This window comes from Ahaetulla prasina, chromosome 3, assembly GCF_028640845.1.
Source record: "Ahaetulla prasina isolate Xishuangbanna chromosome 3, ASM2864084v1, whole genome shotgun sequence".
Taxonomy (NCBI): Eukaryota; Metazoa; Chordata; class Lepidosauria; order Squamata; family Colubridae; genus Ahaetulla; species Ahaetulla prasina.
In genome coordinates this window covers 60,276,280-60,398,175 of record NC_080541.1, presented here as the reverse complement: position 1 = coordinate 60,398,175, position 121,896 = coordinate 60,276,280, and the positions used below count along the sequence as shown (strand labels likewise).

The window sequence follows — 121,896 nt, the reverse complement described above, 5'->3', positions numbered from 1 at the left end:
TTTTCCTGATCTATCAACTCCCACAATATTATGCGAACTACTTGCCAGAGGGTAAACTGCCTTGCCATTGTCCTTCATTGCGATGAAATCTTCCAGATGCCTACAAAACTGGCTTCTCCTCATTTTGTCTGTGATCATTTTGCTATTCACAGCCAGAGGCAATTAAAACGGGAAAGAAATGGGTAGGATGACGCATAATTCCACCAGCCCTGAAGGTACCACCATAGAAGGAAAGCTTGGAAAGTGAGGTAGGTCCTTTGCCATGATCGAGAATCACGGCTGCTGAATGATTGACAAGCTCATCTAAGATCATGTGATGCCACAAAGTGTGTCAATTGACTGGGAGGGGAGATGAGTATTATGTCATGCAGATGAGTGTTTTAAGTTCCATTTGTTTTAAGGCAAAAATGTTTGAAGCACCTTCTCAATTTTCCAGTTGAAACCATTGGGCTTAAAAGCACTAAACATTTAATAGGAGCATGAAAATGATATACAATTCCTTTGGTAAGAGTTGATATAATAAAGGAACAATGCAAGAACAAATAATCTAATCTACACCATAACACCACTGACCTGGGCTTCATTTTGAAATAATTCAGATTTAATGAACAAAATTACCCCATTCCTAAGAGGTCTGTAAGGGGCGTGCATAAGAGCACCAGCGTGCCTACCGTTCCTGTCCTAATGTTCCTTTTGGTTGTATTCATTTTGTGTGGTTATTTCATGCTTATAGTTATATATATTGTTTAGTATGTGTTTGACAAAATAAATAAATAAAAAAATAAAATATACCAGGTCCAAGTTTTATCTGAATTTCAAGCAGCAATGGTCTTTGCCTAAAATAGGGGTGTCAAACTTGCGTCGGCACAGTGTTGTCATGTGACATATTGTGACTTTCCTCGCTAAACTTGACATGGGCGTGGCCAGTGCAACATATCCGGCCCACAGGCTGCGAGCTTGACGGCTCTGGCCTAAAACAGAGAAGTGAATCTCTTTTTTGGCAAATTCACTCAGTCAAAGTTTGCTGCTTCTCTTCAAAATGTGTATTTACAATTTTATCGGTAAATTATTTTTACCAATATTTATTTTATTTTGATTTTTTTATTCCTTTTCTCACCACCCATCTTTCTTTCACGCCTCTTTCATATGTTGTTGTGTCTTGCCCGCTCTCTCCGCAGCCGGGGTCTTCTTATCTGCTTCCGAACGCTGAGGAATGTCCTAGTATGCCTCCCGGCCCCAGCCCTGGCTCCATGCCCAGACAGGCTGCGGAGGAGGGAGCACCTCCCGGCCCCAGCCCTGGCTCCATGCCCAGGCAAATGGAGCAACTAGACCCCTCCCCCTGCCCCACAGCATGTGAGCCTGAGGGAGGTCAATTACCAACAGCTGCCGACTGGAGTGACCCTCGCTTCAGAAGAATTGATAGGCGGCGGCGTCAGAAGGAAGGGAGGGGCAGGCCTGGATAAGTGCTGAGTCATGGAGCCACACCCCATGGCCTATATAAAGGATCTGCTTTCTGGCAGTCTCTGAGTCAGGCAAAGTCAAACATATCTTGCTGAAGTCACTTTCTGGTCTCCTGCCTGCCTTGAGGACTTTGCTAGGACTTTGGCAGAGCTGCAGAGGCACGCCTGATTCGGATTTCCCTGACCCGGCCGTCAGCGGAGGAGTGGGACACGACATATGTTTTCTCATACATGAACATGTACAACATTTAAAGGACACTCGGCTTTAATAGGCATTGATTTAATCAAGAGTTATATTTTATGTAAACTTGAAAAAGAAATCATTTTCCATAATATATTTCAAACATCAAGCAAAAGAAATAATAAGAAAATATGTTTTGGATAAGGAAGACAAATAACTCTCTGTACTTGCAAAACATCTACAGGTAGTCCTTGACTTATAGCCACAATTGAGGTCAAAATTTCTGTCTCTAAGTGAGGCAGTTGTTAAGTGAATTTTGTCCCATTTTTGTCCCATTTTCTTGTCAGAGTTAAGTGAATCACTACAGTTGTTAAGTTAGTAACACAGGTTTTAAGTGAATCTGGCTTCCGCATTGACTTGCTTGTCAGAAGGTCGTAAAACGTGATCACATGACCCCAAGACATTGCAGCTGTCATAAATATGAGTCTGCTGCCAAGAGTTTTGAATTTTGATCACGTAATCATGGGAGTGCAGCAATGGTTGCAAGTCTGAAAAACGGTCTTAAGTAATTTTTTTCAGTGCCATTGTAACTTAAAATGGTCACTAAACGAACTATTGCAAGTTGAGCACTACCTCAATGAATATGGTGTGGATATTAAATTTTAAAGAACATTTTGTGAAGTATCTAACTACATTTACATTTTTTTTCTGTACATGGTGTGTGTGTGTATTTCAACGTGGTATGTAAGTTTATCATTGGAATACCATACAAAATATTTATACTGTATATTAAATGGTGTTAGCTGTACAATAATGGTCAAATTCAGATAAAATGGCAATTCTATATACTATTTATATTCATATACAATACACTAAATATACTTTACACAGTAGTTTTACTTCTCATTGGTAGCTAGTAATAAGAACTGAGTCACAGATGTAATAATATTTCACAATAAAAAAATGTTCTTGAACAGGAAAAAGTTATCATAGCATTCTGGCCATCTTCCCTTATTTTCTGTTTTAAAAATGCTTTCCTCTTTATATTGAGAACCTTACTATTAAAATGTGATTCTTGGTCTTTGGTTGCCACTGTACAAATCCCTTCTCAGGGGCATTGGGGAAAAAAAACAAGTTTCTTTTCTGTTAATTTACATTTCAAATTGTATTCTTCAACCGTATCAACTGTACCAATAAAACCAGTATAAATGTATTCACTAAAAATAAATTATTATTATAACGAACTATTACCTGAAGTTCTCTCAGGTTCTATAATACTTGAGGATAAAGGGCTTAGTTTATGTTTAAAAGATACAGAGTAGATCTGCTTTGGCTTCATTATGGCTCCTGATGGGAAGACTTTTGCGCTGTTCTTTTCAGATTGACCCAAGCACTCTGCCAATATGGCTTTAAAATATTGAACTTCTTTTTTCTTTAATTACCCACTCTGCTTGAGGATTGGCACGGTACACATCAAGCATATACGCATCTGGATCCAAACAGTGCTCCCCTGAAAGAAAAATCAGCTGTTAAAAAAATTAACCTTAAAAAAAATCCTTACATTTCGGATTACGCAAAGCATTTAGGACCAGTGAAATATCCCTTCTTGGAGTATTAAAGCAGCCACCCCTTTTGGAGAACTCATGTAATGCTTGGCCTTGGCATTCAAAATAGAGTCTTAGGCTTTGAAAAATATATATGACAATTCTATATACTGATTGTGTAAAAGTTAGTGTGTAAACAGACAATGATGCCAAGACTGAGCAGCAAGTTGGCACACTGCCTTTCATCTTGAAAAATAGTTTAATTCTAAACTAAAAAAAAAAACAATTATGATGAGTGTTTTTTCAGATACATCACGTCCTAAAATCACTTAGTAAATCCATTTGTTTTCTCTGAGATGCTCTAATTTACAGTATTGAAATAAGCACTTGGTACATGGCACTTTTGCAGGAAACAATTCTTGCAAAACATCTTAGTGGGGTCCCAAATTCATATCTTGCTTTATAAAGATAAATGGATTAGGCACTAAAAGAAGTTTGAGCAATATTGTGTAGCCCTATCATACTTGCTGTGCATTCTACTCGGCTGAACCTACAATGGTAATATCAAGGAAATAGTTGCTATTACTGAGAGTTAAATAAGAACTTACCTATATTTCCTCCAATTTCATATAAACTTTGGATTGGCATTTTCAATTCTTCTGATGATCCAGATCTAAGAATAGAAAAATAAAGCATTTATGTAGCAAAAAGGTAGGTTTCTGATTAACTCTGAAATTAAACCTCTCACTATGTTGTCTGGGGCTAATGTTCACTGGATCCTAAAAGCGTCTGGAAAGAATTTACATCTGTTATTTTTGTACAGAATGATTTAATCAAATTAACTATTTTGCAATTGTAGTGCGTCTATATAAAATGGAATTGCTGCTACAAATTTAATTTGATTCTGGATAGCTACATTCTAATTTTACAATTAGAATGAAATTCTGCAATAATTTCTGTCAAGCATTTCTGGTGGAATGAATATAACATCATGCAAATTATAGCTGTGCATTTTTCTTCAAGATTCACTACATTAAATTAGATTCTTAGTAAATAAATGCAATTGTTTGGCACACATATTGGAAATATGCATCTTTCTCTTTAATTACAAATTACAAAGGACATACTGGAACTTTTCTACATTGGTAGAGGAGATACCGACCTTCATAGATTTGCATCAATGAAAGGTCAACTTTCTGCACTCTTCTGCCATGGAACACTAGGGGGTGCAGTGATTTATGGACCCAAATCCCTGCTAATATATGCTTGAATGGAGGGATATTATGCTAGCTTTGGAACTTTAAATTTATCCAGCTGTCATGAAAAGTGGGAAGCAATGGACAGTGAAAAAAAAAAGGGAAGTTGTAAAGCCATTAAAAAAAAGGCCATATGAAAATTGTCTACCTGCTGTCTTGTCTGTGAACACCTAATGGGACTTTGCAAGTAGCATTTTAAGAACCATGGGCTTTCTATTAATTGCTCTGCCTGTTGAGAGGAAATGCTGTTCATAGGGCCAGCACAAAGCTAGTTTTCTTAGCTGAGCCAGAGAAACTATAATTAAAACCAGCTTGTTGTAATTTTTAGATTCATTCATTTTAATATGAGCAATTTGTTTGGGGGGGGAACACTGGTGAATGGGTCTCATTTGTGTAACACTTGGCTTCAACTGATATTAGAGCAATTCATTTTTTTGTTTCCCTTTTGTTTCTTGGCTCAGAGCTCAGTTCTTAAAGTTAGTAAACTTGGAAATTATGACATGAACAAGTGAATGAAGCAGCAGATGAATGCTCTGGCAGAGCAATCACATGAATGCTTTCCATTAATAATGACCCATCTTAGCCTCGCATATTAACTAGAGTCAAATACAAGCTCAAACTTTCTTCACTTCTTAAACAAGGTAAAGCTCATGTGAACAACGAAACCTGAATCTGGGCTATTCCCCCATTGTTCTGCCTCTACTTGCCTGTTTTCACAATAGAATCGTGCCACAATATCTTTGGCTTTTGTTTGATTATTTGGTTGAATTGCCATAGAAACTTTTGAATGCAGTGGAGCATGGACTCTTATCACCCCTTCAGGTATATCAGACTACAAAAAAAAGGAACAAACAATAATTTAGCAAAACCACTACGGTATTTAATATATATTATAGTATGATTGTAAACCGCTATGCTGTATTGAATTGCATTTTCATGCTACCTTTTCCTTATGGCAACTTTCCTGTACAAAGCCAATCCTGGTCTGGATACTTTCAGGAAAGACTAACTCTTAGAAAAAGGCTGCAAAAGGAAGAGGTAAAACAGCAAAGGCAGAGTATTTTCACTTCAGAGCGTTTTCACACAGTATTTTCACACTTCCAGGGTTTTCCAGGGACAGTTACTGTACATCTTAAAAACATCTATTTTGTTGGAATGCAGAGGACACAGGCGGCTGAAAAAAATCTCCCTTCTGTCTCTGAATTACTGCTACTATTGCTAAATTTCTTACCGTTCAAAGATTACCTGAAAGAATGGTTGAGATGTAAATTAGCGCATAGGTTTAAAAAAAGTCACAAAACATGTAAAAATGCAGTCTCAATAAAGTCTAACCTGAAATCAACTTTGTCAAATAATTATGCATCAGTCTGCAAAACTCCCCCCCCCACTACTCCCCCAGCTGTATTTCTGTAGTGTCACATAAAAAAGGAAGGTGAAAGGATTCTGAAACTAAGCTAAAGAAAGGATTGAAAAGAAGTCTAAATCGAGGAAAGTGGTCCAAGTTAATGTAAGCCTAGGAGGGGGCTCTAAGACAACTCAGCTGTCGTGTCCCACTCCTCCTCTGACAGCCGGGTCGGGGAAGTCTGTATCAAGCGTGGCCACAAAGCCCTGCAGCTTTGCCAAAGTTCTGTCAGAGTTCTCAGGGCAGGCAAGAGTCCAAGATGTGACTTCAGCAATCCAAATTAGACTTTGCCTGACTCAAAGAATGCCAGAAAGCAGATTCCTTTATATAGGCCATGGGGTGTGGCTCCATGACTCAGCACTTATCCAGGCCTGCCCCTCCCTTCCTTTTGCTGACGTCGCCTCTCCATTGTCCGGAAGCGTGGATCCATCCACTTTCCAGCTGCAGGCAATTCCAGCTCGTGACTGGCTTCATGTTCCTCATGTTCACATGCTGTGGGGGAGAGGTTTATTTGCTCGGTCTGTCCGGCTATGGTGCCAGGACTGGGGGCTGGAGGCATGCCAGGCCGTTCGTCTTCATTATCCATCTCTGGCTGAGATAACAGGAGATGAGAGGTGCCTGGCTGTGGAGAGGGGGGCAGCCGAGGCACAACATCAGCATGGCCAAGTGCCCTCTGCCAACTAAATGCCACCAGGTCATTGCAGGACAAATCAACATGGACAATTCGCTGCGGGGACAATGTGCTGCTGGTGTCCAGATGGAGAGCCAGAGGAGTGGCCAGGCAGGCAAGTGAGTGAGTGGGTGGACAGAATGCACAGCTGTGACAGCAGTGAGGGATAGTGGGAACCTTCAAACCCAGAGAATTTTCCCCACAGTGATTTGCCCATGTTGAGTTGTCTTGCAATGATCTGGTAGCAGTGAGTTTGCAGAGAGGACTTGGCAGTGGCGAGGAGGCCATCCCCAGCTGGCTGGATTGAGTTGTCCCATTTTGCCTAGGAGGACCATAGCAAGTGTACTTTTTGCTTGCATGTGGGCTTTTGAATAATCCTTTTGTGTTTGCAACTGTAGGAAAAATCAAGAGACCTAATCAAGAAAATTTCAGGATTTGTACTATAGGTATTATATCACAGTGTTATTGCAAGCTCTTACACTGAAGCAGGGGCATAACCACACAGTAAATTATAATAAATGTGAGGGAGAATTGGTTTATATAACTATAAGGGTACCATTCAGAGTTTAGGGACATTCTTTGAAATGCAACAGCTTTACATACAAGATTTCCAAGACTCTGCTATATATATACAAACTTTAATTTGGGATCTCAATAGCTGTGCATGTGTTTGAACTATCTTTGTCATTATATATGTAACTTTGAGACTGTTGCTCTTGCTCATCTGAATGTAAGAGACTAGTGACCACAAGTTATCAACTAACTTTAGAAAATAAATAATTGCTGGATCTTTTCCAAATGTATATTGACTGATAAACGATCACCATTTACACAGTGTGCTAAAACCATATGTAAACAGCACAGCACAGATTCATTGTGAATAGTTTGAGTATTCCTGAATAAGCTAGGAAGTCCCCTGTCCCACAAAGCATTATTACTCTACTCACATAATGTAATGGCATATAAAATAAATTATCCACTTAATTAGAATTTCAGTTGTAATTTGATGGCACAAAAAGGCAGTAATTTTATTACTGAAGTTAATACTAAAGTAAATTGCTGGTTGAAAAGGTAGTTGCAAACACAATTTGACTGGCCTTACACTAGGTGCCTACAGATGGCCAATTCTTTTTTGAAAAGTACCAAATTAAAATAATTCAGTTTGTAAAGCTTGCTTCCAGTCCTTAACACAATTAGTGCCACTGAAAGAAAAGAACTATTTAACAGTTTATTTCCGCATTCTGGCGATGCATAATTTAAAACTTCTGAAAACTAACATTTATGCTAAATTCACAAACATTTAGCTTACTGATCCAAGCACTATCAATTTCATTTCCTATAATGGATGGAAATATCTTCTGTCAATTGGCACTCCAGATTAAAGCCTTGCTGTAAATTTGGTCATAAATTCTAGATTTATCATCTATGAAATGTTCATTCATAAACATGGAGAATCCATCCACTGGAGCTGCCTAAATAGTGCATGGCAAATAGCTATTTCACTTATAGCTGAATACTATACCTGCCTCTTGAAAAATAAACTCTAATAACAAATGCAATTTTAAAGTACAGAGGCATTGCTTAAAAAAAGAAAAAAGCAAACCCCTTAAAAGGCAACCACTGGACTAACTGCTCTTCACTGAGATGTCTTTAGTTAAGTTTTATTCTTTAAGTAAAACTAATATAGATAGTATTAGCACTTCTAAATAAATAACTGTATATGCAAATATACAACTTTGGCACCTAGGCAATTGTAACCCATAGCACTTAGATTCATTTTACAAAGACTAGTTAAGCTCCTCTGGATCCTATTATATTATTTCATTTATTTTATTGCACATTATTTGGAATCTATGCTGGTTTGTTTAAGAACATTTATTTTCTTAATAAAATAACAACCTCTGTTTTTTCTGGTCTCTCCCGGTCCATAGTTTTCCTTCTCAATAGTTTTCTTACACCCTTGTCAAACATGAGCTGCTTTTTCATATTGTTCATTGCAGCCTCATTCATCTTTCTCACTTGAGTAATCAGAAATGTTGGGACCTACATAAAAAAATAAAAGAAAGATAAGTTTACATGACAAATAGTTTTCTGAGTGTCATCAGAATAATAAAGGTAAAGCATAAGATGGACGTAAGATGGACGGCCAATGAATGAATGAATGAATGAATAAACAAATAGCAATAGGACCAGTCCCTTTCTTACAGCTTTAGAAAGGAGACACGTCTGAAAAATCTTGTTAAGAAAACTGCAAGGAGTTGTCCAGGCAGTCTCCAACAACCAGACACAAATGAAGGAGGTAAAAAAATGATTCTATAGCTCCAGAACCACCATTTTACAAGTACTTTCACAGGATGAAAACATATATGGTTTCTCATCTTGGTGCTTGCTCTTTTCATGGCTACAACAAATCAGATTTTATTTGTGTCTACACCATTCACAAATACTGTCATGGAAAGAAAAGTATGAAAACAACAATACAGGAATCGGTAAATTATAAATGTGGTATTATATAATCAGCACTCCTTATAGATTCTTGTAACTTCTAAATACACGGAAAAGTGCTTGGGAAGGCAAGGCATGACTTTATTGTTGCTGAATAAGCACCTAATTTAAACATAAATATCAGCTTTATCTTGCAAGGCAGCTATCTTTACACGGGTATAATTTCTGGATATTTTAAGACCCAGACAAAGGGAAGAAAAAATGGCAATACTATTTAATGGTAAAATTGAAATCATTGCTTACCATCCATAGGATATCTTGGTATTTAATCAAAAGCCTTACAACATGAGCAGTGGTGGCGGCTGCTAGCATCTCTTCTTGATTGGCATGTTTGCCTTTGTAGATGAAGAGGTTTGGGGCAACAATCATGGAGACATTCCATAAAGTCATTTTATTTTTATTTTCATTAGCAACTACCTTCTTCAAAAACTGTAGAAGGGCCTAAATAAAAATCAATAAAATCACTGATATTTATTAATAAACATTGCTGTTAATTGCATTTTGAAAAAAAAAAGAATTATTTCCATGGATTTAAATAGTGCTAATCTATATTTCCCCAAAAAACAGCTAATGACTGTATATAATAGTATAACACTATGTATTTGAAATATTTTAATTCTGCCAATTTGAAATCAAAATGAAGAAATTATATGGCAGATTTTCCTTTATCCATCAATGTGTGGACTCATCTCATAAAATGATCGAAGTTATCATTACAATTGTACAAATTGCAGGTTTGTTGTACAAATTATTCCATTTGGTGTATATATGCCAGTACCAAGGATTACCTACCAAGTAACCAAGTGTGAATCACCCAATATCCTATATGATTGTCATTCAATTTAATAAGTCCATTTGATTTGAAAAACTGAAGTTTCACTCAGCCTCATTAAGTACATTTAAAAAGCATTTTTCCTGAGAATTCAGAGAAAAGGTTTGGAGCTCCATAAATCATAGATACAACTCTGCTAGTCTTTTCACTTCAAAAAAAGCTTTATGTAGATATGAGCTGGGAGTTGTGGAAGCTGGGAGGTTCCAGGCTGAGGAAATTGCCTAAGGACAAGAAAGTGGCAGGTTTGTTGAAGGCTTGGGGGAATTTTATTTTTGCATTTATTATTATTGGATCAAGGGAACATGATCAAATATAGATTAATGTCAAACCCTATTGAACAATATGCCTACCTTGGCTGCATCGCGACTAACATCAGGAAGCAGCATGATCAGCAAATGTAAAGCCTGAAGTTGCAGTTTGATTTTGGAGATTTCTAAGAATGAAAGATCAGAAAAAAGTCTGTAAAACAACTGAAGTGGGCTACCTGGTAGGAATCTAGTATGACATATGAAGCTATGGTTTTCAATGAATGTCATAGGTAAGGATTAAAGGTCGTGTCAAATAGGAACATAAATCAAACAAGAAGTAAATTCAGCATTCATTCAGTATTCCTTCCTCAGTAGCTTTAAGGAATAGGACAGAAAGGGAAACACTGGTTTTAAATTGTGGCAGAGATGTACAATGGCAATGATATATAGCTTTTCATTTTCTTAGCTGAAGAGCTGTTACTAAAATTATCTTTACTGAATGGGTTTAATTCTATTTAGGCATGTAGAGATCCTATCAATTCCTAATTTACTGATAATTCCCAAATGTCTGAAATAATTTAGGCCTCCTGCTTGAGCAGCCGGTTGGACTAAAAGATCTCCAAGGCTTCTTCCAAATCTGTTATTCATATGTATATCAAAATCTTCACTGTTCATAATTTGCATCTAAAAATCTGTACAATAATGCTTATATCAAGGACAACTCTACAGAAAAAAGTGCATATAGAAAGACACTGTTTGTGAAAACTGATTTTAAAAGGAAATAAGTAGTAATGGGGATAATAAGTAATAAATATATTTATCATAGGTGGAGAAACAATATCGAGAATGGGACAAGATTAGCTTATATTTGGGAGAATAAGAGCCTGAACAGTCTATGTCAAATTTGTGCTATTCCTGAGTTTTAAAGTCATTAGTCCTGACATTTGAAGTGACATCTGATCATTCTTGAGTCTCTTCTTTGATGTTTGATTCCCTAATCCATTTAACTTTAAAAATTTTAGGTTCAGATTATGTTAAATATATTTTGTAATCAGTTAAGTGAAAATTTTGACAGCGCAAAGTGAAGTATCAGATATAAATAATTTATCAAATAAATCCCAGGAATGCCCTAAGGGCATGTGTAAAATTTTCTTAGAAAATAAAATGGTGAAGATAGTTGGGGGAAAAAAGCCTCAGTAACATGGAGGTGGCAAAGAGTAACCCAGGTGGTTAGAAAAACTTTGCATGCTTTTTGCATGCTGTGTCTCATGCAAAGTAATGGAATCTATCATAAACCAATCCATTACACTCCATCTTGAAACAAACAACCTTCTCTCTAATAAACAATTTGGTTTCAGAAAAAAATTGTCTTGTAACTTACAACTTCTTCACTGCAAAAATATATGGACTACCAACCTTGATCAAGGTAAAGCAATAGATGCAATCTACATAGACTTCTGCAAAGCTTTTGATTCAGTAGTACATGATAAACTTCTCCTAAAACTAAAATCCTACAGCATTTCGGCACCTCTTCACAATTGGATAAACGCCTTCCTGTCAAACAGACAACAAGTGGTCAAAATTGGCAACGCTATATCAAATCCTGTTCCTGTCAAAAGTGGCGTTCCCCAAGATAGTGTTCTTGGTCCAACGCTCTTCATGCTATACATAAATGATCTCTGTGACCTCATCTCAAGTTATTGTGTTCTCTTTGCTGACGATGTCAAACTATTTAATACCACTAACAATACTTCTACCCTTCAAGAAGACCTCGACTTAGTTTCCGATTGGTCTAAAACTTGGCAACTCCAAATCTCTACCACCAAATGCTCAGTCTTACATATTGGAAAAAAGAATCCTATCAACAAGTACAAACTTGATGGTCATTACCTTACTGACGACCCTTACCCTGTCAAAGATCTTGGAGTTCTCATATCAAATGACCTAAATGCCAAAGCCCACTGCAACTACATAGCAAAAAAGGCTCTAAAAGTAGTAAACCTAATTTTACACAGCTTCTTTTCCAAAAACTCTACACTACTAACTAGAGCATACAAAACATTTGCCAGACCTATTCTTGAATACAGCTCATCAGTCTGGAACCCACACCACACCTCTGACATAAATACAATAGAACGCGTCCAGAAATATTTTACTGGAAGAGTTCTTCACTCCTCCGAAAACAACAAAATACCTTGAAATCCTGGGATTAGAAAATTTACAACTCCATCGACTTCGACATGACCTGTGTTTAACACACAAAATCATCTATTGCAATATCCTTCCTGTAAATGACTACTTCAGCTTCAATCGCAATATTACAAGAGCAAAAAATAGATTCAATGTCAACCGCTTCAAACTTGATTGCAGAAAATATGACTTCTGCAACAGAGTTGTTAATGCTTGGAACTCATTACCTGACTCCGTAGTCTCTACTCAAAATCCAAAAATCTTCAACCAAAAACTGTCTACTGTTGACCTCACCTGATTCCTAAGAGGACTATAAGGGGCGTGCATAAGAGCACAAAAGTGCCTACCGTTCCTGTCCTATTGTTCCCTTTATTATATCAAATTAATATAGCTAATGCATATTCTTTACTTATATATATATATATTTTCTTCATGATATTTTTTTTACTTAGGACAATGTTTATGTATACTGTTATGACAAAATTAAATAAATAAATAAAAAGTATTATGGAGCATTCTCATTAGTTTACTTTTTCAGACATTGTGCCTGTTGAAAAATACTGTGTATGTAGGATGATTATTTTTATGGGCATCCAGTTAGACACATTCAACATGCCAAGTTTGCCTACTGGCTCCCTGCAGGAAGCCTACCGCTCTTACAATTTGTTAGATCTACTGTGCAATCTCCCCTTAAAAATTGTCAATATGCTGCATGCTTTTTAATGCCCCACTAAGAGCACTGTTTTTAGTCTTAGCTAAACTCTGTTCTATTATTAACAATGTTAGAATTGAATGTGTTAATACTCTAGCCTGTCCACACGCTGGCACAAGTCTTAATCATTTTGCCGGTTTTGCCTGGGAGGAAAATAAATAAGGAAAAACAAACAAGATTGTTTTGTTGGCATCAGATGATTAGTCTATTCAGATTGGGACATTCTTCTGGAGCCAAAAAAACAAAACAAAAAACAACATGATTGCATTGGTATATTTATTTTGATATAGTTAATCCTCCTGTCAGAATGGTCTAATTTATATTTCATTTTCTTGATTGTTTTACTAACCTTTGGATTATTGTAATGATAATAAAAAAGTGACAACCCACAGCAAAAACATTTGATAAAGCAATGATTAAGAATATACTATTTTGTATTTCCTCACATACTACAGATTCATATTCAAGACTAGGGTCTTTTTTCAAACCTGAAACTGTGTATGGATTTACTTCTTAATTCTATGCAATATTGGTAAAAAAAAAATCATTTATTTATTTAGTCAGTCTCAAGTGTGCAGCATTATAGAACGTGGAAAACGTCTGCTTGGGCTATTAAAATACTATATCTTTCACAAGGAAGCCTTGTCTTTCGGGATTCATTCTCTGCATAGCTGATATTATCTGGGTCACAAATAGGCCATTTTTCATTATCACTTGCCAATCAGTTCTTTGATGTCTGAAAAACCATAATTTTTAGTTCAAAGGACAAGTCCTCTGTATAACATAATACATCTCTGTCTTGATATTTGAAAATAGTTCATTTTAATACTTTATCTTTCTAAAAGCAGAGTGGCTCTGCCATGTCTTAGAGCAGATTTAAATCTTGTTCGAACATGCAAAAGGTGCAAGGATAAGAAAAGAGTCTAGAAATTAATCCCATAATAAAGTGACAATTTTCCTCTCTCTATTTAAAAAAAAACAAACCTGAAATTATAGAGTCAGCAACCTGTAATACCCCAGATATTACTGAATAATTTCAAGCAGTTCTATTTATTAGCTATGCTTCCTAGAAGTTATTCTTGAACAAGATGTAAAACAAAACTGGTTGCCTAATTCTGTTACTGACCATGAGAAATAATGCCCTGACACTAAACTATTGCTATTGTTACTGAAGGCTTTGGAATATGCAGTAGGGTTGCATTTTCTCAATTATTTTAATTTAATTAGTGATTGGGTTGATTAAATGTATAGCGGTCTGGCCTGTAATTTTCTAATAATTCTATCATAAATACCAGTTACACCTAGGAATTATTCCGTTTTTTTTCCTCCCGTTATTCTCTTCATTTTGAAGCTAGGCCAGTTTAAGTGGCTATGAAAGAGTCTATTCTAACTAACAGTAACCCTATTAAAAGCAATAACAACAATAAGCTTTTTAATGAATCCTGAGGCGCCTTACACTGAAGAGTGGTGCTCTCCTTATAGCCTCTTAAGAAAAAAGACCATGACTAATGTTTGCAGAGCTATTTCCAAGATCCCATAATTAGATTAGGCACAAAGTACTCATGTAAAACACCACTACAATCTGGAAATTGTTTTGGAGAATAGAGTAAAAACCCCAATTTACTTTTCACTGATGGGAAAACCATACTTCCTATAGGGAAATGATAATCCAACCTGAACACAGTTTTGCAGTTGGTTGAAAAATCTTAACTGAGGTATTGCAAAATTCTCTTTGCTAAAATCCAGACAGAACCACAAAAAGCTGTCTCTGTTAAATCTAGCTTCTTGCCCATTGACTGAATCTAAAGCAAGACGTCTTTCATTCATTGTCAATACATTTGATTTCTATTTCCTAAGGGAATACCTTTGTATCTCTATTAAAATCCAATGTGTTATTTACAGCCCATTTATTTAATCTGTCAAATTCAATTTGAATTCTACTTAATAATAAATCCTTGAGGAACCATTGTTAAAACACTATTCAAGAAGTATTTTTTGAGACCACTTAATTGTTGACACCCATGGTATAACTTTCTTTGCTATGCCATGTATCATAAGTTACTTCATCATATGCTTTACTATAAATCACTTTGAGGTACCTTCAGTGCCGGCCTTAGGAGGCAGAAATAACAATGATTGCGAAGCCTTCTAGTCATAAAGCACTTCAAAGCCTAGGAAGGACTTTGAACTCTTCTAATTCAATATGCTAGTTGGAAGCAGGATCCATGTCCCTTCATTCGATCTGTCTCAATGAGCTGATTTAATCAAAATGTCATCAATTTGAAAAATTCCTTCACATTTTTTACGCAGTCCTGGGGATAATTTATCATTCGCCATCAGTTTATATGAAAGTACTGAACCATATTAGCAGAGGATTTGTAAATGGCATAGAAACAACGTTGTCTTTCTAGCCCAAAGTAAAGAGGGTATAAGGGGATTGGTTGGCATCAATTCCCGGCAGTTTATTTTAATCCTGTGATACAGACTATCCTGACTCAACCAATTATCTCATTGATATCACTGGCAGTTTTGCCTTTGGCAGGGAATCTATATCCTGCATGGATGAAAGTATAAAAAGTAGCTAAGGGACAAGACATTACAATAATAAACAACATGGAACTGTCTCCCAGAAGATCCTCTTTCAACAGTCCAAAAAGTGTGTTTTTTATTAAAGGGGATGATGCCACAGACATTATATGAAATAGCATAACATTTCTGTCTGTAAAAGATTCCTACCACCAGAACTGAAGTCATGAAAAATTAACTGTTTTTAGATGATCAGTAAAAATCCTTTAAAAATTCACAGAAATCTCTTTCAACAAAGTTGGACTTTGTTTATAGATCTGAATTTAGATAATCAGATCTATAACCCTCCCTAAAAAAACCACCTATTAGTGCCATACTGAGAGTCTAAAAATCATAGACTAAGACTGTGCACGTTTTAAAAGTACAATTTCGTTTAATTATTTTAATTAAAAATAATTTGAGCTTTAAAACATTCTTCAGAGTTAAAAAGTGGTTGTTCCCACTATACCAGAAGTGTTTTAAGGCTGAAACAGCTCTGTTTTTATTATGAAACAGGGATTTTGAGCTGAAAATGTAGCTATTTCAAGCTTGAAATATTCTTAGCGTGATAGAGCCTGATATAAACGCAAAATAGTATTTCAAACAAAATGAAGTTTAAAATATAATTTAATTTTTGTTTGGGCAAAATTCATGACTTTAGTTAGCATTACACAATTTTTCTTTTTTCATACAAATTAAATTGTAATTGTAATTTAAATAAAATAATATTTTATTAAAACAAAAAGGGGAAAAGAAAACCACATAGAATTCCATAGAATTATACCACAATTATCTAAAGATATGAATGGAAATACTTAGTTTTTCATTAAAAAATAATTCACACTGATTGAAATGCAGCAGTTCAGTATGGCTTCTCCCATTTGCTTAGCTATGGTATTATCAAGATAAAATGTACCATTTCAGCTCTGCCCATCATTAGCCCTTGGAATGTCATATAACTTACAATAGCACTGGCAATCATTGAAATTATACAATGTCAACTGGTAAAATGATCTATTATTAATGAACAGGATAGAAAACAAAATTCTGATAACAGGGTGCATTCTTGTGTACTGGTATTAGCATATTGAAGTTGAGGTATTTTAAATTTGAAAGGTATTCTTTGTGAATTATCACGCTCTCTTCCTTCTAAAAAATAAACGGGCACATTATTTCTCTTCATGTTGCTCCAATGGCTTCTTCCAGTGCTTTCTATAGGGTATTGGAAAATGCTGTCAGAGACTTCTACTCATGTGCACTACAGGTCTAGAAACTGGAGGAGATGTTGGAATGACATAAAACACTCCAGTGAGAGTTCTTTCACTTTTGTGTTTTGACAAGTGAAGAGCATTGCTTCATATTATTGTATCACTATTGTCATGTTGCCTAGGTCTAGCAGCATTGGGCCATTAAACTGCAAGTCCAGCTCAAATTATGCCTTGGTTATACACTGAGGCAAGTCATTTTGTGGCTTGTTTACTTTTGGCTTATCATGATAAGAAAGAACTGCAGTCCTTTCTACATGACTGTGGAATAATGAGATGTACATAACTTAAATTATATAGATTATTTTACAATACTGTAGATTTGTCACGGAGACTAAGTTCTTTCTATTAATAAACTGCTTATATATTTTTCAAGTTACAAATATTATGAACATGATCTGTATTTTGAAAGAGTAACATCTAGACCTGACAGATGGTACCTATTTATACAGCCAAAAATTTCACTTTTCATTTTTGCCTCTCTTCATTTTTCCCTCTAATCTATGGCATGCATGGCATATTCTATCCAACTATCCAGACTTGGTACCTGAGCTGGAGGAGGCAATCGCACAGATTTAATAGAAGTAAATCAGAAATGCACATGTCCCCTGGGAAAAGTAACAGGAATTACATGTATTGATGTGGAGTTGCAGTGGACATGGAGTGAGGTAGATGAGTTTGCTGAAATTAAAAAATATACTACAGTGCTTAAATTTTTTAATAAAAACAATTGGTCTGTGAAACATTGAGTCCTCCCTACTTACTTTCTACTAATGTGATGAAAGCTGGCAAATATTCCACAGGGAAGAGAGGAGTTGGTAGTTCTCGTACAAACATCTTCAGCAGTCCTGCGGCATCATTGTTGCGTACTTGATCCCAGTCAAAAGTATCTTCATCAAATTTTGCTTCAATTTCTTGGCGAAGACTCTACAGGATAAGCAAATGTGACTAATATTAAACATGACTACTGAGAAAAGAAATTGTATTATATTTTATTGTTTCGAAACACCTCTATTAGACAGAATACAGTATTTATCAACGAAGTTATTAAATTAATATAATTACTTAATATAAAATTAATACATTTTATTAATTTATGATAAATCATATAATTTATAAAGTATATATAGTTTGCTCCTGGATTAAGTATAACACTTTTAAAACCATCTTATATAGTTTGAATATCAGTATCAAACATATGTAAGTTGTTACAAATAATACTCAATTCAATTAGACTAAGCTGTACTTTGATTATATGTAGACTCAAGACTTTGCAATTTAGCATTGAGCAGTGCAGTAGAATAATGAAATAGCCTTTTTTTCCCCCACAGTATTTTCTAATCCTGAAGTAGCTATCACAGGAAATTTTAAGTTAAGCAGAGAAATCCCACTGACAAAGGAGAAGATGATACATAGCACAGGCAAAAATAGAATCTGCTCTATGTATGCATTTTGGTGGATACCTCCCAAGACAAATCTTTGCTGTTCTGGTAATGTTCATGAAGCAAGTAATATAAAAGATAATAAAGATATTTGAACTAATGGTATACATATCACTCTAAAATATATTATTTATCTTCTTAAGTTTGTAACCCCAATATCTAGATAGCTTTGCACAGCTCTTGCCTGCACTGAAACATGGCCCTGCTGGCACCAACCTTTTAGAGATACAAGTAGAAATTAAAGCACACAGAAGACTCTTTGAGACTTTATTCAGCTGCTACATTCAAAGAATAATTTTAAATCAGAACCACATGTATTTTCTTTAAGAAATGGGAATGCTTTCAAATGGGAATGTCAACATAATAAACAATGGCTTTGAATGGTTAAATCTGGATCAGCTTTAAAAATGTCCTTTTCTGTTTCCACTTTTTGGCTAACATTAAATGATTCAATGACTAAAATTAAAAGCATTGCATTTTCATTTTCCTAGGGATTTTTGGCTTTTCTTTTTTCTAATACAGGGAAGTCTGACCTAGTAAAAACATCACGGTGGCTCAAAAGGCAAATATAAAAAAACAAATAAGGCAGCTTATAAACTGTATGAAATCTAATGCTGATAGTGTTGTTCTTGCTGCAGTATATAATAATTGGAACAGATGAATGTTTATGAAATGACTTGCTGGGAAAAAAAATCAAAGCTAAAGATACAAGATACTTCAAATTAATATGGAAATGTGTTTCTAATGGATTTATTTTTTAGTTCAAGTCAGATTTCTTAGATCTGTAACCAGTCTCTCTTCAATGCAGAATGCATAGCATTCACCTCACCTGTTTCTCTTCACAACAGCCCTGTGAGAGAGGCAAGAGTGACCAATTCAAAGTCACCCATTGAGTTTCCATGGCTAGAGGCAAATTTTATTTTATTTATTTATTTATTAAATTTTTATACCGCCCTTCTCCCAAAGGACTCAGGGCGGTGTACAGCCAAAGATAAAACACAATACATAAACAATTAAAACCAACAATTAAAACCTAGCAGATTACAAAAAGGCTGATAATTAAAAGTTTAAATTTAAAATTATAAAAAAAATTTAAAAACCCAGAACAATAAAAACCCCAATTTAAAATTAAAACTATTATGCCAGTTTGAACCAATTTGAACGTGGTCTTCCTTCTTCTAGCTTAACACCCCATTGCTTCTTACTGCTAATCTCAGCAAAATTAACTCTTTATCAGTAGGAAATCAGAGACATGCAGCAAAGAACTGGTAAAATAGAATTATCTGAGACTATGGTAATGTAATAGGGCTATTCATTCTTCTGGGAAAATTTTGTTTAGGTGGAAGAACTATTCTGTCTAGTTTCTTTCTGCCTCTGTCTTTGCCTCCTTCTTCTTCTCCTTCACACCTACTCTTTTGCTGCATCACTTCAGCATGCTTATTTAATATTTAAAAGAGATGATATCATCCATCTTCAGGAAAGCTTGATGGGTGGGATAATGCATTATGCAGCAAAACAGTACACCGGATCTAGGTCAAAGATGCAAACATATATACTTAATCTTAAGTATTTTTCCCAATTTTAAACAGTGAGCTAAAGCAAGCAGATGATAACTGCCAGGGTGAGTCATCGTTGATAACGCTATAGTAGCAAATATAGCAGCAAATACTGTAATGATTTAACAGAATTATCAGACCCAATTCACTTTGTAAAAGACATTGAAATGTTGTGATGTGTCTATACCTACAAAGATCATAATCATGCAAGTCACGGTATTTTCTGTGACAATCTATGGAAGTAAAAATTGGAATTTGAAGTAGGAGAGGAAGATTATTGACATTAGAACTTTGATATTAGAAAAAAATTCCTGAGAATATCATGAACAGTCAAGAAAAAAAAAAACAAATGAAAAATTTAGATCCAGAATTCTCACTAGTGGTACAAATGAACAAGCTCAAGTTGTCCTCCTTTGGATACCTTATACAAGGAAACCCAGTTCTCTGGAAAAAATTCTAATTCTGGGAAAGGCAGAAGGAAAAAGAAAAGGGAATGACCAAGATAAATGAACTCAGTTATAGTGACAATAGGTGACCATTGAAAGGTCTGAAAGACCAGGTTAGGGACGTATCATCATGAGAAAAGCTAAGAGTCAATAATTACTTGATCTGCAAATCTGCAGAAATAGGATGCTGGATAGAATATACCTATTTGCCACACTTCATTAATTTCCCTGTTGTTTTTATTCAGCATATTTAATATTCAATATGGGTATGGGATGAGAGCCATTTTGGTATAGTCGCTAAAACATAAGGCTAGAAATCAGGAGGCCTTCTTGGGCACAGAATCAGCAATGTGAACTTGGTCCAATCACTTTCTCTCAGCAATAGGAAGGAGGCAATTGAAAAACCACTTTTCAAAAACCTTGCCAAGAAAACTGCAGAGACAGTCTCTAAGAATTGAACATGACTGAACAAAAGAAAAGAAAAAGAAAAAGAAGGGGGCAAGGCTCTAAGGGATTGTTTGGAGACAATACAGAAAGGTTATTATTATTATTATTATTATTATTATTATTATTATTATTATTATTATTATTATTATTATTATTATTATTATTATTATTATTATTATTAATTCGATTTTTATACCGCCCTTCTCCCGAAGGACTCAGGGCGGTGTACAGGTTGGAAAGGTTGCTTTGGGATGTACGAAGTCAATTGCATGGAGTAACCATAGGACCAGTTAACACTGCTTTATAAAATTTTAGGGTGCTAATGAATTTCCTCTTGCATGCATCTTTGAAATTGAATCCAAAGCTCTGCACAGATCTAGCATTCAACATTGTTTTTCTCCCAACAATGTTTTTGTCCACCAAACTGTGACATTTTGAGAATACTATTAATATATATGAGATTGTGTGTGTGTGTGTGTGTGTGTGTGTGTGTATTCACACAGAACCTGCCCATAAATGATTTTCTCCCTACATCAATATCAAAGGTCTTTAATTCTGAAAGAAAAAACTGATTACCTTCACTCTGCAAGCAGATCCAGGCACTCGAAGAATACCCTCTGTTTCCAGACCAGTTTCCTCAAGTTTGAGCAATAGCTATGTCATAATAAACAAAGTACTTTTATGCAATTTTTAGTGCAGAGATTTTTTAAAATATAGAAAGAGACATTTTTACAACAATTGGCTCCTATGAACAAAAAAGATTATGCCTAACCAAAATAATCTGTGTGATTAAGTAAACAGAACTACTCCAAATCCCTAAGTGGCTTTTTTTTATTAGGTTTTTAATTCCGTCTACTGAGTGAAAAGCTTAAAGATAACAGATAGCCTGAACTTTTGCCCAAACAAAAATTTAACAAGAAATTAAAACTTTCTGTTGAAGAAATTGTTAGGGCTCTTTAGGAAATAAAATAGTATTATATTCTTCTAGAGAATAATAATAGTAATCACTTATCATTAAATTCTAATGTTATTCTTAGTAAGAAAATACAAGCAAAATAAAATCACGAGATAAAACAACTGTTCCAATTTTTATCATTTAATGAAGAGTCAGCAAGCTTAACTTTTCTACTCAGTGGTGACTATGTTATCTTTTCTAGAGCAGGGCCTCCAATTGGAATCTTCTAGAACAGGGCTGTCAAACTCCCAGCCCCTGGCCTGGATCCGTCACACGCTGGCCACGCCCATGCCTGGTTTAGCGAAGGGGAGGAAAGTCCCGATATGTCATGTGACGCCACCATGACGATGTGAGTTTGACACCCCTGTTCTAGAAGGACTAGAATGGAGGTCCCAGAATTCCTAGCTATTCTGTGAAAAAACTATTGGAAAACTATTGGAGTTATGATACAAAATACATCTGGAGGCTTCAGGTTGAGGAAGCACAATATACACAATGAACTATGAGAGGAATGATTTTACCTGAAGTTATATCTTTCTGACTCAAAACATAAGCAGAAATAACCTTGTCGACTGCCCTGAAACTATAAGATTAATGACTATTATTCTTTATATATGCAGTGCGATTAAGATTAAGCTCTTTAAAATAGTACTCACTTTTTGAAAAATGAGGGGGACTTTAATTCCAGGAAACTTCTTCTGATCATTTTCCAAGAGTACCGCTAATGGAACTCCAAAAAGACCATTTTCTTAAAGAAAAATAATTTAAAATAAGAATCTTCAGCTAAGCAATATTTTGTTGGTTACTAAAATCTTAAATATCTAATGTTATAATATTGTTTGTATCTACCTCTCCTTTTCATCCTTTCTGTCCGGTTCCTTTTCAACTCTATTCCTAAAGCATCATAGACAGCAGTCAATTCAATCAGAGAGAGATAACAAATTTTCTTCATGTCCTCAGGAGACAAATCTCCAACTTCAGTTAATCCAAGTCGACTTTTCCTAATTGAATATTTCTGTAATAGATTTTAAATAATTATTTAACATTAAAACATTATTAAGTATGGATGCATGCATATACTACTTCATCCTTAAATATATTTTTTTACAAAAAATGCAAGTGAATCAAGTTATAAATCATTCTCTTAAGAAGAGTGCTGATCCTCAGCCTATAAATGGCATAGTTAGTTTCCCTCTGTGTTGTAGGAATTTAGGGGAAAAATATTAACTGTATCTGCATTCTTGCCTTGTTAAATGTAAATATAGAAGACTTACAAGTAGCATGGAACCCTTTCACTCCCCCACCCAAACTCATTTAGAATTGTGGTGTTTTTTTCTGAATAATTATGCATAAGATTAGACTAATTTTATGTTTAGGGAAATTATTATATATTAATATGCATCCCTGTAGCAACCATCAGCAAGTCTTCCTATGAAGGATAAACCTAACAGAGAAGGGACTTCCGTTTGGCTCCGTTGGTGATGGAGACAGTCTTTTTAGACCACCAGCCCTGAGATCATGTTAGAGCCATCTAGACAGCACAAATTTATTTATTTATTTTATTTTATTAAATTTTTATACCGCCCTTCTCCCGAAGGACTCAGGGCGGTGTACAGCCAGAATAAAAACAAAATATATACAATTTAAAACAACATTTAAAAAGAGCAAATTTTAAAGGCTGATTATTAAAATTTAGATTTAAAAATTTAAAATAAGAATCTTCAGCTAAGCAATATTTTGTTGGTTACTAAAATCATTAAATTCTAATGTTATTCTTAGTAAGAAAATACAAGCAAAATAAAATCACGAGATAAAACAACTGTTCCAATTTTTATCATTTAATGAAGAGTTAGCAAGCTTAACTTTTCTACTCAGTGGTGACTATGTTATCTTTTCTAGAGCAGGGCCTCCAATTGGAATCTTCTAGAACAGGGCTGTCAAACTCCCAGCCCCTGGCCTGGATCCGTCACACGCTGGCCACGCCCATGCCTGGTTTAGCGAAGGGGAGGAAAGTCCCGATATGTCATGTGACGCCACCATGACGATGTGAGTTTGACACCCCTGTTCTAGAAGGACTAGAATGGAGGTCCCAGAATTCCTAGCTATTCTGTGAACAAACTATTGGAAAACTATTGGAAAACTATTGGAGTTATGATACAAAATACATCTGGAGGCTTCAGGTTGAGGAAGCACAATATACACAATGAACTATGAGAGGAATGATTTTACCTGAAGTTATATCTTTCTGACTCAAAACATAAGCAGAAATAACCTTGTCGACTGCCCTGAAACTATAAGATTAATGACTATTATTCTTTATATATGCAGTGCGATTAAGATTAAGCTCTTTAAAATAGTACTCACTTTTTGAAAAATGAGGGGGACTTTAATTCCAGGAAACTTCTTCTGATCATTTTCCAAGAGTACCGCTAATGGAACTCCAAAAAGACCATTTTCTTAAAGAAAAATAATTTAAAATAAGAATCTTCAGCTAAGCAATATTTTGTTGGTTACTAAAATCTTAAATATCTAATGTTATAATATTGTTTGTATCTACCTCTCCTTTTCATCCTTTCTGTCCGGTTCCTTTTCAACTCTATTCCTAAAGCATCATAGACAGCAGTCAATTCAATCAGAGAGAGATAACGAATTTTCTTCAAAGACAGCCGTCCATCCAGGAGGATCCCCAAGTTGCGAACCACCTCCTTTGGGGCCACTAACTCACCCCCAACAGTCAGCTGCGGTGCAGCTGACTGTACCGGGGTGCCGGCATCCACAGCCACTCCGTCTTGGAGGGATTGAGCTTGAGTCTGTTTCTCCCCATCCAGACCCGTACGGCTTCCAGGCACCGGGACAGCACTTCACCGCCTGCTGGGGTGGTCCGGGTGGAAAAGTACAGCTGAGTATCATCAGCGTACAGATGATAACTCACCCCGAAACCACTGATGACCTCACCCAGCGGCTTCATATAGATGTTGAACAGGGTAGGCGAGAGAATCGACCCCTGAGGCACCCCACAAGTGAGGCGTGCCTCACCCCTCTGCCCCCCTGTCAACACCGTCTGCGGCCGGTCAGAGGGGTAGGGGGGGGACCACCCATAAACGGGGGCCCCACTCCCAATCCCTCCAACCGGCGCAGCAGGATACCATGGTCGATGGTATCGAAGGCCGCTGAGAGATCTAATAGGACCAAGGCAGAGGAACAACCCCTGTCCCTGGCCCTCCAGAGGTCATCCACCAACGCGACCAAAGCCGTCTCCGTGCTATAACCGGGTCGGAAGCCAGACTGGAACGGGTCTAGATAGACAGTTTCCTCCAGGTGCCGGGGGAGCTGCCATGCAACCACACTCTCTACAACCTTCGCCACAAAGCGAAGGTTGGAGACTGGACGATAATTACCCAAAATAGCTGGGTCCAGGGAAGGCTTCTTGAGGAGAGGTCTCACCACCGCCTCTTTCAAGGCGGCGGGGAAAACCCCTTCCATCAAAGAAGCATTTATAATCCCCTGGAGCCAGCCTCGTGTCACTTCCTGAGCAGCCAGCACTAACCAGGAAGGGCACGGGTCCAGTAAACATGTAGTTGCATGTAACCTCCCCAGCAACCTGTCCATGTCCTCGGGAGCCACAGAATCAAACTCATCCCAAATAACCTCAACAAGACGTGTCTCTGTCATCTCAGCTGGATCATCGCAATCTTGGTCCAAACTATCCCGAAGCTGAACGATTTTATCGTATAGATAACCGTTAAACTCCTCAGCTCGTCCCTGTAAGGGGTCATCCCGTCCCTCTTGATGGAGGAGGGAACGGGTCACCCGAAACAGGGCGGCCGGGCGGTTATCTGCCGATGCAATGAGGGTGGAAACGTAGGAACGTTTCGCCTCCCTCATTGCCACTAGGTAGGTCCTAGTAAAGGACCTCACTAGTGTCCGATCAGCCTCGGAACAGCTAGACCTCCAAGTACTCTCTAGGCGTCTTCTCTGGCGTTTCATCTCTCTCAGCTCCTCGGAAAACCAGGGAATCAGCTGTCTGACGGCTCGGAAACCTTTCCCTCGGGAGAAGAGGGAAAGGTGAGTGTACGGGAGGAGGTAGAGCTCCCCGGAAAGCCCCAGGAGTGATTCTAGGGGCTTGAAGGAGAGAGTTTCCTGTTTAAGCCTGAGAGCTCCGGATCCGGGACGAGTCTGCTTTTTAGCAGACCAAATCACCGTGACCATCTCTGCGATCAATATGATAATTTAAATTGATAAATGGCAACACAGACAGAGCAATATCAGGAAGGTCGATAAATGCAAGTACCAGACCTTAACTCCGTTTTTAAATAGTACTTGAGAAGAGTACTTAAGAAGAATAAGAAAATGGTGTTTCTATCTAAAAGGGCGTGAAAGCGAAAGTTAAGGAAGTTCTCATTAACAAGGCTAGCGCTCTTAGCTCTGTTTAAACTTGTTGGAATTTACACTTACATGAAGATTTTATATGGAGAATAAGATATTCTCTTTTTTTTTAAAAAAGATTACAGACTTACTGAAATTGTTGCAAAGTATAAAATTAAACTGAGAAATGGATCTTAAAGATACAAAGTTTAATGTTAAGAACGGTGGAGTCTCGTCATTTCAAATACATAAGCTACAGGAAGATATGAAAAAAAAAATTAAAGGGACTTTTAAAGGAAGCTTTGGAGTCACTATTTTTGGTTATAGATCAAAAATTTAAGCAGATTCAAGAGGAAATCCTGGAAATTAAAGATCAGAATGAGGATATAAGAAATGATGTGTTGGCATTGGCAGCATTTAAACGACTGTGTGAATGTGTGATCCAGTTGGATGAAAGAGTAGAAGAAATTAATCAAGTTAATTTGAATTTGGAAAATAAAATAGAGGAGGTTCAGACAAAGGTGGAAAAGGTAGACGATGAATTGGTGGTGTTGCAATTTAAATCATTGGAGTTTGCTCTGAGAGTTAGAGGACTTAAAGAAAAATATTAACTGTATCTGAATTCTTGCCTTGTTAAATGTAAATATAGAAGACTTACAAGTAGCATGGAACCCTTTCACTCCCCCGCCCAAACTCATTTAGAATTGTGGTTTTTTTTTCTGAATAATTATGCATAAGATTAGACTAATTTTATGTTTAGGGAAATTATTATATATTAATATGCATCCCTGTAGCAACCATCAGCAAGTCTTCCTATGAAGGATAAACCTAACAGAGAAGGGACTTCCGTTTGGCTCCGTTGGTGATGGAGACGGTCTTTTTAGACCGCCAGCCCTGAGATCATGTTAGAGCCATCTAGACAGCACAAATCAGCTGTCTGACGGCTCGGAAACCTTTCCCTCGGGAGAAGAGGGAAAGGTGAGTGTACGGGAGGAGGTAGAGCTCCCCGGAAAGCCCCAGGAGTGATTCTAGGGGCTTGAAGGAGAGAGTTCCCTGTTTAAGCCTGAGAGCTCCGGATCCGGGACGAGTCTGCTTTTTAGCAGACCAAATCACCGTGACCATCTCTGCGATCAATATGATAATTTAAATTGATAAATGGCAACACAGACAGAGCAATATCAGGAAGGTCGATAAATGCAAGTACCAGACCTTAACTCCGTTTTTAAATAGTACTTGAGAAGAGTACTTAAGAAGAATAAGAAAATGGTGTTTCTATCTAAAAGGGCGTGAAAGCGAAAGTTAAGGAAGTTCTCATTAACAAGGCTAGCGCTCTTAGCTCTGTTTAAACTTGTTGGAATTTACACTTACATGAAGATTTTATAAGAAGAATAAAATATTCTCTCTTTTTTTTGAAAAGATCACAGACTTACTGAAATTGTTGCAAAGTATAAAATTAAACTGAGAAATGGATCTTAAAGATACAAAGTTTAATGTTAAGGACAGTGGAGTCTCGTCATTTCAAATACATAAGCTACAGGAAGATATGAAAAAAAATTTAAAGGGACTTTTAAAGGAAGCTTTGGAGTCACAATTTTTGGTTATAGATCAAAAATTTAAGCAGATTCAAGAGGAAATCCTGGAAATTAAAGATCAGAATGAGGATATAAGAAATGATGTGTTGGTAGCATTTAAACGACCGTGTGAATGTGTGATCCAGTTGGATGAAAGAGTAGAAGAAATTAATCAAGTTAATTTAAATTTGGAAAATAAAATAGAGGAGGTTCAGACAAAGGTGGAGAAGGTAGACGATGAATTGGTGGTGTTGCAATTTAAATCAATGGAGTTTGCTCTGACAGTTAGAAGACTTAAAGAAAATAAGCAAGAGAATTTTAAAAAAAAATGTTTGCAGAGGTTTTTGCACAGGTGACTGGAGAGCAACCAGAAGATGTTGTAATTCAAATTGAAAAAATATATCGTGTTAATTCTAAGGTTGCCAGACACGAACAGCTACCAAGAGATATTATGATTTATTTTACAACCAGGAGGATGAGGAATGAAATTTTACAAGCATCTTATAAAAATAAAATCCAAATATTAGGTCAAGAGATATTAATTTTGAAAGAAATTCCTATTAAAATGTTAAGAAGTAGAAAGGATTTTGCTTTTTTGGTGGATGAGCTTAGAAATCGTCAGATATGGTTTAAATGGGATGTTCCAGCTGGTTTAACAGTAAATCATATAGGAAGAAGATATTGTCTTAATACAGTACCTAAAGCAAGAGATTTTTATATTAATGTATTAAAGGCTGGAAGTCCACATCAAATAGTTGAGATTAAAACTGATGCAGAAGAAGCATTGGAAAAAGTAGGGGATGTAAAGGAGAAAAGATTGAGTCAAGTGGTTATTAAATGTAAAGAACAAGGAATAAAGAACAACAATTTCAAGTGAACAGAGTTTCTCTTTATGGGAATAGTTAAATTATAATTAACTTTTGTTAACTTATATATGTTTGTAAGAATAGTTATTTGGAGTTTGTAAAATTTATTTGTATCTGTTTGAATTTATAATTTAAATGTTGGAGATGTGAATGTAGTGATGCTATTTGTTTATATATGGTTGAATTGTCAACAACTGAATTATTTGATTTGGGGGTGTCTTGATAAAAACAGAACAAGAAATGGATTTAATTAAGGAATGCATGAAAATGGCTATAAATTATTTGGTAATTTATAGTGTTGGAAATATGGGGAAGAATTGGGATTAAATGTAAATGGTATTGTTTGAATTTATATTCTAAATGTTGGAGTGATTGTAGTAATGCTAGTTGATTATATGTGGATTTGTTAAAATTTAAATTAATTTGGACAAAAAATAAGGTAATGATAATAATAGATTAAGAAATGGAATATTAAGGATTGGATAAAAATGATATTATTTACTATTATGTATGATGGATCTATAAATCTGGTGGACTATATAAGATATAACTGAAGAATAATACGGAGTAAATTGATTTTAATTTTAATATCAGGCATTGGACTTTTTACTGAAATATTGGAAGATGGAATATCGTATACTGTTGAAGATTGGATACAAAAATTAATGAACTTAAAAGAGAAAGCAGAAACTTTAGAGTACTTAAAAGACTGTCTACGAAAGAATATTAGAATGGAGAAGAAGGATTGAAAAGCTTAAGAATGGATAGAACGTAATTGTAATAGTTTGTTCTCTCTTTTTTTGAATAGATAAGGGGAGTTAAGGTACTAGGGGAGGGATGGAAGTTTATGGATTGTTTGCTTATTTTAGTTTATGATTGTTAGGTGATATAGCCTGTATTTTGCTCTGGGAAGTCCAGGGGGGGGGGATTGGGTGAAGGGGGGTGGAGAGGGGATAGGGTGAGGGTTGGAGGGAGGAGGGGGGAAGTATGGGTAAAAATATCTGTAAAATCTTTTGAATAAAAAAAAAACCTAACAGAGAAGGGCAAATAAATTATAAACAATGTTTTTAAACAAAGATCATGTATCTGGTCTGATACATGGGGAAATCTGTACAAATTCAAGTATTTATAGATAGTAGCCCAATGTTACCCTTCTTCCAACGTACGGGTAATTCTGAAATAATATTTGTGTTCAACATGGAATATTAAGAGTCAATTCTTTTTTAATATTTATGAATTTATTCAAAGCATCTTGATATATAGCTCTCAGCACTTCATGTAGTAATTTATGTAATTATAGACGGCAAGAAACCTGATATAATTATTTTATTTATCCACTTATACAAAATGCTGTTTTACAATAATTAGTTTTTTTAACACTGACATTTTTCTCTGTCTATATTTTTGCTAATTATTATATTATTATGGAACTCCTGAAGCAGCACTCATTCTTCAATTTCGGGGGGGGGGGAATCCCACTAAATCTTGGGATCTTAAAACTTTGTGCCTTTTTCTGAGCTTGCCCAACAGATTCTGGAATTCGTGAAAAATTTATTTGCCTTCAGGCGGAGAGATAAAGAAATTTTATTGATTCTTGGCTCCTTTTAAAACTTTTGATGGATAGAACAAGGCTTTGTATGCCAAATTTGTAGCACCTTTGACTAATTTGAATATAGCATGTGGCTGTATTTAGGCACCCTAAATAAAATTTGATAGGGGAGTGAAATTTCTCTTGACTTTCATAATTTGCAATTAAAGCCTATCAAAGACTTTTTCTCCCAATATGAGTATTCTGTGAATAATTTCCGCAAGTTACCTTAGTTCTTAGTTTTTCATTTCAGAGTAAATAGCACATGTTTAGAAAACAAACTAGTTTTCCTTTTTTTTTTTTAATATAAATCTCCAAAATCAATGTTACATATTTTAAGATAGTCATTATGCTTGAAAGAAATTCAGGCATGATATAGAATACATAAACTTGAGGAGTTTAAACTTACAGGTAATGAGGAATCGTCCTTTTTTAACCTTTGACTTTTGTGACATTCTCTGTGTTTTGGAGGCACCGTGATTGATTCTGAGAAGGAAATTTCAAGGGAAAGCTCCTCTTTCTCCAACTGGCTGCCTTTATTGAGTTCATATTCCATACAGTCACTAGCTGAAATCAAGGGACAATTTTCATGAATGCTGTATTGTCCATGGAAAAAAAAGTACACTCAAAGGCTGGAGTAACTGAGCATTAACCATATATTTCTGTTTTATAGTAAGAACTACATGGCAATTCATGAAAGAATTATGAAGATATTTGTGATTCATTTATTCCACGTCAGTTCCTGAACTGCAGTCCAGGGCTCAGAAATGAGGGACCTGAAGTAGATTTGTAAATGGAATTTTTAAAAATGGTTTTTTTCTCCCCATTTTGAATTCAATGGGTTTTAATCAGGTGCAGACAATATGATGCTCATGGTAACAAAAGCCCTGGTTTGGTTTCTGCCAAAATGGTTAAAAAATTGAAATAATATAGGAAATTCTTTTAATATACAGTATGGCAGTTTATAAAGATTAATGATCTTTTTACAATTAATGTGTAAAAGTAAAAAGTTGAGGTTGTAATGTTGTTATCTTCTATTGTGCTAAAGACAATCAGAGTTTGTTGCAAAAATCAAATCCAGAAAACACACACAGGCAGACTGATGCAGCAGGATTCATTAACTTCTTTATATACATAATAATACATGAAGATAAATGTACAATACCAATAGCTGGTTCACAAGCAAAGGAGAGAAAAGTTCTTAGTTTTAATTCAGCAGAGCAGACAAATTAACACACTGGTTTCAGTTTCTCTGCATGGACTCAGAAGCTGCAGACTAAGACACGCCCTGGCTCTAGTCTGTCTCAGCTTCCAACTGTCTGACTTAGTTGCTATGCCTATTCATTGGCTGATCTATTCCAGTTTATGAATATTCATACTCTGACAAAGACAGTTGGGAGTCAATGCCTTTTTCTTTCCTTCCCCCCCACCCAGTTTTCTATTACTTTTTAAAATTTCTCTTTGTATTTATATTTTGATAAACTAATAAAAATGTATTATAAAAACATTTCTGGGGTCAGAAAGAATAGCATAAAATTTAGTAGACTAGTAAACCTAGGACAAAATCTGATACATAATTAATCATAAGTCCCATAGTGATAAAAGACATTTATTCTGAAGTAATAATAGATAGGATTTCTGCATTAAAATTTAAAAAGGATACTGCCACCAACGATCAAATTATTTCTCAAATTTTAAAAAAACAAAACAAGCTATGTTATCTATTAATAGATACTCACAGCTAACCATTTTCCAATCTGGATTCTGCACAGAAAAATTGATACCATTGGATGTAATAGGTAACACTGGTATAGTCTCAAATGTAGGCTGGAAGACAATAAAACATTAGAATAATTTATCTCTGATACAAATCTGTAATTTTAAAGAACCAATTCATTGACTTTAGTTAGCATTACACAATTTTTTTTCTTTATACTGTACAAATTAAATTGTAATTATAATTAAAATAAAATTATAGTTCATTAAAACAAAAAGGGGAAAAGAAAACCACATAAAATTCCATAGAATTATACCACAATTATCCAAAAGTATGAATGGAAATAATTAGGTTTTTATTAAATTATTTTTATTAAATTTTAATTTAATATTAAAATAAAATATTTTATTAAATTTTTAAATTAAATTAGTATTTATAATTAAAAAAATAATTAACACTGATTGAAATACAGTCGTTCAGTATGGCTTCTCCCATTTCAGCTCTGCTTATCATATAACTGAAATTATACAATGACAACTGGAAATAAAATGCTCTATTAATGAACAGGATAGAAAACACAATATTGATAACATAGTGCGTTCTTGTGTACTGATATTACTGATGGTAAAACTGACTTAAATATCACAAGTTTTTAACTGACAGAGCTGTGGGCAAAAGGAAGTTTTGGTATGTATTTCGTAGAAAGGCTTTTTCAAATATGATTTTTTAAAATGATTGTTAAGTCCTATACATAAAATACTTCTGTGAAGATATATTGAAAGAATAAGTAGACTTCTATTGCAAAACATCTACTTTATATATAAATATATGTTATAGTCATTTTTTTTGTTATCACTAACCAATAAGTTTAGAAAAAAGAATGAGGTGGCCTAAGTAATTGGATACACATTTGTACTTGCACATACTGTATTCCTTTTTACAAACTTTAAATGAGGTTTAATGTTACATAATTTCTTCATGGAAATATATAAAAGGTGATTAGATAAATCATAATTTTTTAATTCTTTTTTTCCCAAGTTTGTAGCTCTTATAGAAATAAAAATTGACTTGAATTTATGAGCACTATCTGGTGAAAGGTTTAAAGAAGAGTGCAGTTTCTATGTATCATCATCACATTCAACAGCAGAATGTATAAAACAAAAAGGTAACAGAAATTACTTTTTGAAAGGCCTTCCTAAACATTTTGGTACAGAGTATTATACCAATTTACAGTGAAACTCCACAGAGTAATCAACCAGTAACCAAAATAATAAAAAAATAAATGACTAAAGCAATAAAATAGTTCACTTACAGAGTGGATACCAAAGATATCACGCACATCTCTGATTGTGTGTTTATTTTTCTTTCTCATGGTCTGAGAATATGTGGTATATCTCTTCTGCACTGCAGCTGCTTGAGTTCGGGTCAATGTTGATAGCAATGCTTCTCCATTGTCTTCTTCAGATTCTGATATTAATGTAGACAGGCCAACATCTTGCAACCATTCAGCTTCTAGTTCACCTTCTATAAAGGAGCAGAAATTATAGGAAGCAAGCTGAGTTAGTCTATGGTAGCAAAATATAAGGAGTCTGGTCACACTTTTTCTGACTAACAAATTTTGCTAAAAGGCATATTTTTTAATTAATTGATAAGATACTTTTAATCTGTTTCACATGTAACCTGGATTATCTGCACGACCAACTTGCTTCTACTCCTTGCCCCTCATATCACCCCTGTTTAAATCTTCTATCAACCTAGCCATTCTAAGAATTTGATGAAGTGAAGTCCAGCTCATGAAAATTCATACCTTTTAATCTATTAGTCCAAAAAGATAAGTCTAGGGTCAAATTAGCATTAGGAATATGATGAAAGGACAAGAAGATTGTCACCACAAAATTCATTCCTCGTCTGATCATCGGATTCTCAAATTTTAATAGGGAGATAACCAGCAAGATCCACAACAAAATACTGTGATGTAAACCAATGTTATTCAAGTCCCACAAACATGATCCTTTCAACACTATTTTAGTTTTTTTTAATTCTTCCTTCCTCACTTGAACTAATTGCTAGTCAGTGTGCCTTAACCACCAATCATGCTCACCTCTGTAGGGCTAGGTTCTATGTGATTACAATTTTTTTTAATAAGAATCTTTGTTAAATTATACTTCTGAAAACAGCTTTGTATGAGCAGGCAGGCACAGAATCTGTAGAACAATGCAGTTTAGTAGAAACATTTCAGAAAACTTGAAAGAACAAATTTGGAAAAGATAGTGGGGAGGAAAGGACATATTTTTGAGATGTCTAAATGCAAAATGTTTTGGTATTGGGAATAAATCAAGGAAACCTTTCTGCACAATCATACTGATCTAAGACAAAATATATCTGTCTATATCCTTGAAACAGGCTTATATGTCATCTTGCAGACAAGTTCTTTCATCTTTTAAAAATAATTGGCTGAAAATACTGGTATTTGACATTCTAGGGTCAAGGGTTGCACAGTGATCTGATTTTGAAGAGAAAATATGATTTGGAGTATGCAAGGGCACACACATAGCTTCTGTTTGTAATGCCTTAAACCAAAGAGTCTGAGGCCCCCAACATCTTGGTCTTTCGGAAGGCTGTCAACACCTGGCCCCCAGATGTTAGGACTGAGATGTTAGGGGACTACAAAATATGTGACTCTATCTTGTGAATTCGTTTCCTTTTATTATTTTTAACTACGTTTGGTTGCAGAGCCCTTTTTACATATTGGATTATTGCAATGTGCTCTACATGAGGCTGCTCTTGAAGACCATCCAAAAGCTGAAAATAGTCTAGAATGTAGTGGCATTTGCATTTCTGGGCACTTTGTGGTTTGCCCATACTAGTGTTACACCACTATTGAATGAGCTGTACTAAGCTGCTTTCCAGGTGCAATTCAAGTTTACAGATTATCACCTTTAAAATTTTACATCACATAGAACCAGGTTATATTTAGGATTGCCTCAATGTGAGAGCATCTGCCCATCCTACTAGACGAGATACAATGGACACATTCCAGATCCATTCTTTAAACCCTGTCATGTGATGGAACCTTGGAGATGCGATTTTTTTGTACCCATCCTGTTCTTTTGGAATAGCTTCCCAAATGAGATTTTGGGTAGGGTATTCTTTTAACCTTCTGGATGGCTGTGAAGATCTGACTCAGGTCTAAAGCACTGGGCCAAGATGAAGTTGAATCAGGGGCCAACAGTATAGAATGGTTTGGAGCAGGAATGAGCAATTAATTTTCCCAAGGAGCACATGAGGAACTGGGACTATTGTGGAGGGCTGAACTAATAACTCCTGGTCAGTTTTGCCCACTTGTGCACAAGGTGGTGCTTTAATCAAGGTGGTGATGGATAGCTGAGCTCGGGTCCCTTCATGCAATGATCACCACTGCTATCTCCTCAGGCTGCTCCTGGTGAACCACATTAATGTTTGATATCCAAAATCATAAGAAATCTGGTAGCAGACTTTTCTGACTAACAAATTTTTTTATAAAAATCACTTCATCAAATGAAATGAAATTTAACATTTTATGGAGAATTTTATGTCTCCTGAGACAAGGTTTCCAGAAAGAGAATTGCCCAACATAGGTAATAGAGAAATAGTATTAGTGGATTTAAAGGATGTGTTACTTCTATTAACTGTTAATATTTGATAGAAAGCCAGTTTGGTCTAGCAACAGGGGTGTCAAACTCAATTTCATTGAGGGCTGCATCAGCTCAGGTTGGGGGGGGGAGGTGGGCATGGCTGATTGGGAGTGTGTGGCCAACCAGGTGGCCATGGCCAAATGGGTGGGCACAGCCAAATCGGTGGGCACAGCCAGTTTGACACCAGTCCCCAAACTGCTGGCATATTTCCTCTTTGCATTGGGTAGACTGGACCAAAGTTACATTGGCCTGATCTTTCCTCTTCGTACTGCTGGCCTGATCTTTCCTCTTAACGTTGGGCAGAACAGGACAGCTCCATGGGCTGGATCTGACCACATCACAGGCTGGATCCGGCCCGCGGGCTTTGAGTTTGACATCCCTGGTCTAGTGACTAAGGCACCAGACTACAAACTGGGAGTTCATGCGTTCAAGTCCTTTCTTAGCCATGAAACCAGCGGGGGACCTTGGCCAGTCACTTTCTCTCAGCCCAACTACCTTCACAGGTTTGTTGTTATGGGGAAAATAGGAAGAATGTGTGTTGGATATTTTTGCTGCCTTGAGTTATTTATAAAAAAAATAATAAAGACAGGATGCAAATACCTAAGTGAAATAAAGTATGCATTTTATACTATAAAAATGATGAGCTGGAGACCTATGCTTATATATGGTCTCTTAATAATTTGTTAAAGCATTGAACTGGTTTTATATGAATGTACTGGGGATTCTCCCCCCTTAGGTTTTTGTTGATTTTTAATTGTATTGTTCATATTCTTTATTGCATTACTTTTTATGTTATATTTTACCAATACTTTTAAAAACATTGCCCTATCTCTGCACTAAGATACGTGGATAAGCTAAAAGCATCTAAATATTTTCACAACTGTCTTTTATTGAAAAACATCAACAGAAAGATATCATTGTAAGCTTCCAATAGAGGTCCTTGGAGGCACTTTACTGGACTAATTTTGCCTTTGGCCTGACTCAGTATGTATCTTTCTATGTTATTGAGAGTAACACAATACAGTAACACAAAAAGGTATTTGTTTTCTATATTTCTGTATTTTAATTCTCCAAAAGGGTTTATGCCGCCGAAAAACCATAATCAGACTACTATACATAATTAATGTATTATTAAATCCTAAAATCATTACTAAAATTATTAAACTCACAATCTTAATAATTACTAGGCATCCCAATGACAATGATTGAATCCTCAAGGGCCATTTTGAAAAGCTCAGCTGAACATTTTTGAAGCCTACTAGTAACCAATGAAGAGCTACTGTTTTGATGAAATGTCACAATTACAGCTTCCAGGTAGATGTCAAGGCAGCCCTCATAGAGCATGCTGCAGTTATTACTACAAAAGATGACAAGGGCTGAATTGGGAATTGTATTCAGGTGGGGAAAGAAACCAAAACAATGAGTGACCCAAGGCATAGACATTTATTTTATTTATTTATTTATTGAATTTATTTGATGCCTATCTTGTAGCAAAGGATTTTGGGTGGATTCCAGCCTTAAAATCCTAACAAATAAATATCTTTAAAAGATATAATGGGAAAGTAAGGAAACCTTCAGAAATTGTTTTGATGTTTAAAAACTTTGACTCAATCTTGAGAAAAAAGAGGTAGAAAATTAAATTGCTATTTGATGCTGCAGTTTAAATATGGTTTTACATTCGATTAGCTCTGGAAGAATGCTGCCTCATGATTTTAATAAAGCTGTATAACTGATTCATTAACTTAGCCCTCAAGGCTCAAGAAACTTTATGCTTAGAAGATACAACTGGGACTATAATTCATTTCCACGATTCCAAGGCAATATTTAACCTCTAGGTCTTCATACAGATCTCTCCCCTGCCCCACCTCCCCACTTATGAAATAAATAAAGCTCTGTTTGTTTGTTTTAATAAATGCTGGATGCAATCAATTCAGAGTAAAGGACTTCAAGGCTGTGGCATTATCCTACTTGTCAAGAAATAAGCCTTTGCAGAACTGTTTAGAGACTGCAGAAAAAACAATAATCTTTGTAGAATTAAAAACATGCTCATCTTCAGAGTACTTCTCCTATTTAAAATCAATGAGACCTAAAGAGTGTTAACCAAATTGCGAATAAAATTTTGAAGATACAAGCCTTTAACACAAAGGAAAAATAATGGATCTCTGTTTATTTGCTGTTTTTATCACTTCAGCTGAGCCATAGCAACTTGAAATGTGCACAACAGGGCACATTTTTGAAAGTATTTATCTTGTGTGACTATAGGGAAGACATTTCAGTGCTCACTGAAATGCCCTTCATGTAAACAAACTTTATATCAATCTCGTGCTATTAAAAAGCAAATATCTTCAAATAATATTGTCCTAAATAGGCGGTGTGATACGTCAGCGGTTAAAGATACTGAGCTTGTCAGTTGGAAAGATGACAACCCAGGTTTAAGACCCGAACACCGCATGTCAGTGGCCTGTCCCATATTAGTTCTGATTATTCTATGATGTACTCACACATTCAATTGCCAACTTAAATCAGCGGCCCCCAACCTTTTGGGCACCAGGAACCAATTTTATGGAGAGAGATTTTTCTTTGGACCAGGTGGGGCGTGGTTTTGTGTGCTGCCTGCATCCCACGGATGGAACTTCACTTATTTGCACAGCCCAGTTTCTGGTATGCCGTGAACTGGTACCAGTCCACAGGCCAGAGGTTAGGGACCCCTGACTTAAATGAATTAATTGAATCAGGGACCAATGTTTCACACTGATTATTTAATGCAATAAAATGAAAAAAGGAACAAACTTTGGGGTAGTTGCTTATCCAGACTCTCTCTATATCCAAAAGGAGACAAATACCATTTCAAAGAATTATGGCTGGTAAAAATCATACCATGAACTTCTGTATTTGACTCTTTTTTTATATAATTTCTGTTGAAGGCTTTTACAGGGAACTATTAGTCAATTAATCATGGAATCCATCCTGCAGTGCTACTTATTTTTATCTTTTAAATGTTATCCAGGAATTCATCTTCCCCCTCAGTTTTCTTATACACTTCAGTATTTTTCATGCAAAACTTCATTCTAAAGTCAGTAAAATTTAAAACCTTAGAAATATTATTATCCAATATAGCTATGCAGTGCTTCTGATTCAGTTCTCAAACATAAATGAACATTTATTACACCAGCACCTTTTTGGAATAAAAACAAGGATCAAGGAAGATCAGAATTGTTTATTCATACCATCAGGAGGCTTGACTTCTAACAGGTTTTGCTCATCTTGCCTGTCTTCCGTGCTCTCCTTGATATTTTCTACCTCACACCAGAAATCCTCCATTGAAGTGCTATCAACAGAAGCTTGTGAATTGGAACGGCTATACACGGGAGGGCGCAATGATTCATTGGAGAGCATTCTGCTAATTCGTTGGCAACGAGGGAGAGATTTCCTGAAACAAAACAAAAATAAAGATCAGGAGAATAATGAAGAACTGATCTTATACTATTCACCTGATGGGCAGATTTTTGAATATTTACACTCAATTAGTCAAGTTGTTAATTTTGTTCTCTGCAGGTGTAAAAGTTAGTTTCAGGTGGAAAATAAAAATAAGGAACCTCTATCGTTCATTCAAACTTCCCCACTGTTTGGGCTCACCGAACTGTTTGAGGTCATATCCTTCTGACTCTTTAAAGCAAAGAAAACCTGAAGTAAAATTGGTAGCACAGTTATGTGGTTTCACTTAGCAATTGCTTCACTTAATGAAAGATTTACAGGAATCAAATGTGGTTGCCACATGAGGACTACCTGCATTGTGTTTTATGTCAAGTCAAAACATAGTAGAAAATCATATTCATATTATATGATAGGGTGCCATAAGTTTTGACAGCACAATCTGGGAAATATTAATAGTTACAAAAATGGAGCTCACGGTTAAGTTTATAGTAGATTTTCCCCCAGTGCCTTAAATAATGATATTCCAGATAATAAAGCAAAAAGACAGTAAAGCACATGTTCTGTTTATCCACACACAGACACACACACAAACGGGGGAGGGAGAGAAAGAGAGAAAGTCCTATTTTTCCAGTACTACATTATAAAGGGTTACAATTGCTTTAATAATCACAAGAAAAACTGTCTGCATATTGCAAGTATGGTTTTGTTATTAACGCATTACAATAAATTGCCTGCTTTCCAAGTAACTGTGTCAAACAATACTTTATTGTCAAGATTAAAAGTTTAAGGATATAGAGAGAAATCAAACTATATGAAAAGAAAAATCAAAATGGTAAGTTTTTGTAAGAAAAAGTTTTATACAAGTCAGTGGAAAAGAATGTTCCACACAACTCTGTGATGTGCAAATAAACAATAGTGAAATGATTCTAACCAAATATACCTATTAACCAGCTGTCAAATGATAAAATATAATTCAGGCTTTTAAAGCAGATGGTATATTTTGCAAAAGACAGTAACATTTTTTGGTTTTACGGAGTAATATTTTTATGAAAGAAAAAATATTAATTGTAGAAAAATGCAAATATTTCATATTTCGTATGCATTACAACAGTTACTGCTTTGAGATAGATAAGATATAGAACAAATATGATTAAGTGGATTCTATCTAGTTTGGTTATTGGTACTGCATGAAAAAACAAGGGAATGAAGTAATTTTAAAGGCTGTTTGTACTATGATTTTTAGAAGAGACTAAATCTATGTATGTTTATCTCTAGAGTTGTCATTCCTGTCTACTACATGAACAGATGCACTCTACTTTTTTTAAAAAATCTCTTAATTTCAGAGAGTACACATAACTGCTGCTGTATAAAGTTGGAGGGCTCTTGTATGAAATTCTGCATATTTGAATATTAGACTGAAGTAAGAATGATATTAGACTGAAGTAAGCATTGGTATTAACAATCACAAAGCAGTCATGATTATATCAATTAAGGGCTTTATTTCATGATGAAACTGGTTGCCTACTAAGCTGAAGAAGCAATGCAATTTGTCCTAATTATTTTATTTTATTTTATTATATCCTATCACAATCCCAAAGAATTACAAAATTCTAAGTACGACTCTTCAGATTTTAGTTACTCCTTGGGTACAATTGTTTGCGAATAGGAGAATAGGCAGAATCTTTACGTAAACTAGATAAAGAAATTAAGAAGTTAAAGCTGAATAATAGCATAAAGCTGGGAAGTGGGAAGTAATACCAGGGCCAAGTGGCACAGCCCTGTAGAAGTAGGAAGTGCGATGCAGAGGTGGGTTTCAGCAGGTTCTGACCAGTTCTGGAGAACCTGTAGCGGAAATTTTGAGTAGTTCGGAGAACCGGTATTAAAATTTTGACTGGCCCTGCCCCCATCTATTCTCTGCCTCCCAAATTCCAGCTGATCAGGAGGAAATGGGGATTTTTCAGTAACCTTCCCCTGGATTGGGATAGGAATGGAGATTTACAGTATCCTTCCCCTGCCATGCCCACCAAGCCACACCCACAGAACCGGTAGTAAACAAATTTGAAACCCACCCCTGGTGCAATGCCATGTTAAGTGCCACAGTAGAAATTAGAAATGTGAAGCAGTGGGAGAGGACTTAGAACGGCAAAGTATTTTGAGGCACATGCATCTCCAACCTATACTTTGCTTACATGCAAGAGTAAGTAAAGTATAGGTAAATTATCCTAGCCCAGCTTCTAGCTTCTATTTGTATATACCGGTATATATTTGTTGACTTATAAAACCTTGCGGTCATTAAAATATACTTAATTTTTTGCATGCATTATTGGGGCTATCAGGAAAGAAGGCGATACTATGGTGTTGTCCTTCTTTGCCAAAGAAGTCCAAAAACTTTAGAAAGTTTAGAAACAATTATTAACTACTTATTGTAGATAAACAATAGCTACGTGTTAAATAATAAATTTCCCTACATAATTTCTTATGGAGATTCAAGAAATATAAAATATAAATCTAAAATAGTGTTGTGTGAACACTATTTTCACACAACACTATTTTAGGAAGCACTTCAGAAAGTATCCAATAATAACCATGACACAGACAACACAGCTGTTCTTTTCTTCTTCTTCTTCTTCTTCATCATCATCATCTTAAGTGCAAACATTTTTAGATTTTTAAGTTTGGGCAAGATGTCTTTATTACATGTAACAGTTAAGAAAATAAACTCATTGTAAATTATGAAAAGTTGCACATGACAGCAGTTTTCCAAGCTGTATTATTTTTGGACCATTCTTTCATATAATCAGTTTGGTTTCATGCTGCAGAGGCATCTGAGGACTGAAGAGATGATAGAGGAACAAAATGGTTTGCTTGGATTAGATGGACTGTTAATCACTGTCAGGAAATTAAAACATTCCTGTGTCTGGAGAAAGGGCCACTAACCATGATCTTTGCCCTTATCTAGCCCTATTACTTTGTTAGCATAACCACCATATAAGGAAAAAAAGAGTTTGTGATTTCAACAGCAGGCTTTTCTTTTTATTATGGGACTATGTAAGAAACAAATACAAACTGATTGTGTCACACTTGTAGCATTTAACTCATTTGTGTTGTTTAAAAGGACAGTCACAGCTGTTCAGACCAAATAAGCAAGAAACAACTAAGAAACAACTAAGAAACATCTAAGACATGAATGGAATGTATATAGTGTTTAATTTTGTGATTATATTGTTTTCTAGTATTTACATCTTATAGGAACATGAATGTATGAAACACATTGAGATCTTCAAGACTGCCTTGTACAAAATGGATATTTGATGTACATGTTATATTGCAGTATGGATTGAAGATTATATTATATTCATGGGGAAATAACCTACTAGCCTACTTGGAAATTGGTGTTCTGTGATTGACTGCACCCAATTGCAACAATCAGGTGAAAATGTTTTCTTTTTGTCTATGCATTCCCAGGGTCCATGTAGCAGAAGCAATATGCAAATAAATTACAATCAATCAATCAAATTATTTTGCCAAAATGATTAATTATATACCAATAGGCTTTTTGTTCCTCCATTGATCTTCACTACCTTTCAAATGATGTGAACTAGATTACAGAATCATTTCTGAATCAATTCAGTAGAAAATCATCTAGGTCTAATGTCATGCTAGATGAATTGAGTCGAATGCCTGTAGAAAAATAATGCCTGAATTTGATAATTGAAGAGGATATAAAACAAACATTTGTATCCAGCTGCCCTTTGCTAAGTGTTTACTGCAGGTGAAAGACAGGGAATTGGCAGTATAGCATCATGGTGTTACTTTGATTTAAAAATATGTAAAAAAAAACAAAACTTCCTGGAAAACCTGGAATCTGAAAAAGCTGAAGATTCCCTTGAAAATCCGGGGTGGGGGTGGGGAACCATGAGCTTTAAATAGCATTCCATTTCAATTAGTAATGGAATTCTGGAGACAACTGAGAAAACAAACAAAACAACCCAGATTTCTCACTCAAGGCACAAATGAACAGGCTGATCCTACTTCTCACACATTATGCAAAGATCTAATTGAGAATAACTCAATTACAGTGGCAATGATTGTTGGAAGACCTGAAAGACCAGGTCAAGGACAAATTGTCTCGAAGAAAATCTATGTGGTCAACAATGAGTTGATGGTTCGTAATATTTCAAATTAACTGGGTGAGAAAATATTGTATGCAATACCATATACAATTAAAAAAGCAGTGTTATCCATCAGTGTTATCCTGTGCTCAGTTGAAAGGTTTTATTAGTCAATTCTTCTTTCAGAAAGGACTCCCATATTGAATTTTAAAATATTAAGCATTCTGGATGCAATTTGATGTTAGCCAGAAGAAAATTTCTTTTTCGGCTTTCACAAGAATCGTGAAATAGAAACAAATTCTACATGTAATTCTTCCAAATTCTAATGCTTTTGTATAGGTCTATCAGCATATAGAACATGTATTATCAAAGTATATGGAAGAAAAGGTGAACCAAGGAGGTATTTTCAAGTTTGAAGAATAAATGTTCTTATGGTGCCATATTTGGGTTTTCTCGCTCTCTTTTGATAGGTGTTTAGTCTGCTAGGGTACATTTACAAATCGGGCACTATTTGGGACTGTTCTTTCAGCAACCATTCAACAGTAGGACAAGCGCTGAACAAAGGGGCTTAACAATTCATACCCAAAATTCCAACTATTGCAGGGACCCCACAGTTGGGATCAAAATTCTGAAGTAGGTAGGACGTTGTAGCAGATAATTTTATGTACTAGGCAGCCCAGCCATATTTGGAAGCATTTCAACTATGCTTAGCCGCCCCATCTATGCCTTTTGGCCCTTTACTGTCCTGCACTCTGACACCCCAGGTGACCTTCACCATCTTCTTGCTCCCACTAGGCATGCCTAGCAAGGTTGATGGGCTGGCCTGGGGCTGGATTTTGCTGCAGTGCAGGGGCTGCTTTTGTAGCCATAGAGGCACAGTGCATCAAAATACTCCTTTGCTCCTCACTTCTGGTCCAGGCTTGAGCTACCTTCATGTTGAGGGGAAAAAATCTCAAAACATTCCTTTGCAAGGAGCTCCTGGCAGGGTGAGGCTTTGGTTCCATAAAGGGGGGGGAAAAAAAGCCCAAAGCACTCTCATACCTGAGAGGTATGTGGCTTTTTGATGCACTGCAGAAATTGAAAAGATCAGTTTCAAATTATTATTATTAATGGATCAAATAAAAATGTAATCTCTCCTTGAACAGAAACCACAGACTTCATGTTTGAAAATGAATGATAGATTAAAAATGATCATGTTGGGAAAGCTTGGAGGAATTAAAAGAAAAGGTAGTAGAAGAGAAGATGGGATGATGGGATCAAACTGATTGTTAAATAAGTTATTAAAGAGAGGTCAAGGTGGTAAAGATTTTTCTGTACAATCACCTCTTGACTAGATTAAATATCACCTCAAAATCAATAGAAAAGTGCAAATTAACATCTTGTGCAGGATATAATTGAGAGGTTATTTAAGATGATGTAAATTACTAACCCTTTCATTTTATGTTAAAAGTTTAATTTTTGGAACTTACCTCTAATTAGCATCATCAAAATCCTCAATTAATTGATTTGAAGAGAATTTCTAATTGTATACAAGAAGAAATAATATATATTGCTATACCTGTTATTTTTCCATATAAATCATGACATGTCCTAAATTTGGGCTAATTATAAGTATGTTGATATCTTCTGAATATGTGGCATGAATTGGAAATTCTAATTCAAGCTTTTCGTTTTCCAGAAATAGGAAACATAAATATATCTGCAAGCCACTATCTGCGGTGCTTACAGATAAGTGTGTGAATTGTGTATGAAAGATAGCAGAATTAAAAATACTTAAGGCATTGACATAAGAAATCAAAGAGGATAAAACCCTACAGAGATTTTCTTGCAGTATTCATAAAATATTTGGCAAATTAGCATCACAACATGTTTTGCCTCTAAGTTTGTTAAATAGAACAATTTTCAAGTCTTAAATAGCATAGAACCAACTTCTAGCATACTGTACTTTTAGCTCCCATTCTCTAAAGTAATGATTTAGTGATGATTAAAAATCATAACATTTGCTGCAATTATACATACATGTATTTCATATTTTTTAAAATTGGAATTGAATTATCAAAATATTTCTATTATTAAAGTTTTGTTTCTATACTTACTGAGAATAATGAACACTCATAAAATCATATAGCTAAAAAGTACTATGATATTATAGAGTTTCAACCTTATGAATATTTGGTTAGAAATAAACCTGCAACATATATCACTATAATTTTGCTCAAACTTTATTTCAAATGCCCTGTAAAAATTTGTCAAACAATTTAGGTAATATCTATCATTTTGAGATTTTAAAAACATGTTTATATATCTACACAATAGATAATGTGCATAGGTAGTTTGGATTGCAAATATATGTTAAATTTACTAGCATTTAGAAAGTTTGGATCCGATTCACAATACTATCAACTCTTAAAAAAATGGATATAATCTCACTTTTCAGTATCTATCCATTTTTAAAGCTATATTTAGCTCAGTATTGTGGTAATATAGATTGTAACTTCATGTTTGGGTTTTTTCTGCAACCCCTTGTTATTTTTTTAAAATGAGAAGAAAATATTGATGAGCTATGTCTATAGAACAACTTACCTTAGTGGGTTAGGATTTTATTGAAAATATAGAGTAAAAAGAATGTCTTTTGTCATAAACCCCTGGCAGTTGATCGTTTTCTAACAACATACATAGTCTGAAACTCTTCTGCCTCTGATAAGATAGACTAAAGCTTTGTATTTCTGGTTTTAAAAAAGGGCTCTTTGCAAAAAAAAAAAAAAGGAGGGAGAGAGACTGTTGGTCTTTGAGAGAAATAGAACCTCTCTTCACAGTAACTAATTAAATGCTTGATGCCTTCAGGACAAATGCTTGGACTACATTTTTCTGGCTATGTCAGGACTTAAACCTTTCATGCACTTGCCTAGTAGAGAAATTAAAACTCAATTGGCTGTGAGTAATCCTGATGATTCATAAGAGCTCCATTTCTAAGAATAGGGGAAACAAACCAAAATTATTTATTTTCCACTACAAGACTATAATATCTCATTTAGTTAAGAAATGAGAATCTATTGCCATCATCCTGCCCAGAATTTATAATGTACAATAAAATGCACTGAAAATATACCGGTAAGTTCATAAAACATGTAAAGAATCTTTATTAAAAATAGACGTTTGGGATCATTCTTTGGAAAAGTTTCTTGAAAAGTGGTCCTTTTAAAAGTTGCAAAACAATGAGAGTTACATTTCTGCTATAAAGAATACTTCAAAGAGTCCTTTCTTAGCTATCACAATTGGGACCAGCAAAACTCCATCACTAAGTCCCATAGTTGCTAAGTGGAAAATTATGTGACTACAACATACTTATTTCCCATTTGTCCATTAAGAAAATCACTGTGGTCATTAAGCAAAACACTATGTGATTGTGACTTATGATTTTACTTCCACATTTTCCACAAATACTGTTCGTTGCAAACTGATTTGGAAGCATGCAAATAGCAATCACATGACTTTGGAGATTTCAGTGGTCATAAATGTGAGGATTGGTTCCAAAACTGTTTTTTTTTATACTGTTTAACCTCAAATGATTGATAAACAAGGCGGTCATTAAGTAAGGACTACATGTAAAATACATCTGCAACAAAATGATCAGACAATCTTTCAAAAATATTAGGGGATCAAATTTAGGGAATCAAATTTAACTCCAATACAGAAATTATAATAAATGCTAGATGGCCATTTAACTTCATTGAGCCATTCTCTTTTCTGAACAGTTGCTTCCACTGTCAAACTACTCTTAACCATTTAGAAAGTACCCAGAAGTAAAATGAACTATATTATTATTTAATAATAATATTAAATAATTGAGAATTTATTGTGAACCGATAGTAAAGGTAAGTAGAATCCACTCCTGAAGAGATCAATTATAATAGAAAAGATGTGATATTCTGAATCTGACAAATTATAAGGATTCACAAGTTCCAAGTGAAGCGAAAGCAAAAGAATAAAGCCAAGCCATTTCTATGATTGTGAGCATATACTCACTATTTTCAAGGCAAACATCAGGAATCACTTGGATGTCCTGAACCTAACTGATAAGAATCTGAGGAATTCAAGTAAAGCCAGATGCCAAGTGCAAGAACTTGGTTGCAAGTACCCTTTGAGTAGGTCTGTTGTAACTTTGACCAGTCAGTGTTGTTAAGCGAAGACTACCTGTACATGGTAAAATTCCAATTTTAGCAACATTCCAGTTTGAAAATAAATATATTTCCTTATTTGAAATGTATTTTAGAAGATTTTCAAAACATGGTGATCAAGAGATGACATCATGTTATAGTAAGTCTAAGAATAAACATTTACAAAGGAATTTTATTCTAAAAAAAAGGTTTATATTCAGAGGTACTGTAATTACTGGAAATAATATTTCTCTCTCATATAGCAAAATATATTATCCTTTATTTCATACTGTGAGAATGTGGTGCAAAGTCTGTATAATACAGAAAAATGATAAATCATGTATATGACTAGTACCGGGACTTGCTGGAAAAGTATACTGTATTGTTCCAGTTATTTAAACATTATCAGGAAGTAAGATTTGGTCAAGGTTTTAAGACTGTATTATCTTTATATTGAGGCTGGAAAATCATCCTTTGTTCAGAAGTGATGACTTAGCTGTCTTGAAGATTCCAAGGCATAACTCATAATCAGGATTCTCCAAATCCTGATTATGAGTTATCCACTGAAAATATTTTTGAATTCACTCTCTTATTATAGGTCCATGATGGCGAACCTATGGCACGCGTGTTTACTTCCCACTGGAAGTGAGGAAATGGACTGTTTCCGGCCTCGAGGGGGCTCCGGTGTGTGTGTGGGAAAGACCATTTTTGCCCTCCACAGGCTCCAAGAAAGCCTCTTGAAAAACAGACCTACCGGGCCCACCTGGCCATCACTTGCCAAAAGTGGGGGTTGCGCGGGAGGTCGTGCATGTATGCATGGGGGGTGGGGCACATTGAATTATGGGTGGGGGCACACGCGTGCATGACCCTCCATGCTCCCCCCGCTTTTGGCACGCAATGGCAAAAAGGTTAGCCATCACTGCTATAGGTGTATTGAAGAATCATTAATCATTCATAGTTTCAAAATATTTTTAATAACTTACAAATTCTGTAGGCTTTTTTAGCAACTTCATCTGTACTGAAATCAGCAATTATGTCCACCCACAGACAAATCAAGCATAGGATGACTAGAGGGACATTTGTTTCACAACAGACATTTGCTGTTGAGCTTATCCAGTCTAGGCCACTGCTGTCCATAAAGTTAGAAAGTGAAGTGTAATGGCATGAGATAAAAACAGTGTAAATGTGATAACTATATAAAAAGCTCATAGTATCTAATTCTAGATCCTTATTAAGAGAAAAATATAACTATACACAAAAAGACAAGGAGGCCTTTAGTCTAGTTTGAGATGTCAAGCAATGCTATCAACATCTTTATCAAACAGACTTTTCATCACATATAAACATTCTTGTTTATATATTCAATCCATTAAAAGGGATTAATTTCCTTCTTAGGTTTCCCAAAAGTGGTTTTTCAAGAGGCAACTGGGCTTTCTGGTTTTTCTTCAAAGACGTTTCACTATGAGGATATATTTAAAGATTTAAAATATATTGATTTCTAATTATTCTTACAGATCTTAAAAAAGAATTTACTTCAGAAAAGAGTTTATCTGGGTGTTATGGACTTTTTATTGTATTCTAATATAGAGGTCCCCAATCCCAGGGCCAGGAATTGAGCCGCTGAAGCAATGGGCAACTGCACAAAACTTCATTTGCATATGCATGAGATTTACGTTGTGCACATGAAACCATTCCCCCCTTCTGCTAGCAAAACTGCCAAAGCCACTGCCAGATCTAATAGAACTTTATATGGGATAATTTGAAAACATTGACAAGATTTTTGTATCTAATAGCCATAATAATGCATTGGCAAGCTTCACAATATGGTAGACCAAGCAGGCACCTCTGCATCTATGAGACTATTTCATGGCAGTAGTAGTAGTCTTGGATGTCAGTACTCAAAATGGACAGAAGTGTATATTGCATGAAATGTGCTGCTACATTTGAGGTAACTGAAATAGGAATGAGGACAAGTGATGTTTATTTTCAGGGACACAATGGCCAGAACAAAATAGAAAATTTTAATTTGCTTCAGAGGAGATTAAATATTTTGGACTTCACAATAGTTTTTGATACATTGCTTTTGCATCACAGCAATCAGTTGGTAATTAATTATGTGCCATCAGTCACAGTCAACTCTTAGCACCATATAGATAGTTTCAAAGAATGGTTGACATTTGTGAACATACTGTTAAAGTAAGTTCTTATAACAAACACTAGTATACTTCTTACGGCATGTTACAACAATGCACACAGTGTATCTTGCAGCTATAAGTTTAATCAGAAAATTATGATTAATATCAAGGCAATCTATTGTTGTGAATAACCAAGCATAATCTTTATCATAAACAATCTAGCTATCTGCTTTATAATTTGATGCTGTATATTAATCCAGTGCAAAATTCAGAGACACAAAAACAGAGAGGCAAAACAATACATTCAAAAGCCAGGTGGTACTCTGCAATATTAGCATACTATCTTAAAGTACTAGAGTACTTCCTCTCGTACTTGAAGCCAAAGTCAATATAAAAAGTGCCAGAAAGGATGTAACCTTATCCAGAACAAAAATACATGCTACTTGAAAAAAATCTGTTTTATAATTCTTTATTTAATTCTGTAAACTCTATTGATAAAGATACTTTATATAATTCTATTATCAGTACAGTCAATCTCACATTAATGGAGGATAATTATTATATATTTGATTCTGTGGAAATCGGTACATGTATCAGTGAATTTTTAAGTAATGTTTAATCTATTATATTGTTGAACCTACTGTTGTGTAATATGTATTTTTTATTGTTATATAATGAAAATGTTTATCTATAAATCCAGTCTTATTTAGGCAGGTATGGGTATATTTGTGTATTTCTCTCTGAATGTGTGTGTTTGTGGGTGTGGGTGTATGCATCAACAGTTGTTTCAGTGAATATTTTCAAATCTCTTTTATTAACCGTAGCTATGTTGATCCAGCCCAGCTGTTTAACTCTACCCAGAAATATATTGGTGAACATTTTAAAATTTCTTCTAGGATATATTAAGAGTTTGTACTACTATCTTAGTTGAATGACATCATTTTGAACAACTGCAGAGAAATAGTGATATAGTGAATATAACTTTAAAGAACATTTTAAATTTTTCATTCATCTAAATATCTGTTATTATACTTAACACAACACTATTTTAATTTATATTTTGTAATGAATAATGATGCTATTTGACTTCTTTCTAAAATCTCATCTAAAGACTGATCACCAATCAAAACTGCATCGTTTCCATGTAGTGAAATTTATTCATTCGTAATTTACATTCGTAAATGTAACAGCATATATTATAAATGTGTACTTAGACAGTAATTTAAAAGAAACCAATTACACAAAGAAAGTATTTTTTTAAAATATGTAAAAATCAACAATCCTCCGTAACATGTGCTAGTGTAAACTTTAAAAATATAAAGAAAAGGATACTGATTTTGAAAAGTTATCAATTTATCTTTGACAGTGTTGTTGTGTATTGCCTACAAAGCTGTCCTAGATAAAAACACTTATGAGAAAAGGAAGTCTCGGGAAGTTGCAAATCTTAACTTTGATTCTAAGATACCATTTAAAGAACTGTTTAAAATACAAACACTGCATGTGATAAGGAACAAAGAATATAATGCAGATTAAGTTGCCCAGAACACATAAATGACTATACTTTATTCCAATGCTTTAAAACACTGAATGGCCCATGAACTTTCCACAATGCCAGTTTTGATCTCTGCCATTCTCAGTCATATCGATGAACTAAGGAAACAAATAAAACAAAATCAATGAAAAATGAATTTATTTTACTGTTGCTTACCATATTTCCCATTATAACAGCAAAGGCTGAAAACTGTCCTTGGGCAGTGGTGGGTTGCCCCCGGTTCTCTCCGGTTCTGTAGAGCCGGTAGTAAAACTCTGCTGGCGTTTGGAGAACCGGTGGTAATGGCTGGCTGGCCACGCCCCCAAACCGTTTCTCCGATCATAAGAGGGTTTTTTTGTTTTTTTTACTTTTAAAAGCCTCTTTCCTTCACCCAAAAAGTGGGGGGAAAAACCCCTCTGATGATCGTGTGGCTGAGCAGAGATCCTCAGAGGAGCATTTTAAAAACTTTTTTTCTCTGGTCACCCAATCCTCCCTCCTCACTTACTTATTAAGCAAGCTCCTTTCACGCTCGCTTTCCTTCGGCGTCTCCAATCAGTTACATTGTCTGGAAGGCAGAATCAATAGCAGCTAATGTAATTGATTGGAGTTCCCCAGGAATTCTGGGAGCTGAAGTCCACAAATCTGCCTGGAATCCATTGCTCAGCCAAATGCTTTGCTGGCTGAGGAACTCTGGGAGTTGAAGTCCACAAACTTTAAAGTTATAAGGTTGGAGACCCAGATCTACAAACATTAAATAAAATAACAAAATATTTGTGCAGCTTTCTGAGATTTGGTGTGTTTCTGTAGTGCTTCACTCTAACTACACAAAGACACAGAATCTCACAAAGCTGTATGTGGCATTTTGTGTGAGTCTGTTGTGTTGTGTGTGTAAAGTGTGAAACTTGGTTTTTGAGCTTTTTGTGGCTTTGTGAGGTTCCTGCTTGTTGCAGGGGCCCTTTTGGGTGAAGTGAAGCTGCTTTTACATTGTGGGTGAGTCAGTTGTGTTGTATTGTGGTATATGTTTGTAAAGTGTGAAACTTGGTTTTTGGTACCTCTTATTGTTTTGTATACTTTGTTTATTATTTTTATTATTTATTGTTATTGGCCACACCCACCCAGTCACATGATGGCCAAGCCACTCTCACCCAGTCACATGACCACCAAACCATGCCCTGTGTCACATGACCGCCAAGCCACACCTACAAAATAAGCCACACCCACAGAACCGGTAGTAAAAAAAAATTAGAACCCACCTCTGTCCTTGGGCCTATATATTTTAGCCTGATTGTGTATATATGATGCATTTGTATGGGTTTTCAGTTGAAGCAGAGGTGCTATAATATTCACTGGGTAACTAGGCAACAGGGTTCTGCCCTGCTTTTATCACACACACCCCACACGCATCAAAAACAAAACAACAATAACAAAAACCCTATCATGTCTGCTGAGGCAATTTTATTGCTGTTTGCCTGCTAGTAAGATGTAGCTCTGTGAAAACAAGCTTTGATTTGGCTTGATGAAGCTCTTCATGCTCCAGACACACTGCTATTCCATTCACTGCAGTGAAGAGGCAATCTGATTTGGCTCAATGAGACACTTCACATGTCCTAAAAGCCTTGACTTGAAGCTCCATTAGTCAAAAGTGACATTCAGCAGCTGAGAGAAGCATCAGAAGAAACTTCTGCACTATACAGAATATGCAAGAGCTTCTTTTGAATATTAGAATTAAAAGCAAGAAGCTAAAGGAAACAAGGTCATTTTTTTTATCTCTAAGCAAAGTGACAAGGAAGTGAAGAACGGTTGAAGTGAGAGACTCAAGTTTTCATTAAAGCAAAGAATCCTCCTCAAAGATTTGCATGGTCCTTATCACTTTATGGTAATAGAACTTTACATGCACAGATTATATGTCTTCACTGAATAACAATATCCCTGTGAAACGGAATATTCCTCCGATCAATGCAGATTATTTTGAGCAAATAGATAGTTTCACACACACATACACATCCACTAGCCCTGACAGGACTATATTGGGAAAGTACCTCTAAAATTTAAAATTATTTTCTAACTATGAATTTTTATATGATAAGGTCTAAGCAAAATTAAGACTGCTGCTTGCTATGAGTGATGGGAAATGCTGCAATTATTTCCATCGCAAACATACATGCAGTACCGTGCTCTTTTAAGTAAATAGTAATTTGCTTTCAAAATGATTGAAGGAATTATGAATTATTAGATGGGGTTTATTATGATCACAGAGTAGAGTTGAAAATAAAGCACATTAAATAAAAAAACCAAAATGAGATAAGAATGTTACAAGTGGTGGTTTATTGATGGGAACTCAAAGTGTGTCTGGTTTTAGCAGTATAACAAGACTTTGCTATGTTTAAGGAAATTAAATCATATGGTTATTTAATATTAAATTGTTAGTAACTATATAAATTAATTATAATTCTGGAAAAGATTTTAAAAATGACTAGCAATTAGAAAATGAATTAAATTCTCATAATTACAGGACAATAACATTTCTATTAGGAATAATTTATTTCTGGATATTTTTAAGTAACACTTTTGTTTTCAAGCCAATAGCTTAAAAAACCAGAGAGGTAACATTAGGAAAATTTCCACCTGTTTAGATGCACATTAAAAGAAGTATATAAACAACATAATTCTGTGCTGTCTCTATACTTACCTACCCAAGATTCCATTAGACGTTCCAGTTACCAGCCTCTTTTCAAAGCTCACAAATTTTATTATAAGAATTAGCTGTTCTTCCTGAATTGTCAAGTATTTTTAGAACTTACTGTATATTTGATAATGAAACTCTCTCTTAGATATTATGCAAGTACAGGTGGTACCAGACTGCTGCATATTTTTTTCCCTTAGAGATATGTGAGTAGCTTCATCAAAACTATCTTTCAATCAGGAAACTCAAATTAATCCTGTTTGCCCAAGAGCGAATATATCTCTGTTATTAGGATAATTAACTTCTTTTTCAGTTTGCTGCACCATTGACTGCTAAACTGGTAAATTGCATTCAATTAATATTTAAGCTACATTATTATTTTATATTAGTTTTATATTAAAATTTAATTTAAATTTAAAAATAGGTATTGTATTTGTCATGTTTAAATATTTTGTATTTATTTTCATCTTTCATATTTAAATTTTTTTAGTGCAGTCAACTCTGGTGGCATAAATAAAGACCAAGCAAACCCATTATAAACCAAAATGAGGAAGACACCTGGATTCAACTGTAACAAGCTTTGGAAGAGTACGGTATTGGGGAATGTTCATTTGGGTACATCCAGTTATGACAGATTTGATTCTAATTTTTGCTATTTTCATGGAAAGACAATACAATTATGAATGCAAATTTTATTTCAGTACACGTAGTCCTCAGCTTACAACAGTTCACTTAGCGACCATTCAAAGTTACAATGACACTAGAAAAAAGTGACTTATGACCGTTTTTCACACTTATGATCCAGAGGTGGGTTTTAGCAGGTTCTGACCAGTTCTGGAGAACCGGTAGTAGAAATTTTGAATAGTTCAGAGAACTGGTAAATATCACCGCAAACTGGCCCTACCTGAATCTATTCTTTGTCTCCAGAGTCCCAGCTGATCGAGAGGAAATGGAGATTTTACAGTATCCTTCCCTTGGAGTGGGGTGGGAATGGAAATTTTACAGAATCCTTCCCCTGCCACACTCACCAAGCCACGTCCACAAAACTGGTAGTAAAAAAAAATTAGAACCCACCTCTGTCCTTGGGCCTATATATTTTAGCCTGATTGTGTGTATATGATGCATTTGTATGGGTTTTCAGTTGAAGCAGAGGTGCTATAATATTCACTGGGTAACTAGGCAACAGGGTTCTGCCCTGCTTTTATCACACACACCCCCACACGCATCAAAAACAAAACAACAACAATAACAAAAACCCTATCATGTCTGCTGAGGCAATTTTATTGCTGTTTGCCTGCTAGTAAGATGTAGCTCTGTGAAAACAAGCTTTGATTTGGCTTGATGAAGCTCTTCATGCTCCAGACACACTGCTATTCCATTCACTGCAGTGAAGAGGCAATCTGATTTGGCTCAATGAGACACTTCACATGTCCTAAAAGCCTTGACTTGAAGCTCCATTAGTCAAAAGTGACATTCAGCAGCTGAGAGAAGCATCAGAAGAAACTTCTGCACATATACAGAATATGCAAGAGCTTCTTTTGAATATTAGAATTAAAAGCAAGAAGCTAAAGGAAACAAGGTCATTTTTTTTATCTCTAAGCAAAGTGACAAGGAAGTGAAGAACGGTTGAAGTGAGAGACTCAAGTTTTCATTAAAGCAAAGAATCCTCCTCAAAGATTTGCATGGTCCTTATCACTTTATGGTAATAGAACTTTACATGCACAGATTATATGTCTTCACTGAATAACAATATCCCTGTGAAACGGAATATTCCTCCGATCAATGCAGATTATTTTGAGCAAATAGATAGTTTCACACACACATACACATCCACTAGCCCTGACAGGACTATATTGGGAAAGTACCTCTAAAATTTAAAATTATTTTCTAACTATGAATTTTTATATGATAAGGTCTAAGCAAAATTAAGACTGCTGCTTGCTATGAGTGATGGGAGATGCTGCAATTATTTCCATCGCAAACATACATGCAGTACCGTGCTCTTTTAAGTAAATAGTAATTTGCTTTCAAAATGATTGAAGGAATTATGAATTATTAGATGGGGTTTATTATGATCACAGAGTAGAGTTGAAAATAAAGCACATTAAAAATAAAAAAAAACCAAAATGAGATAAGAATGTTACAAGTGGTGGTTTATTGATGGGAACTCAAAGTGTGTCTGGTTTTAGCAGTATAACAAGACTTTGCTATGTTTAAGGAAATTAAATCATATGGTTATTTAATATTAAATTGTTAGTAACTATATAAATTAATTATAATTCTGGAAAAGATTTTAAAAATGACTAGCAATTAGAAAATGAATTAAATTCTCATAATTACAGGACAATAACATTTCTATTAGGAATAATTTATTTCTGGATATTTTTAAGTAACACTTTTGTTTTCGAGCCAATAGCTTAAAAAACCAGAGAGGTAACATTAGGAAAATTTCCACCTGTTTAGATGCACATTAAAAGAAGTATATAAACAACATAATTCTGTGCTGTCTCTATACTTACCTACCCAAGATTCCATTAGACGTTCCAGTTACCAGCCTCTTTTCAAAGTTCACAAATTTTATTATAAGAATTAGCTGTTCTTCCTGAATTGTCAAGTATTTTTAGAACTTACTGTATATTTGATAATGAAACTCTCTCTTAGATATTATGCAAGTACAGGTGGTACCAGACTGCTGCATATTTTTTTCCCTTAGAGATATGTGAGTAGCTTCATCAAAACTATCTTTCAATCAGGAAACTCAAATTAATCCTGTTTGCCCAAGAGCGAATATATCTCTGTTATTAGGATAATTAACTTCTTTTTCAGTTTGCTGCACCATTGACTGCTAAACTGGTAAATTGCATTCAATTAATATTTAAGCTACATTATTATTTTATATTAGTTTTATATTAAATTTTAATTTAAATTTAAAAATAGGTATTGTATTTGTCATGTTTAAATATTTTGTATTTATTTTCATATTTCATATTTAAATTTTTTTAGTGCAGTCAACTCTGGTGGCATAAATAAAGACCAAGCAAACCCATTATAAACCAAAATGAGGAAGACACCTGGATTCAACTGTAACAAGCTTTGGAAGAGTACGGTATTGGGGAATGTTCATTTGGGTACATCCAGTTATGACAGATTTGATTCTAATTTTTGCTATTTTCATGGAAAGACAATACAATTATAAATGAAAATTTTATTTCAGTACACGTAGTCCTCAGCTTACAACAGTTCACTTAGCGACCATTCAAAGTTACAATGACACTAGAAAAAAGTGACTTATGACCGTTTTTCACACTTATGATCCAGAGGTGGGTTTCAGCAGGTTCTGACCAGTTCTGGAGAACCGGTAGCAGAAATTTTGAATAGTTCAGAGAACTGGTAAATATCACCTGTGACTGGCCCCGCCTCCATCTATTCTCTGCCTCCAGAGTCCCAGCTGATTGGGAGGAAATCGGGATTTTGCAGTAACCTTCCCTTGGAGTGGGGTGGGAATGGAAATTTTACAGAATCCTTCCCCTGCCACACTCACCAAGCCACGTCCACAAAACTGGTAGTAAAAAATTTGAATCCCACCACTGTTATGACTGTTACAACATCCCTATGTCATGTGATCAAAATTCAGACTCTTGGCAACTGACTTGTATTTATGACAATTGCAGTGTCCCAGAGTCATGGGATCTCCTTTTGGGGTGTTCTGATGAACAAAGTCAGTGGGGAAGCCAGATTCACTTAACAACCATGTTACTAATTTAACAACTGCAGTGGTTCATGTAACAACCGTGGCAAGAAGGTTTGTTAAATGGGGCAAAATTCATTTAACAAATGTCTCACTGAGCAACAGATATTTTGGGCTCAATTGTGATAGTAAATCAAGGAGTAGACTAAAGCACATTCCACCAGACATGTCCAGGGTGAAGAGGTCAAGAGAAAATTAAGAGACATGCAAAAAGCTTGGATCAATGGCTGTGGCTGCCATATGTACAGATATAGCTGTATAAGATTTTTTATTATAAAATATAATATGATCTAAAAAATAGGGGAGAAAATTAAAAATTCAAGGACTCTTCACCCCTCTGAGGTTACAAAAAATTATTTCTTCATCCTACATCCCATCCTTTATTAATAGACAAACTGATTACTTGTCCTTGCTGTAGTTGACGGATCTACTTTTGCACAGCTGTCTTAAATTCACCATATTTCCTTCAGAATTTTTCATACTTCAGGAAAAAAAGCCCTCATCTGATTTTTCTCTTTCTTACTAGGCCTAAGGATTGAAAACTATTTGATTCTCCATCGTCCCCCAATATTTCCGTCTGTTCTCAACTACTTTCTACCCATTGTCATTGTTTAATTTACTGTTACTAAGAAGCTGAATTTACAAATTTAACCGATAATCTTTCAAACTTTCTTCACTGATACTTTCAACAATCTGTAAATAGAATTTCTTGAAAAAGCCCTATAGACTGGAGAAATTTTGCAAATTTGAATGGAAGAATTAACAAATGATTGTGAATTATTTAACGTATTTTCTTTACTCACACTGTTCACATTTCATCTTGCGGGAATTCTACAGTTTATTATGATATCTGAAATATGGCTGCTTATGTAATTGGATAGTAAACCATCTTTCCTATATACAAAGATTCCTTGACAATTTTCATCTTTGAAATCTTTCAATGTCATTATTAATTCATCTTTATTCATTTGCATAAAAATATTTGTTTTTGTTTGTTATATTTTATTGCAGATTATCTTAATTGCTAATAATCTGATAATCTATTTATGATGTATGATACTAAAAATGCTAAGATACATTTTTTTCCAAACTTACTCAGATAAAACATATTCTATTCTATAACCTTTAGGTAATTATCCAATTAAAAGTTAATTACATTTTTATGTTATAATATCAACAATTTGAAGCTCTAGTCACATAATTATGTTTCTAATACTCCTGACATAACAGTGTGATACAAGTTCAATATATATATATATTGAACTATCTTTCCATAATTTTAGCATGCAGTCAATTGTTTATATGCCCAGCTCACACTGATTTAAAAATAAGCACTGAACATTGCTAATCCAGACAAGTGTTATCCTTTTTCACTATCTGGTTATGTTTTTCTGATTTCCAATCAACGTAGATGGCCATGTTGGTTTAAATTAACATTGTCACTTATCAATTAAAAAATGGGGTTAAAAGTAATTTAGCAGTGGATTGCTACGAAACAGTTAAGAGTTCCTTTTCTTTGATACTTCTCTTTCAAAACTGTATTATAATGTAAGCTTTCTGAAATGTGTAGTTAGGCTTTTCAAGAATACAAAACCTACTATTTCAGCCTAGTCTAGCCCAGACCATTTCAATATCTGCTTTAAAATAACCATGATTACTGGGAATGGCTTTCATAGATTCAGCTAATTATCTGAAAGTACATTCCTTTCTCCAACGTGTTGAAACAATTTTTTAAAAACATCACATTACTTTTGTTTGCTGGCCTGCACAATTTTAAATGAGGTAAGCATTTTATCTATACGTAGGAAAGTTAGAAAATGATAACTCAAATGCTTTTGTCAGCTTTTGCAAGAAAAAGTTGCTGACCAGAGTTTGGAAAAAGGAGGATCAAAAAAGAAAACTTTTCAAAGTGATAAGCTATCATGGTTCAGGTGGAGCTGCCAGGAATTCATTTGTTTTCTAATTGCAGTGATCACATTTAATCAAGCTCCGTAATTATATACTTCCCAAACACTCTTCAGCACTGGTTACCAAAATGTGAAACATGTACTGCTAAAGAACTTTTGCTTGAGAGAAAAAGGCTCAATTTCCCAACCATTAATATGGACTTTCCCTTCCATTACAGCTTAGCAGGAGGAAGAGATGGCAAAGAGATGGGAAGCTATATAAATTTATCAAGCAGATAAACTTGCTAAATAAAATACTGCAATAGTTTTGATTCTCAAAATTAGCCTTATGGGGTTGTATCTATTGGTTTCTTGCTTCTATAGCAGACAGGTGCAATTGCTATATATTGAGAGAACTTTGGGTTGAAGAACTGGGAGTTTAGGATCATACTGTTGGTTTCTGTAGGGTGTCTGGCTTTTTTAATAGGAATTTGAAAACATAAAATACAGTTTTAGTCATTCTATATTAGCAAATGCCACTCAGGGTTCACATGACACTGGTACCTATAATTTTAGAACTGGGAATATAAGAGCTGCTTCAGGTGGCTTGAAATAATTTAGTTTTCCTACATTCTGTTATGGCTGAGCCAGACATAGTACCTGATAGCCCAGAAATAAAAATCAATACAATTATGAAAATGTTGCAGCCGAGTTAGCTATTTGTGTTTGGGTATTTATTTACAATTATAAAATTAATAATAATAATCACACAATTCTTAGTGTAATATACTTTGTATATCATTTAAAGATTTAAAAGGATTATTTAATGTTTTAGTTTTTAAAAAGGTTAATTTTTTGTTTGTTTTTTTAGATTTTTTGATTTTACAAACATTTGGTACAAAATACTATTTTCCAGCAAATTTATAACAATATTTATTTATTATTTATTTATTTGATTTATTTGATTTTTATATCGCCCTTCTCCCGAAGGGCTCAGGGCGGTGTACAGGCAACAATAAAATACAGACACTACAGTATACAATTTAAAATGCAAGTTAAAAAACTTATTATAATTAGCCTAGAACTTTAAAAATTTATAAAAACCAAAACCCCATTTAAAATTAGTAAAAAATTTAAAATCAATAAAATTTATGTAATTTAAAATTTAAAATTTAAGCCAGCCCCGCGCGAATGAAAAGATGTGTCTTCAGTTCGCGGCGGAAGGTCCGAAGGTCAGGTATTTGGCGTAAGCCCGGGGGAAGTTCATTCCAAAATATAAATCTATTATATTGTTTCCTCCTAAATATTCTATATCCCACAGTTGTACCTGTTTCCCCTTAAACATCTTATAATCATAATATGAATTATTGTTATTCTCATAAAGGATAGTTCGTGGGATACAGCAAAAAACAAAAACAGAACAAATACCTCCTTCCCTTTTCAAATACAGACTTGAAATCAGTGGGTATATTTACAGAAATAGCAATGCATGCAAAATGAATAATAATAATATATGCTTACGGGTTAAAAAAAATAGAAAAACTGTACAAACATACTCACAATGTAGCTTAACCGATTCATTCCTAATGTTCAGGCATTGGTATATTTGAAGCAGAAGCATTGTTCATAACCATAAGAAACAGGACTTCTGAACCTGCTTACATCTCAGGTTCAGGGGCCATAATAGTTGTATTTCCACAAAGCCAGCTTGTCAAGAAACTGCACCTGTATTTCTCCTCTTTAAAAAGTAGCACAGTAATAATGAGGTTATTTATAGGCTATTATTACTGCAATGTACTTAACTTCATTAAGTTTAATTCATGTAGTGAAACCTACAGATGCAGACCAATTCAGATGCTAAAACATTAAGAGAAATGCAAGCTAAAGAGGGTTTTTCCCCCCCTTCAATCCCTTTCTTAACTAGTAATTCCAGTGATGCAATCAGGAAAAGGAAGGAAGAACTGTATTGCTACATTGTTTTATTTGGAATTTTATGTCCAAGGTTAACATGTGATAAAATTTCCATTTGTAACATAAGGAAACAGTTTTGTGCTACTTCCAAAACAAAGGGTGAACATTTTGTTATGTAAATAAAAGATGAATAGGAGTTCTAAAACATTCAGCAGTATGCTCTCAGATGATTGTAGTAGTTAGCATATATAATTTATAATTAAAATGCAACAACTGGTCTCTGCTAATTGTAATATATACTAATAATGAATATTATTACCTTCTGGGGGTGGGGTGGGCAAGGTGTCACGTCAGCTGACTTGGCAACATTTTTGGAAGTGGCTTGCTACTGCCCTCTTCCCTGGGCTGGGACAATTAGTGGCCTGAAGCCACCCAATTAATTTCTTTACCTAAAACATAGTTAGAATGCATGATTTCCCAGTTCTAGTTAGTGTTTACAATTACTATACCAAATTGGCTCTCATTTCTACTTTAATACATTTAACTTATTTGAACCGGATTAATAATACGCTAAGAATATTTTATGGGAAGGACACACCAGTAGTAGGCCTTTTCTACCTAAGCTACAGTTATGAAGGGACTTTTGATTTTCTCTTTATTCAGTTTTAAAACGGGACATATATTTCTCGGTAACCCGAAAGTGCCTTTTCAAAAGGCAACTGGACTTTGTTTTTCCTTGAATATGTTTCATTTTTCATCCAAGAAGTTTCTTCAGTTCTTACTGAATGGACATTAGGACAAAATTCAGAAATCCATCTGCATTTTAAAGACAATGGTCACTCATTTGAAGATAACAAAATCCACATTCTGGACAGAAAGACCTACTGGTTTGAAAGGGGGTCAAAGAGGCCATCTACAGTAAGACTGAACAGCCTGTTGTGGTCCGTCAGCAGCCTACGGAGCTGACAACGGAGTCGGACAGCGATGAGGCTGAGGTGAGGCCAGGACCATCGGGAAGTGAGGTGCTGACTCCAGAGTCTCCAGAGACTGATAGTAGTGAGGCAGAGGAACAGGAGGAGCCTGTTCCTAATGCACACATGAGAAGAGCTGCCAGAAGGCAAGAGCAGCTCAAGCAGAGAGGACAATTCAGGAGTAGGGCCAAGAGACCAGCACCAGTGTTTCAGCTTTGCCAGAAAACAACGTTGTAGCTGCGTCTTCTGCTCCACCTTCTGCTTCGTGTACGTCTTTGTTTTTGTGGTTTCTGGACATTTGCCAGAAAGGGCCTTTGGAAATTTACCTAATTTGACTAAGATTTGTTAGATAACTGAGGAATTTGTGTTGGGAGGCATTTGTTTTACTTTGAGTTGAACAACACTGGGAATGAAGTAATTCCCAGCTGTTCGAATAAAGTTTGTTTTTCCACAGACTAAGTTTATTACTACCTACTTGGGTCTGGGTCACAACACAGCCCTCTCTCACAGAGGGAAGGGATATGACACCACCTCTCTCATGTTTACAACATAGTCCTTTCAGCAGTTCCAAGAAGGTTCCACACCCATTTACATTATTCAGATGATCTTCAGGGCACAGATAAACCTCCAAGTAACTTCAACAACTCTCAGAATGAATGTTAACAGCTAGATGATTGCAAGGAAAATAAATCCTTCCACCATTCAGTTCGAACTGAAAAAGCTTCTTGGATGAGAGGCAAATGTCTTAAAAGAAAAACAAAGTCCAGTTGTCTTTTGAAAAATCACGTTTGAGACAACCATGACCTGGATGACTGAGAAGCTCCATAGACATTTTTCAGTGACCTACTAAAAATCAGATATCTGGTCTGTATATCATTTGTGGATCATAAAATTATACTGCATTTCCCAATTGTCACCAGTAATCTGCTTTCAGTCAACATGCTGACAAAATCCCTCCCAGGAACAGTATGTATGTATGTATGTATGTATGTATGTATGTATGTATGTATGTATGTATTTATTTATTTATTTATTTATTAAATTTTTATACCGCCCTTCTCCCGAGGGACTCAGGGCGGTGTACAGCCAAAAGATAAGAAATATAAAAAATATACAATTAAAACAACAATTTAAAACTGAGCAAATTAGAAAAAATGGCCAGTATTAAAAAATTTCAAATTTCAAATTTCAAACCCTAAAATGATAAAACCCCAGTTAAAATTTAAAAATATTAGGCCAGTCCCGCTTGAATAAATAAGTGTGTTTTCAGCTCACGGCGAAAGGTCCGAAGATCAGGCACTTGACGTAATCCAGGGGGAAGTTCGTTCCAGAGCGTAGGAGCTCCCACAGAGAAGGCCCTGCCCCTGGGGGCCGCCAGCCGGCATTGTTTGGCGGACGGCACCCTGAGAAGACCCTCTCTATGTGAGCGTACGGGTCGGTGGGAGGCATAAGGTAACAGCAGGCGGTCCCGTAAGTACCCGGGCCCTAAGCCATGGAGCGCTTTGAAGGTGGTGACCAGGATCTTAAAGCGCACCCAAAAGACTACAGGAAGCCAGTGCAAGCCGCGCAGGATTGGTGTTACTATAACCCGCGCAGCTGCATTCTGGACTAGCTGCAGCCTCCGGGTGCACTTCAAGGGCAGCCCCATGTAGAGAGCATTGCAATAATCCAAACGGGAAGTGACAAGAGCGTGAGTGACCGTGCATAAGGCATCCCGGTCAAGAAAGGGGTGCAACTGGCGGACCAAGCGTACTTGGTAAAAAGCCCTCCTGGAGATGGCCACCAAATGATCGTCAAACGACAGCCGCCCATCCAGGAGGACGCCCAAGTTGCGCACCCTTTCCATTGGGGCCAATAACTCGTCCCCGACAGCCAGCTGCGGCTGCAGCTGGCTGTACCGGGGTGCCGGCATCCACAGCCACTCCGTCTTGGAGGGATTGAGCTTGAGTCTGTTTCTCCCCATCCAGACCCGTACGGCTTCCAGACACCGGGACAGCACTTCGACAGCTTCGTTGGGGTGATCCGGGGTGGAAAAGTACAGCTGCGTATCATCAGCGTACAGATGGTAACTCACCCCGAAACCACTGATGACCTCACCCAAGCCAATCTAGTCTTTGCCTTTTGTTAGTTTTCTCTGTGTAGAACAACAGCATATTTCATCAAGTGCAAACAAAAGTCACAGACATTCCATTACTAAATATATTTATATTTTATTATTTTTTGCAATTATACTTGCAGTGTTGTAATTGCTTAATATTCTTATTGCATTTAAGTCGTAATTTCCATTTTGGTATATTACTATTTTATCATAGACATCTCTAAAATACTCTTTCCAGCATTCCCCCTCACATTTCTTAACTTTTTTCTTGTTTTTCACTTGTTGAAAGAAGCTTTTTTTGGTTATTTTTTACTTTTGTCACAAGATTTAGTTCATTTTGAATTTTACAGTAGCTTTTCTGATTTTATCTTTATAGGTTCTGGCTATTTGCTGATATTCTGCCTTGGTTATTTGCCCCTCTTTCTGTCTTTTTATACTTGTTCTTTTTGTCTTTCAGTTTATCAGAGAATTCTTTGTGCAGACATGCTGGTTTACTTTGAGAACTTTTGATTTTTCTTCTTCATTGGTGGACTAGGCTTTTATAATCTCACTTTTCAAAGTTTCCCAAGTGCTTGGGGTTGTTTTCTCCTTGAGGATTCTTATCTATGGAATCTTCCTCAAGCTCTAAATTTATTGAAATCAGGTCTCTGGAAGTCAAACAATAATTTATTTTTACTTTATTTCAATTTATTTTCAAATACTTTTTTTTCATTCAGGACATCTATTTTTTTGTTTTATTCTATTTTCATTCTTCTTTTACTTCAATCCTTCTCTCCTACATTCATTTCTCTTTAAATCCACTTTTGAAACAGTCAAATCAATCTTTGATTTTATCTTTCATATATTCAATAAAAACTCCCTTTTTACAACCCTGTAATCTCTTAATTCTGGGTAGAATCAGGGCAACTGGATGGAGTTGAACGTTTACTGGATGAATACCCTTCCTGATGTCTATGCAGAGTTTGCAGCAGATATTTTCTTTGCACCTAGGAGAAAAAATCTGCAGCTACCTAGGATTGAACTGCCAACCTTTCAAGTGAGAGGCAAGCATTTTCACCATTAGGTAACCATACCACTCATCTTTCATATATTCAATACATCTGACTATATTATGCTTCCAGTAATTATATGAAACAGACCATTTACATTTCTTCTTGATCTCCAAATGGCCCAAACATTTTTGGGTTTTTTTGTACTCCCTCATTTTATGTCACCTAGCAGAATAAATTTTATCCCTTCATCACATTCATTCAGAATGCTGCACAAATTTCCTCTTTGGTTTTTCTATTACCAACATTCACTAGAACAGAATAAGTAACTATCAATTTGTAATGTATTTAAACTTTAGGAGGGAAGTTTGGGCGGCAACTAGCACATTGCTGATTGGTTGAAGCCTCAGCCAAAATAGTATTTAAAGAGGGGTTTTTGCCTATTGTCTTTCGCTGGGTTCACTATAAACTAAACAGCTGTTGTCACTCACTGGTTTCCTGCCTCTTTATTGCCCGAACTTAACATTGGCGACGAAGGCGGGATATTGAGGCAGCGAGATTGGAAAAAGAGCTGAAGGAGCAAAGGAATTTGCGAACCCAGCCAGTTTCAAAGGGCGGATATTAGCGATGTCCAACTACACGCCGCCAGCACCATTTGACCCAGCCAAGGAGAAATGGGGGTCGTACATGGCTCGTTTCGAGTGTTTCCTCGAAGCAAACGAACTACAAGGAGTCTCAGATAATCGGAAGCGAGCGTACTTCCTAAGCCACTGCGGTCCAGAGGTTTTCGATACCGCGGAGTCACTTTCAGAGCCAACTCCGGTACAATCGGTACCGTGGCAAACACTACAAACAACACTTCGAGCGCACTACGCACCGGTACCCTCAAAGTTCGTCCAATGGTTCGAGTTGAGGCAACGGGTACAGCGAGAGGACTGTACATGGCCGCGTTGAGGAAAGCCGCGAACCACTGTGAGTACAGAGATTTGGAGGACTCCTTACTCGAACAACTCATTTGTGGGGTCAGGGACATCTGACTGCAAAGGCGGCTGCTGTCTAAGAGCAACCTGACTTTGGCAATAGCCTTGGACGAGGCCAGGGCTCACGAGATGTCCACCAAAGCGGCGGAAACCTTGCAAAAGCCGAACGCAGGGTGCCGGAGCGAAAACAACACCGGTCCACAGCGAGGAAGTCCAGGCCGAATCGGAAGGTGAGGAAGAGGAAGAGGTTTTCCACACCGGGAGGCCGGAGAGAGGTGACCAGGACGAATGCGTGAGTTGCGAGGGCCAACACCAACGAAAAAACTGCAGGTTCAAGGACGCGATTTGTCAGCGGTGCGAAAAGAAAGGACACATAGCTCAGGCCTGTCGAGCCCCCCAACCTTCCCGCCAAAAATTCAAACCGACCAATCAGAGCGCGGGAGCAGCGAAGCGGCCCGGGATTGGTCCATTCAAAAAGGGCGCGAAGTTAAATCAGACAACTGTGAGAGTGGGCCACGCATCGACACGACTAGAAAAGAAGATTTTTACCAAAACATACATTGAAGGGGTGCCGTGCCAAATGGAGGTGGACACCGGCTCATCAATCACAATTATGTCCTGGGACACCCTCGTGAGGGACTTGCCAGCCATTGCAAAGCGCCAGCTACAAACCCAGAAGCTGAGAGTGCAAGACTACCAGGGGAATCGGATTCCTGTTCGAGGGGTCATGTCCGTCAAAGTCAAGTATGGACAATTCAAGAAAACCCTGCCAATCACCATAGTAGATGGAACTTTACCGAGTCTGCTAGGACTGGACTGGTTCCGGGCTTTGGGCATGGGAGTGACCGGGGTCTACAGAAACGACGTCAACCTCAAGGATGAACTACTGAAGGAGTTCGAGGACGTCTTCAAGGACTGCCTGGGCAAGTACGAGGGGACCCCTATTTCTTTCAACTTAGACCCACAAGTTGCCCCATCCGGTTAAAGGCTCGGAGGGTCCCATTCGCCCTAAAGCCCAAGATTGACCGGGAGTTAGACAAAATAGTAAGCCAGGGAATACTAGTCCCCGTCGACCATGCAAAATGGAAGACACCCATAGTGACCCCAGTCAAACCAGACGGATCGGTCCGGATTTGTGCTGACTACAAGGCAACGCTTAACAAAGCATTGCAGAAGAGTGCATACCCCATCCCAGTAGTGCAACACTTGCTGCACTCGTTAGGGCAAGGGCAGGTTTTCGCCAAACTCGATTTGGCTCAAGCCTACCAGCAACTACCCGTAGATAAATAGAAGTTTGATAAATAAATAAAATAAATAAATAGATAACAGCACAGCCGAGGCGCAGACAATTGTCACGCACCACGGCACTTTCAAATGCACTCAACTCCAGTTCGGAGTTAGTGTGGCTCCAGGGCTATTCCAAAACCTAATGGAACGACTGTTACAGGGTCTACCAGGGGTGGTACCATACTTCGACGATTTATTGGTATCAGCCGAAAACTTAGATGAACTTGGGGTAAAACTAAGGAAGGTTTTGGGCATTTTCAGGTCTGCTGGGCTTAAAGTTAAGCTTAACAAATGCCAAATTGGGGTGGAATCCGTAGAGTTCCTGGGATACCGAATAGACAGGGAAGGGATTCACCCTACTGAGAGCAAGGTACGGGCCATTAGGAAGGCCCCAGCCCCCAAAAATAAAACAGAATTACAAGCATTCTTAGGGCTTGTCAACTTCTATGCGGTATTCTTAAAGAATAAGGCAACAATAGCCGAACCGTTACGTAAATTACTAGCAAAGTAAGCTGTTTGGTCCTGGGGCAAGGTGGAGGCTAGGGCTTTTGAGGGGGTAAAAAACCTTTTGTCCAGCGATAGCCTCCTCATTCAGTACAATGGCACGTTGCCACTAGTACTAGTTTGCGATGCATCTCCCTACAAGGTGGGGGCTGTGCTTAGCCATAGGTTACCGAATGGAACAGAAGCCCCTATAGCGTATTATTCCCGAACAATGTCCTCAGCCGAAAGGAACTACAGCCAGCTAGATAGGGAGGCATTGGCTATAGTCTCCGGGGTTAAGAAATTCCACGAATACGTATTCGGATGAGATTTCAAGATAGTCACGGACCATAGACCCCTACTGCGACTCCTAGCGGGCGACCGCCCAACACCCATTGCACTTTCACCCAGGCTGACCCGATGGACTATCTTCCTAGCGGCATACTCTTACAAATTGCTCCACTGCCCCGGAAAAGACTTAGGGCATGCGGACGCTCTTAGTAGATGCCCTTTACCAGAGACTATCGAAGACCCGACCCCGGGGACACCCGTCTTGCTAATTGACTCTTTGGACTCTGGCCCAGTCACATCCAAGGAAGTGGCTAGGGCATCTTACAAGGATATTACCATAAGGACTGTAATCAGTTGGGTGCAAAGGGGATGGCCCGCTGCGCCGGGTGAGCGTTTCAAAGACTTTGCGAAAAAACGATCAGAGCTGTCAGTTCAAGGGGGGTGTCTGTTATGGGGGGATAGGGTGGTTATCCCGGAGAAATTACGCAGAAATGTGTTGGAACTGTTGCATGTGGGCCACCCGAGGATTGTGAGGATGAAGAGTTTAGCGAGGAGTTATGTATGGTGGCCCCTAATGGATAAGGAAATTAGCGACAGGGTAGGGAAATGCCAATCCTGCCAAGAGTCAAGGCCACTACCCCCTACAGCCCCAATTAGAGAGTGGGAGAAACCCCAGGGGCCATGGTCCAGGATTCACATAGATTTTGCCGGGCCATTCCATGGGCAGACCTTTTTAATTGTAGTAGATGCCTACTCAAAATGGTTAGAAATCATCATCATGAAAACCACGACGGCCGAGGCAGTTATCTCAGTCCTGAGGCACCTATTCGTAACACATGGCCTGCCCGACACCCTAGTTTCCGACAACGGCCCGCAATTCACGGCAAACCAGTTTGAGGGGTACTTAGCGGAAGAGGGCATCAGACATGTCCTCTCGGCGCCTTTTCACCCGGCGACGAACGGACTTGCAGAACGTTTCGTTCGGAGCGCCAAGGAAGCGCTATCTAGGATAAGTCCAGGCGATTGGCAAACCAAAATCGATACCTTCTTGGCAGTCCAACATAGAACCCCCTGTGTGACAACTGGCCGCAGCCCAGCGGAACTATGGATGGGCAGGAAGCTCAGGTGCCCATTAGACCGACTAAACCCAACCTACACCCCAGATGGGTACAAGGGGATACAAGAAAAAACTAGGGAAATGACAGTGGGTGACCCAGTGTGAGCACACAACTATAGCGAGGGCCCAACATGGTTAAAAGGGACAATTCTTGGAATAATCGGGCTGAAATCATATGTAGTAGACATGGAGGATGGCCGGGTTTGGAGACGCCACATAGACCAAATAAGAAAACAAATACCAAGTAATACAGAAACCAATCAGCCAGGCCCTGACTACCAAATGTTTGAATTCACAGCTGACTCAAACCCGAGGCGAGCGGGGGACTTATCTGAATCCGATGAAGTCCAGCGACTCCAACCGGTTCCTCCTGAAGACAGCAGGGACGACTCTGCCAATAATCCAGGGCCGGACGGCCCAGAGGAGGAGCTGGGAGGAACTAACAGTCCCTCCGACCAGCTCGACTCACTCCCAGAGAATGAATTGCGCAGGTCAGAAAGAGTTAGGAGACGCCCTGTCTACCTGCATGACTACGTGGAAAAATAACATGCTAATTTTATGTAAATATGGGTACAATGCGTTCTGGGAGGGAAGGAGTGTAATGTATTTAAACTTTAGGAGGGAAGTTTGGGCGGGAACTAGCACGTTGCTGATTGGTTGAAGCCTCAGCCAAAATAGTATTTAAAGAGGGTTTTGCTAAATAAAATAAAATAATAAAACTAAAGAGCTGTTGTCACTCACTGGTCTCCTGCCTCTTTATTGCCCGAACTTAACAAATTAACTTATGAATTCTGTTTTTATACATGCCTACAACAGCTTAGATGACACTGATTCATATTTTCATTCATAATTATATCTACATCTTCACTGCCTTACATGTATTCATCAATTCCTTTTCACAAAAATACGCCATCTTCATTTGGCTCTATTAATCCTTCTCCCTTCTTTTGTTTTACAGAAAAACAAAATCCTTCCTTCTCCTCATTCATCCATACTTACTCTTTTATTCCTTATCATAATATTTTACACACTGCAGGCACCATAGGTTGGGTTCTTAAAAATATAGATCTAGGCCTCTGACACCTATTATGTTCTCTGGTCAGTTTAAGCTTTTACATCATACCTAGAGAGAAGATGTAGACCAGGTAAACAGCCTTACCAATGCCACATCAGCATTTTCTGCTAGTAGTAAGAAATAATATCAGTCAATTTAAGAAAATTTTAGCCAGTGTATTACAGGTGGAATCAAAGTCCAATTTGATCCCAAGCATGTTCATGCTGTTTATAAAAGTAAGAGATCTAATCTAGAGACTACATGTCAAAACCACACACTTTTCCTTGCATAGACCAACCAGTGAATCTATACAGATCACTGAGACACACACAGAATGTAGAAGTGAAAGAAAGCATTCAGTTTCTTACAGTCTTTTCAGTCCTAAAGTAGTCTTTAGAAATTTAGATAGAATATAATAAACACAGTAAATAAAAATAAATACACACTGTTTATGATGCAATAAAATATTAAAATCTATTCTGATTATTAAAAAAAAATCTCATCTAAACCAACCACCGAGAATGCAATGCAGTCTAACTCTCTATATTCTGATACAGCCAGGAATGTACTTTGTCAGCCTACACAGGCTTAGTTGCAGTTGGCAGGCTTAGTCTAAAAGGAAGCTGTTATTAGCAACACAAAATTCCTGAAATAATTTAAGTGGGCATTGCCCACGCCAACCAATAACTACTTAATGACTTTTCATTTGAATTTACAATAAATATTATAAATGTTCTATTTTTCATAATAGTGTATTTTTCAGTGTTTATGTAGAAATAACAGAGAATTAGAACAGTGTGTTACTGTTTTTAATTTATATAAACAATTAACATCTCAAGAAGAGATCCGTTTTGAACTACTAGGAAAATAAATTGTTGTGAATTTGCAATAAATCAGTTTAATTACACCACTATGTATTCCAGTTTGCAGTCAATTCATTTTTGCATATCCTAACCTGTTAAATGTAACCTTTCCTTAACTTTTTCATTTTATAACAATTTCTACAATACAAATTGTATATGGAAATTGACTGTCCAGTCATTGTTAAGAACCGGTGGGAAATACAGCAGACTTGCTGACAATAACAGTGTTAATAATGCAGAATGTCACAACATAATTTCAATATTTCTCATGCTTGAACACCTATCACATTTTATAATATTTCTTCAGCAAAAAATATATTTATAAGCTTTGACTTTAAATACACATTTCTGATATGACTGATGATTCCTGACAATCACACTAAGTAATAGAAAATATACTGTAATTTTACTGAAAGCTTACAAACAGAAAGACAATAGCAACTATATATACACACATATAAAGTGGAGTTCAAAAGACACTTTCTTTATGGCTAATGGCTGATGATGGACCAAATGTATGTTTGCATATACATATGAAATTGACGCACAGCAAGCACATGTGAAAACTAGACATGCATAGAAACAGTATGAGTAAAAGCTTTGCATCTCCCCCCATATTTTGATTGTAGAAGACTGTTAAGCATGACTTCTCAATGGCGATCATTGTTACCATGCTTGTAGGTAACACATATCTCTAACATATACTATATTTGAACACAATTTTTATTTCATGGAATAAATTCTACAATTTATTGTAGAAATAAAAATAAATAGTCAAAGTTAAAATAAATATCATACCTTTTGGCTCTGTAGCTGGAAAGGCTATTGCCTATCCAATACAACACGCACAATAACTAGAATAGATAAATTAAGGAACATGTAAGATAATAAGACTAATTCAATAATACTTAAAGGAGAGAGAATGGAGACAAGTCCCTGGGATTAAACAAGAACTAAAGAAAGTGTACACATGGTCTGTGTGCAGAATCTACTTTGGTTATCTAAGGTAATATGTCTTAGCAATTCTACTAGATCACTTAGAAACAAGAGCCACATTAGTTTCACTGTAAAAGACCTGTAAAAATGCCATATATTCCTAGAAACTTTTTTGTTTCAAGGAGAAACTTGTTTCTCCTCATATATATGTTTATATATTATATAATCCTTTATGTAATGCTTGTATATATTGTTACAATAAATAAATAAATAAATAAATAAATAAATAAATAAATAAATAAATAAAATAAAATAAAATAAAATAAAATAAAATAAAATAAATAAACTAGTATGTAAATGAGTCCTTGAGTGAATACTCTGGAATGGTTAAGTTATATTCTGAAAGTCATGTTCTAATGGAAGCAATGACTGGTTAGAATTACCTTGATTTAAAACTAGTTCAGCAGAAAACTAACTTCAGATTTGAAGGACAGCCAGATTAAGACACTAGGCTAGAAAGTGAAAGATAGTGAATTCAATGCCACCTTAAGCCATGAAAGCCAGCTAGGTGACCCTAGACTAGTCTCCCTCCCTCCCTCCCTCCTTCTCTCTCTGTCTCTCTGTCTCTCTCTCTCTCTCTCTCTCTTTCAACAGGTTGGAGACAAATTATTCTGGAGACAACACATCTATGTAGTTACAAACAGTTCACATTGATTTGATGGCACACAAACAGTCAACTGGTGTTCATACAGTATGTCTCCCTTATTAAATGTATCCTAAATGCCATGTTAAGTTACAAGAGGTTTCAAACATGCTAAGAGGCAAAACTGGGTATTCTTTAACTTGTCAAAAAAGTTATATCTTATTAAACATTTTTAAACTATTAAGATCTCATTCTCTAGCAAAAAAATGAAGCTTCCTAAAAAATTTATAAGATTTTTTTTTCAAAACAAATATATTAAATTAAAGAAAATTTATAAATTTTGGTGGCAGAATTCACACATGACCTTCATGGGTATAACACCATATAACCCAGGGCTGTCAAACTCTCGGTCCACGGGCCAGATGGGTAATGCATTGGCCAGGCCATGGCCATGTCTGGTTTAGCGAAGGGGGGAAAAGTCCCGACATGTCACGTGATACACCATGACATGAGTTTGACACCCCTGATATAACCCTTTGAACAATGACTGGCAACAACAAGGTGGCTTAATGTAGCAGAGCTGTTTATAACTACTTCCAAAGTTCTGATGGACACACAGTCTGGTGATTGCATTTTTTGGAAACTGGCTTGCATTTCGGGCCATCGGTAGCATCCCTCAGTCACCTAACTCTGATTTTCAACATATTTTATGGGTTTTCAGGGTTTATTTCTGGTTTTCAGCAAAAAAAAAAAAAAAAAGCTACTGAGAAAACAGACTTCTTTAACTACTATGGTATTTATCTAATGACTGTGATAAAACCAAACACAGTCACATGGTAATCCACTTAACAGCCACTGCATCTTAGCACCATAACTCTGATATGTTTTACAACTTTTTAAATGCTTTTAAATGCTTTTCGTAACTTCTTTGCAATACAAAGCAAAGAAGTGACTTGAGAGTTGTTTTCAAAGGCTTTGTGAGAATGATTTCAAGAAAGACTTTGAACTAATCAGAAAAATCCTCTTGTGAGGAAAAAAAAATCTGCTTTGTTTTATTGTAGGATTTAAGGATGGCTGGGAGGAAGAAGATAAAAAAAGCATACAATTGGCTTGACTGTGAATTGCTACCTTTAGTAATATTTAATGGTTATCTGGATTGGATAGTTTCCCTTCTAGAAATGTTCAATGTTGTAACGGATTAGTTTGTAATATTTACATTATTATTTTTGGATACTTAAAAAAGGGATAGTATTTGTGGTAATGTTTAATAGCTCTGCACACACACATATACACATATATATCTATATATGTATGTATGTATGTATGTATGCAGTGGTGGGATTCAAGTAATTTAGCAACCGGTTCTCTGCCCTAGTGATTTCTTCCAATAACCAGTTCACCAAACTGCTCAGAAAGTTAACAACCGGTTCTCCCGAAGTGGTGCGAACTGGCTGAATCCCACCACTGTATGTATGTATGTATGTATGTATGAGTTGCTGTTGTTTTTTTCTGTTTAATATAATTCTTAATAAAATTATTGGAATATAATGATACACTTGAATCCATTTTTTGAAATAAACCTTTTCTTCTTTCTGCAAGTAATTCAAGCACATTTAATCAATGTATAGTAAGTGACATTGTTAAAATAAATGGAAGGCAGCTGCTCAAATGTTTAACCAAACAAGCTGATCAAAAAGACAGTGCCAGATGTTTCCCATAAGTTCTGCATATGAAGGCACCAGGGAAATCAGCAGGGCACAAATGCTAAAGAAGCCAGAGAAGTTCAATCATAACATGAAATTCTTGATAGAAGACTATAAATACTGCATTTCCTTAGTCAGTGTCTCAAAGAATCAGTCTGTAGAGTGTATAAGAAAAACTGAATCTACAATTGTCTGGTTTAATTAATTATAAGTGTAACTTCCTATATAATTTAACAATAATTCGTAGTTGAAAAAAACTAATGATTTGCAAAATTCTGGTTAAAAAGTGACTTTTACATCCCAGTCTTTAAAAAAAGCTATTATTTCCTCAAACCAAATGAAATACAAACATTTCATATTTCTATATCTTGACTTCTGTTTTATTTCATCTATTTTTCCAAATTATATAGCTTTTTAAACCAATACATAATTAAGAAAAACACATGTTTATATTTAACTTTTAAAAAGTGACACTTGAAATCATTCAATTCCCGTCTACAGATGAGTTTATGGTCTAATGAACAGCATCAAGAATAGTCTAAGACTGTTTACACAGCACCTCAACAGAAGGGTCTTGACATCATTTTGTATCTCAGATGGAACTGTAGAACTAAGCTGCTGAAAAATCACCCAAAGAACCTTTCATTTTCTTGGTGGATTTTCTCCATATCAATGTTTGTTAAGGAAATATATAGGAATGGTTGTTCATGAGACAATATGCCATGAACTGTTTGCATGATAAAGTAGCCTTGCAATGTGCTTGGAGCATATTTTTCCAAGCACATTGGAAATAGATAATGGTATCTATTTTAAAATAGATACCATTATTTAAAATGCTCAGTTAATGATGCCTGAAGTAGCAGTCCTGAATTCTATTTTATTATTTCATCTATCTAAAAAGGGTGAAGCAGAAAGTAATTGGCTATTGTTGTAAACCAGTAGTACAGATAGTCCTCAACTTACAACCACAATTGGGACCAGAATTTCCAGCGCTAAGCAAGGCAGGTGTTAAGTGAGACGTGCCTCAGTTTACTATCTTTTTTGTCACGGTTGTTAAGCAAATCACTGCAGTTAAATGAGCCATGCAGTCATTACACCAATCCAGTTTCCCCTATTGACTGCTTGTCAGAAGTCATCTGAGAAGATCGCAAATGATGATCATATGACTTTGGGATGCTACTATCATTGTTAAGTGCCTGAATTCTGATCATACGACCCCTGGAATGCTGCAATGGTCATAAGTGTAAGGACCAGTTGTAAGTCAATTTTTTCAGTGCCATTATAACTTTGAGTGATTTCTAATGAATGGCTATAAGTCAAGGACCATATTTGGCCATTACTATTCCTTAACTGGGCTGTATTACCACTGTTCATTTCACCGCAGCTTTGCGTGAATTATTGCAGATCAGCATAAGCAAAAAAAAAATAAAAAATACACCCACCTTCCTGAATTCTTATATACCAAAGGTTTCCTATGACACTCAGATCAGGAAGCTACAATTTAAGCACTGCTTGCTTTATAATCTTGGTTTACAGCAATACCTGAACCATACTTTTAGAAAAGTTGCAGTTTAAACTAACTAATTTCTTCTGCAGCTTGTCAATCAAATAGTAGATGGAAGATAATCTCAATAATGTTTTGTGTTATAGGTATATTTATGTGTGTTTGTGTGTGTACACACACATACAAATCCACCAAATAATTCACTTTTAGAATAAGCAACATTATACAGACTGCAGAAGGAAGTATGAAATAGTAATCCAAAACAAAGGCTTGAAGTAAGAAAAAGAAAGCATCTAAAACTAGTTTACATCAACTATATTCTTCTCAACGGCCTTTCATTCCTTAAAGTGATCCTTGTTCCACCTCTTCCATACACTGCTTCATATATTACCTTTTATTCTTTAAATTTCTTATCCTTCTCTTCATTAAGGCTTTTTCACTTTATAAAACATTTTGTAAATCAGCTAACATACTGACCTTCTTACTGACTTCCATATGTACACACATAAATTTCTCAATGATCCAATTGTAAAAAGAGTGAGCATTAAATGTCATTTCTTATTTTCATCCAATGCTGTAACTCAATGATTGTTCTTTCTCAACTGGGACATTATGATCTAATTCTTATCCCTGTGTAAGAGAGTTTACAAAATATGTAAAGAAATGAGAAGAACACATATTTCGTGGTATATAACACTGTGTATAATGAATGGTTAAGATTGGTAGCTACATTGATTTTATTTCTGTAAAGAGAAATATATCACCTAATAGAGCAAAAAAAATGTATTTGGGAATAAACTCCTTCAAGAAATATAGATGAATCATTTTAAACTAGATTAATATCCTCAATTACAGTAACAAAGGAAGTTTGCCAAAATATTGTGTTTATCAGAAACAATATAAAATAAAGAAGATGGCAATGAATTATGAAGCCAGTTCTGTTTATAATTTATGGAACCATTACATTGTGAATTCAAGAAAATATTTAAATAAGAATTACTGTTTTGAAATTCATATTGATTTTTCTGTATTTCTAATATTTAAGAACTTTTTTCCCATTAAAATTTGCAGTAGCTTTGTGAATTGTTAATCATTTTAGTTTATTCCACAAAGGTACTGATGTATTAGCAATCCATAATTCCTATTTGATTTATGAAGTTTTTCCAGAGCATTATGCACTTATTATTTGCTAGTTGTGAATGCATGCTTTATTTCCATATATTTAAAAATCAAATGAAATAGAAGGTAATATTTCCTTCTTCCAAATAACCTACCGTATATATGGCAACATAATTACACTTCAGGATTTTTTTCTATCTCATTTTTCATGATAGTATACCTGTACTTCTCACATCATGGCTATGATTATATAGCTTTGTGTGTTTTATTTAGCCACATTTTATGTTGTGTTTTCACTGTTGCTTAACACTTAAGAAAGATTTGCATGGCAAGCAATATATAGATGTTGAAAATAAATGAGTTGATTCTGAAAGCAGAGGGAAAAAAGCTGTATTATTCCTAAAGCCATATAGCAGTAGTTCTCAACAGTTTTCTTCACCGTGGACCCACTTTAAATACCTTTTGTGGTCATGAAGCATGGCCATGAACCACCAAGACTTAACTCAAAATTTAAATCATAACATTTCTTCAAATTTTTGTGGATTCCCTGTGAACATCAGATCCCATCAGTGGTCCGTGACCTCTGGTTGAGAACCACTCCCATAGAAGTAAAAAGGCTGGACTTCTGTTTTAGCCACATCAAGTTAATATTTTATTTTAGGATCATCGTTGCTACTTTTCCTCTGAATTTATTCATGGAGCTAAAATTTTATGAGAGATCCAAGAATGCCAAATCCTAAAACAAAGTATTTTGGAAGAATCTATAAAGCAGTATAAATAGCAATATAAAGCAGTATAAATATCTTATATTTATTTACAAATAATTTTATGAAGCATATTTAAACGCATCTCATAAATGCAACACAAAGAACATAAAATCTAACTCTGTCTATATTAAGATCTGCCCAGGTTCTAAAATTTGTTAAAGCAGAGAGTTTTTCTGTTTTTATTGGAACTGTTATTAATATATTATGTGGAAGAAACAGCCTTATTCCTGATGGCTACTAATTCACAAAATCTCTTCCCAGAAGGGTCAATATTGGCTAGAGCCATTATTGGTTTAATCTCATCACAAATGAACACCAGAGCTGAATAACTACAGCTCATTCTTAATCTACCCCTAATTTATATTCGTTTGTGGTTTATGCTTTATCATCATTCGTGTTCTGCTTTTCCCATCAACTAAAAGTTTGTGTACTATACTTTCAAACTGATTTGGAGGAAGTGTTTAGGTCTCCAATTGACCACACATCACATTTCATTCCAGCCTGTAAAAAACACCTGATTGAAGAGGATGTGCTGCTTGTATGAAAGTCTGGTGGGTGGGGAGTATACTTAAGGAATAGCAGATTGTACCTCTGTGAGATCAGATGAACTTCTTTAGGAACTATTTTCAAAAATTATATAGCCAAATTATTTACATCTTGTCTAAAATAAGGTAGATTATTAATATTTTCAGACCTATGAACATAAATGTATATTATAAATATCGGGAATAAAGAATTTTATACTGATTGTGCTCATTATAAAGACAGGATATTATAACCTCAGCCATGAAATTGCTTTTTCCTACTCTTAAACAGGTCAGAAGGAACTGTTCAGAAGTCTCTGCATTTGTTGACTAAAGCATAGCTAATGTCATGTGTGCTTAATCTTCAAAAACCATGGTTTTGAAACTTTCTTGTTTCAACGAATCACTGTTAAAATTAAGAGGTAATGCTAAACTTTGGGAGCTGAAATCTGGAAAGCTGTCTTTGCAGCTTTCAAGATGATGGAATAGAAAAATATTTCAGATATAGCTATTCTGTTGAAATGAAACTCTGGCTGTACAGGTGAAAGCCATCTCAATTCTGGAAAACCTATTGTCTGAATTTAAAAATCTTTGTTTCTGTATGTAACATTATACACTAATGCAATGCGGCACATACTTAATTCAGTAACTATGGACATCAATGTAAAATTTTTGCAATAATTCCACATTAATGTTTTTACTTCTTCAGCAAACACAAGCAAAAGAGCTCAGATGATTATTTTGTGCACAGCAATATAAAATCACCAGTACTTTAACTGGTCTTCATATGCATGAAGTTCTTTCCACAAACTAAGATGTCATAATGTGTAGCCTTTTGTAATTGACAGATGAAAATGTTGTCAATATGCAGATTTTCTAAATTCTGTCCATTTGGTATGCAGAGGGCCAATAACCACTGGGAGCACACATACCAGTTTATGCCATAATCTTTCAACTTCAAATTTCAAATCTGATATTTTCTGATGGTTTCTAATGCTTTCTTAGATTATTATTAATACTACTATAGAAAATTTGATCCAGATTACTGTCTGCAAATGAACCAATAGGAACCATAAATAAGGAAGAAAGTAAGAGAATTAATTTATTTATTAAAAAAAGATTTAGAAAACATTCATGCATCTAGTCTTTTGAAGTCTGACACCACCAGTTCATTTGTTTCATGCATTCAGCATTCCACTAGGCCAATGCTGAGGTAATATAACCTTGCACAGCATGTTTTGGAAACACAGATGGAGTTTCTGACTGCCCATATGGCAATAGCTAGCTATTGCAACCAGACAGCTGCAGGAAGTGGGCAACCTCACTAGGACAGCCATTCTAAAGCCCTGTTGGTGTTCTGAATTTTGCAGGAACTCATGAAACGTGTTGCTCATATTATCTCACAGAGAGCCCCTGTTATAACGTTTTACTTGCACATATATTTGTTACAGATTGTATATCATACTGTAACTCTTTGGGCATATTTCAGAAAGTTTAGAATTTTAGCCAATTTTGAATCTGTTTTGGAAAGCATGTAAACTGATTCTTCTTAACTGGTACTTTAGGAGCAAAATCATACTTTTAAATTGGATCCAGACTGTTCTTCACACAAATAGGAAGGGGTCTCTTTTAGTAGGGCAGGGGGAAATCATAGAGAGAACTTTCAGATTTAGTTTCCTTTCCCTCTTTTGCCTGGCTAATAATAATAATAATAAGTTTCAACAATAAGTAAATTATTATGTTTTGATCACTTGGGAGGTGAATCAAATAACAGTAAGCATTACAAATGAAAATCAGAATACAAAACAATAAATGTGGCACAGTACATTTGAATTGAAACAAAAGGCTGAGCAAATGTCTTAAACTGGCATGAAAATCTCATAAGGCTCTGTGCCAATCATAACTGAACAAAGAGGAAATTCCACAACTGGAGTGCTTTTACTGAGAATACCCTCTCTAGGGTTGCCTGATGAATGAGATCATTGGATCTCAATTGATTGGCAGGATAAAAAGAAAGTGTTCTAATGGAATTCTCAAAGTTGTAGTCCCAAATAGTGTGGAGGACACACGTTTGGAGAAGCTTTGTATATAGGTTCTTTTTGTATAGTGTTTCTGTTCCTAAACAGAATCAACAAAAGTAACAAAAGATGCACAGGAATACTAGTAGTCCTCATTTAGCAGCCACAGTTGGGAATCAATAACTCCATTAATAAGTGAAGTAGTTGCTAAATAGTAACCCCTAACAATTCCCCCAGCCTTTGGAATGTTCACCCTGAGGGTGGGGTGGAAAGTTGTTAGGAGACAAAAAAAACAAAAAACCTGTAAAACTGATTAGTCTTGTCAGTTTCAAACTGGAAAGCACAGTCAAAATCACACGATTTCCCACTTACTCACTTATGAACTAACGTTTGTTTTACAAAAGAATAAGCTGGCATATAATGGGGCATATGCATCAATACCAATGTGCTGGCACCTGCAGCCATAAGTACACTCTATAAATAACCTGGTGTAGTACCCATTGTATGCCTGCTTACTCTTTTGTAATCCCTTTCTCTACAATCGCTTCGCTTTGTGGAGGGGGAGAGTAACAAGATCAGGCACAGGAAAGATTGCCTATAGAATTTTTTTTCTGCCTCCTCCATAGTATTGGGGAGGAAGGGATTACAAGAGAGTAAGCAGACACCCAATGGGGAATACAACAGGCAGTTTACGCAGTGTACTGGAGCTGCCACTGGCAGCACATTGCTTTTGATAAAAATTCCCAATTGTACCTCCTTTATTTACAGACCCCTTGTAACTGGACATAAACTGTTTCAACTCCTATCCTCAAAACGACGCTATGGAGCACTGCACACCAGAACAACTATACACAAGAACAGTTTTTTCCTGAATGTCATCACTCTGCTAAACAAATAATTCCCTCAACACTGTCAAACTAGTTACTAAGTCTGCATTACTATTAATCTTCTCATCATTCCTATCGCCCATCTCCTCCCACTTATGACTGTATAACAATAACTTTGTTGCTGGTATCCTTAATATTTATATATATTTATCATATTTATCATAGTCAATATTTATATTGACTATGATAATCTATGACTATCATTAAGTGTTGTACCTTATGATTCTTGATGAATGTATCTTTCTATTCTATTCTATTCTATTCTATTCTATTGTTTCTCATACCTTGTTTTCCATTTTTGCCATTTTGTATTGGGGGGGAAACAATAGGTTAAGCACAGGTCATATATTAATAAACTGCCATGACAGCCATGTGACTGAAGGATACTATAAAGGTTGTAAATGCAGCTATAGATCATAAAGTTATTTTTTTCAGCACCATGATAACTTTGAACAGTTGGTGAATGAGGCTGTCAGTAAGTGAGGACTATCTATACTATCTCCTATCAGATCTAGGTAACACTTTTTTCCCCTCTCTCTTGAGATCCAGTCTTGAACTGGACCAGGAAGATATAATTTGAAGTCATTATTTGATCAGAAAATTCTCTAGCCTCACTTTTAGCTAGTTCTTTTCTCTTCCTCCAGCCTATTTCATAGGAACAGAATGACGATAAATGAGAGGCTGACCTTACATTACATCATCTTGTGCTCCTCAAAGGACAGGCAGAGATATACAAAACAAATAGTAATAGTTTAAATAGTTTACCTTTGGGCTGAGGTGGTGCATTCCTTACATGTAAGAGCAGTACAAGAATTATGTCAATTTATAATTCCAAGTATTCAATACTTCCCTTCTGCAGCTTTTTACACATATACATGAATCCCCCCCCCCACACACACATACAACTCCATGGTCAAGGTTGGTACTGCAAGACAAATAACTATCTATTTTATTAACAAACTCTTCTTTTTGGCCAACATTAGGATCTTAGATGCTTAAATGCATTAAAGTTCTCCTTATGCCAAAAGTGAAGAGAAAAAAACCTGAGCAATACAACATACTAGCATATGACTGATGCAAAACATCTGGAAGATCCAGGTTATTATACCTGGAATATACCTTTTCTTTCCTCTCCAACCAATTCTAAATTGTACAAGCAGCTAACAGGTATTATACAAACACACATACATAATACAGCTATAATAATAATGCCAATTCTTAGACTGAAACTTCTATTGCATGCAGTGTCTTAACTATAAATAAACAAATATAGAATTATGGTATAATACAAAATAGTGTCTTTTTATAACAACATTAAAGTATAAAGGATAGAAAAATCAGAACAAGAGAGAGAAGAGGCTTTAAAAAGCTATTTAAAAACTCCAATTGGAAACTACCCTATCCAAATGTTGAACCTATCTTGATAAGTTATTTGATTAAGTTAGCCATGTCATGCCTATACTGGTCATTGTTAAAGTGCTGAGTAAGCAGCATGAATGAATAAATTGCATCCTGTTAATAAGCTAATTTATCGTTAATATCGGGTATTAGGTCTGGAACATTGCAGTATTGTGATTCTGTTACCTTTGATTTATTCATTTTCTATTATTTTTGAAGCAACCAATATCGACATTTCAAGGGCAAAGTGCAATAACTTCAACCTTACCATCTCTGTTTTATAATTGTTTCAATTTGCAGAGGCTATCCAAACTCAGATTCCCAAGGGGGAAGAAAGGTCAGCTTCACGGAGTCTAAAGATGTTGCTGGTGAAGATACTACCCAAACTATTTCCTCTATCAGCAATTTTATCTGGGACAAATGTTAGGAATGTCTCCAAGATACACACCAATATTGTGAAATTCTTTACCTTGCAGGGGAAGGAAGAAACGAAGTGGCGGGTGTGTGTGTGTGTGTGTGTGTGTGTTGAGAATCTTGTATACCGTTTTAAGTCAACTGGTGGATGGTATTCGGATTATTGGTTACCTCCTTTCGGAATGAGCACAACTGATCTAAATTAGATCCAGACAGATGTATTTATAAAATCAACAGGTGCGCAAATAATATCACCCCCCCCCCATCCGCAATCCTAAATCCTTCCGCGGGCCGCTACTCTCATTAGCCTAGTTCTGAACTGATGGGGAGAGGGAATAGCTGGGGGTTGTTTGAAGGCGAGGGACGCTCCGTCTGCCAACTGATTCCCTAACTCGGAACTGAGCCTCTTCTTTAATAAGTGACCGTTTCCGCGTCCCTTCCGCTCTCTGTCCCCTCATTACTTTTTAGGTTATCTCCAGGCTAATCTCGGTTAGCAAACAAACTTGATCTGCAAGCTCTCTCCGGTGCCTTGAAACGGAGCCATTTGGCCATTTGCGCAACACACACACACACCGCTTCCTTTGGCCAGGGCACCACCAGAAGAACCGGGCATTCCTTCAGGAGTGGACGGGCTCCCTCGGGTCGCGCCTTAACAAGAGCGGACCGGCGATAAAAGCCGCCGCAACTAACTAACTGCAGCTCCCGACTGTAAGACAGCGGCGAAGGGAGGAGGGGGGGGGGATTCCTTCCGAAGGGCGATTCAAAACTCCCCTGCAATGGCAGCGTCCGCCAGGCAGGCAGCGGAGGAAAGAGCCAAACGCCCGGGCAAAAAAAAAAAAGAAGCACGCCTGGCCGGACCAAGCGCTTTCCTCCCCCCCCCCCTTCCGCTTTACCTGAGAGAAGACCGGCTGGGGGGACTCTCTGGAACGAAGCTCTGCTCCACCCTGCTCGGCAGCCGGGATGGAGTGTAAGAATGGTAGGCTGTCAGCACCACGCTGCCCGAATCCTTTATCTCCATTATGGGACGCGCATGTCTTCCTCGACGCCTGGCGACCGACAAGTGGTCTACGGGAAGCCTTTGGCTTCTTTGGATCAAAGGACTCTGTCAAGCCAGGCAGGCATAGCCTTGCCCTTTAAGAGCCCGTTCCCTTGTTACGGATTGCCGGGCAGGCGAGAACGAGGCTCTTCCTCCTGCCAGAACATATGAATTAAACGTAGATTCCAAAACGCCGCCCCCTCGCCCGCCTCCCTCGAAGAAAGCCCTGAGTTTCTAAGTAACTAGAAACCAGAAGGAGCCCTGCCCTGCGTGGCACTGAGGTCCAGAAGCCCGTACTCCTCAGTCTACTCCCTCTCTCTCCCCCACCCTCCCGCATTTTGCTGTACTTTTCTAAAGTTTTCCAAGAAAACGCGAACTTAGGGTTCTTCCTCTTTTTACACGCGTACCGTTTGTTATCGCTTGAATATGCAGAAAGGGGGGGGGGGAAAGAAATAAAAGGAAAAAAAAACCTCCCACAAATAATAATTATTTTTCGGAAGGTCGGTTTCTAAAGAAAGTGTGAATCACATGGAACAATATTAATCAGTTCCTTTCATTGCATAGATAAAGAGACGGTTCAGAAGCAGAGAGCAAATATATCAATCCAAGACTAAATCCAGGGTGGCACTGCTTTTCCATTGTAAAACAGTACTCCTTTTTTTGTTGTTGTTGCAACACATTGTGCTAATTCCATAGTTTTTTCTGTGCCGAAAATTCCAAACATGGTCTATTTGATTTAAAATCACATACAATTTTTAAAAACCTACATTACTCTTTCCAAAACCAAATAGTATTAATAAACACATTAACAAAACAGAACAGCAGTCAGGCTATGTAATATCATGTGTAGATGTCTTTACATTATTTCACACCTCCAATGAAATCTCTGTTTCAGTGAAAAACTGTTAATTTTATTTAGAAACATTGGAAACACACTTTATCCACTGATTTGTTAATATGGGATATTCTAACGCTACCGAATTTTTTTGCGAATAACCAATATTCACTTTAGTGATACTTTAATTTTCAATGGAAAGAGTACAGTAGATTTGGAATAACTCCAAAACACATTTCAATGCCAATTGTAATTATGAATATTTAGATATCACTAATACAATTTGGTCTGAATTATTATAATTAAATGCTGTGCTACTTTTGCCATTTTTGCAGTGTGACACGACAATTCAAGTGGTTTAAAAACTTGACTAGGAAATTAATTTAAAACCTCAACACATCAACTAATCCATTAATTAGAAAGAAAAAAATGTTTGATAATTTCAACTAGAATCATTGAAAAGTATAAATGTAACATATGAATATAGGCTAAATTTGTGCCTCTATCCAGCAACATTTAAATATACTTTAAAGCCTTTTACGCTGAAAATATTTTAAAATTCCAAGCAGTTGACCCAGGTTCAATTCCTACTCAACTAGTCTCAACCGTCCGTCCCCTACCGCTCAAGCAGGAGACCCTGACAAATGGCAGTCCAATCTTTTCTTGAAAGTCTCAAGTGATAAAGTTCCCACATAAATAGGTAGAAATAATAAGAATATAATAATTGACAGAATTTTCATTGTCAGTTACAAAAGGCCATGTTGCTTGGATCCACATAGTCTATCTAGACCCGTTCCAGTCTGGCTTCCGACCCGGTTATAGCACGGAGACGGCTTTGGTTGCGTTGGTGGATGACCTCTGGAGGGCCAGGGACAGGGGTTGTTCCTCTGCCTTGGTCCTATTAGATCTCTCAGCGGCTTTTGATACCATCGACCATGGTATCCTGCTGCGCCGGTTGGAGGGATTAGGAGTGGGGGGCACCGTTTATCGGTGGTTCTCCTCCTATCTCTCTGACCGGTCGCAGACAGGGTTGACAGGGGGGCAGAGGTCGTCCTGGAGACGCCTCACTTGTGGGGTGCCTCAGGGGTCGATTCTCTTGCCTACCCTGTTCAACATCTATATGGAGCCGCTGGGTGAGGTCATCAGTGGTTTTGGGGTGAGTTATCATCTGTACGCTGATGATACTCAGCTGTACTTTTCCACCCCGGACCACCCCAACGAAGCCGTTGAAGTGCTGTCCCGGTGTTTGGAAGCTGTACAGGTCTGGATGGGGAGAAACAGACTCAAGCTCAATCCCTCTAAGACGGAGTGGCTGTGGATGCCGGCACCCCGGTACAGTCAGCTGCATCTGCAGCTGACTGTTGGGGGCGAGTTAGTGGCCCCAAAGGAGGTGGTTCGCAACTTGGGCGTCCTCCTGGATGGACGGCTGTCCTTTGATGAACATCTGGGGACCATCTCCAGGAGGGCCTTTTACCAAGTTCGCTTGGTCCGCCAGTTGCGTCCCTTCCTTGACCGGGATGCCTTATCCACGGTCACTCACGCTCTGGTTACATCTAGGTTGGATTATTGCAATGGTCTCTACATGGGGCTCCCCTTGAGGTGCACCCGGAGGCTACAGTTAGTCCAGAATGAGGCTGCGTGAGTAGTAACGGGAGCCGTTCGTGGCTCCCATGTAACACCACTGCTCCGTAGTCTGCACTGGCTTCCTGTGGTTTTTCGGGTGCGCTTCAAGATTTTGGTCACCACCTTTAAAGCGCTCCATGGCTTAGGACCCGGGTACTTACGAGACTTACGAGACCGCCTGCTGTTACCCTTTGCCTCCCACCGACCCGTACGCTCTCACAGAGAGGGTCTCTTCAGGGTGCCGTCCGCCAAACAGTGTCGGCTGGCGGCCCCCAGGAGTAGGGCCTTCTCTGTGACGCTCTGCAACGAACTTCCCCCTGGCCTACGTCAAGTGCCTGATCTTCGGACCTTCCGTCGTGAGCTCAAAACACATCTATTCATTCAAGTGGGACTGGCATAATAGTGTTGTATTTTAATTGGGGTTTTGTGAATATTTTAAAATTTAAAATTTATATTTTAATTATCAGCCTTTTATAATCTGCTATGTTTTAACTGTTGTTTTTAATTGTATATATTTTGTGTTTTATTTTTGGCTGTACACCACCCTGAGTCCTTCGGGAGAAGGGCGGTATAAAAATTTAATAATAATAATAATAATAATAATAATAATAATAATAATAATAATAATAATAATAATAATAATAATAATAATAATAATAATAATAATAGTACTATACCAATATATTATGATATCTTAGATTCTGGGGGAAAATTGATGTGCATGAAGACCAATATCTGCTAAAGAACTTACAGCTATGATTTCCCCTTTTTTGTGAATTCGATAATAACAAACTACTTTGTTAGTTGCTGCAAGAAGATCATATAGTCTGACTGCAAACAATGGCCTGACAAAGTATGCACAATGGTGCATTGGAATACCTGCAGAAATATCATTTTGCTGCAATAGAAAATGAAGAAGCTTAAATGCTCTGAGACTTTAGAATTCAAACAGACATACACTTGCTCAGGCTTCACAATGTCAATAAGAAATACAAAAAAGTTTGGATGACTGATATGGCAGTACCTGGAGACAGCAGAATGGAAAAGAAAAAAGTGGAGAAAATCACAAAATACATAAATAAAATGACTTTGGCAAAAGAAAACAAAAATAATACCAACAATAATAGGCTTCTTGGGTGCATTCCCAAAACATCTGCAGCACCACTTGAACATTATGGGCATCAAAATGACCAGCATTCAATTGCAAAATCCATCTTTACTGGGAACAGTTAACATCATGCGATGAGACTTTTTGACACAATCAAACAACAAAATATTCTCTTCTCAGGTCCTTGGAAAGGACTCAGAAAGCATGTGCGCACGCACCCTGAAAATTCAATGTGCACACGACCCTGTGCATGTGCCCCATGCATGCACCCTCGGCCCCTGCATGCACCTCGCCCCAGCGCATGCTTGCACAGCCCCCCTGTATGCGCCCCAACCCCCATGCATGCACAGCAGAGACAGGAAGACTAGCTGGACGGCAGGAGGCAGGCACACACATGCGTGGCAGAGCTGAGCTGGGGCAATGGCTTGTGTGCCCACAGAGAGAACGCTGCATGCCACCTCTGGCACACATGTCAAAAGTTCACAATCACAGCCTTAGAACATATAGAAAGGAGATGAAACATCAGTGAATTGAATACTCTGTTAATGTGCCAAATGATTGTGCTACATCAACCATTTTATAATGATATTTTAAAGTAAATTATGATAAATCCATCTGTTGTTATGCTAAAAAAAGGTCTTCCAGTTACCTGATAAGAAAGGCCAGTGATTCTTATCAGTCTTCAATGGTTTTTATCAGTCTTAATTTAAGAATAGTTAAAATGCAATGAATGCAATCCTTGATGCATTCAATAGAACATCTTGATAGATCAAGAGATAATTTCATTTGTTATAATCTTTCATGAAAGATACAAAACCACATTTAATTCAATTAATAAAAAGAAAAGGAAATCCACATTTGAGCAAAATGGGCTCCAAAACTTTCCACTGTGCCATATCAATAGCTTTTTCTGCACAGATTTGATGCAGAAATCTGTTGCTAATTTATATCTATTAATCAGTTAATAAGCTAATATTATCAAGGCTTTTTGCCTTTTGATAAAACCATACAGCACAAAATGGTAAATTAGAAGTAATATGTACTCTACATGTCAAAAATTTGGCATGAACATTAAAGAAACCAGCTAACAACTTGGCCAATTAGCAGACTTTTGACCAGTCTTCACTATTTTGTAAAGCTTGAAAAAATATATAAACATTCAGTGTTAATAGAGACAAAAAAATAATGTATAACTTGTACTATTCTACTAGATAACTATCAGGACTAGGAAGTTTTCTTGTGTTCATAGATTTAATACAGTAGTATTTTAATTTCTGGAAAGTAAAACTTTATAAGCAACTTTATTAGAAAAAAATATATAACCAAAAATAAGAATTAATGTCTTATTCAACGGTTATTGTCAGCAGGATAAAACAGATAGTAAAAATTTAAAAAAATATTGATGAAATATTAAGAACTTGCTTGATTATTATTATTATTTGCTTCTTTAGTTGAAAGGCTAATAATTTATTAGATCTTTCTTTTCCTTTTCAATATTTTCATTTCTTATGATTCTATTAACATTCTGTACCCAACTACATAGAGGGAATGAAATTTCAGATCCTTCAGGAGTTAGTTACAATGTTATGGAAACAATTAATGTTTTCTAAGGCTTCTAAGGATTCTTCCTTTTGTTGCTTACATTCATGTAGTTCTTAGTCATAGTTTGTGTATTTACAAACCTCTATAGGCTTAATCTGAAAGGGATGTTATATTAATTTATTTATCTAATAAAGTTCTGTTTCTTATATCCAGCATTTCATCTGTTCAGTCTGGAGAGCTGACATCACCACTCTGATCTGGTTTGCTAAAGCAGGAAATAAACATTAACCAATGAATGCTGGAAGTTCAGGGAAAACTCTAAACAGATCAGTCATTTCTGTACAGCGGTGTGATTCTAGAAAAACAGATGAAGGTGGTGCATATTCAGCAAATGCTGCAAGAATAAACTAACAGTGGAGGAGGAATTTGCAAACAGCAGCAAAAGTGAAATGACACATTGTTAATGTGGGTTCCATTCTTCATTTCATTCTTTAGTACTGTATTTCTTTGCAATTACTTATACTGCTGCACTCTTGTAACCATTAACATTCTGGAGCAACTATTTCTGTGTTTTTCCACACCGCAAAATATTTGGTTTCTACAGGATCTAAACCATAGGAAGAAAAAATATTGTACATATTGTACATCGGATTTATAAACAAAAAGAATTTATGGGAACACATGATAAAGCACAAAGTGCAACCCAAATGTAGAATGCAGAACACTTAAAAAAAAAACACCTAAATCAGGGTGAGTGGATATACCAGCCATCTACCCTGACAAGCACACCACCTAAATATTTAATGAATTTAGAGTCAAGCTATAATCTGTTAGTTGATATAGGAAAATTTTTGATTTCTGCCTTCGAATAAACTTTTCAAGAATAGACAGCCAAGTGAAGGCTGTGTTGGTTGAAATGTTAAATGTTTGCATTATAAAAATAATCAGTATTAAACTAGACCTAGAATGTAGAACTTTTTTTTTATTTCTTTTTGTCACAACAGTATACACAAACAATTATCAAAAATAAAACAAACAGGAAGCAGCAGGTGAAGCTAAGCAAGATCACATCAAATACCTGTACAATTAGGACAGGGGCCTCCCAAGGCTGTGTGCTCTCCCCACTTCTCTATTCTCTGTATACCAATGACTGCATCTCCAATGATCCATCTGTTAAGCTACTGAAGTGCGCAGATGACACAACAGTGATTGGTCTCATTCAAGACAATGACGAATCCGCATATAGACGAGAGGTCGAACGACTAGCCTTGTGGTGCAACCAAAACAATCTGGAACTGAACACACTCAAAACCGTAGAAATGGTGGTAGACTTTAGGAGAAACCCTTCCATACTTCCACCTCTCACAATACTTGACAACACAGTATCAACAGTAGAAACCTTCAAATTTCTAGGTTCTATCATATCGCAAGATCTCAAATGGACAGCTAATATCAAAAACATCATTAAAAAAGGACAACAAAGAATGTTCTTTCTGCGCCAACTCAGTAAGCTCAAACTGCCCAAGGAGCTGCTGATCCAATTCTACAGAGGAATTATTGAGTCTGTCATTTGCACCTCTATAACTGTCTGGTTCGGTTCTGCAACCCAACAAGAAAAACACAGACTTCAGAGGATAATTAGAACTGCAGAAAAAATAATTGCTACCAACCTGCCTTCCATTGAGGACCTGTATACTGCACGAATCAAGAAGAGGGCCGTGAAAATATTTACAGATCCCTCACATCCTGGACATAAAATGTTTCAACCCCTACCCTCAAAATGATGCTATAGAGCACTGCACACCAGAACGACTAGACACAAGAACAGTTTTTTCCCGAAGGCCATCACTCTGCTAAACAAATAATTCCATCAACACTGTCAGACTATTTACTGAATCTGCACTACTATTAATCGTTTCATAGTTCCCATCCCCAATCTCTTTCACTTATGACTGTATGACTATAACTTGTTGCTGGCAATCCTTATGATTTATATTGATATATTGACCATCAATTGTGTTGTAAATGTTGTACCTTGATAAACGTATCTTTTCTTTTATGTACACTGAGAGCATATGCACCAAGACAAATTCCTTGTGTGTCCAATCACACTTGGCCAATAAAATTCTATTCTATTATATATATATATATATATATATATATATATATATATATATATATATATATATATATATATATATATATATATGTGTGTGTGTAAAAAAATATGCATCAACTATATTAATTTGATATAATGAAGGGAACAATAGGACAGGAACGGTAGGCACTTTTGTGCTCTTATGCACGGCCCTTATAGTCCTCTTAGGAATGGGGTGAGGTCAATAGTAGACAGTTTTTGGTTGAAGATTTTGGGATTTTGAGTAGAGACTATGGAGTCAGGTAATGAGTTCCAAGCATTAACAACTCTGTTACAGAAGTCATATTTTCTGCAATCAAGTTTGAAGCAGTTGAACTTCCATTGGCTCAAGGACCATCTCAAGTTTGAGTAGCATGGCAAGGTCCACATTTCAAAAATGGAGTGGGCAAATCTTAGGGCTATTTTAAAAAGATAGGTTGGGGAATTTAAAAAGAATCTGCAATGTTGAAAGCATTAATTTTATCCTTCAACAGCACCCGTCTACCACCCCAAATGCAAGGAAGAGTCCAGATTTTTGACCAGGGCATATTTTTTATGATATATTGGGCTCTTCCATAAATGCACCAAAGGTAAGAGCTTGCATAAGGGAGTGCCATACCATTTTGTCTCAACTAAAACAGTTTGAGCTTTATGATATTCAACATTCAGAAATCTTTAATGAACTGAAAAGATAAAGAACTTTCCATTCAGGTTTGAGGACTACAGGTAGACCTGAACTTACAACAGTTTATTCAGTCACCACTCAAAGTTACAACAGCACTGAAAAAAGTGACTTATGACCATTTTTCATACTCACAATCTTTGCAGCAGCTTCATGGTCCTGTGATCACAATTCAGATGTTTGGCCACTGACTCACATTTATGACGGTTGCAATGTCCCAGGGTCACGTGATCACCTTTTGCAACCTTCAATGGCAATGAGGAAGCCAGATTCATTTAACAACCGTGTTACTAAATTAACATCTGCAGTGATTCGCTTAACAACTGGCAAGCAGGGTCGTAGAATGAGGCAAAACTCACTTAACAAATGTCTCACTTAACAACAGAAATTTTGGGCTCAATTGTCATAAGTCAAGGTCTACCTGCCTTTTGTCAAATAAGGAATCATGAGAGCTACCTTCAGTTGGTTCCAATCACTTATATCAGAAAGTAACATTGAAAATTAGGCCTAACAAACATTGCAAATGAGAAATCCTCACGTTATCATGAAATAAAATGCATATTAATATTTTGGACCATTAATATTGTTCAAAATTACCATTCAAGTACAAACAAATTATAGCTTTGTATCCTGTATTGTATAGGGCCTAATTAAACATGAAGGAGTAGCATGTGGAATTCTGATTTTGTTTCGTGTATTCACTCTTACACAATTGGAAGATATGTGAAAAGTGTTCTATGAATACTGTTTCTGTTGATACAGAATCTATAAATAAAAGATGTTCTTGCATCTGAAGAATTTCATGTTTCTATATGATGAAAATAGACATTATGATCATATTGCTTTCAACTGACATAATTCTTTTTTTAAAAAAACAAATAGTTACAGACATTGAATGTCTTCATAAATCTATATTTTGAATGGGAACAAATGTGATACTAGTGTTAATTTAAACTGGCCCCAATAGACGTTAATATGCTAATAATTCCATTCCGTTGCTTGAGGGACTGAATATGAATATATTGGCTCATTCCAACATACTGGTACATTTTGTACATATAATATAACTTTCCCTGAATATTCAATGACAATTATAAAATTAATGATGCTATTGGTCTGAAGTAATGTAAGATATTAAAAATTAAATTGGATCATACATTGTTTTATAACTAATAATTTGATTTGTTTAATTTTTTTAGCATAATTTTCTAGCCCAGCCATTTTGTATTTTTAATCTATATTTTATAGTTTTTATGTATAAATCTAGCCAATTATAGATTTTTAAAGAAACTATACAGGTAGTCGGTGACTTATAACCACAACTGAGCCCAGAATTTATATTGCTAAGTAAGAAATTTGTTAACTGAGTTTTGTCCCATTTTACAACTTTTCTTGCCACATTTGTTAAGTGAATCACTAAAGTTCTTAAATTAGTAACACAGGTAGTTAAGTGAATCAGGCTTCCCCCATTGACTTTGATTGTCAGAAGGCCACAAAAGATGGTCACATCACCCCAGAACACTTCAACTGTCATGAATATGAACCAGTTGCCAAGCATCTGAATTTTGATCGTGTGACCATAGGGATGAGGGATGTTGTAATGGTTGTAAGTGTGAAAATGGCCATTGTAGTTCTGTTCAGTTCCGTTGTAATGTCAAACAATCACTAAATGAATTGTTGTAACTGTTGTTGCAAACTACTGCCTTGATTTAATGTGTGAACAGAGTAAGTCAACTTTATATCAAATTTATTTTAAATTATATTGAGTCAACCCTACAAGAAATAAAACTAGGTCTGAGTATGGTTTGATACCCAGTAGAACTTGGTCTGAGACCCAGTTCGGTGCAGTGATTAAAGTGGAGATCGGGAGTTCTAGTTCTGCCTTAGACACTATGCCAACTGGTTGATCTTGAGCCAGGCACTCTCTTTCAGTCCAGGAAGGAGTCAATACCAAACCACTCCTGAAAATCCTTGCCAAGAAAACTGCAGGGACTAATCCGGATAGTCCCCAGGAATATGATATCATTAAAACATGTCTTTTATTTATGTAACAGTTAAAAAGGAATGCCTTGATTTGGCTACAATCAAGCTTCAACTTACAGGTAGTGCTCTACTTACAAAAGGGTTACAAAGGGAAGCTGCTTATAAGTCTATTTTGTTTATAACTCCAAACAAACATTAAAAAAAAGATGGAAGGGGTAGTCTGAAGAAGGCAGGAAATGATTAGCCTTCCCCCAACTGAGCATTTATGCTCAATAAATACTCCTTGCATATAACCCTTTAGGCTGAAGTTGCAGGAAGGTTTTTTTTTTTTAAGGATCGGTGAAAGTTCGTAACTCAAAAGTTTGTAAGTATCTTGTAAGTATCCATATTAATAAGTCACTCGTGGAATAATATTTGGCCAGCAGAGTCAATTACATTTAATTTCACCTACAAACATTGAAAAACAATATCATTTTCTGGTTTTGTCTGAGTTAAAGATTTAGTTTGCAAATAGAAAGACCTCTATAAATTGTTATAGAGTTTTACTAGAATTATCACACTTCTCTGGATTTGGCAGTTGAAGTATAACAAAGACAAACTAAGCATAGTTTTTAATTTAATGTCAGGATGTGATCTTTTGAAATTATGGCTCAGTTTTGTGCTGAGGAACTTAATATCCATAACATTCAAATTTGGGGAAGTAAAATATGTATGCTTCTTTTGTTACAAAAATTGTGAACTTTTTAGGACACTTTCAACCTGGTTATCATACTCATGGAAATAAAAACAGAACTAAGTAGGTTCTTTTGAAATACGTGATTAGGGAACAGACAGAAATGTTTAAGATCAGAGACAGGAAGACATTTCAGTCAATATGTCTTTTGAGATTGGCATTTTTTTAAAAATAAAATCATCCTAAATCTAATTTACTTTGTCTTTATTTTGGGTTTTGCTTCACTTTTACTAGTTGGACTTACTAAGACATGCATAGGATTTCACCATTTAATGCTGTCTGAGAACTTTAAAACAAGTCAGTGATGGCAGAATTTTACTGAGACATTAAACTTTCTCAGGATTACCTTTAATCAATGTAACATAGGGCAAGATAGACTTGGGATGTCTGCAGAAAATAAGAACCTGGCCGTACACCCAGGACTTTACCATAACCAAAAAAGTTGAGTAAACTGTATTGGAAAAGTTACAGCATGAATAACCTGGCCTCTTCCAGAAAAGAAATTAAACATAATTCCTTCTTATTTCCCCTTTATCTCAAAGGAATGATTTATGAATTGCCAAAGCTAAAGAAAACCATGGTCCAAATATATTCCAACAGGTGCATCACATGTCTTTTCTCGTCATACAGCCAAACTATGCCTTTAATATATATGAATGATTCCCAAAATCTCCTTATATATAGAATGTTTTAATATAGCAAAGAGTTCAAGAAATATGTTCTTTACTGCCCATATTTATGGCTGTCACTGCTGAAAATAATCCACAATACTTTTCCCTGCATGACAAGGAATTTATATGCTAGGTGTATTTATCCTCCATAAGGTCAGGATCACTTTATTAATCTATAACATAAAATGAATAATATGCTGGTATGATTATCCATGTATGACATTATCTTAATGGTGGAGACAAAGGTAAAAAGTTAGAAGTTATGTACAGTTAAGCGTCTGTATTTAAATAGGTACACTTTTAATATAGAACTATATTAGTTCTATAAGAACTAATATATATTCTATAGAAATATACTAACTATATTAGTTCTATAAGAACTATAGATTATATTTATTTTGAATATCTTATTTATTTTAGCTTTTTGTCAAAGGCACGAAGACATGTATTATTGGAGATATTGTTCAGATATTCTGAAGTCACATTAGTTAAATAAATAAATAAATAAATAAATAAATAAATAAATAAATAAATAAATAAATAAATAAATAATAGTTCACCAAATGATAAAAAAAATTTAGTAATTAATTACAAAGTATTAAATCAATAATTACTGACAGTCTTTCCAAAAAAATCCCCTAAACAATGAGTTTTTTCATTTCAATTTCAGACTTTTCTTTCTTTTTCTTTTGTTTATGATTTTTACATGAATAATGTATTTCACTCTTGTATTTAGTTTTATAGGAAAATCTTTCTTTTACTGTCTGTATCCTTTATTTACTCCAGACTAGATGAAAAGCCACTTCAATTATATTTCCTGTTTCTAATTTTTTTATTTATTTATTAGAAGTGTATAGTACCTCATTTTTGCCTTAATAAAGATTACCTCCGCTCAAATTTCTGAATTCTCTTTCTTCAAAAGTGTTCCATTTCAGTTTTCTTGCCTATAAATCAATAAGTTTCTCAAATTCATCACTGGTTATATCTTTTCAGTGTCTACCTGCTTAATAGCTTCTTCATTTATACACCTGTTCCAAAGTAAAATAGGACATGAATATAGGCTTATAACTGAGATATATGGGCCTGGACACATGTTCCCTCTTATTGCTTTTATGTCCACTATTTAACTATATAAACTCTTTATGAAAACGTTATGAGCAGGGACCTACCTAGTAGCTGCTAGCTTTTAAATTCTGAGTTACTTTCTACAGCTTGCCATTCTCACAGTATGTTTCCACAACAGTTATAGTCCTGTTATACACTTTACAAATTGAATAAAAATGGAACAGCAGAATTTCCTTAGGAATAGCTAATAGGGTAGGCTTGATACCTACCACATAGCTTTTCCTCAGCAATGCTGGTGCCATATTACTAACCGTGTCCCTTGTTTTGATCCACCACATAGGGACTGGTGCTTCAAAATTAAAGAAGTGCTCTGATGTGGCTATTTCTTAATAATATGACCTTGAAAATGCCTATAATGTGGCATCACCTTCCTACACTGGCACTTAGAGAGCTAGTTTCAACTGTCCTAAGCACTTCCCTTTGAGAAAAAAAAAATCAAGAGAAGCGCCAGCCAGGCAATATTAAGAAGTGTAGCTTAGGGACCATTTGTGACCACTGCCTACAGTAAAAAAGCAAAAGAGGTATTGTGCATATTTTTTTTCTATTAGAGAAAAGCAGACATGGTATGGAGATTGATGGTGTGGATAAAGAATCTGAAAATTTATCAGTATATTCCTCAGGCTACTGTATAGTTAACCATGGCAAACCCAGATCTTCTCAGTCAGTTATAATTTAGTAAGTTTCTCAGCTTGAGCTGCTGTCACTTGTTCAACATATCATAGTTTAAAAATCTTGATTAAATGATAGAGGTAAGCTCAGCCATTATGATTCATATAAGGATGGTTATCATTATTTCAACCACAAGAGACTGGGATTTCAATCAGAGAGGCTGTGATTGAAACAACACTGCCTCAAGTAATTTACAAAACAAAAAAAACATTTGTATATTTGAAAAAGTCAACTTTTAAAATGTCAGAAATTCACCCATTCCATTAAAAAAAAAAGTAAAACGTAATTTTGAGTCAGGAAAATACTTTGTCAAATAAAATCATCCATGCTTCACTGCAGTAGAATGATATACATTCTCAAATACTTTAGAGTACAGCTTCTTCTTGAATTGCAGTATACAGTAAATGATAAGCATTGATGTGGGTTATATAGAAGTCAGAACAAAAGTAATGTTAAATTATAACCATTCATTCCATTAGTTCTATGATTAAAGCAAACATATTTTTGTAGAAAGACAAATTTGTATAACTGCCAAAAAAGGATTTCAAATCTTTTGAAATCTGACTTCAACCTAAAATGGAAGATAAGTTTTTATTCCAGATACATTTGAATTTATTTACCAGTTATTGTTTAAGGCTATAAATCTTTAAAAGCACAAGTTCCTATATAAGTAAAGAATCATTTCTAGCATCTCTTATTTATGTTAAGTTCATCCATTAATGAGGTAAACATTTTGTCCTAGATAAAAAATACATGACTCAGATTACGTACAATGTAAAAGCAAAATGGATGCAGTTATGTGTTATCTTTGATAGATTATTTAGAACAATGGAGTGGTATAAGAATGCTTGATATTTGGCTAATATAGTTCAGTATTTTTGTCTAAAACAATCTATACTACTTAATACAGGTCAGCACAATTAGAACATAGACTGTATGTTGTTTTCAAATTAGTACTTTTTCCTCCAGAATTACTGTCTCCTACTTTTTAGAGTTTGCAAAGGTTTAAGGCAAATGATTTTATTTTACTATTTTCTATGTTCTTCTAATGCTGTCAGACTTGTGAAGACAGCACTAGCCTGTCCAGTTATATACTAGATACCACTGTACCATATTTCTATTTGCAATTCTTTTTCTTTCATTTTCTCTCCTTCAGTAAGCCTAAGTGCTCCCTTGGTGGAAGTTAGCCTGCAAATAGAAATATGGTACTGTAACAGAAGGAACACTTCTGGTATTAGAAGCAATTAGCTATATGCTTTTGTCCTCCTTTGCAGTGGTGGGTTTCAAAATCTTTTACTACCAGTTCTGTGGGTGTGGCTTGGTGGGCATGGCTTGGTGGGTGTGGCATGGGAAGGTTACTGCAAAATCCCCATTTCCTCCCACTCAGCTGGGACTCAGGAGGCAGAGAATAGATGGGAATGGGGCCAGTCAGAGGTGATATTTACTGGTTCTCCGAACTACTCAAAATTTCTGCTACTGGTTCTCCAGAACTGGTCAGAACCTGCTGAAATCCACCTCTGCTGCCTTCCACAAATGCAGTGGCATATTTAAAATTTAGCCAGGTATCTAATTTAACCAGAATAGATTGTCCAGATGTTGGGGAAAGTGTTACTGAAAGATAAAGCAAATATTAAAAAAAAAATAAGAAAATATGAATAATTACTATGCAGCACATAATCATCAGTTGATATAAGGAATCAGAAAGATTCATCTCTGATAACAGAAATTGCAAACCACATATTATACATTTTTAATATTTATACTACTCACACTTTCCAAATTTCTATTCTTTCTTCTTTTTCTGTTTCTTCCAAAATAAAATAAATATTAACTGAAATAATATAAATAAATATTATTCTGTCCCTAAATAAAACAAATTTAACTGAAATATAAATATTGTTTGCTTCTTGGGAATACTATTTTTGGGAACACCCCGGAGAAATTCCTAATCTTAGAAATAATATGACCTAGTGATAGCACAATAAAATAGACCCCTGTCTACTTGGAACGTATTAGGGAAGAGTTGTTTTTTCATATAATGGAAGTGATGTACTTAGAAACATAGGGAACAGGGAAGAAGAATAGAGAAAGGAGTGATACCTAGATTAGTCTTGCCAAGTTGACAGTGCCCAGTATCTGTTTGCCATCATCCATGACTACCAACGCATTGTCAGGCAGCATCAAGTAATATATATTAAAATCTAGTATTGTAAATTTCATGCCTAAGAGTTCTGTCAGTGAATGTTTTCCACTCCTAGTTGTAGTCACACAGAGGGCAGAAATTCTTGTTATAGCCAGAGCTAGCTGTAATACAGTGGAGAGATATCAGATTGTTCTCCATTTATATTTTTAAAAAATAGGAGGAGGGAAAGGAGACAGATAAGTCTGGAATTTGCATTTGGCACATTTCATAATAGATGATCTAATTATTAGCTGTGTATTTAAGAAATAACATTAGTGGCCTGGCTCCAGTTCATCTTCCTCTCTACAGAACAAATTGTTAAAAGGCAGATATTTCTGACGAAGCTAAAGGACTGAATTGAGGTGGCACAAATTCCAACTTAGGAATCTAATTCTTACTTGAGGAAAATATAATGCAACTTTAGAACTGGAGGATAACATATCAGGAATAACTCAGATCCAAGATTTGCCAATCATTATATTATCAGTGGACACTTGCCTGAGTCAACAAAACAGCTGTCAGCATTCACTGCCTTCTCTATCATACCACATTAGTCTTAAGTCTATGAGCTAGGATATTTATTATAAGAGGCATTCTGTTCTATGAGCAGCTGCTGACGCATCTGCCATATCATGTAGAATAAGGAATAACTGTAGTCCTGCACTGTTTGCTAAGGGGAAAAAAACTAATTAGAACTGTTAGTATTCAGAGCATGTATCATATTTACAAAGCAAAAGTGCCTACTCAGAGATTGTTTTAATAGATAATATATAATTTCTTTCACTGGTCCTGAATCAGGGGTGGTATTCACTTACCTTCGCTACCTGTTTGCAAATGAGGACCTTCCGTGCATGCACAGAGCGTCAAAAACGGGGTGTGATGGGTGGGCGGAGCCTCCCGCTGCCGCTGCTACCAGTTCACCCAAACCGGATAGAACCTGCTGAATACCACCACTGTCCTGAATGCTTTTTTTTTAACTTGAGATCATGAGGTGTACTTCACTGGAACACTTCCTGGTTTAGGCACAGCCTATCTACTTCAACATTCATTATAAAACTAGGTTATATTTTATTTATTTATTTATTTATTTTGTCACAGCAGTATATATAAGCATAAGCATGAAAGTAACTATATAACATATAAGCATATATATATAAGCATAAGTATGCAATAACTATATTAATTGGATATAATGAAAGGAAACAATAGGACAGGAACGGTAGGCATGCTTGTGCTCTTATGCACGCCCCTTACAGACCTCTTAGGAATGGGGTGAGGTCAATAGTAGACAGTTTTTTGTTAAAGCTTTGGGGATTTTGATAAGAGACCACAGAGTCAGGTACTGTGTTCCAAGCATTAACAACTCTGTTACAGAAGTCATATTTTCTGCAATCAAGATTGAAGCAGTTAATATTAAGTTTAAATCTATTGTTTGCTCTTGTATTGTTGTGATTGAAGCTGAAGTAGTCTTTAACAGGAAGGACGTTGCAATAGATGATTCTATGAGTTAAACACAGGTCCTGTCGAAGCGGAGTTCTAAGTTTCCTAAACAAGGGCCTCTGGTGGCTCAGACTGCTAAGACAGTCTGTTATTAACAGCAGCTGCTTGCAATTACTGCAGGTTCAAGTCCCACCAGGCCCAAGGTTGACTCAGCCTTCCATCCTTTATAAGGTAGGTAAAATGAGGACCCAGATTGTTGGGGGCAATAAGTTGACTTTGTATATAAATATACAAATAGAATGAGACTATTGCCTTACACAATGTAAGCCGCCCTGAGTCTTCGGAGAAGGGCGGGATATAAATGCAAATTAAAAAAAAACCAAGTGAGTGAAGTGATCTTCCCAGCTTTGCCTGCTCCCTCGATTCTCCTCTGTGCTTTAATGAGGCACTAGGGGTGAAGCATCTCCATGCTTTGCTCCAACTCAGCTTTTCTTTAGAAGCTTTTTCAGCCCTAACTAGGTGCTAGCCGAGTGAAGCGATCTCACCGTGCTTTGCCTGCTCCTCGATTCTCCTCTGTGCTTTAATGAGGCACTAGGGGTGAAGCATCTCCATGCTTTGCTCCAACTCAGCTTTTCTTTAGAAGCTTTTTCAGCCCTAACTAGGTGCTAGCCGAGTGAAGCGATCTCACCGTGCTTTGCCTGCTCCTCGATTCTCCTCTGTGCTTTAATGAGGCACTAGGGGTGAAGCATCTCCATGCTTTGCTCCAACTCAGCTTTTCTTTAGAAGCTTTTTCAGCCCTAACTAGGTGCTAGCCGAGTGAAGCGATCTCACCGTGCTTTGCCTGCTCCTCGATTCTCCTCTGTGCTTTAATGAGGCACTAGGGGTGAAGCATCTCCATGCTTTGCTCCAACTCAGCTTTTCTTTAGAAGCTTTTTCAGCCCTAACTAGGTGCTAGCCGAGTGAAGCGATCTCACCGTGCTTTGCCTGCTCCTCGATTCTCCTCTGTGCTTTAATGAGGCACTAGGGGTGAAGCATCTCCATGCTTTGCTCCAACTCAGCTTTTCTTTAGAAGCTTTTTCAGCCCTAACTAGGTGCTAGCCGAGTGAAGCGATCTCACCGTGCTTTGCCTGCTCCTCGATTCTCCTCTGTGCTTTAATGAGGCACTAGGGGTGAAGCATCTCCATGCTTTGCTCCAACTCAGCTTTTCTTTAGAAGCTTTTTCAGCCCTAACTAGGTGCTAGCCGAGTGAAGCGATCTCACCGTGCTTTGCCTGCTCCTCGATTCTCCTCTGTGCTTTAATGAGGCACTAGGGAGTGAAGCATCTCCATGCTTTGCTCCAACTCAGCTTTTCTTTAGAAGCTTTTTTTCAGCCCTAACTAGGTGCTAGCCGAGTGAAGCGATCTCACCGTGCTTTGCCTGCTTTTCTCATTGCTGCTTCCTCTCAGCTGTGCCTTAGAAGCTGTTTTTTATCCCCAAGCAGGGGATAAAAACCAGAAAACTAATGTGCTGAAACTGACCAGACTAAGGACGCTAGCCAGATGAATACCTGGTAGGCAGATTTCCCCCCCCCATTTTCCTTCCCAAAACTAAGCTGTGTCTTATAACATAACATAACATAACATAACATAACATAACATAACAACAGAGTTGGAAGGGACCTTGGAGGCCTTCTAGTCCAACCCCCTGCCCAGGCAGGAAACCCTACACCATCTCGGTCAGATGGTTATCCAACATTTTCTTAAAAATTTCCAGTGTTGGAGCATTCACAACTTCTGCAGGCAAGTCGTTCCACTTATTGATTGTTCTAACTGTCAGGAAATTTTATTTGGTTGCATATATCTCTGTATTGGTTTTTGAAATTTGCTACATGTCCCTTTTTGTTTTTTCGCCAAAGGGATTTTTTTTTGGATTGAAGCTTTTTTATTGATATGGGTAATTTGTTTTTCTTGATTTTTGTGATAGTTTGTGGTACGTAGAGTTTAATGACTCTATTGATTTCAAGTAGGAAAACTCTGTAGTGGTCTTCAGCAGTGATACAGGATGAGAATAGATTTTGCCAGTCAAGAAATGAGAGGTAGGTGTTTATAAGGTCATAGTTGGCTTTTTTGAAATTGTAGTTTGGAATACTATTATTATGATGATTTTTGTAAGCACGTATATTGAGACAAAAGTCTATCATGCTGTGGTCACTGTTGGAAAAGGGTTCTTTTATTTGTAGTCCATAAATTGAGTTTGGGTTGTTGCAGAAGGTGAGGTCAAGGCAGTTGTTGATTCTTGTATTGTTAGTTACTAGTTGTTCAAGACCTAGATTTGTGACAGCGTTGTATAGTGTAGTATGGATGGGTTCAGTTGTACATTCGTTTGTTATCCAGTTAATATGAGGTAGATTGAGGTCACCCAGGAAGGTGAGAGGATATGGGCAAGAGGTAGCCCAGGTTAGTAGCCCAAGTTAGTAGTGAGATTAACATGTTCGCATGTGTGATGTCGTAGTCAGGGGCTCTGTAGCATAGTAGGAATCGAAGTGTGGTGTTAAGGGACAGGTCGCATACAATAGTTTCAGGGATAGCAAGTTTATGTGCAACTTGAACATTTTTTAGATTCAATGACTTTTTATGAAAGATAGCTACTCCACCTCCTCTGCGGATTTCACGATCTGATCTAAAAACATAGTACTCTTTGTCTGAAATAATGGAGTCAGGGATGGATGAGTTCAGCCATGTTTCGCATACAAATATAATATAAAATGTACCATTGTTTAACATGAGTATAGATTCAGGCAATTTGTTTACAATGCTTCTTGCGTTTATCAATTTGCATTTAAGATCTGCAGCGTTAGGTGAAGAGGAAATAAGGGACGTGCGTACCTAGTTATTGATGATAGTTGGTTGGAGGTTCTGATCCACGGATGGTTGGATATTGGATGATCCCCTGCTGTTGTTGTTGTTTAACATTTATTAAATGTACATGTTGATGATAAAGAGCCTCCATTAAAATATATTAAGTTCAAAATAAAGAAAGCAGTCCATATCAATTAAAACCCATTAACTTTACCTACAAAAATATGTTAACTACTTGTGTCTACTTGAAACTGATCCAGTGTATCTTTCCAGATGTATTGCCAGGTACATAAATACCCATCCAATGTGATAAATAACAGTTGAAAATAATCAACCTCATGTGGCACCTTAAAGATATATGCATTTGTTATGGTATTTATGATGTCCTCACTTTCAGAGACTAAAGTTTACTCCATCAAATTCCTGAGTTCCTGTGTATGTATGCAATGACAGAGAAAGAGAAAAGGGAAAAAAATGGGATTAGATTTTTTCCTAATGTTCCATTAGAAAAGTGGAACTAGAAGTGTAAAAGAATAAAATATTCTTTGACAACTATGTCAAAACATGAAAAATAAACATATGTAAAATAAATATACCGATGTAAATAAGTTCACATGATAAAGTTATTTAATAAATTAAAATAATTGGAAGCATAAGATTATGTTTTTACTTTCTCATTTCAGTTTGTCCTAAATTGGAGTGTGAGTAGACAACTTTATTTATTTATTTATTTATTTGTTTATTTGTTTATTTATTGGGTGATTCTATGAAAATAGGTAGACATAATTGAAAGGGAAAGCAATGCAAAATATGTCAAGAAATTAAAACTCAAAGTAATGTCTTTACTTTTTTCCTACTCCCTGTATCTATCACTGTAATATATAATAAAATAAATAATCTCGGTACTCATTGTTTAATTGGTTCTTAAAGGTGTGATAAGTACCAAAATATTGAGTACCAAACTATTTTCAATAAGGAACAATGTAATGAGTCACAAGGCATTTGACACCTACATGGAATTCACAGCAGATATTTTCTCTTTGCGCCCTGATAGAGAAACAATCGGTAGCTGCCTGGGATTGAACTCTCAACTTTCCAAGTGGGAAGTAAATGTCTTCACCTCTAGGCCACTACATGCTAGATATACTACATATTACATGCTACATGCTATATGCTACATATTATCTTTGCTTGTAACAATTCCAAATTTGATTAAATAAATAATCTCGGTACTCATTGTTTAATTGGTTCTTAAAGGTGTGATAAGTACCAAAATATTGAGTACCAAACAAATGATAAGTCCTGGGACAAAATGCTCACATCAAAATACTACCTACTCCAAACTATGTACTACATGCTATATGCTACATATTATCTTTGCTTGTAACAATTCCAAATTTGATTAAATAAATAAATAAATAAATAATCTCGGTACTCATTGTTTAATTGGTTCTTAAAGGTGTGATAAGTACCAAAATATTGAGTACCAAACTATTTTCAATAAAAATAATACTACCTACTCCAAACTATGTACTACATGCTAGATATACTACATATTACATGCTACATGCTATATGCTACATATTATCTTTGCTTGTAACAATTCCAAATTTGATTAAATAAATAAATAAATAAATAAATAATCTCGGTACTCATTGTTTAATTGGTTCTTAAAGGTGTGATAAGTACCAAAAATATTGAGTACCAAACTATTTTTTCAATAAGGAACAATGTAATGAGTCACAAGGCATTTGACACCTACAAGTTCTAGCTTGTGCATTGAGTACCAAACTATTTTTTCAATAAGGAACAATGTAATGAGTCACAAGGCATTTGACACCTACAAGTTCTAGCTTGTGCATTGAGTACCAAACAAATGATAAGTCCTGGGACAAAATGCTCACATCAAAATACTACCTACTCCATTCTTCTATTGTAGGTATGGATATTGAAAGTCATTAATTTGGCTGAGATGGCTAAAATCTCAGCTTTTTTGAAAGACAATACGCAGGAAAGATATTTAATTGAATGGAAAAAATGGATTGATTATCTACAAAACAGATATCAGATTAAGAAATATCAGATTGCCTTTGAATAATTAGGAAGTATTATTTTATGTAATGGGGAGGGGGTTGGGAGATGAAAAGATTTGGATGAGGTTAATTGGATTAGAAGGGAAAATTTTACTCTATGTTTGGTTTATGTATAACAATACCTTGTGATTGACCCCGGAAGCCGGGGAAGGGAGGGGAAGGGGAAAATGTTTTGTTTTTAAAACTTTTCAATAAAAATAATACTACCTACTCCAAACTATGTACTACATGCTATATGCTACATATTATCTTTGCTTGTAACAATTCCAAATTTGATTGAATACCACGTTAGAGGAAAACGATATACTTACACACAGTATATGTGTGTGTGTCCGTGCGTGTGGTCTACAAAACGGAAGTCAAACTGATGCTTCCTGATGGAAATTGTTTTCTTCAGCATGGAAATTGTTTTCTTCAGCATGGAAATTGTTTTCTTCAGCATGGAAATTGTTTTCTTCAGCATGGAAATTGTTTTCTTCAGCATGGAAATTGTTTTCTTCAGCATGGAAATTGTTTTCTTCAGCATGGAAATTGTACAGAAGCCATCACAGAAGTTTGGAGCTGTTAGAAGCAAAAATCTATGAAGAAAATATTCATGCTTGCTTGATGGCCTAAGGCCCTGATGGTGAACCTATGGCACACATCCCACAGGTGAATAGAATAGAATTTTTATTGGCCAACTGTGATTGGACATACAAGGAATTTGTCTTGGTGCATATGCTCTCAGTGTACATAAAAGAAAAGATACATTCATCAAGATACAACATTTACAACACAATTGATGGTCAGTATATCAATATAAATCATAAGGATTGCCAGCAACAAGTTACAGTCATACAGCCATAAGTGGGAGGAGATGAGAAGATTAATAGTAGTGCAGATTCAGTAAATAGTCTGACAGTGTTGAGGGAATTATTTGTTTATTTATTTATTTGCTTTTTTCTGCTTTGAAAGTTGAAAGAAGGTGTATGAAACACTTCTGACAAAATCTGGGGAGGGGAATACAGAGCAAGCAAAACAAAGTGAAACCAAGCAAAATATTCCTTCAAAGGTAAAAACAATAACATTTCTAAATATTTTTGGCCTCTGGGGGTGGGGAGCCAGTTTCATCCTCCCAGGCTCCAAGAAAACCTCTGGAGCCTGGGAGGTGAAAACAAGCTTTCTGGCCCACTGTAAGTCAGGAAACAGGCCATTTCTGGACTCTGGAAGATCTCCAGGGGGCAGGTAAGGCCATTTTGCCTTCCCAGGCTCCAAGAAAACCTCTGGAGCCTGGGAGGTGAAAACAAGCTTTCTGGCCCACTGTAAGTCAGGAAACAGGCCATTTCTGGACTCTGGAAGATCTCCAGGGGGCAGGTAAGGCCATTTTGCCTTCCCAGGCTCCAAGAAAACCTCTGGAGCCTGGGAGGTGAAAACAAGCTTTCTGGCCCACTGTAAGTCAGGAAACAGGCCATTTCTGGACTCTGGAAGATCTCCAGGGGGCAGGTAAGGCCATTTTGCCTTCCCAGGCTCCAAGAAAACCTCTGGAGCCTGGGAGGTGAAAACAAGCTTTCTGGCCCACTGTAAGTCAGGAAACAGGCCATTTCTGGACTCTGGAAGATCTCCAGGGGGCAGGTAAGGCCATTTTGCCTTCCCAGGCTCCAAGAAAACCTCTGGAGCCTGGGAGGTGAAAACAAGCTTTCTGGCCCACTGTAAGTCAGGAAACAGGCCATTTCTGGACTCTGGAAGATCTCCAGGGGGCAGGTAAGGCCATTTTGCCTTCCCAGGCTCCAGAAAACCTCTGGAGCCTGGGAGGTGAAAACAAGCTTTCTGGCCCACTGTAAGTCAGGAAACAGGCCATTTCTGGACTCTGGAAGATCTCCAGGGGGCAGGTAAGGCCATTTTGCCTTCCCAGGCTCCAAGAAAACCTCTGGAGCCTGGGGAGGGTGAGAAACAAGCTTTCTGGCCCACTGTAAGTCAGGAAACAGGCCATTTCTGGACTCTGGAAGATCTCCAGGGGGGCAGGTAAGGCCATTTTTGCCTTCCCCAGGCTCCAGAAAAACCTCTGGAGCCTTGGGAGTGTGAAAAACGAGTCTATTGGGCCTACTGGAAGTCTGGAAATGGGCCATTTCCGGCCACTGGAGGCTTCAGAGAGGCCTGCTAGGCTCAAAACGGGGTGCTGGGGGCATGTACGTGCATACATGGGGGAGTACAGGGGGTCGCATTCACATGTGTGTGGGGTGGGGCACAGGGGGGCATTGAATTATGGGTGTGGGCACACACACACACACGCTCCTCCCCGTGCGCCCCCTGCTTTTGGCACGCGACGGCAAAAAGGTTAGCCATCACTGGCCTAAGGCCTTGGTAGGGGCGTGGTAGCTCAGGCTGGTAAGAAGCCTGTTATTAGAACACAGCAGCCTGCAATTACTGCAGGTTCAAGCCCGGCCCAAGGTTGACTCAGCCTTCCATCCTTTATAAGGTAGGTAAAATGAGGACCCAGATTGTTGGGGGGGGCAATAAATTGACTTTGTAAATATACAAATAACATACATAACATAACATAACATAACATAACATAACATAACATAACATAACATAACATAACATAACATAACATAACATAACATAACATAACATAACATAACATAACATAACATAACATAACATCAGAGTTGGAAGGGACCTTGGAGGCCTTCTAGTCCAACCCCCTGCCCAGGCAGGAAACCCTACACCATCTCAGTCAGATGGTTATCCAACATTTTCTTAAAAATTTCCAGTGTTGGAGCATTCACAACTTCTGAAGGCAAGTCGTTCCACTTATTAATTGTTCTAACTAATTTTATTTGTTCTAACTAATTTTAATTGTTCTAACTGTCAGGAAATAGAATGAGACTATTGCCTTATACACTGTAAGCCGCCCTGAGTCTTCGGAGAAAGGTGGGATATAAATGTAAATAAATAAATAAAAAAAGGCCTTGAGGCTTGCTTTATCTAATTGGATCTTTTGATCTTAGTGACACCAACACTAGCCCATGTTGGATGTAACAGCAGACTTTTAGCTCTGGAATATTGAAGTGGTTTTAACTTCCTTTTACCATAACTGTTAAGTTCTGGAAGTAACGAGGCTGGAGACCAGGGTAGTGACAACAGCTCTTTAATATAGGGTGAACCCAGCAACAGGCTGGGGGAAAAACCTCTCCTTTTATACAGTTCTACTGGTGGCTTCGTCCAATCAGCAACGTGCTGATTTCCCGCCCAAATATTTAAAGGTACATACAAGAATACATAACACTCCTCCCCTCCCAGAAAACACTTTGCCTCTATTTACATTTTATTTACATGTTATTTTTCGACGTAGTCACGCAAATAACCTGGGCGTCTCCTAGTTCTTTCAGACCTGCGCGGTTCAGTCCTGGGTGGTGTTTTGAGCTGTTCGGAGGGTCTGTTTTCTCCCTCCAGCTCTTTTTCTAGGCCATCGGGCCCTGGATTATTTGCAGATTCTTTTTCTTGGCCATCCGGCCCTGGATTACTTTTGTAATTTTCCCTGTCGTTTCCCTCGGGAACCTGATGGCGTCGCTGGACCTCCGGGACCTCAGCTAAGTCTTGCGCCTCCCCCGGGTCATAGTCAGCTGTGGGTTCAAATAGGGAGGGGTCATAATTTGTTTCCTGTGGCTTACTTTGTTCAGTTATTCGTCTCCTTATCTGATCTATGTGGCGCCTCCATACTCGGTTGTCTTGTAATTCGACCAAGTATGACTTTGGGCCGGTTGCTTTTATTATTTGCCCTGCGAGCCAACTTGGGCCGTCCCGTAGTTGCGGGCCCACACTGTCGCCTATGCCCAATTCCCTTGTTTTGTCTATTTCCCCCTTGTAACCCTCTGGTGTGTAATGGGGACTCAATCGGTCAAGTGGGCACCGGAGTTTCCGTCCCATCAATAATTCGGCTGGGCTTCTGCCTGTAGCAGTGCTTGGGGTTCTGTGCTGAACGGCCAGAAAGAAGTCTATCTTTGTTTGCCAGTCACCTGGCTTGAGCCTGGACAATGCCTCCTTGGCGCTCCGGACGGAACGCTCTGCAAGGCCATTCGACGCAGGGTGGAAAGGCGCAGAGAGGGCATGTCGGATGCCCTCCTCTGCCAAGTATTCTTCGAACTGGGCTGCCGTGAATTGCGGCCCGTTGTCGGACACCAGAGTGTCAGGCAACCCGTGGGTTGCGAATAAGTGGCGCAGGGCTGCGATTACTGCCTCGGCCGTAGTGGATTTCATGAGTATGATCTCCAACCATTTAGAGAATGCGTCGATAACCACTAGGAAAGTTTGGCCATGGAAAGGGCCAGCAAAATCAATGTGGATTCTTGACCAGGGCCCTTGGGGTTTTTCCCATTCCCTGACTGGGGCCGTTGGGGGTAGGGGTCTGGACTCTTGGCAAGCCTGGCATTTCCCCACCCTCTCAGCAATCTCTGAGTCCATGAGTGGCCACCACACATAGCTTCTCGCTAGCCCCTTCATCCTGACGATTCCCGGGTGGCCCTCGTGGAGGAGGTCCAGTACCTTTCCCCTTAATTTATCGGGGATTACTACACGATCACCCCATAACAGGCACCCCCCTTGAGCCGAGAGCTCATCCCGTTTTTTAACAAACTCCTTAAAGCGGTCGCCCCGCGCAGCGGCCACCCTCTTTGTACCCAACCGAGTACAGTCCTTAACATAATGTCCCGGTATGATGCCCGAGCCACTTCCTTAGATGTGACTGGGCCAGAGTCCAAAGAGTCAATAAGCAGGATGGGCGTCCCCGGCGTAGGGTCTTCGATGGCCCCTGGTAGTGGGCATCTGCTTAACGCGTCTGCATGCCCCACTTCTTTTCCTGGTCGATGCTGCAGCTTGTACGAATAAGCGGCTAAGAAAATAGTCCATCGGGTCAAGCATGGCGAAAGTGCCACAGGCGTTGGGCGGTCGCCAGCCAGTATCCCTAGTAGCGGTCTGTGGTCAGTCACGATTTCAAAATCCCGCCCAAAAACATACTCGTGAAATTTTTTCACCCCTGACACAATGGCTAGTGCTTCTTTATCTAATTGGCTGTAGTTCCTCTCTGGGGAGGACATCGTTCTAGAGTAAAAAGCTATAGGGGCTTCTGTGCCGTTTGGAAGTCTATGGCTGAGTACAGCCCCCACCCCGTAAGGGGAAGCATCGCAAACCAGCACTAGGGGCAATGAGTTATGATATTGGATGAGCAGGCTGTCGCTCGAGAGCAGGTTTTTTACTGCTTCGAAAGCCCTATTTTCTGACTTTCCCCAAGACCAAACAGTATTTTTTCCTAAAAGCCTATGCAGCGGTTCAGCAACGGTCGCTTTGTTTTTTAAAAAGACCGCGTAAAAATTTACTAGCCCCAGGAATGCCTGTAGCTCTGCTTTGTTTTTGGGCGCTGGGGCCTTTCTAATTGCCTTGACCTTGCTCTCAGTCGGTGAATTCCTTTCTTGTCTATCCGGTAGCCCAAGAATTCGACGGATTCGACCCCAATCTGGCATTTGTTTACCTTGACTTTTAATCCGGCTGTCCGGAAAATGCCCAGAACCTTTCTCAAACGCTCCCCCAATTCCTCTACGTTTTCCCCTGAAATCAGGACATCATCAAAGTAGGGAACTACCCCTGGGAGCCCTTGCAGAAGTCGTTCCATTAGGTTTTGGAACAGCCCTGGTGCCACACTCACCCCAAATTGCAATCGGGTGCACTTGAAGGCCCCTGTGCGTTACAATCGTTTGGGCTTCGCCAGCGGGCGTCACGGGCAGTTGTTGGTAGGCTTGGGCCAAGTCTAACTTTGCAAAGACTTGCCTCGCCCCAAAGAGTGCAGCAAGTGTTGCACCACGGAACCGGTAAGCGCTTTTCTGTAAGGCTTTGTTAAGCGTCGCCTTGTAGTCAGCGCAAATTCTAATTGACCCGTCTGGTTTTATTGGGTGACGATTGGCGCCTCCCACTTTGCGTGATCGACTGGCACCAAAATCCCTGATTTATGAGCTTATCTAGCTCCTTGTCAATTTTGGTTTTAGGGCAAAGGGACTCTCCTCGCCTTAAGCCTAATGGGGCTACCTGGGGTCTAAGTTGAAGGAAATAGGGGTCCCCTTGTACTTGCCCAGGCAGTCCTTGAAGACATCTTCGAACTCGTTAAAGAGAATGTCTTTCAGGTTACAGTCACTTCTGTAGATGCCAGTCACTCCCATGCCCAGGGCACGAAACCAGTCTAGTCCCAACAGACTGGGCAGGGTCCTTCGACGATCGTGATGGGCAGGGTCTTCTTGTGTGGTCCGTACTCGACTCGGACGGAGGTGGTCCTCGAACAGGGATGCGATTCCCTTGGTAGTCGTGGACTCGAGCCGTTGAGCTTGCAGGTGGCGCCGCGACTGACGGCAGTGACTTTGCCAAAGTGTCCCAGGACATGATGGTGATCGCTGACCCGTGTCTACTTCGAGCCGGCACCGTACTCTCTATTTTTGGTTTGGTGAAGATCTTCTTCTCCACTGGTCGAGGCGCGCCTATGACCACAGTCGCTTGGTTTGAATCCGCTTTTTGTTTGAGCCAATCGCGGATCGCCTTGCCGATTCCGCTCTGATTGGCCGATTTGAATTTTCGGCGGAAGGTTGGGCCGCTCGACAAACTTGAGCTAGGTGCCCTTTCTTCCCGCACCGCCGACATGTCGCGTCCTTAAACTTGCAGCGTTGGCGCTGGTGTTGACCACCGCAGCTTCCGCATTCGCCGCTGTCCCCATTGTCGCGTTTCTCGGTTCGGCAGACCCTTCCTCATCTTCACCGCCGGATTCGGTCTGAACCCCCTCCTGGTGCACGGGGGTTGGCTTCGCGCTCGGCTTTGGTGGGACAGGCTCTTGCAGTGTCACCGCCGCTTGGGTGGACATTTCATGTGCTCTGGCTTCGTCCAGAGCGTTGGCCAGCGTTAGGTTGCTCTTTGCTAGCAGCCGCCGCAAACGGATGTCTCTGACCTCGGATGAGTTGCTCGAGGAGCACCTCGCCCAGGTCGCGTATCCGCAGTCCTTGGACGCTTTCCTTAGGGCGGCCATGTAGTCACCGGCGGATTCGCCCTCCATCTGCCTTCGCTCTCCGAATTCAAACCGCCGCACGTATTTGGACGGCGTTGGCGCGAAGTGGTTTTTTAGTAAAGTCTGTAGAGTTGGCCACGACACCGATTGTAACGGCGTTGGCTCGGCCAGGGCTTCCGCGATATCAATGACCTCTGGACCACAGTGGCTTAAGAAATAAGCCCTTTTGCGGTTATCTGGAACTCCTTGCAGTTCGTTGGCTTCTAGAAAGCTTTCGAAACGGGTCATATACGTTCCCCATTTCTCTTTAGCCGGGTCAAATGGTGCGGGCGGAGTGTAACTGGCCATCTCCGCTTTTCTGCCCTGTGTTTGCTGGGTTCGGGTCTATCGTGCTTCAGCTCGGTTCTGGTTCTCCTCAGCCTCGAGATCCCACCTTCGTCGCCAGTGTTAAGTTCTGGAAGTAACGAGGCTGGAGACCAGGGTAGTGACAACAGCTCTTTAATATAGGGTGAACCCAGCAACAGGCTGGGGGAAAAACCTCTCCTTTTATACAGTTCTACTGGTGGCTTCGTCCAATCAGCAACGTGCTGATTTCCCGCCCAAATATTTAAAGGTACATACAAGAATACATAACAGTCACCATAGAGAGAGAAGCAACAGTGATAAAAGCTTTAGCATTTTTTCTTCTTTCTCAGCTAAATTTTGTTCTTTCACACCATTGTTCTGTGATGATTCCCTAAAGCTTATTTCACTTTCTTACAAATCATTTGATTCTTCTTCAGCAAGAGGTAGATTATGGAAACGATAGCATAATCTCAATTTAAAAATGTAATCAGTGTTTTGTGAAGTTCCTCTTGATTTCTGTTAAATATAGAGAGGTTTATAGAGGAAAGGAAAGGAAGAAAATTAATACATTTCTCCAACTTCCTGTTTCTGAACAATGCTTATTAAAAAATAATGCCCCTGGTTTTTTTAAAAAAAGAAGCCTAATACTTTATGTACTTTTTCTTGTGCCAAAGTTCTCTATTACTGATATTGTAAAAGTTATTGAAAATCAGAAAACCTTTCTGCTCTGCCGTTAGCTGTCAGACTAGGATGGTAGTGTGACAGATTTGTTGTTTTCTAAAAATGGCTGCCAATCTAAATGAATGCCTCCTAGAAATGTCGCTGACAGTCTCCAAAATTTTTACCAATCAACATTTCTATTTTCTAACCCTGTTGCAACAGTTTCAGAATATTCCTATAGCCTTCTGGAGGAGCCATCTTCCTTAAACTGCATCTCACCCTTCCACAGTTCAGGGAATTGAGAACTACAAATCTGTGAATTGACAGCCATCATGGCTAATGGTTAGGAATTCTGGGAGCTATACCAATGCGCCAAGAACAAATGTAGAAAGCAGCTTTGTTGACCTATGGGGGGCCTACTATGGATCCTGCTGGTCAAAGAATCTGACTATTGGGATGCAGAAGAAAAGCCTTTTCTGAGGCAGTGCCGATCCTTTGGAACATCCTATCCTCTAGGGCAGGGATGAAGAATCTCAGCCTTTTTATCACTTGTGGACTTCAATTCCCAGAATTCCTGAGCCAGCATGGGGGTTGAAGTCCACAAATCATAAAAAGGCCAAGGTTCCCCACCCCTGCTCTAGGGTAAGATCTGCCCCCACTCTCCTATCCTTCACCAAGAGCCTGAAGACTTGGCTCTGCCAATTGGCCTGGGGACCAAATGGAGGTGGTTGTTGGATTGATGGCAGACTCCACCCCCTTTCCCTTGTTCTCTGCTCTCCACCCATCTATCTTTTTCTTATCATATTGGTGTATTCTCATTGTTTTCTTTTTCATTGTTTATTTCATTGTTCTATTATTTTACTTCTGTTTTGTTTATACTCTTTTTATTTTGTCTTTTTTATTCTTATAAGGCGCCTAAAGTAGCCCCATGGCAAGATAGGTGGCAAATAAATTTAACAAATAAAAAATCAATAAAAATTTGTACTTGTTTTCGTTATGCATGAAATTATGACTGGAATGAGATACAATGGAACAAATCATTTCATTGTGGTCCCTGGAAAGTTGCTGGGAAGGAACCTCAGAGTTTTCCCAGTTTCATTTTAATTCAGGGATATCTGCAAGGAAAGGGGGATTTTAAAAAAAAGTCAATATGATTGTTGAAATGATATAGTCACAACTGAATCTTGATTTTTTTATCTTCCTCTTGTACACATCAATTCCTAGTACTCTTCTAGTATTTCTCTATCAAGGCCTAATTCCAGTATCTTCTTCAAAGGTATTATATTTCCAATTTTTGACATTTCCTCTTGATTTCTGCTAAATTTTGAACAACTTCAATGCACTTCTATGACTGTTCAAAGTTAGTTTATAGACAAGGTGGGCAGAAAAACCTGTTGCAAACTTTTCAGGATCCAAATTATTTTAATCATTAGCAGATCTACTTGTTTTGTATGCACACCAGGGTAGACAGGACCCCTTTAAGCTGGGTCCAGTTTTAATGTAGTTTTTTCCCCATTTTCATTTCACTTGTAGTAGGTATTAGATACAAATATTCTGGAGTAACTCCAGATAATGTGATAAAATGACTCCCCATTGATAAATTTGAAGATATCCACCTGTTCTTTAATCAGCCCAATCCTATACCTATACCATACCCAGTGTGGTATAGTGGTTAAACCATCAGGCTAGAAACCAAGAGCTGGTTAAGTTCCAGTCCTGCTTCTGGCATGAAAGCCAGCTGAGTCATGTTGGGCCAATCATTTTCTCTCAGTCTTCAGAAGCAAACCACTTCTGAAAAATCTTGCCAAGAACACTATAGTCGGCAAGAGTTGAAAACTGAAGGTACAATAAAAATAATTTTTAAAACTCCTATTCCTAACTCTGCTGGTGCCGTCCCTGTTGATCATTTTAACTTACTCAAGTGCCTCATTTCAAATCTTTTCCAGTCACTTGGCCCCTCTCCAATGAAACAGGGGACAAGGCCTAACATATTTCGCATAGTTTGAGGCAACCTTGGACAATGTTAGAATAAGGGAGTGAGAGAGATTCTACTTATAATCCAGCTAAGGACAATTTAAGCAGGTCTTACTGGTGTCCTGGGACTTGGAACAGAAAAAAATGTTTCTGAGATGTTATTATGGTTAGATTTGGAAGTATAATTTCACTTGCACTGACTTTTAACTCTTCAATCTCATAACCACAAGGGGCAGTGGAGTGTATAAAGATAGTTAGAAATTTCCTCCGTGTTCCCTATTTATATATTGCTCTGTCTGCTCTTTGTCTGTAAAATTGTTAATCTCAGGATGCTTCCTTCCGGCCATTGTCATTGCAAGGGCGCTTGATCTCTAACTCTTGCCTGATAGATGTGGCTAGCCCAGAGCTAGGATTTGTATTTCCTGTAATAAATCACTTTTCTATTAAAGTTGCAATGAGCTGCTGTGCTATTCCTTGCTCAGATTAGGTTCTCTGGGAACATTGCAATTAATCTATCCTCAAAACACAGTTAGTGCAAGAGGAAAAAGGTCTCAAGTCATTCCTAAATCTAAAGATTAGACAATACAAAGGGACAACTGATACAAATGTACCAGTTGACTGCAATCCAATTCATACCTGCCTTAACCCTTCCAAAAACATAGATAATCTGTTTATCTCACAGATGTTTGAATATCTGGAGAAGGGAAAATGAGGCCGATATTCATAATATTATCTGATTGGACTGACATACATCAATATTCAACACTCTAAAAGAAGCTTTCAGAAGTAATGCAAAAAAAAAATCATGTTAATATAATAACCGAAAAGTCTGATGCACTGGGAGTAGAAAATGTATATCTGATCGTATTATAAATAAAGGAAGAAAAATAAGTTTTTGATAATGGTGAAAGTACCAGAATAGAAACTGAAATTGTGAATTTTAGTCCTACTTTAGGTATAGAAGTCAGCTGAGTGACTTTTGGTCACTCACTCAATCTCAGCCCTAGGAACCAGGCAATGGGAAAGCACTTCTAAAAATGTTGCTAAGAAAATTCCATGGACTTGTCCAGGCAGTTGTCAAGAGGCAAGATTGACTAGAGGGCAAGTGAAAGAAAGAGAGAGGGAGATGGAGAGAAAGAGGGAGGGAGGGAGAGGAGAGAGAAAAAGAGAGAGGGAGAGGGAGAACACAAGAAAATTAAAAAGAACTGAGAAGTCACCATGGGCTGGAATAGCTCAGGCTGTTAAGAAGCCTGTTATTAGAACACAGTAGCCTGCAATTACTGCAGGTTCAAGCCCGGCCCAAGGTTGACTCAGCCTTCCATCCTTTATAAGGTAGGTAAAATGAGGACCCAGATTGTTGGGGGGGCAATAAGTTGACTTTGTAAAAAAGTCAAATAGAAAATTTGTAAAAAATATACAAATAGAATGAGACTATTGCCTTATACACTGTAAGCCGCCCTGAGTCTTTGGAGAAGGGCGGGATATAAATGTAAACAAAAAATAAATAAATATGAGACAAGAATGAGGAACTTGTTTTAGCTCAAAGGCAGAATTGGCTCCAGGCAAGAACCGAGTCATTTGAATATCAGCAAGTAGTGTGGTTACAGAAGGTGAAATCACTATCCACTGCATGAGATCCATTCAGCTTCAGATGTACTTCTCCAAAACTAAACTCACTAATTCATACACAACAAAAACTATTTGGGCATACATTGTTCATCCAGTAGCAATAGCACTTAGACTTATACACCACTCAATAGTGCTTTATATCACTCTAAGTGGTTTACAGAGTCAACATATTAGAAATTAGATTAAATTAGAATTCTTTATTGGCCAAGTGTGATTGGACACACAAGGAATTTGCCTTTGGTGCATATGCTCTCAGTGTACATAAAAAGAAAAGATACATTCATTAAGAATTATAAGGTGCAACACTTAATGATAGTCTTTGGGTACAAATAAGCAATCAGGAAACAATTAATATAAATATAAACCATAAGGATACAAGCAACAAAGTTATAGTCATACAGTCATAAGTGGAAGGAGATAGGTGATGGGAACGATGAGAAGATTAATAGTAGTGCAGATTTAATAAATAGTTTGACAGTGTCGAGGGAATTATTTGTTTAGCAGAGTGATGGCATTAGGGAAAAAACTGTTCTTCTGTCTAGTTGTCTTGATGTGCAGTGCTCTATAGCGTCATTTTGAGGGTAGGAGTTGAAACAATTTATGTCCAGGATGCGAGGGGTCTGAAAATATTTTCACAGCCCTCTTTTTGACTCGTGCAGTATACAGGTCATCAATGGAAGGCAGCTTGGTAGTAATTGTTTTTTCTGCAATTCTAGTTATCCTCTGAAGTCTATGTCTGTCTTGTCGGGTTGCAGAACCAAACGAGACAGTTATAGAGGAGCAGATGACAGACTCAATAATTCCTCTGTAGAACTGTATCAGTAGCTCCTTGGGCAGTTTAAGCTTCCTGAGTTGGCACAGAAAAAACATTCTTTGCTGTGCTTTTTTGATGAGGTTTTTGATGTTAGGTGTCCATTTTAGGTCTTGAGATATGATAGAACCTAGAAATTTGAAGGTCTCTACTGTTGATACTGTGTTGTCTAGTATTGTAAGAGGTGGTAGTATGGGAGGGTTTCTCCTAAAGTCTACCACCATTTCTACAGTTTTGAGTGTGTTCAGTTCCAGATTATTATGGTCACACCACGAAGCTAGTTGTTCAACCACCTGTTTGTATGAGGATTCATCGTTGTCTAGAATGAGATTAATCACTGTTGTATCATCCGCAAATTTCAGTAGTTTAACAGATGGATCGTTTGAGATGCAGTTATTGGTATATAGAAAGAAGAGAAGTGGAGAGAGCACACATCAGGGGTGAAATGCTCCTGGTTCGGACCGGATCGCTCGATCTGGTAGCGATGGCAGCAGGTGGTTTGGAGAACCGGTAGCAAAAATCCCTGCCCCCACCCACCCCAGCCACGCGATCATCAGAGGGTTTTTTATTACTTTTAAAAGCATTTTTTCTTTGGCCAAAAAAATGCTTTTAAAAGTAACAAAAAGCCTCTGATGATCACGCGGCTCAGCTGTGATCACCAGAACCTTTTAAAAGCATGTTTTCTACAAGCTCTTTGACCAAAGAGGTTGTAAAAAAATGCTTTTAAAGGGTTCTGCCGATCAGGCAACACAGCTGGGATCGTCAGAACCCTTTAAAACAGGGGTCTCCAACCTTGGGCCCTTTAAGACTTGTGGACTTCAACTCCCAGAACTCTGGGAGTTGAAGTCCACAAATCTTAAAGTGCCCAAGGTTGGAGACCCCTGCTTTAAAAGCTTTTTTTCTTCTGGCAATCCCAGCTGAATTGCCTGATCATCACAGGCTTTTAAAAACATTTTTTTACAACCTCTTCAGCTGAAGAGGTTGTAGGAAAAATGCTTTTAAAAGTAAAAAAATAAATAAAATTGGCCACACCCACCCAGTCACATTACCCCCCCACCAAGCCACGCCCACAGAGCCAATAGTAACAAATTTTACATTTCACCCTTGGCACTCATCCTTGTGGGGCCCTGTGCTAATTGTACAAGTATCCGATGTGATTCTGCTTAGCTTCACCTGCTGCTTTCTGATTCCAGATTGCCCCCAGCAATCTGGATCCTCATTTTATCAATCCTTGGAAGGATGGAAGGCTGAGTCAACCTTGAGCCAGTCAGGATCAAACTTCTGGTAGTGGCAGACTTTACACATCCACATTTATGAATGCAGTTTTCCAAATGACATGAAAGTAGTAGTAGTTATCTATGAATTGAGACTTTAAAAGGGTGCCTTCCATGGAGCTGATTTGCTCCCCTTTATCAGAAGGTCAGAAAAAAGTAGAATTCTAGAAGGTCAAATTTATTTATTTATTTATTTATTTTGTCACAACATCATACAAAAAGATTATATAGTATATAAACATATATATGAGTAAATGTTAGGAGGTATAAGCATATATATATATAGGAAGAAGAAAAGAAAAACAATAGGAGAGGAACGGTAGGCACGTTTGTGCGCTTATGGACGCCCCTTATGGTCTTCTTAGGAATGGGGTGAGGTCAATAGTAGAAAGTTTTTGGTTAAAGCTTTTGGGATTATGGGAAGAGACCACAGAGTCAGGTAAAGTATTCCAAGCACTGATGATTCTGTTACAGAAGTCATATTTTCTGCAATCTAGATTAAAGCGGTTAACATTAAGTTTAAATCTATTGGTTGTCCTTGTATTATTGCAATTAAAGCTGAAGTAGTCTTTGACAGGAAGGACATTACAATAGATGATTCTGTGAGTTAAACTTAGGTCTTGTCGAAGGCGATGGAGTTCCAAGTTTTCTAAGCCTAGGATTTCAAGTCTGGTGGGATAAGGTATTTTGTTGTTTTCAGAGGAATGGAGAACTCTTCTTGTAAAATATTTCTGGACACGTTCAATTGTATTGATGTCAGAGATGTGGTGAGGGTTCCAAACAGGTGAGCTGTATTCTAGAATTGGTCTAGCAAATGTTTTATATGCTCTGGTTAGTAGTGTGGTGTTTTTGGAAAAGAAGCTACGCAAAATTAGGTTTACAACTCTTAGAGCTTTTTTTGCTATGTAGTTGCAGTGGGCTTTGGCACTTAGATCATTTGACATGAAAACTCCAAGGTCTTTAACGGATGGGGGTCATCTGTAAGGTAATGTCCATCTAGTATGTACTTAGTTTTTGGGTTCTTTTTTCCTATATGTAAGACTGAGCATTTGCTGGTTGAAATTTGGAGCTGCCAATTTTTAGACCAAGCGGATAGATGATCAAGGTCGTTTTGAATGATAGAAGTATTGTCTGTGGTGTTAAATAGTTTGACATCATCAGCAAAGAGAACACAATTACTTGAGATGTGATCACAAAGATCATTAATGTATAGTATAAAGAGTGTTGGTCCAAGGACGCTGCCTTGAGGAACGCCACTCTTGACAGGAACAGGATTTGATAAAGCATTGCCAATTTTGACCACTTGTTGTCTGTTAGACAGAAAAGCAGATATCCATTTGTGGAGGGGTCCTGAGATGCCATGTTAGTTTTAGGAGAAGTTTATCGTGTACTACTGAGTCAAAAGCTTTGCAGAAGTCTATGTAGATTGCATCTATTGATTTGCCTTGATCGAGATTTGAAGTCCATATGTTTTTGCAGTGGAGAAGTTGTAAGTTACATGATAATTTTTTCCTGAAACCAAATTGTTTGTTGGAGAGTAGGTTGTTAGTTTCTAAGTGTGAGGTAATGGATTGGTTGATGATAGATTCCATGACTTTGCAGGTGACGCAGCAAAGGGAGATCGGTCTGTAGTTTTCGACTAAGCTGGGGTCTCCTTTTTTGAAGATAGGGATGACTGTGGCTAGTGACCAAAGTTTGGGAAGAGAACTGGTAGTGAAAGCTTTATCAAAGATAATACTTAGGGGTTCTGCTATATTAATGGAAAGTTTTTTTAAGAAATATGCACATAGTCCATCGGGTCCAATAGAAAGCGATGGTTTTAAGTTGTGAAGAGCTTTTCCAACGTTGTCTTCTGTGAAATCTATATGAGTTAAATCATCATAGTCATTGCTGGTTCGTTTGTGGAATGTCGGATATGTGTTATCGGAGTTAACAAAAACTGAGCCAAAGAAAATGTTGAAGAGGTTTGCTTTGACTGTTTCGTCATTGCATTCTTTGTTGTTAGAATCTTTTAGTGGTGGGATGGATCTTGAGTCTTTAAGTTTATTGTTGTCAAAATTATTAAAAACACGATTGGAATTTGTGCGTAGAAGGTTCTCTTCTTGCTTGGTGTGGTAATTTGTGCATTCAGTTTTATTTGGTTGCATATGTTTCTGTAGCGGTTTTGAAATTTGTAACATAGCCTTTTTGTTTCTTTTCCAGAGCGATTTTTTTTTTGAAGCTTTTTTATTGATATGGGAAGTTTGTTTTTCTTGGTCATGGTGGTCATTTGTGGTACATATAGTTTAATGACTCTATTGATTTCAAGTAGGAAGACTCTATAGTGGTCATCAGCGGTTATGCAGGTTGCAAACAGATTTTGCCAGTCCAGAAATGAAAGATCATTGT

General features: G+C 37.1%; 1 protein-coding gene across 3 annotated transcripts; it reads right to left on the bottom strand.

Annotated features, from left to right (window-relative positions):
* Positions 1–1,170: 1,170 nt before the first annotated feature.
* On the bottom strand, positions 1,171–84,350 carry ARHGAP28 (Rho GTPase activating protein 28). Of its 3 annotated transcripts, none has more exons than XM_058178371.1 (15): positions 60,701–61,025; positions 38,685–38,887; positions 33,096–33,307; positions 31,806–31,893; positions 30,476–30,633; positions 22,526–22,691; positions 22,333–22,424; positions 21,298–21,375; positions 17,595–17,757; positions 10,201–10,283; positions 9,262–9,459; positions 8,413–8,556; positions 5,149–5,273; positions 3,794–3,858; positions 1,171–3,151 (listed from the first exon to the last, which is right to left on the bottom strand). In XM_058178371.1, exons 1-15 carry the CDS (start codon positions 60,763–60,765, stop codon positions 3,051–3,053), a joined length of 1,941 nt encoding a protein of 646 aa, XP_058034354.1. In that variant the 5' UTR covers positions 60,766–61,025; the 3' UTR covers positions 1,171–3,050. The 3 variants fall into 3 exon arrangements, with proteins under 3 accessions (XP_058034354.1, XP_058034355.1, XP_058034352.1); XM_058178372.1 differs by having other exon boundaries at positions 60,705–61,025; XM_058178369.1 differs by lacking the exon at positions 60,701–61,025 and adding an exon at positions 83,995–84,350 and having other exon boundaries at positions 1,172–3,151.
* Positions 84,351–121,896: the final 37,546 nt, after the last annotated feature.

Excerpts from the sequence above, each read along its gene's own strand:
- ARHGAP28 (XM_058178369.1), bottom strand. The coding sequence starts at position 84,119 with ATGGAGATAAAGGATTCGGGCAGCGTGGTGCTGACAGCCTACCATTCT. Across the intron at positions 31,894-33,095 it reads ATATCTTTGGTATCCACTCT|CCTACATTTGAGACTATACC; the intron begins GTAAGTGAACTA and ends ATTGTCTTCCAG. Across the intron at positions 17,758-21,297 it reads GATCTGCTTGCAGAGTGAAG|AGTCTTCGCCAAGAAATTGA; the intron begins GTAATCAGTTTT and ends CTTATCCTGTAG.